The 101,667-nt window shown below is 43.0% G+C and overlaps 1 protein-coding gene across 3 annotated transcripts; it reads right to left on the bottom strand.

The window, feature by feature from the left end:
* Window positions 1-5,278: 5,278 nt before the first annotated feature.
* On the bottom strand, window positions 5,279-97,504 carry SGMS2 (sphingomyelin synthase 2). Of its 3 annotated transcripts, none has more exons than XM_040967057.1 (6): window positions 97,297-97,504; window positions 26,214-26,909; window positions 22,307-22,424; window positions 16,052-16,205; window positions 11,239-11,405; window positions 5,279-10,055 (listed from the first exon to the last, which is right to left on the bottom strand). In XM_040967057.1, the coding sequence occupies exons 2-6, from the start codon at window positions 26,666-26,668 to the stop codon at window positions 9,852-9,854; spliced, it is 1,098 nt and encodes a 365-aa protein (XP_040822991.1). In that variant the 5' UTR covers window positions 26,669-26,909; window positions 97,297-97,504; the 3' UTR covers window positions 5,279-9,851. The 3 variants fall into 3 exon arrangements, with proteins under 3 accessions (XP_040822991.1, XP_040822990.1, XP_040822989.1); XM_040967056.1 differs by lacking the exon at window positions 97,297-97,504 and adding an exon at window positions 96,835-97,041; XM_040967055.1 differs by lacking the exon at window positions 97,297-97,504 and adding an exon at window positions 64,423-64,738.
* Window positions 97,505-101,667: the final 4,163 nt, after the last annotated feature.

Here is a 101,667-nt window from a genome sequence, read left to right as displayed (position 1 = left end):
ACAAAAGATGGACCTACATCAAACCTAAGTGATGCTAAGTGAAAAGATTAAGTCCAATGCTATCAAGCTGTAATTATAACAGTTATCATGGGGCCCCAAATAATATTTTGAAATCAGTGGTTCAGCATTAACTGCTTCCTTTTTTCATTTTTCTCTTCCTGCATATCTCTCTCCTTTCCTTGGCCCTTCCCACTGTATTAATTCTTTTCATCATAAGATTGAAGCTGGTCAGGCTATTCTTTTCTCTTTTTACGCCTGTATAATATGCAACCCTGCCCATCTTCCACATTACTCCCTGCACTCCCCTCCAGTGTCTGAGGTACTAGAATTTCCTTGGATTACTGTTAAGGGGAGGAAGATTCCTGAAAAACTGAGTGTCGCTGGTAGACAGCATCCCAGAAGAATCAAAACCCAACTCTCAAAGCTTCTTTATACTGGACAACGTGACAGAGCCTGCACTGGCCCACAGTTTGTTGTTGTTGTTGAATGTCAGTGTGGAAACAGTGTAGGTATCCTTCAACACATCAGCAGGACTGGGAGTGGGAAGCAGTGGCCTATTTGAGCAACAGACCATGGTTTCACAATAGAAAAGGAGTACGTGATGAGACACTCTGTGGTATGGATCTTAAAAACATTAGGCTGAGTGAAAGGGCCAGAGACAAAAGGATACACACTGCCTAACTGCATCTAAATGAAGTTGTGAAATCAGACCAGGAGGTGAACTGTCTGGGGAGGGACAAGAGCCATTTTCCAGGGTTGGTGGACATGTTCAGTATCTTAGCTGCTATCCAGGACTGTTTGGTAATTAACAATAAGCATCCATAACAATTATGGTCAGGCTGACATTAGAGTATACTCATATTTTTTTTTCTCAATGAAGAATATTACTCTAGAACTGCTTTTGTAAAAATATATGAAATGTACACGCACACACACACACTCCTTGTTTAAGTTCCTGTATGCTTACTAGAGCTCTGTTTCTGTAGAAGTGGCATCAAGCTTTGCTATGTGTTCACAGACCTTTCTCTTGACCAGTGTACTGTGAGAATCTAGCCATGGCCCATCCTTTAAAATCACAGTTCTACATTTCACAGAATTGTCTCATCCAGCAGTAAGGCTAATACTGAGTCCCCATTGTCATGAACTGTTCTCAGCGCAGAGGGATTCTCTAGATGAACAAAGCACAGTGCTGGGCCTCCTAGCAGTTCCCTGTTAGTGAGAAAAGACTAGAGAACAAATGTGTGTTTTGGCAGGTGGTTAGCCCAGTGGGGGAAGTGAAGCTTGTGGCTAGCATCCTAGCAGTTGGCATCTGTGTGTACCGGAAGGCCTCCGGAGTGACACCTGACCGGCTAATGAGGCCTGTTGACACCTGGGAAAGAGCCTTCCAGAGGAGACAGCAGGTGCAGATGCCCACAGGCTGATACGTGCTGCTGGTTTCCCAGGAACCAGCAGGTGGCAGAGCTGCAGTGGGAGGGACAGGGGCAATGTGGTGAAAGATGGACTCAGAGCAAGCTCTGGGAGGCAGGGCAGAGACATTGTCCTGATGCTCAGTGAGGTCCTGGAGGCCCTGGGGGCGGGAAGGAAAACCACCCTCTGGCTTCAGTTTTCTCTGGTTCACTTTGGCTGATGCTCTGCTTCCAGTCCAGCTTCCTGCTCACATGCGTGGGACAGCAGCAGCAGATAGCTAAATATGTGGGTCACTGTCACTTCTGTGGGACACCTAGATGGAGTGCTATCTAACTCATCCTGGCCCTGCTATCCTCAGTCTTGGCCATGACCTCCAGGTGAAATAGAGAGCTTCACTGGCTGCACCAGATGTCTAACCGAAGTATGGCTCCTGGTGACAGAGCAATTATAGCTACTTGACACTCAGTACAATGTTCAAGATTAAGGCCAGCAGGGCCAAAATGAGCCAAGACTACTCTATGGAAGGAATCATTTTTTTCTCATTAGAAAAGAAATAATAGCCCCCTCTATGCTAGCAATTCCTCATTCCCTTTTCTGTAGAGCACAACAAAACTATTCATAAATATAAGTGATTTGTGTGCAACATGTACTGAAGGCTGGCATAAATGAAACATTTGGAAACACAAGTTTGAACACATGCCATTGATTCATGGACAGGGCCCGATGTGGTAGCCTAGTGGCTAAAGTCCTCACCTTGCATGCACTGGGATCCCATGTGTGCGCCGATTCTAATTCTGGCTACCCTGCTTCCCATCCAGCTCCCTGCTTGTGGCCTGGGAAAGCAGTAGAGGACAGCCCAGGGCCTTGTATCCTTGCACCCATTTGGGAGACCTGGAAGAAGCTCTGGGCTCCTTGCTTCAGATCAGTTCAGCTCTGGCCTGTTGCAGCCACTTGGGGAGTGAATCAGCAAAAAGATCTTTCTCTGTCTCTCCTTCTTTCTGTAAATGTGCTTTTTCCAATAAAAATAAATAAATATTTTAAAAAAGATTCATGTACACTGAGTTTGTTTAATTGTAACAAGTGTATGAGCTCAAACAACTGGGAAAGTTTTTGTACTCCAGGCCATTTTGTACTAGAAGTTGACTTCTCTCTCCTTTAAAATGGTAACTGCAACTTTAAGAAAAATCATTAGCATTTGACAAAGAACCTGCCCAAGGTCTAGTTTGCCTCTTACACTAGCTGACTGATAAGAGAATAAAAACTGTGACCTTTGCCTTAAAAAACTGTGCACTGTTTAACCCTGATGGTGGCCACAGTGATGGGGCTTGGGAGCAAATTATTTCCAGGGAAAATAGAAACCAACCTCCAACTCTAAGGTGTGCTGTTTCATCTCAAACAACTGGCTCACCATTTCCTGCCCTGTTTATCTCACTGCTTGTTTTTAAGAGTAAAGAATGTATGTCAAGCACAAGCTGTAACATTCTAAACTTCCCTGCAGGTGCCACACATGAATTAAATGGGACCATGCACATGTACACACAACAGTGCATGACCCAGTATTGTTCTAAGTTAGAGGATAATCTAGTGTTACACTTGTAACAGTCTCAATAGAAGAGAATGAAACGTTAGATGTCAAGATTGCTGAAGCATCTATGCCTTTATCTAGTGATAAAAGCACCAGGTTAGACTGCTTCTTTGTCCTGCATATAAAGAAAAAGACATGAGAGTCCTGAATTGGAGACAGACTTCCTCACTCAAGGCAGCTAGCACCAAAAATGGCAGTATTTCTTCCTCTGGGCTTCCCCCTTGCCCTCCCTGTGTCCCTTGGAGACTATCTGAAGGAATCCAGATTATAAAGTGAGTTTGTTTCTTTGCCATGCAATGCTGAGCTTGGGGGGTTTTGATACTTGAGTAAGCAGAACCAACCAACCTTTTCACTGGGGGGGGGGGGGGGCAGATATGCTGTTTGACTCCAGGTGGCTCACTACGAGCAAAATCCATACACATGACCTGGGCAACAGCAGGCAGGACCTGGAATCACTGGCATACCCAGCAGAAAGTGCCAGGATGGAGACTCAGGTTCCCTGGCAGACTGCCTCTCCCAACAGTTAGATGGAAGACAATCTGAGATTTAACTGCAAGTCTGGTTATTAAGTAGAAAGGAATGGTGCAATGCATCCGTAGCAGGGTGAATGCCCAGGCCTTCCCCAACAATTCCTTAACCTGTAAATCCAACGCATCATATATTATGCAACTAGAATTGTAATGATCTCACTTAGAGGCTATGGAAGAGCTTCACGCTGAAACAACAGGCCTGACTTGAGAGACTGGGCTGCATCTTAGGTGAAGCACCCCTTCCAGCTGTGATACTATAGCCTGGTCAAGAAAACTGCATTCTGCTTGACAAGAATGCCCGAAGCCCGGCTAGGCTGTTCAAGCATGTCTAGGAGAACAAAGAATTTCACCTGGTACAGTCACAAAGGCTTGCGATCCCTCTTGGTTTGTGGTTTTTGCCTTTAAAACCCAGCTGTTCTGTAGTTTGGGGTTGAGAGGTCTTTGGGGCATGTCTGCACTGGCGGCAATAAAGGACTTTTCAATCTTATCAGTGTGTGCTTTTCCCCTGGCTTGGCTCACTTGGTACAATAACATTATACACATTTACAGCTTCGTGGCAGGAATTATGTCTCAGGAGCTCCAACGCACTGGACACGGTGGCACTCAAATGCTGAGTGAAGGTCTACTTTCCTGACTTCCTATTCCAATTTCTCAGAATGAGGTTCAAAGTATTAGAGCAGAGAAATATCCTCAAACCACTGTGGTCCTCCCTAAGCAGTGTGGCTTGGTCCTGGGGAGGCTGAAGGTTCTGTGCAGACCCGAGACTGTAATGAGCACCAATGAGAAAGGCTTGCCAATGTGACATTGAGCCATGGCCAAGTGAGCTGGTGGACTCAACACTTTTGTCCTCTAATATGGAGGAAATGAGGTGGGAGCCGAATGGTGGATGTCTACTTCCAGGGGGACTTCATGTTTTCTCCTGCCACCAAGACACGCCTGGACACATCCTTCACTTCACTCCACTCCTAAAATCAGCATTATCAAGGTAGAGCTTGCAAGCCACACGTGGATGATAACTATTTTTTCCTACCAGTTATCCTTAGTCTGGTTTTTAAGGATGTACACAACTTGTATCAGCTTTGTACAGTTCAAGTTGCCCCTTCAACTGAAGCTATAGTAAAGCTGCCTGTTGATTTCTTGTTGGAATTCTGGGAGAGAATTTACTCTTTGAAAAATTTTCACTCTCACCAGCACTTCCAGATCTTCAATCTCTCACAGAAGGCAAGACAAACGCTTTTACTTCAAACAAAATTTAAAGAAACCACCAAGGGAACCCAGAATGAATCAGTCTGCCACTCCCTTGGTGGAGGGATCAGAGGTTACTTTCGTATCTTATGCATTGCATGCTTGATAATGGTAGTGGTTGGGCTATGGCCAAAACATGGTCTGCCAATGCTGCAACTGGGGGGTCTGGGGCATCGCTGCCATGAGCGATCCATCCAAGGTCCAGGTGGCAGTGACAGGGCTGTTCAGATTCCTGTTCTATCATTTCTGGATTGCCTATATGCAACAACTTACTTCATTGAACCTTAGAATCTTATCCTATTCCCCTCCCATCTCTGAACCAACTACACCAAATCCATGTTTGGTGGTCGGGGACGTGGGAGGACATGCTCTATTTTCATCAGGAGAGCAAAGACAACTTTGTGTTGCCATGACAAATCCAGGTCTAGTTGAGGGCCTACCCCTGGGGTCCCTCTGCCAAAAAGTAAGAAATGGGATCTTGAATTTGTTGCAATTAGTAACTTTGTTGTGAATAGTAAAAATTGAAGTCACAGAGGCTCTGACTAATTTTCTTCCCCAAGAAGGGCCTTATATTGTTGTCAATTACTTTTCATTTGAAGTCCAAAGAGAAAGGGGAATATTAAACATACTCTGGTCCATGTACAGTTCTATCCAATGAAGTTATTCCTTATTCTAACAAAAGTACTTGAAGAAAATAGCCCTCTTGTGTTTTAGGCAGTACTCCAGAACTAAGATAATTCCAGGAAGCTTGGAAATAACTGTTTCAAGGGAAAAAAGAAAAAAACCGAAAATACAGTTTTGAAAAGACTGTTGATGTCACTGTAGTTTATTGGGTAGATACAAAGTATAAGCTCTTGCATGTTTTTTTAAAAGCAAAACCAAAAGAAATTAGAAACCAAGCACACATAGTCTTTTAGAATAAAAACATAAATTAGTTTAACAATTAGGCACTTAAAATGTCAATGTAAAATGGCATTTTAGAAGTATAAACTGTGGTTACACTCCTAAATTCCTCCTGAAAAATTTTTGTTATAAACACAAAAACACAAACATGGAAAACATATAGCTAAACAAGCGAACAAAATCATAATAATAAAAAAAGAGCCTGAATTCATATCCCATATGATAGATGATCAACAAACTGCTGGGAAGAAGAAAAGAGCCTCTGAAATGTACATATTTGATTAAAATGTAAGCATTTAATAAAACTATTCCAATAGCATAGAGTAGATATCATAATGAAAAATATATGTCAGGAAAATAATGAATTCTACACTTAAAATTTTTACTTTACAACAAGGCACTTAACACATTGAACAGTACAGTAAATCTCCAAAAGAATACAGCTGGCTACCTCTCCAATCCTAACCAGACATCTGCAGCATCGATCATTGCATAGGAGGTAAATTAAAGAATGAATTCCAACTTGGCAACCAGATTAGCTTATTTTACAGTTTCTTCTTTGAAAAGAATTCCATAATAAAGCACTCGTTTCATTCAAGATTCATTTAGAGCACAGCACAGTTAGATTCACAAGTACTAAAATAAATCAGAATTTGTAAGGTGGACTATCTGTACAAAAACGCATCTTTGGGCACCTTCGACGTGATTTTCAGTGTTTGGGTACCGAAGACAAGAGCACTTCTTAATAGAAAAAATATTTGCAGCAACGGAGTCAAAGGAATTAAATTATTGCAACATCATGACATTAAAAACAAAAATCCCAGGAATCTTTCTACATAACAAATAGAAAAAAAAAAGTCTTCAACACATGGCCTCTAACTTACAAGATACTTGATTTAAACATGTAAACTCATTAAGAAATTCCTTCTCACACTTCATTACACTGCGAGGTGAGTGTGCTAAGACCGGCTTAAATCTGCATTCAGTTTTACAGTACAAAAAATAGACAACAAAATAAGATTCAAAAAAGCATATAAATATTTAAAGAACAAGATATGATCTTTCAATTAAAAAAAAAGAAACTGCCTGAAATGTAGCATGTAAATAAGAAAACCATTGGAAAGCCTGGTTTGATGTTCAGAGTAAACAAGTGGTGGTAGTTACAAAGGGAGACATTAATGATTGTGACAGGAAGAGGTAATTTGCAAATTCACTTTGATAAAATGGATACAAGATTAGATTTGCAACTCCATATAATCTGATCACATTTATCTTCTGCCAATGACTTAAAAGGCCTTTAAAATAATTTCTTTCACATGGTACTTTCAGATTATTGGCAAAAGTGAAAAACAAATGCCCTCAAAACACTTTAAAACGTGGGAATTGAGTTCCAAGTAAAGTAAATAAAATTGCCACAAGGGGGCACTGGTAACACAACCAAGAATCCTAATGCAATCCGACTGGACACTCTAGGCTCACTCCAAATGGCCTGCCTTCCACTGCATATCTTATTTCCCAAGATGGCAGTAAAATGAAGCAACAAATTCACAATTATTTCAGGTGACACTGGGAGAGAATACTTTATTTTTAGATCGAGTAGAAGAGCTAAAAAACTAGAATCATAGAGCTTCATTTCCATTGGAAGGAATTCAAGAAAAACTGTGGCATAATTTTGTTTCAGACATTTCACAGGACAGAATAACAGGTAAAGCTTTCAGTCGGAGCACAGGCCTGCAAGTACAACGCCACAGGTCAGCTCTGTGTCCTCACTGGCAAAGACAAGGCGCTCCAAGGACTGATGTTTTGTCAGCCAAACTGACATTTTGGGTTTCAAGTTACTATCTGTAAATGAATATCTCTTATTGTTCCCATCTTGAAACTTTGGTGTCTTCAAACTATATGCTTGACTTAGTAACTTGCTAGACAGCTATGACACCCGTGAAAAACAAGGGGGTGGAGTGTCCACAGACATGGCTTCACCAGTGTTTTTAAAGTTCTTTAAAAGGTGATGGTCTTGTGTTTGAAAAACAGGATGACTTGACCAAAATGCAAGGCTTACTGCTTCAAGGCGTTCAACAATCAATACACAATGATTTTTAAAGCTTCAACATTTTTCCTTATTCACTGGAAGGAAGGTGGTTTACTCTAAGACATGGCTAAATAAGACTCTAAGGCATATCAGATTGTTTTATTTGAATTAGAGGCTCAAGGAAAAAAAAAAAACTATGTTTGGAGAGAAAACCCCAAGAACAATATCAGATAAATTTCCTCATGATCACATAACGGCAATTGGAAACCCAGTGTTTTTGAGCAGACTGCCTTGTTCTAGCACAAGTGTCAATATTTAATAAGTGAGCACAAGCAAAAGATTGCATAGAATTTTGTCTAAAAACATCAGGAAAATAGATGTTTGTACTGGTTTATTTAATAAGAAACTGCAGAAAAATCCTTGTATTTCTAAGCCTGCCAAATAGGTGAAGGGCTTCAATTCTGCGTTAACACAATTACATTAGTCATTTCACTCTCGAATCAACTCTCCTTCCACTAGTGGCCCTCCTGTTGTGTAGACAGAACCATTTTGGAAACATGCACAGAATTTTAGCACCAGAGATGAGGACTCTTCTCCAGAAATTTGTATTGTGCTTTACTCAAGCAATTGAAAAGTTGATTTTATATAATGGAGGCTGAGAGGTTTATGAGGATTAATTTGGAATTTCCACGCTAAGGAAAAGGAAAGCTTCACCCTCAATGTCGATGTAATGCCCTTCCTCCACCTGCAGGGGCCGCTCCTTTTCTGCCTTAGTGGTGAAGACACTTTGTAACCTTCAAACTTTTCCCCCCCCCAGGTTACTAGAACTCTTGCAAATTAACTTTGTACTAGCTGGCAAATTAAGCCAAGAAATAGCCACAGGATTCCATGGCATGAAACAATGTGCTCATATGTGACCAGGTTACAAAACAATCTGTTGTGGTGCATCACCTCAAAGAAATTTAGAAAACAGTCACCCCTTTGCCTTGCAGCTACCTCAGCTGAATGCACTGATCCCAAAAGTATATTGTAGTGCAGCACCATGTGGGACTTGTCACGGGGTAGAAGTGCTCCATTGGGCTATATTGTCCTGGGGAACTAGTCCGGGGGAGGCTGAGTCTCTTGCTGAAAGGCATGGATACGTTAAGTGTTCAGGCTCCATCTTAGTTTCCCAAAATGTACGGTCAAACTAGCAAAGATCATTCTCAATGAAGCATGACCAATGAGAGGATTTAAAACCAGATAGGACGTGAGGACCTGACCTGGAAACACAGGCCTGCCCCTCAAAATGGCACGAACAGCAATTCGTGCATGTGTTCTCAGCTCGTGCTTGAGTGGTCGACAGTCCCTGGGGTACGGGTTGCAAACTGACCAAGCAGACAGCACCTTAGTGTGTGTGTGTGTGCAAGGACCACTCATGAGCAGAAAAATAGCCCCAGGTATCCTGAATATCTGTCTGAGATTTTAAAGTGAAATAGTGATAGGTGCAAAATCTATAGGGCATGGTAAATGCTTTCATACTTGCGATCACTCCCCCTACTTTTTTTTTCTTCAAAGTGAAAGTGTTATCTAGTGCCCTGGGTGGTGGCAGTAGGTGGGCGTTATTCCCCCAGACCTGACACCAATCCTTGCCTCCCGACAGCACTGAAACAAAACCCACAGTTCACAGACGGCCAGCTCATCGCCAAGCCTGATGTGAACCAGCATTCAACATTAGCTTATTCTGCCCATACATTGGCTGTATAAATCCAGGTATTTTATTTAAAACATTAATACATTTCTTCTGACCTTGGGAGGAAAATAAACCATGAAAAAATTCTGAAGTAGAAGGTTTAGTGGAAAAAGAATAAGGAAAGGAGCAGTCAGTTCTTTGGCACCTCTTTAACAAGCTCACTAGCAAAATCCCAGTTTGAGGGTTTGTCACCAGCCAATGAAGTGCTGCAGGAGAAGGCGTCTTTCTTGGGATGAATTAAAAAAAAAAAATCAACAACCAGTCCATGGTTAATACTTGGTTCACCTTGCTAATCGTGTACACGGAATTTGGTCCACTCCTTTATTTAGCAGTCAGTTCTCCTGAAATAAAAATATTAGAACTATACCTTTGGTTACAGCGCTCATTCTTTTGGTATCCAAGGGCTCATGCCTGTTGTCCTCAGGTCGATTTCTCATTCTCTTCGCCTGTCTTCTGAACCCGTGAATACTTCTTGCATGATGACTTGAAGCAGCCAGGCGGCCACGACAGTGGCCAGGAGAAGCAGCAAGGAATGGAGCCTTGGACGTTTTTCTCAAAAAAATAGAAGATGGGGAACCACCAGGCTCGAGATAAGAAATTGGTCTGGGAAGAGACCTTCAAGTTCTGTCAAATGGGAAGGCAAAGGCATAATGAAACATCTCTCTCCTGACCCGAGACCTCGCTTTCCTCAGTTCTCGTTTGTTGAACTGCTTCCAGGCCTTTTCCCTGCCTGCTCTGCCCCCTGGTCCCCTTCCACCCACGTGGGGGCTGTTCCTCTTGGCTCGGGCCATTTCCTCTGCCTTGGCTTCTTGGAAGGCTGGAGACTCAGGCCCAGAGGTGAAAGGTACTGAGGAGGAATGACTTAAGGCCCAAGCAGGATGGAAGAGTGTGAGGAGAGCTCAGAAGGCTGAGCATTCTAGAAGATGGACATGGTGGCTCTGTGGTACCAGGAGACCTCTACATGGAAGTGGAGGAAGAAGATCAAAGCAAGAGCCGAGAGAAGGGGAAAGAGTGCCAAAAGGAGGAGGTAGTCTTTGAGGGGGCGTTTATTATGGACCTAGGAGTTGGATGCACAGCCTATGGGAATGGCATATCCTGATTGTTCAGGAGTCTCCTTATCTGCACCACACAATGTGGAGAGTGTGGAGGTGAGGAAGCTGAGGGCACAGTCTGTCGCAGGGTGAGTGTGGGGGCCAGCTCTTCACGAATGAAGAAGGGGAAGGCACAGAAGCAGCAGAAGCGCAGAGTGAAGGGTCAGAGGGGAATCCAGGGAGCACCACGTCACCAGAAGATGAGGTGCCATGTGCATCGAGCCCCTCAGAAGCTCCTCTCCTCCAATCTACATGCCCTGAGGGCAAGGGGTGTGTCCTCCTGAGCTGTACCTCGAGGCTTCTCTACACAGGTGGCTCGCAAATTTCAATTCTGCATGTGTACAAAGCTTGGGGGGATCTTCAAAAAGTTCATGGAAAATGCTTCTCATAAAAAAAAAAAAAACCACACACAATTTCAAAAAAATCTTTACCTCAACACAAACTTCCCATCTAACTCCATTTTCCATAAACTCTTTGAAGTCCTCTCACCTTTCTTCCCTTTTTGCATCAATTAGTAAAATGCCATGCTCTATAATTTCATAATTTTCTCCTCTCAGGACACTTATTTCAAGCAGCAGCAGCGATGGCTGTAGGTTGAGGTTGAAGTATCCTCAACCACATATTTGGGCGACAACAACAGCATCTCCGATTACACTCTCCAAGGCCCCACCCTGAAGAAAAAGAGGACCCTCCCCCAGAGATCTGACTGCTCTCACCTTTTCATTGGCCATGGAGTGGTACCACCAAAACAGCCGAGTAGTGATGTAGTAAGCGATGATCACGTCGACAGTATAGTGTTCGTGTGCTACGAGGATGCAGATGATGCCAGCAGCACTCAGCAGCCAGCACAGTAAGTGATACCACCAGAAGTGACGAGGTGAATCTGGCCGGCAGAAAAATGATACTGTTAACGAGATTCCCACTGACAACTCCAGGCTGTCCTGCTGCCCTGAAGGAGACTAATCTTGGATGGCAAGTCATGGAGACAAGAACACTGAGTGCCCCCAAGGGAGTCTCTATGACCCATTCAAGGGTGAGTTTGGCGTGGACGCCGACAGAGAGGCCACACCTGGCAGCCTGACCCTACTCATGAGCAGGTGGGTGCTGTCAGAGGTACTACGTCTTGCCTATTGTGAGTAAGCAGTTTACTAAGAGGACAGAATTGCTTACAGTATTAGCTGGTGTGGACCTGGGATGGCTCTTACAAGACACCCTATTGGAAAGAAACTTAGGAGAGGGCAAAGGAAAAGAGAATTGCGTATGGAAAAAACAGGGGAAATGAGAAGGCATGAGTCCTTCCAATCAGATTTTCTTTGGTTTCTGTAGGTGTGTTGGGGAGGCAAGGATGGAGACAGCATTGTGCCTAGGAATCTTGATTCTCAGTAATTTTCTATGGTTCTTGCTAATAGCAACTCTAATGTACTGCCTATGGAAAGCTCAGGATTTCTGCTCATTGACTTACACACTTCTAGCCTTCCTGGGAGGTCACAAAGTTCATTCCACTGATGAACTAGCCCTGTAGTCCAGACACCTCCACCGCCCGGTCATGCCAGGTGTTAGTGACAGATCTCTTTGGAACCAGAGCTCATCTCTAATTACCTGGTCATCTGTTTCTTTTATTTTTATCTATTTTAGAGTTTTATTGGCTCATAGTAAGTTAATAATCTCCTAAGATGAAATTTATTTCGCATTTGATTGTGGTAAATTTGTAGTGATATTTGTAAACAACTACGGAAAGCTGGCTCAGTAGCAAAAAAGAATTTTGGACAAAATATCAGATGAGGTTCTCATTCAAATACAGACTACTTTTTGGTGAAATAGCAGTTGTTCTGTTGGTCCCAAGTGGGCAATAAGATAACAAACCTTTTTTGGTACACAGAAGTCTGATGTTCTAATTTTGGATATATTTCTCATTACTTCTTAAGTGCTTGATCCAATCATAGAGTTCTAGCAGAGAACTCAGCACCTTGGATTTAACACTAGAAGAAGTCTTACTGCTGTAGCTTGGGGACCAGTCTGTCACCATCATGTCCATTAAAAACAGAATTAATGGGGCTGCATTGTGGCATAGCCTGCTAGGCCTCCTCTTGGAATACTGTCATCCCATGTGAGCACTGACTCCAGTTATGGTCACTCTACTTCTAATATAGTTTCCTTCTGGTGCACCTGTGAAAGTAACAGAAAATGGTCCAGTGCTTGGGCCCCTGCTGCTCAAAGGGGAGACTCAGAGAAAGCTCCAGTCTCTTGACTTCAGGCTGGCCCTGTCCTGGCTGTTGCTGCCATTTGGGGAGTAAGCCAGCAGATAGAAAATTCTGTTTGTCTCTCTTTCTTCTCTTCCTTTTTCTATGACTCTGCCTTTCAAATAAAAAATAAACAAAAAATGGAACCAACACTTAGAAACTTGAAAATTTCCACTCTGTGCATCCTCCAGCACCACAGATACCTTTCCCTTAGGTCACACTAAGTTTGCTTCCCTCCTTATAGCTCATCTGGCATTTACCTAAAAAGTTCAAATCCTCAGAGGACTGGTTCCAAGGCACCTAGAAGCCAAAACCTACAGGTGCTCAAGCTCCTTATGTCAAAATCGTACCAAGGCACGGCTTGTAATCCCCTTGTAATCTCTCCAGGTTACCTGCAATATCTGAGAGAGACTACATGCCATATGAATTCCTGCTGGACAGTACTGGGTTAGGGGATGATGACAAGATAAAGGGCTCTACAATTACAGCACAGCACAGATGTAACCTCCACAGGGGTTATCACCTGGGACACTCTGCACCACTGGCTGGATCCACAGGGGAAGAACACACGGTTGTGGAGAGCTGTGCATTGTTCACCCTCTTGATTCACAGGAAGCAGAGCTGAAGGTGGTTGAAGGAGGAAGGCAATGGCCTGAAGAGTCATTTGACTTCCTACCCATGGAGTTTACAGGCAGTGTTTTTCCTTGAGGGGGTATTTTCTATTATGCTGCCACACTGGGCTCACTACTCATTCATTGAGAGCTTTGGCCAACCAAAGGATTTAACATTAGCTCTTCTGAAAGAGAAATGACAAAGCAGTAGTCCCCCATGTACTCTGATTGTACCCACAGGATAATACCAAGCCAAAAGATGACACACATAATACTTAACTACACTGCCTGGGTGGGACCCCAGCCCCTGTCGCCATCTAGTAACAGAGATAACAAACTTGGGGTAGTTAGAAACCCCCCAGACAGACACTTATTGCTAACAACCAGTGATAGAATTTGTACAGCTGTAAGGAGCTCTCTCTTATTAACCCACCAAATGATCCTGGGCTGGTGTTTTCACAGTTTCTCACAACTAAATCTGAATCTACCCACAACCACTGGGGAAACAAGGAAAGAACACAAACTGATCTAAGACAGGCAAGCAAAGACTATATACATGATGCATCTAATTGTAGAAGCAGACTTTTCAAAGAAATCACTGGAACCGTTAATTGCTTACTACATGGTATGATTTAGAAGACAACTGTTTCCCCTAATTGTGTACAGAACTATAAAGTTCAGTTTGTATTACTGCAGATTTTCCATCTTATGTCTCACCAAAAAAAAGAACCCTGTGGAAAGCAGAATACAATACTTCCCATTGCCTTATGTAAACTTAACACTATTTTTAAAAACCTCAAACCAAAATCATAACTTGAGGAGAAATGTCTCTCTATGCTGTGTGTCCTTCAAGCAAGTATAAACCTAATCACAAGGTGTCCCGCTTTTGCTTTGAGTTGAAAGAGCAAGTGATAGCAAACATTAGTGTCTGATTACAAAGAAGGACACCCTTGCTTGGCAATTTGGTAAGATGAGGTGCCTTGGGTTTACAGAAGCCCTCAACACAGCCAAGAAATGAAAAACATGTAACTTCATGAACCATACTGAGTAACTTTATGCTTAAGTTTCATTATCTGAAAAGTGAGAGTAAAAAAAGCAACAAGGACTCTGGAATATTCTTTCTATTTGCTATTAGTATAAATTACCACTTGATCTTCAGCTGTTTCCAAAATTGACTCAGTTTTTCTGGTGAGGTGAAGGGGGCCTCTCCTTCACTTTCTTATGGTTTTCAACCCACACTGCCTTCATTTTGACCTGTACTCTTCCCTACCCTCATTGCCATACTCCTGCATAAACTTTTTGCCTGATCCTCACTGGGGGGGATGCTCCTACTACTTGAATGTTCCTCTGGACTAGGAACTGCGTGGAATCATCCTGAGCAATAGTTAAGAGAACCATAAACGCCACATATGCCTCAGCACCAATAACATAGAAGTAGAAAGGCAGTGTGCTTCCAGTTAAGGAAGAGGGCAGTTCCTGGTGCTGCTGGACGCAGTGTGAGTAGTACCAGGCCTATGGAAAAAGATGCAGAGAACCCTCAGCTTGAGGTCAAGTTCGATGATAGCCCCACAGTTCATATGCTGTTCTTTCTACTGTGAGCTTATGGCTAGACTCTGTAAGAGATCTCAACTCCTTGCTATGCTGTCCTCAAAGCAGAACTTAAATCAAAATCTTAAGTCATCTGTTGGGCAAACACTGCCTCCTGATCACTGGAAGATGAACTTTTGATACCCCACTGCCATTCCAGCAGGCTAACCCTACTTGGATCACTAAATGGCCAAGACAACCAGGAAGACAAAAGAGGAAGCAGAGGGGACCTGCTTCTGTCAATCTCTTCCCAATATGCTTCAGTAAGACAACTCAGATCAAGCAAACAACACTGGCATGGGGCATGCTAGAACTAAAGATGAAAAGTGGACAATGACCAGCTGTTTCAAATATCAAAAACAAAATATTGCAGGATTTTGGAATCAATCTATAAAACCTCAGAAATCTGTGAAAATAGACGTGCAAGGCACCTAAACCAAGATACAACTCTTCAATGAACAAAGCCTTGTTTTGGCCATAAGGATTGCATTACTTGATTACATAAGGATGTTGTACATGGTGGGACTGAGTACATATACTCAGAAAGTGGTTTCAGCTTCGTGTCTCCATGTTTCTCGTAAGGAACACTATTGGCAAGATGTCCCAAGAAGATGTCTATTAGAAAGGGTAGAAGATGGCTGAAAAATCAGAAAACTGGAATAAAGAGGAAAGGTTTTTCAAAAGGTGAACACCTTAGCTGTACTATTTGGTATGGTGTAAGGGGATCTGTCATGCAAATAAATCAAAGGCCCACACAATGACTGTGACAATTCTTTCTCTAATAGCAACAGTTTCTTCTCAGTTTTGATAGTAAGAGAGTTTGCACACTTTGGGACATACTAATCAAGAAGGATGATGTGCCAAGAGGCATGCTAAATGCTACAGAAAAGCCATGGCTAGATTTTAAGACTACAGCATTCAAATCACATGACCAGTGGAAATGATTACACACACACACACACACAGCCCTACACCCCTCTGTCTCTCTCATATCCATCAAACCTAACAGAACAGGAACTTCCAGCACCTTCAGGGCCTAGGGATCCCACCCACTATAGCAGTCAGGTCAGTGGGAAGGAAGTACTACTTACATTCCTTGATGAACAAGTAAGTCAGTGTCAGCACAACTGTGTGGCCGCTGAAGAGGAAGTCTCCACACAAAATATGTGATCCAGTAATGGATAAGCCACCACCGGAGATCAACCGAAGAATCCGCTGTATTTTTGCCTGAGAGTCTCCATTGAGCTGAATGACACAAGATTGGGAAGAAAATCAAAAGGCTGATAACATCTCATTGCCATCCTGGTTGTGCACTGTGGTCATATTATGTGGCATCCACAAGGGTCACCAGTTGTGACCCTGCTCTCCCCCTTTTTAGCCCAAAACTTCAAAAAGGAATCGAAGGGGAGGCTCCTGAAACAGTGCTTTACTCAAAATATTGGCGAGTTTTATTGACATGTTTTGAATTATTCAATATGTTACTAATAATATGCGTTGGTGGTGTTGTGTCCTTGGGCAGAGCTTTTAAAAATATTAATAACCAATGACTTCATCACAGCCACACACTGAAATGCAGATGAAATCTACTTTCTTTCCTTTTGGCAGAGGGAAGTGAGGGTTTGGGCCTGTTAATATTTTATTCAGCTGCATACCACAGTGCTAATCTACAGTGTATTGGGATCTGGAATTAAGTGGGAAGCCTCATGTGTACATATAAATGTATTACTGTCTGATCGAAACATTTACAATTTAAAATAGGAACTACTCCATATTAAGTAACTGAAATAGGTTTGAAAATGATGGATTTGAGGGAATACTGACAGCTTTAACAATGAGCAGTTTTCATCAGAAAAAGCATCCACCAAAGAAATAACCTGTGCATTGCAGCAGGGACAAAGGAGAATGGTTTTTCGGAGAAGCTGTAGAACAGAAGACGCAATGATGGGCCTGGGCAATCATGAAAAGTTTAAGCCCTACTAAAAAGTAACTGGAGAGGGAGGAGTTGGTCAAAATGGTAGGCATGAAAACCTGGAATACAGAAATGTTAGGGAGTTGGATGGAAGGTTGTGGATCAGAATTAAAAAGTTAAACAATTTGCCATGGTGATGTCCACATCCCTGTTTCCAGGTCTAGCTTCCAGCTAATGCACACACTGAGAGACATGGGTCATGGTCCATGCTGTTAAGTTCCTGCCATCCATGTGGCTCCTTGCTCATGGCTCTACGCTGACCCAGGTTCTATTGTAGGCTTTTGAGGAATGAACCAGAAAACAGGAGATCTCAGCCTCTTTGCCTTTCAAATAACTGAGTTAATTAAAGAATGATACTTGGGCAAATATATGATTTTGTACATGGAAGACAAATATAGGATGGCTATAGCTGGCTCGTTGATTGGGACTTAGGAGCACAAGTGACATGCTGCCTTTTACATTCAAACACATTGCTTTTCAGCAACTGGCCCCTGTTTCCTGGCTAATCCAGGCTTGATAGCGGTTAGCCTGGCAAAGAGGACAAGGCTGTGTCTTGTCCACCTGCATGCATAGTGGTGAGGGAAAATAAGGCCTGTGGGTGATAAAGACAGACTCTGGGAGTACAGAAGTTAAGTCAGCCCCAGAGCAAGTAGAAAACCATCTTAACCAGTACAGCAAGCAGTTCATTGCCTAAAACAACCCTCTTGGGGCACCTAAGAATGTCCTGGTTTTAAAAACATTAGATGGAAGACTTGTGTGTGTATGTGTGTGTGTGTTTCTCCCTGTCTATCACTCTGCTTTTCAAAATAAATAAAGCTACAAAGAAGGACAAAGGAAAAAAATGTTTGCCAGTGGTAGGCACAGTGTAGTAAAGTTGACAGCATCCCATACTGGAACACTGGTTTAAGCCCTGGCTGTCCTGCTTCCAATCTAGATGTCTGCCGATGTGCCTGGGAAGTCAGTGGAAGATGGCCCGAGTGCTTGGACTCCTGACTTCTGCCTAACCCAGCCCTGGTTGTGTGTGTGTGTGTGTGTGTGTGTGTGTGTGTGTGTGTTTCTTCCTGTTTCTCTACTGCTTTCCAAAATAAACCTACAAAGGAAAAAGAAAAAAAAAAGTTTGCCAGTGGCAAACTAGAGGCAAAACCACAAGAATGTAGGTAAATAAGCAAGAGTAGACAGTCCTTAAATGAAATGAACCAAGCATAACAGGTGATCTGCCAGGAAGAGACTGGATTGGGAAAGCAATAAAGATGATACCCAATGAAGACAGGAGGCCTGTATGTCACCAGAGTAGCATGACTCACTCCAGGTACATCTCAGAAAAGGTAGATGACCAACTCCATAATGTGATGCACCCTTGACATGTAGGATGATATCAAGCCATGTGCTTGATCACATCAGCCACTGTCCTTCAGGAGCCCCTTGTCACTATTTGGTACATGCAATTATGCACAGTGGAAACAGATAAAATGTGTGTACAGTCTGCCTAACCAATGTGTTCCCAGTTTAAAAAGAACACAGTATTCCCCACTTCAAGACCATAATTTGTTACTTACTCACCCAAGCTAAGTCTTTAATTTCTTAAGTATGTAAAGACTTAAAAGCCATCAGTCCCTTCCTTTGGGGTCAGATGGATTCACAGGTACATAGAGGAACTGAAATAAGCCATTTATGTTCCTTTCTCCTTGCTTCCTTGTCAACGCTGTTCATGGGTGACAGTTCTCCCTGATCCATAGTTTTTCTTTCCATGATTTTTAGCTATTTCTGGCCAGTTGTGGTCTAAAAATATTAAATGGAAAATTCCAGGAATAACACAGCTCATAGCCTTCACATAACTTCTACAATGGTATTGTTACAATGGTCCTATTTTATTATTGTTGATAATCTCTTCCCATCACCAATATGTGAACTCAAGTATCACAGGTATAATGTGTAAGGAAAAATTGCACCTACATGGGTCAATATTATTTTCACTCAGTTATTCACTGGGAATCTTGAAACATAATGACACAAAGAAGTCTTATTTGAAAGGCAGAATGACAAGGAAAAGAAAGAAATATGAGGGAAAGATCTTCTCCTAGTCATTACCTAAATGGCTGCAACAGGCAGCATGGAGTCTGGGTCAGGTGAAAGCTAGACGCCTGGAACCCCAGCTGGATCCTCCATGTGGGTGACAGGAACCATCAATGGATGTTCTTCCAGGTGCATTAATAGGACACTGGTTTGGAAGTGGGGTGTCACACTCTAACATGGCATGCCAGCATTGCAAGTCATGGCTTAGTCCACTGTAGTATGCCAGTCCACCATTGCCATCTTGAGATGTTAGATCATGCGTTGTATAAATGCTAAACAGAGCCCCAAGAGAAGGGAGTAGGGGGAAAGAAAAGGTCAAAAAAAAAAAAAAACCCAGGAAGAGAGAAAGAGAGTTCTTGTCTAATAGAAGTTTTCCCTCTTTGTTTTTCAGGCCACTGGGATCACCCATGATAGATCATTTAAGACTCTTGGTTTTCCGATTTTCCTATTTCAGATGCCATGTATCCTGTTACTGACATGGGACTGATATACAAACCTAAGAGTACAGCAACAGTGCAAACAAGCAGAGTGGACAGGATTGGTGTGACTGTAAAGTTTCCTCCAGCTGGGACCTCCATGCACCATTTTCCACAAAAACAAATTGGGTATAGGAGAACCCAACACAGCTACTGCCAAAGAAAACCCTTTCCAATTATACTGTTCCAGCAAATGATGAAGTATGGTGGACATCTATCAACAGAGAGACAGATGGACCCCAAAAGCTTCCTCAGGAAGAGACATGGTGCTATTGCAGGCAAATATTCTTCCATGTGACAAAGTAAGTTTGAAAAGCTAAATAATTTCATTCATTACGTCATAACAAGTGGATCACAATTTCTCTAAAAAAATTTTTTTGAGTGCACATCAATGCTGGATTTTGTGGTGGAACCAAAGGACTTAGAGTAAGCGATGGTCAGGCCAGTTTTTTTTTTTTTCTTTTTTTCCCTCCTATTGGTCAAGATGCTAATGTCCCTGACTGAGGTCCCTGGGTTCCATTATCAGCGCTGCTCCCAATTCTAGCTTTCTGCTCATCTGCACCAGGAGAAGCAGCACGGGATTGCTCAAGTATTTGGGTCTCTGCCATTCAGCAGAGACTTGGATGGTGTTCTCAGCTCCGGGCTTTAGCTTAGTCCAGCCCTGGTCAGTGCAGGCATTTGAAAAATGAACAAACAATAGGAACTTGCATGTTTTTTTCTCTCTCTCTGCCTTGTAAATTAAGAAAAGTGGGTGGTGGTGGTAGTAGCACAGTGGCATAGCACACCAATCCTCTATCTGGCACCTGCACACATGTAGGAGACTTAGAAGAAGCTCCTGGGCTCTCAGCTTTGGATCAGTCCAGCTCTGGTTGTGACCATTTGGGGAGTGAAGAGTAGATAGAGGATCTGTCTCTGTCTCTTTCTCTCTCTCTCTGTGTAATTGTTTCAAGTAAAATAAACCTTTAAAAAAAAGAAGGGTGCACAGACTTTCTCAGGGAGACAACCATGAAACTGTGAGTCACAGATGTCACCGTAACGACTCTTAGGACATCATACCTGGTGAGTGACACGTGGCAGTAGGCTTCTATTACTAGATCTGGCACCTCAGCACACGTTTCCATGTGCAAAGCTCTGTCACTGCTGGTAGTCATGAAGGGCATTCTACAAAGTCAGCCACACAGGACGCAGGTAGAGTCTCTAATGGTTTTGTAACCACAAAAATCTCAGCAGCACTCAAAGCCAGCAGATGACCCAAATTTAGAACAAACACCATTGTGTTCCTGTTCTGTGAACACCACATCACCTCTAGTCAAACAAAGTGACTGTTATTTGTTTTCCTGAACCACAGTTCAGGCGCCCATAACCTGCTTCTGCTTCAGGAAGTGGCTCTGACAACTGAACCAGGGTCATGGGTTGTAAGGAGATGGTCTGTTTCCATGACGGGCAAGGGCAGCTTGGTGATCTAGGGGACATGCTGACTCATGTGGCTTTCAAAAATGGCCACCCTTCCACAGCTGATGATCTTGAATTTACTTTCTTTTCTGTAATCACAGCAATTCATGCCTCCAAACTTCACCCCGCTGCTAGACTGGGCTGTCCTCCCTTTCTGCAGCCACCTCTCCATTTAACACATGGCAATAGCCCATTAGTCCTGTTTGTTATACTTCTGAACTCCTCCCCTGCCCTAAATTAGTTTCACTCAAAATCAGCCAATGTTTAAATTCAATATGTACACTGTTTTAATTACAGGCACTTTCTGCTTTGATGGCTTTGGAAAATTACAGCTTCTCCAAACCACACCTATATTTGGTGAGGGCGACTGCTGGCTTCTCCTGAGCCAACTATTTCTCCTTCGCTGCACATATCTGCTTAGTGTTCGGCAGTTCAGTGGGACATCATTCCTTTGTCCAGAAAGCATGTGATCTCCGAGTGTTCATTCTCTAAACCGTGGTGTCCTGGGGTCTAAGATGGTTAATGGCTCTTTCAAAAACCAACACTACCTAGAGGAACTGGAATTCCTGCTTCAGAGGGCTGTAGGGGCCCTTCTATACTGCATCTCAGCAACCAGTCACTCCAGCCCAACTTCTAAGAACTGCAGGTCACCCTCCACAAATCTACAGGCAACTTATCTGCACATCTTGTCGCCCCTTCCTTCCAAATGTGTCTGAAATCAAATAACTGATCCCTCGCATGACCAAGGGTCCCACTGGGGAATCTGCGCTCTACATTCACATCTCTGGCCTCCCTGTTCACTCTTGAACTTATTGTGACTAAGCTACTCTCCTGGCCCTAAGCTTCCATCCCAGCCACGTGGTCATTCCCTTGCTTGCTTCTTGCCCACATGTTTGCTTGCTAAAGAAACATTCCTGACTGTTAGATAAAATGGTCCCTACCCTCCTCCTCGCTGTCACCTTCACTCAGCTCTGCTGTTCTTCATGTGATGATCACGTGGCTCATCACCACGGGACACACTAAGATTGATCATTTGTCATTCCTCAGAAAAACAGAAGATCCAGGAGAGGGACTTGTCGTGGTTCCTACAGTGCCTGCTACAGAAGAAGCCTTACTCATTAGATGAATGCATGAATAAGTCAATGAGGCAGAAAAAAGCAGAGCCAAGCACCCAATGGTAATTTTTGGTTAGCAGCAAGTGAACATTTTTGCACAGAGAGGTATTCATTTTTATGTACGCATTCTAGTTTCTCTCCCCAAATCTATAGAAATACGTTCATCTCAGTGAAAACGAAGTGTCTAGAAGAATGTATAATACAAAGTGTTCAATACCATTTCCTTGTTATTTCTCTGCACAGGTATTTGGAGGTGCTTACCTTGGGAGCACACTGGAAATGCATTCCAGGCACAGGGAGAGTAGTAACGTACATTGTGATACAGCGATACAGGTACAAAGTCCCAATGATAAAAAAGAACCTGCGCCCCACGATGGACCTAAGGGAAAAGTAGGGAGGGACAGAAACAGGTTTACCAGTTGTTTTTGCGCCTACTGTAATACAGGCCAATGCTCTCCAGGAGAAACTAATTACTGCAGAATGGCACCAACAAACAAGCCACAGCTAAATGGAGTTTAAAGGCTTGTTTTAGAGCTGCCCCAGCCCTGTGATTCCATGCAGGGAGTGCACTTCAGTTTCAAAAGAAACAAAGAGTCATCAATCTAGGTGGTTTAGCACCCCCCAAAATAGGGAGTGTGTTGGAATTGGGGTGACTAAAGCAAACTCAGTGTAGAGTATCACCTCCTCTGAGAATGACACTCTTGGCCACCACTCTGCATGTTCACTCAACCTGTTCTAATATTAATAACACCCTCTCTTGAGAACATATTAAAGGTAGGAGAACGCCATGGTCCCAGAGGAATTAACTAATGAATGGAGCTGCTATTACATAATTGGACAAGTAGGGAAGTGTGACAGGTCATTTAACCCAAGTTATGAAAGCAAGGTTTATTTGGGAACCATCCAAACGGACTTTGACGACCGTGGCACCAACCATTTTCTCAATGACTAAATAGATTTTTCAGAGAATTACACCTATGATGTCCAAACGGTCCTTCACATTGAATAGTAAGGTTGTAAACCAATTTATTTTATTTGATCTTGATCCCAAAAGGCAAACACAAAAACAGGGAAACAAACCAAATGACCCACAAGTTCATTTTCACTTTAAGTTTTTGTGGAGACAGTTGTTTCAGCTGCCATTAGCCCGCATGCTTCTTTATCTGTGCACGTGTGGACAGCTTTCAGTCAGCAGGCTGTGCAAGCACTTTGAAATCATCTGGTCTAGCCCCGCCAAGCAAGGCAACTACAAGTGGGACTCAAAATTCAGTAAGTTTACAGCAGGCTATTCTTTTAAAGTTGTTCATTTTTTTTTATGGACCCACAAATGATGCCACGAATACCCAAATGGCACTTGGCAAAAAAAAAAAGATTCACCAACCCTAGAACAAGGTTCCGAAGGGTTCACCAGTTACACTAGGCCAAAGGCTCTGCTCCTGGTACCACCTGCCACCTGGGGAAGCACCAGAGTCTCCTGAGTGTCCATCCCTTCCAAACATTAGTTGTGTGCTCAGGTTTAGAAGCTCTATGCTTTGTGAGATCAATGGATGAGTGGGATTCAATTAAGTCCATATAACTGCCAGTTATAACTTTTTAGGACACAGAAACCACTTCAGGTCTCCTCTTATCAGAACTCTCACATTTTCGAAGCCAGTCATGATCAAAGACTCCTGGGAAAATAGGCTGTTCCAGGCATGTGACATATAACACTGGATAACACTGGGTTTTCTTCAAGACTGTGGTTCTGACATGGATCAGGTCTAATTCAGGTAACTGTTTGGACTTCTAAGTTAAGCAGTTACATACAAATCCATATTTTAACTGTGTGTCTCCAGTAGTTATTTTAAGTACTGCAGCAAAACAAGAATTAGAATAAAAAAAAAAATTAGAGATGACCACTACCCATGGTCACTCTAAGGCTTGCCTTCACCAAATCTCTGAATGATGAAAGTGTTCCTTTATTCCAAAGACATTTCTTTCAAAAGTCTGTTATTCTAGCTCTGTCTTTTCTAGGGCTAAAAAGGAACAGGTAACAAACAGTTCTGAATGTCTCCCCTTGGTTAAGGGAAAAAAAACCAATTTACCTTCAAGCTCCAAAGGAGGGCTGTTTGGAATCCATACTCCATGCTGTTTGACATAGTGCGGTAATAACAGGGAATTATTATGAGTCAATTATATTCATTCCAGCATTCTGAGTTCAGCTGTACACACAGCAGAAAATGAACTTAGGGGAAGCAGGCACTCTACAGCCTTATTTAGAAAAAGCACTATGACTAATAATTTTCTCCATAGCTTTGAAAGATGCTTTTAAAACCAGTGAGTGAGCAAGCTGGATTCCTCAGTCGGCTGGGATGTTCAAAGCATGTTTGGAGATTTATTCTTCTAGTTAAAAATACCAGAGCCAAACCTACTGCAAGCTAACAAGGCAAACTCATTTGATTTGTGACTTTAAGAACGGATATCATTCGGATGCATGGCCCAGTTAAGTGACCGAGTTTTAACATGGAAAAATTTATGGTAATAATGAAAAGGCAGTTCATAATAAACACAGCAGTGAAGATTCAAACAAACTGAGGTGTTGGGAACATCTGGTCTAGAGGTCTCATACACTGATGGGATGACAAAATTCCATATTGTGATTTTTGGGTTTAAGTCTCAGCTCCATGCTAAAACATGTCCTATGAGGCAGTGATATTGGAGCAAGTACTGGATTCCATGTGGGAGACACGGATTGAACCACTAATGTGTCCTAGACACCTGGAGAGTGAACCAGTGGTAGAGGATATTTCTGTTTTTCAAATAAATAAGCTAATTTCTTAAAATTAACTAAGAGGAAGATTGTACTTTGGAATGGAGTCTAGCTCCATGTCATGGGACATTTTTTTTTCACACATTTTTGGATAAAATGTTGCTGCAAATTAAAGGAGAAAGCAAACATCTGTGGCTTAAATAAACCTTTTAGACACTGAGAGGACAAACACTAACATTAGATTCTTTACTTTCAGCATCAAGCATGCCACATGTATCCTTAAACACATTGGGTTGTGGAAACATACTAAGAGGATTATGTTAAAGGAAAATGCTTAGGAGTGACTTTGGGTTTTCAAAACTTCCAAATTATATTCACTCCTACTCCAAAGCAATAATCAAATGAAAGAAAATTGGGCATAAATTCTCTCATCCAAAAAAGATCCTGTGGCACTAACAACAAAATTCTGAGATATAATTTTCCAGTTGGGCTGACACACATCTTATTTGTTAAAGCCCCGGATTATAGGTAATACTCTGATCAAATTCCTGTTTTGCAATTTAATTCCTAGCATCCTGGTGGGAGGCAGACATCTGAATGATGAATGAAATGAAAAGAAGCACTGAAGGGCTTTTGTTTTCCTGGAGTAGAAGTCAGGACTCAGAGCAGCCCAAACAGCCACTTCAAAGCTATGGCCAAGTTCTAAGTATCTGCAAGGCAAAGGCACCTGGCTTGCATGGGGGCTGAAGCCTGAGCCTTTATACCACAAACTCCTTTAGGGCGCTGAGGGAGAAATTTTAAACCCAAACCCTATGAATGCCATTCTAAATTCAGTCTCTTAAACAAACCCTTACAACTAGAAGGGCCAACATGCAGGGGATGTAAACCCTAAAACGGAGACTTGCTAAAGAACAGCATGCTTTAACGCAGACTGCTGATCAAAGCCTGTCACACAGCCATCACGTTTTGAGTAATGGAGAAAAAGTATCCCAGTCTGGTCCTTTCCCCACCTGCTGAGAACCTGAAATAACAGAAGCAGGAGGAGCTGAATGTTTCCAGGCCTTTCCAGACTCCTGAATTACCGCACAAGTACCATGGTGCCAGGTTACCAGAGTTATGGCTCAAATTCACACCCTTGAAATCACCTGCCCTAGAACTGGCAGACCCTTGTCACTTTCACACAGTTAGGAGAGTCACTAACTCTGAGTCACGGTAGCACTAGTGGACCCTGCTACTTCCATACCTAGTTACTCCGTAAACATTCATCAATTGATGAATATGGTCACTCTAAGGCTTGCTTTCACCAAATCTCTGGAGGGCATTGGATTTAGCAGAAAAGCCTGGGCAATACTATCTTGATTATATTTCTACTCACTCAAAAGCAACAGCAAACCCAAAAGACACATTAGTTCTACTTACTTGTATCTTAGAAACAGCCACTGGGTGATCCATAATCCAACTAATATCATCCCATTTATTTCTGATACAGAAAATGCCCATTTCACCCGATCAATGTAATCAAAAAACTTGTCTGGCAGTGGAGGGCTGAGCTCCTTGGGAGGGACCCTCTCGTGCACGACTGTGATCATGACGGTGGTCAGGACGAGGTTGAAGAGTGCGTACACAAACGCGATGCCCGTTTTCCACCATTCCAGGGGAAACTTATTCCTAGACTCAGTGGGCATAGCAATCTGGATATAGTCTGGGTACTTCTTGGCACCCTTCCGCAGCCCATTGGATAAGCTCTTGGGTTTCCCGTTGCCATTTTTGCTTTCTTCTTCAGCAGGTTCAGCAGGTCTCGTGTATGTGTTGGCAGGATCGTTGGTCTGATTTTCCATATGTTCTTCAAGTTTTGCTGTCTCTATGATATCCATTGTTCCCCAGCGTTCAGATCAAAGAGGAGATGGTGATGTCCTTGTTCTTCATGAAAATTTAACCTTTTGTAATCCTTCTGATTCCAAGATCAACATGGACTCTTATAACTGATTTTGTTTCCTAACACAAAACAAAGATAGCCATCTGATTATTGTTCTGAGGCAGCTAGCTCTTGTACATCCACAATACTCAGGAAAGGAAGCCGATTCTTCTTTCCTCCAAAAGATGTTACTCTTCCACCTGGAAACAAAACAAAACTCTGTTCAGAAACTGTGCTTGTCCGATTGACAGCCATCCAAAACAAAACAGCTTCAGCATAAAGAGACCAATACCCAAGCCTTTAGCTGTCAAATATATATCTAGTCAGAGCACAGTTAAAGCTGCTGAGATCAAGTGTATTTACAAACTATTCAATGGTTTTATCTTGGAATTCTTATTTCTTTTTCAGTCGATGTAATGTAAATAGGAACATTTTAACATTCAATTCTGTTCAAATTTCTTTTAAATAAAAATCAGGCTCCAACATTGCATGGCCTTCCTTAGATCCCATTACTGTTGGCTAACCATGAAGTCACAATAAACTAGAACCTGCCCAGAGTTCACATCACTCCTTTCCAAGACTCTATCTTTTCTATGGTCCTTAGAGAATGAAGAGAAAATTCTGGTGAGTTGCTGACATGCATGGACCAACTGCTAACTCTCTGCATGTTTCCCAATAGTTTGTTCTTCTGGAAATAAATGGACCCTGACAGCTTTTTAACAACATGTTTGAGAGCAACACACAACATAGATTTGAAACACACTGCCTCAGTGATCCCTCATTCTCTGGAGATCTGCACTATACTCAAGGGAAGTTGTAGGCTTCAAAATCAGGAGAGACAGGTGAGTGCTGAACTCTGTCTCCTGTAGGCAGATTCACCAGCTGAATAATAAAGCCACTCGTGACCATCAGCACGGTAAGTTACAAGCATTCTGATTCATTTCTCCCCAACTGACAGACACAGGCATGCAGCTGGAGACCCTCACTCACCATTACAGGATGGGCCAGGGCATCGCCGGCTTATGCTTTCCGCAGATGAGGCTTCTGCCTGACCAGCACACAGCCCTGTCATGGCCTCTTTATACTGGCCAGTGCCCCAGCCCCAGCTGGGCTCAATTTAGGAGAGTAGTATTTTAGTCATGCTCCAGAACCTAGGCACCTGAAGAGGTTTTCAAACCTCGTAATTAGTCTCCACCCTGAGCGCACCGCACAACCCAAGCCTCTGTATCTCAAAGGCTTCCCTGTTGGGGCAACTTCAGAGAGGAAAAAAAAATGAGGAGGAGGATCGATCCAACATGGGAACAGCTAAGACTCTATTTAGTGAAAGAAAAGGGGAAAAATGTGAAAATGGCTCAATCAACACGTACAAGCAACTGCAGACAGATCAACTCTTGCAAGTGGTTTATTGTGTACCTGAAATGTCCCAGCGCTGAGTCCTGTGGGGCAGACTGATCATTTCAAAGGAGTGTCAAAACAGAAAAAGCTGACTTGGACATGCTGCCAAATATAGCCAAGAACAGCAGTCCCACAGGAGAAGACTGCCCACACCACTGTGCCAGGGGAGAACTCGGGTGGGTGGCGACTCCAGCCTTGCCCCCTCCAACATGTGGCTACACTCAAGCACTGTCCATTCTGAGAAAGCCAAAGCCGAGGACATGCTGGCTTGGTGGAGACCAGGTGGCTGTGGGGCAGGGGGTGGCCACAGGAGCCTGAGACTGGCTCAGAGATGTCACTGCGGAATTCAGTCATCTCACCTTTCGCTGGTCCATTTAAGGTCCCAGCTGTGACCACCTTAGGACAGGCCGAGACAGGCCCAGAGTCCCTCTGAACTGACAGATGATTCTTGCAATGCCCCTTCTAGGGCACAATGCTGTAAGTGGGGAAGAGAATGTATTTTTTTCAACACCACACATGGACTACTTTTGCTGAAGGTACCGAAGCTCTAACTCAGCCATTGCCTTTTGACCAACCCCAGCCTAATCCACTGGTAGCATCTGACCAAGCTACCATCCAAATTCCTTTCCATTTCACTCTCCTGTGTGCTCTCGGCTGCTATTTTTATGAAAAAGAAGCCTGTGATGTTTAAAACCCATATCACCAGAGGATGTAGATGGTCTTTCTAGGGTTCTAGAACACAGAATATAGAACAGCAGAAAATTCAATTAGTAACCGTGTGCTTTTTTTCTTTTAAGGAGGAAGCACTCAGAAGCCATTTACCTCCTGGGACTCCAGGAGGATGAGTGAAATCATTATTCCTGAAGAGCTTGGCATCTTGGGACCGAGAGCATTCCGAGAGGCCCATGCCTGTTCATCATCACCCGCAGTAGCATGGACGCTTGCCTTGGGATTTCATTACAAAGATTAAATAGACACAGCACATTTGCTTCGTGACAATCTATCCCGGACACAAGGCTTATATCAAGATGCCGATTTAGACATACTCGATCCTGTGGTCATTCTTTTGCACCAGTGTCTTGGAAGCTGACAAAAGCCACAAGAGCAGGTGATGATGTCATTGGTTCCCTTGTTCAGACTACCATGCCAGAGCCCAGGTGGGCATGGTGGGCTTCTGATGTTGCAAAAACACTACTGCCTGAGAAAGTACCAAAAAAGTTAGAGAGCTCTGCAGACTCTTGTCCTTCTGAAAACAAAGACAAAACACAGAAATCTCTAGTGCTCTGATACAGCCTGGGTTTTTATTTGGTTTTGTGTAGAGCTGTATCTGATTTATTCCAGAAATGTGAGATTTAAAGTTAAGAAATTGTTATAATACAATATATCCTTTCATGGAACCACAGGTTGAAACAGAAGATATGATTATCTTGGAAAAGCCAGAAAGGAATCTGACAAAATTCAATTCCACTTGGGAGCTGGCAGGCAGGGGTGTGGTGGGGTAGGTGGCTATTCAAGAGAAGGAACAGAAGGACATAGAGCTATGATTTCAGTGTCAACATCACAGTGTTAGGTGTGTGATCTCTGTTCTCATATCTGGTGGAAACTTAGCTGCAACTGCTACTCTTGTGATCCTTAAGTGAACCTTAGAATCAAAATTGTCAAATTAGAAAACTATGATGCAGACTAAGATACCATTTTGCTTGCTTTACTCTTCTCATTTCTACTATTCAATACTCTTCTAGCCAATCAGCCAAGGCAAGAAAAAAGAAAAAGAAATCACCAAAAGGCAGAAAAGAAATGCATGTTAAAACATGTACATAAAACAAAATATGAGCTGGAAGGCTATGTTCTGTTTACAAAGTAAACACATCCAGTTACAGCACTTCCTTACAGAACCAGTAACAGTCAATGAGAAAGCCTAATAAAAATACAGGCACATACTTTACTATTACTTATTCATATAGCCACTACACCAGTGACAGAAAGGCCCCCAAAGCCTAAGAATGAAAAGAAAATGCTTAGAACTTCCATAATGGAAGCCATAAAAAAGCCGTTGAAGATAAACACAAAGCTATATCATATTCACAGGAAGTTAAGATGTTATTACATAAGAGTTTGATCTTATATATCAAATGTATTAGCCATTTTCTTCAAACACCAGTGGTATTTTCCCTGTAGTTCAACAAAATGATGAAAGCCCCCAGGGAATAAAAATGGAGGCAACAGCTTTGTACCACTAGATTATATTACATGACTAATGTTGGGGAAAGGCATTTTTTTTAAGTTGGAATAAAAGCACAGAGTCACTCTGAATTTCTCCTAAGGAAATAAATGGCAGATAAAATATTTTTTTAGATTTATTTATTTTTTTATTATTTTCTTATTGGAAAGGCGGATATACAGAGAGGAGAGACAGAGAGGAAGATCTTCCGTCCGATGATTCACTCCCCAAGTGAGTGCAACGGGCCGATACTATGCCGATCCAAAGCCAGGAGCCTCTTCCGGGTCTCCCACGCAGGTGCAGGTTCCCAAAGCTTTGGGCCGTCCTTGACTGCTTTCCCGGGCTACAGGCAGGGAGCTGGAAGGGAAGTGGGGCTGCCGGGATTAGAACCGGCGCCCATATGGGATCCCGGGCGTGCAAGGTGAGGACCTTAATCACTGCGCCACCACGCCGAGCCCCAGATAAAATATTTTTACAACTACTAAAAAAAATTTATGTATTTGAATGTCAGAGTTACAGAGTAGGACAAGCGCGCACGCACACACACACACACACACACACGTGTACACATGCCACACAGATATCTTTATCTCCTAGTTTACTCCCCAAATGACCACAATGACTGGGACTGAGCCAGGCCAAAGCCAGAAGCCCAGAATTTCATCTAGATCTCATTCATGGGTGCAGGGACCCTAGGACCTGGGCAATCTTTTTCTCCTTTCTCAGTCACATTATCAGGAAGCTGGACTAGAAGTGAAGCTGGTGCCCATAGAGGGTGTCAGTATCACAAGCATCTAGCCCAATCTTCTGCACCACACGCTGGCCCACAGGAATGTTTTCAGTAAAGAAAATTAGAAACAATCTAATAGCTAAGAAAAGCAGATATGAATTAGTTTTCATAATGTTACAGAAAATTATATAGTGAGATTATAGCTATAAGTATTGTAAGGTAGATATGTAAGTAATATAAAGGAAGAATGCAGCACACAATTAAATAAAAACTTTAGATAGCAAATGTAGAATCACAATCATTCATAAGCAGTTATGGCTTTTGGAAAAATAAAAATGGGAAAGGGGTCCTGTAACACATACTGAAGGCTCAGAGAAATGGCGCAAGTATGAAGCACTTGCTTGGTGAGTGTCCCACAGCAGAGCCAAAATGCAAGGAATGAAGCTGAAGAGGCCCCTCAGAATGATGTGAGTTCAAGTCCAAAAGCCCTGTTGGTGGGTACTGTTGAATAAATAATGCATTAAGCCACTGCCTGTCATGCCAGCATCCCATAAGGGCGTTGGTTCAGTCCAATCCAGTACCCTGATAATGTATCTGGAAAAGTAGCAGAAGATGACTTGAGTCCTTGCACCCATGTGGACAACCAGGATGATGCTCTTGGTTTTGGCTTGGTCCAGTCCTGGCCCCTGTGGCCACTCGGAGGAGCAAATCAACTTAATGGAAATCTTTCTTTTTGTGTCTGTTCCTATCTCTGTAACTATTCCTTTCAAATAAATAATAAATATTCTTTTACAAAAAGAAATGTTTTGCTTACAAGATTTGTAAACCTCCTGAGTAAGGTATCTAAAGTATTTAAGATAAGATATATTAAATTTATAAATATAGTTTAAAATTAGCTATCAATGTTTACATATGGCTTTTAATGTTTGGAAACAATCTGTTAAAGGTTAACATCAAACATTTCATGGTGAAAATGTGTTCCTACATTTTTCAAATGAGAATTATGCATTAAAGATTCACATATTGAGTTAGAAGTCTTAAAAAGCAAGTTGTGAAACAGGCTTTCACTGAATTCGATATCAGTTAAAACAAGCAGTTGATAATTCCTTAACACACACATACACACTTTCTCAGACCTTAAAACAGGACTCATCTGTGTACCTTAAAGCTAATAAAATGTCAAGATGTAGGATCAAGGGATATGAGTTCTCAACAAATGTTACTCATATGCCAGATACTGTTTTTGTGTATTATCTAATTAAACCTCATTATAACTAGATAAAATATTGTTAGCCCCATTAAAAAATAGAGATTAAAAAGTGAGCTGCCCAAAGGGAAATAGGTAAGAGCTGGCAGAGCCTAGATTTGGAAACCTCAGGAACTCCTGTTTGTAAATGGTATGACATCACCTCATACCATTACACGGTTTCTTATGTTTTATTTCTTTGTTTTTATTTATTTGAAAAACAGAACAATAGACAGAGCAAGAGACATTGTTATATTCTATGTGCTGGTTCAAACCTCCCCAAACAACAGTCCGGGCTGGGCCAGGCAGAAGCCAGGAGCCTGGAAGCCCATCGAGGGTCTCCACGTTGTTGGCAGAGGGAGCTGGGTTAGAGATGGAGCAGCCAGATCTCAAACTAGTGTCTGTATGAGATGCCTGTATTGTGGTACCAACTTTATCTGGTATGTTCCAGTGCAAGAACCTAAACTCTTTCTTTGTTTTTCTTTTCTTCTTAAAGAAAATTTTGAAGCATAAAGTTCTTCATGAAAATGAAGATTTCTCAATTTTTTTTTCTTACTAACAGTCTTAAAGATTAGCATGTTTGCAATTGGCATGTGCCAAAAAAGGTCTACAGAGGGTTTTCATATTGCCAGTGAATCCCACATTTTTTTTTTTAGGGAAGTGGTCAGATAGTAATATTATTATTCCCTCCCCTCCCCACTTTTCCATCCACCACCCCCTACATTTTCTCTTGTATTTTACAATAATATATGGTCCTTCAGCCGCAGTCACAATGCCAACATTCTGCTAATGAAATGTGACTTCTGAAGCATTCCACAGAATGGCTTCTTTTTCATAGACTGTGACCTGGCTGCTAATCTTTCTGCTGGTGATTGGACAAACTCTGGTGATGAGATGTGATCCCAGTGAACTTGGAAACAGAAAACACAGCCCTTAGGGTGGTGGGATTGAAGCTCTCCAGTAGGAAGAGAGGAATCTTAAAGGGAGATAGAATGACAGGGAGAGGCGATTTAGCAACCTGGGGTACAATATGACCAGGCGGTAAAGTGAAGGAATGGATGACACGTGAATGAGGGAATGGTGGATTATGAAGATCAGATAGGTAGAGGAGGTGACTGGAATCACTCCACGTAATGGGGCAGTACCTGCTCTGTGCTAAATGGTCAAACGGGAGGGCGGTGCTTGGGTGACAGGACACCTGTCATTCTGAGCAGCCATGATCATCTTCCGCTCCTACCTTCCCAGTTTTCCTTCTGCACTACAAAGATGTATATGCCTAGAAACTCTTTCCTGTAAGTTTTAAACTAATTATTCTATAATAGGAGGCTATATAGATTTATCTACTGAGGTGAGATATGACTAAAGATTAATAAAAATCTCTTTTGTTTAATGTTTTCAAAGGTACATAAAGAAGAGAGGTGCTGTGGTGGGTGGATTGAGCTGTGGAGCAGTCATGCTGGCATCCTGTATGCATGTTAGTTTCCTGGTTGTTGCAATTCTGACCCAGCTTCCTGCTAATGGTCTGGGAAAAGCAGTAAAGATGGACCAAGGTATCTGCATCTCTGCCATCTATGTGGAAGACTAGGAAAATGCTCCTGGCGTCTTGCCTTGGCCAGGTCCAGTCATGGCTGCTTCAGTGGATGGAAGTGTGCTCAATTGCTTTGATTCTCCCTATCAGTCACTCTAATATTCAAAATAAATAAATAAAGCTTAAAAAAAATAAAGGTACTTAAGCACTTGTAAGGGAGCTAATGTTTTCTGCTAAGAGTGGTAGTTAGGTCTAAGAGAAATAAACACAAAGTGACTCAAATAGCTTCACATTATAGCCACCAAACCACACATCCCTTTCCATATCAGCCTAGAGATCTTATTCTGTCAACAGATCACAGTCCAAGTCAGCAGTGCATTTCCTGGTCACTAACAACATTTTCCCTTAGATTTGGAAGTATAATCTTTATGGCAGGAAAGCAGGGTAACAAAGAGGCAAAACTAGAATGATTCATTTAAAATAACATCATGCCTCTCTTAACAGTTCCCTTATTCTATGCCCTTGTTATTACTTGAGAGTCACCTATGGATTTCTCCTTCTACCGCTGGTGATCAAATAGTATTTATGTTTCCTACAATTTCAAAAATGTTGCAGGGAGCAATATCAATAGGCTACTACAATGCATATTTAGAAATGACTTACTGGGGAGAAGTATTTGGCACAGCAGTTAAGACACCACTTACAGTGCTCGTATCTTAGTTTTGGATGCCTAGGTTTGTGTTCAGGCTCTGTTTCCCATTGACTATCACCCACACTGTGAGGCAGCAGGAATAACTGCAGGATGTGAGTCGCTGCCTCCTACTTGGGAGATCCAGACTGTGTTCCCAGCTCCTGTGTTTCTCTGGCTCAGTCCTGACTGTTGTGGACATTTGAGCAGTGAATCAACAGTTGGAAGTACCCACTCTGACTCTGCCTTGCAAATACACATAAAAAATAACTTCTTGAAACATTTTTACTAAGGGCACTGAAAGACAATATTACTACTTTGAGATTGAAGCAAAATTATTTGTAAAAAAGAATCTATAGAAAGAAGTTGAGTCATCCTGCTCTCACATGGAAGGAAGTAAAGACAGAGACAACAGTTGAGAGTCCACATTTAACAAAGTATCGGTGGTCTGTGCATTTGGTAGCCACAGCAGAGGGTACACACTTAACAGGAAACTGACTCACATCACCAGTGCTGCTATACAAATGCCACCTACACACATTTTCAAACAATTTCCTGATAGCGATCTAAAGTCTAGAATTGCACATGTTGGTATTTGTTTTAAACAAAATGGGCTACTGGTTATTGTATTTGTCCTTAGTGCTCTGTGCCAATATTATGAGTTCTACAGATAGCTTAATACAGCTGGAGAGATTTAGGAAAAGCACTTCCTGGTGGCAAGAATTAAACACAGATTAAGGAGAAGGAACATTCTAGAATGTACCTAAGCAGCTGCTGAGGTATGGCACAGGCTTGGCAAAAGGTTACAGAGTTCTTTGCACCTTCAAGTCCTGAGCTACAGTTTCTCCATATTCCTTGTGGTACAGCATGGTTTTAAAAACAGGAAAAGGCAGGGACCATGGATGATCTAGAAAGAACAGTAAATCCTAAGTTTCCCTCTCTGGGGCCAAGCACAAAGATATTCCACACATGAAAGAATAAAGCTTGTCGATCATGAACCCATGGACTATGCTAGTTCAGGATCAGCCAAATAAGGCATTGCTCTCCAATTCTGTGGGTCTGGAAGAAGCAACATCTTTTCTAAAGTTGTGAAGTTCCCGTATTAGCCACTAGTTAGAATGTCAACTGCTCTGCTATATGTAAATAATTATCTCCCAGAAATATTTTGATCTGTGCTTTCTCTCTAGGCTCCAGTGATGTGTCTACAAATAGCCCACTAATGATGATTTATATGTCTTAAATTTGGTTCTGTTTTAAATCTGAAGAGAGATCCAGATTTCCCAACTACCCAACACTTTAGTAAAGGACTGTCCAACAAGACAGAATGACTTTGCAGACTAAATTTATGTATACAATTAGCATCTTGAACCTAACAAAATGCCATTTAAACAATAAAACAAAGATGATTAAACTGATTTGTCAATGAGATCTACAAAATATTTTTTCCACTGAATTTTTATTCTAAAAGAATTAAGGAAATGACGCTGTATAATAAACTTCCAGAATTCAGAATCTTCACTAGAAAGTCTGCATATTTTAAAAAAAATGAAAGAAATGTGGTTTATTCACCACAATATTTAAAATACTGCTTTAGGAACTATTGGTGGTTAAGTGATATGCAGATCAAATGTCAATGTGATAGATGGTCACGTTGGGGAAACTGGGGGTCTTTAGAATAAATTTGTCTGTTTTCAGCTCTAGAACAACTGATCTAATAACTTCGGAGACTAACAAATTACTTTCAAAACCAGCAAAACAGCTCAGTTAAGACTTCAGTATCTGTTGACGGCAAATTGCTGGTTTTCAAAGTTCTAATAAGCTATTGCGGCTTTTGTTCCCACTCAATTAAACAATCCCTGTGTAGATTAAAACATTCTACCACTGTGTGTAGGGTGGCTACCAATATAATAATGAGCTGTGAGCTCCATGCAATTGTCCATTTCCTGTGTGTGAGGACCTAGAACACAACTCATGGTTTTTTGCTTTGCCTTTTCTCTCAGAAATACTATCATGTGAGAAACTTAGTTCCATATACCGAGGCTGTTGCTCTGGCAGGCATTTAGGAGCAGAGGAAAGACAGAGATGAGCAATTCTCTCTCCTGCATTCTCCCATGCTTCTGTCTGTTCCTCAAACAGACAACTAAGTTAAAAACTTTGACCAGCTTTTCATGGTACATGTATTTGATTTACAGCTAACAGCAGTAGGATCCATGTAGAGTTGCTGGTACCTTCCTAGCAGCATTATTAACCAAAATGGTATAGCCCTAACCTAAAGTAAACATACTAACTGGCACCTCTGGAATAAACCAAGAAAGATGGGGGAAGGCTCCATGTTTATTTCCTGTAGCAGAGTACTAGAAAATTTCAATTAAAGAATAATTTTATTTTGGTGCAATTCATGCCCAGTTTTTTCATAATCTGTGCTTCCACGAACTTTCTGAAGACTTTGCATGGGCTGAAGATGAACTGTCCGGAGCACAGGGCACCCTGGGATGTTGTACACAGAACTAGGACAGGGAGCACTCCCTTCACAGCCTATCCTCCCAGGCTGGGATGGCAGTTTGCTCTTATCCTGCTTCCCTTATCTACAGTCAGGGGAAGGTCCAGAAGCAATCTACATTTTCTGTTTTTGAAATTTTCACGGTAGATTGATCAGACATTTCCCCAATGCTCAGTGGCAGGCTGCTGGTTGGCTAGGGAGTTTATCCCAGGATGGGTATGTCTGCTTTGGACACCATCACTAAATGGCTCAATGAAATCTCTTTAAGTGTACTTCTTTCTTGGTCTTATAATTTGACTTAGCACATTTATTTGGTGTTATTTATCCTGAACCTCAATCAGCTACCAAACAGCAGATAATCATGACAAGCCTGATTGGCTGGGAAGGACAAATCAGTAAAAACCACAAATACTCCACACACTATCATGTATTACTAATTACTACTGCATTCATGAGATGTTTGAGTAAACCTGCACACATAAACTTCTAAAAACCCTTTTTCTGGTATCTTGCTGTTGTTAAGGACTTATTAATTTATTTGAAAAAATCAGTGCACCATGAAGTCGAAAGGACATCAAGATCATCTACGTTCCAAGCTGCTGAGATTCAATGACAGTAAACTTCTAGCAAACTGTATAAGAGTAACTTTCAAACGCAAAAGTTCTCCCATCCTTACTCAATTGAGGAGGCTGGTTTTTGATTTTGTTTTCCATTGGATGGTGATTAAAGTAGCATGGGTGTTTGTGTGTGTGTGTGTATGAGAGAGAGAGAGAGAAAGAGAGATATTCCCTAAGTACACTGGCCATAATGGACTTTCATTTAGTTGGTCATTAGTGCTGTTGTCAAAGGCACAGCTAACCTATATGAGGCTTTTCAGAAACTGTTAAAGATGCAGATGAAAGCATTTGGTGAGGACAGGAAAACTGAAACTATCAAATAGCGAATGAGAATCTGGCATTCAATTTGAACATCAACACCAAAGCTTTAAAATTTTATGTTAAGTACAAGGGATTTAAAAAAAACAGATATATAGAAAGCTTTTAAGGAGCCAGTGCTGTGTCATAGTGAGTTAAGTTACCACCTTCCGTGCTGATATCCAATATGAGCCCTAGTTGGAAACCCGGTCTCTCTGCTTAGGTCTACCTCCCTGATAATGTGCTTGGGAAAGCAGCTGCAGATGGCCCAAGGATTTGAGCCTTGATTTCCACGTGGGAGACCCAGAAGAAGCTCCTGGCTTCAAATCATCACCACAACAGCTGTGAGCAGAACATTTCTATCTCTTTCTCCCCACCTTCCCTCTCTTTCAAACTTTTAAAAAAATATTGGGGTGGGTGGGAAACCGGGTGGGGCTTCTCCTTCGATATCCCCCTCTACCTCAGATATATGAAGGAAACAATATGGAAATAATAGTCTTACCCACTTTCCTGTAGCCCTTGACACTTTTTGCCCAAATTAACTATGTAAAGATTGACAAAATAAAAACAATTATTATTTTAAAAAAAATATTCATCTTTTTTAAACTTTTTTTTTATTGGAAAGTCAGATATGCAGAGAAAAAGACAGCGATAAAGTAGTCCATCTGCTGGTTCATTCTCCAAGTAGCCACAATTGTGGGAGCTTAGCCTATCCAAAGCTAGGAGCCAGGATCTTCTTCCGGGTCTCTTACGTGGGTGTAGGGTCCCAAGGCCTTGAAACATCCTTGATTGCTTTCCCAGGCCACGAACAGGGAGCTGGATGGGAAGTGGGGTCGCTGGGATTAGAACTGTTGCCTATATGGGATCCTGGCGCACACAAGGCAAGGACTTCAGCCATTAGGCTACCACACCAGGCCTTCAAACTCTGTTTTTTAAATAAATGAATAAATCCTTTTTTTTTTAAACAAAGCTCTTAAAATCATACTCTATGTTTAGTGAAATAATGAGCAAACTCAGGATAAGCAGTATTTGCTGCTTAACTATGCAATAACTGTCACATCATTACTGAGAGCGTGAAAGGCAAGACAAACAGCAGACCCAGAAGGTAGAATTATTTCCATCTGCAGAACTTGGTTCTAAATACTGAGAAAGGTACAAAAAGAGAGGGCTGGCCCTGTCTTTCTGGGATTTTTTTTTTCTTTCTTTTTTTCTTTTTTTTTGAGTCAGTAACTATTTTTTCCCTCCTGTCCAGCAAGAAGTCACTTAAAAAAAGAACAAGTAATAAAACTTTTATAAATTAGAGATGAGCCTCAGTAACATTTGCAGTTTAGTGAAACCATATGCCACTTAGACTTAAAAGTGAAAACTCAAACTGTAAGAATAGATACATGGGTAGATAGGAATTTTTAAAGTCTTAGAGATGTAGATGAAGCTGAAAATAAAATCCCAAAGAAGCAGAATAGTCTTTTTTTTTTTTTTTTTTGGATAACAGCCTTTTCAAATGCTAAGCCCCATCTAGCAGCCATGTAGCAGTGAACAGAAAAAAAAGGAAAATAGTTACACCAGGGTGATTTAGCACTGGTCTATGCATTCATTGGAGGAACTAAGACCAGTACCGTTTCATACAGAGTGAGCAGGTTCAGAAATGATTAAAAGCATTGTGTTTAAACTTGAATACAATGTCAAGAGATAGAAGGAAACGTTCTAAACTCTATGTTCAATTAGCATCAGGAAGCTAGAAGATGTAATTCCACATTTAATCTTATTTCCCTTAGATCTAATTTTCATTGATGACCCTACATAGATAAAAAGTGCTTCACTATAAATAACCTTGAAAATGTTTCTTAAAAATATTCCTAAGCTGTCAAAACCTGGTATTTTGAAAAAAAAAAAAAGAAAGAAATTTACTTTGATGATGTGACCCTGTAAAACAAACAGTGTAGAAAATTTTTGTTTTTCTTTTTTGCTTCCATAATATTGTCTATAATAAAAGCTGCACAATGAGCCTCCTGGGAGATGGTAACCTCTTTGCAAAGCATATTCAAAGACAAATGACAACATCCCGATTAGTATACACCTGCATCTTAGAGGCTTTCTTAAGACTGGAAAAAAAGATTGTGATTTGGTGGGAGATAGACTTGTGCTGAAGGGAAAAGAGTAAATTCTGTCTTCAAGGATTTGAAGTCCAAGAACAGAAAAGCAGATGATTACAGCTCCTGTCTCAAACTGTTCAAGCCACTTCTTCACTGAGACACATTCCTTCTCACTACACATCCAATCACTCATAATTAAATCTTAGCTATCATCTCACTCTTGACCTCCCTTCCCAACATACCTGTCCACTCTGCATCCTGTCCAGGTGAATTCTTCTAATCTACTTACCACTTTTCTCTCTGTGCAGCTCATGTAGGGAGCCCTTACTTTATAGAGGGCAGCAGTAAATCCAGACACATCTTTCTGTGCAATTCACATAAAAAATGCCTCTTATTTTACAGAGGGCAGAAGTAAGCCCAGACACATAACAGCCATTGTAATTTTTCAGTGGATTTCAAATAAAATTTATCCATATATTATATGTATATTTTTAAAAATAAAAAGCTGACATCTGCGCAGAAAGGACATCGATAAAACGACAGCTCACTCAGAAATTCAAGGGCATTCTTGCAGAAGGAGAAAAGTAAAACTTCCATCATTCTTTAAGGCCACCCTCCTGCCCGCTCACTCTGGTTTTGTTCCCAGTCCATTTCCTGCTTTACAGCCCTCTTAAGAGCTCTTACATCACTTCCAACCACAAAGTTCATTGCTTATTTTTGACTTAACAAAATAGCTTATAACTCCAAATCTCAAACATATTCCAGGTAGAGAATAGCATAATGAATTCCATGAGCTACAACAATTACCATAGGAAATGCAGCTGTATCTGCGGTCGACCCTGGAAACAATCTCAGAAGCAAACGCAGAAAGAGTTTCATCTGCAAATAGTTCAACATACTTCAGATAGAGATTTTTTTAAAGAACTCTTAAGCCCCAATGCCACCATCCATGTCAGTTAAATCAGTATGATTTCCTTAATAACTAAGCTCCCATTCAGATCACCTTTCGTTTCTTTAGTGACTCAGCCTTTGCTGCTCAGTACTGCTTGCAAGACCCCTCTTTATCTGGCCTCTGCCTTCCTTTCCCCTCAGTTCCAGGTTCGTGTTTTTCTTCCCCTGTAGTCCACACTTCCAGCCATACTTACTGAGCTTCTTCCCGTTCCTTTCACCTGCGCTGCCCCCTGGCACCAAGTCTTTATAATGTCCACTTTAGCAGCCTCTGCCTTCTTCCACCACAGATCCTCTGGCTTAGACAGTTGTCTTTCAGGAGCCAGGTGGCCGTGAAAAAATTACAGTCTCAAAAATCTTTTCTGCTGCAATACCCTGGACTATGCTTCTGGACCCAGAAACGAACACTCTGAAACACCATACTCTGTCCATGAGGTCATGGAGCCTAGTGGTCTGCTGCCTAAAAGCAAATCTGATTTATAACTTCATGCTGGTTAGAAATGAATCTTCCCTTCTTTTGGGTGCTTCATCTGATATTTTCATGGTAATGATTATCACTCATTTCTTTTTGCCTTTTAATTTATCTATTCATAGAAAATTACTAAAGAAATCTCTTAAAATGTGTCCCATAATCAGACTCACACTTGGGTTGTTAATAGTAAGAAAATCCACAGGTCTATTTGAATAATTCACATAACCTTTAATAACCATAAAGCCATTCAGATGTGACAAATACCTGGATGAGCTAGAAGCAGGACAGAAGGGCTTCTGGACAAGAAAGCCACAATCAGTAAGGCAGGGCCTCTGGGATCCCACAGTTACAGGAACAGAAAACAACTTCACGTTATTCTGAATGTGATACCAATTGCTGAAAACAGAAATGTGCTCATCAACGACATTGCTGCTTTTTCAACAGATAACTGCCTAAATAAGCAGACTTTCCCTAGAATGCTTCATGGAAATGCAACCAGAAACCTGTGTTTGAAGATCAATGGTCAAAAGGAAGTTTTCTAGGCAATGATGACAGTTGAGCATTTTATACAGATTTCCTTATCTATACAAGTAGGATATGCATAACAATGAGGTAGAAGTGAAAATTTCTCTTGGTCCTGAATAAGCCTATATTCTGCTATGAAACTGTGATATCATATGATGATATTAATGTGTAAGATGTAATACGTAATTTGTTATTATTGTTTGGTTTGTTACCTTTAAGGGAGTTTACCTTGAGAAGCATTTACAGACAAACATATATGTTTTATAAACAACTCATCAACAGGGATTGTGCAAAGCTAATGGGATTTGTCACTATTACGCCAGGCTCTCAGCAAAGAAAATGCTTTTATTTTAGTTCAACAACACTTGAGTGGAATATCTTGAAATACTTTAAATATTAAACACTTCTGAATTTGTATCTTATTAATAATTTAAATTTATATAGTCCAGACTTAAGAATCATAAAAGCTGTGGCTCTGTTACATAGTACCTACTGTTGCCCAACCACTATTCTAATTGCTTTACCTACTTAATCATGACCACAACCTTGAGAGGTGGCTATTACTGTTACCCATGTTCTGGGGATAGGCACAGAGATTAAGTTCAAGATCATCAGCGAGTGTGTAGTGGAGCCAGAATTCGGTGCTCTGCTAGTCCTGACTCAGCATGGGTCCTTGCCATGCTCTGGGGAAACACACCTACAAGTGAGCACACAGCTTCGGGATGAAATCTAACAGCACAAACAAGGAGGCAGGAGTGCAAGCAACTGCAATGCCAGAAACGAGCTGCTGGAGATGGGCAGATTCTCATAGGCAGATCTGCCCTGTTGCATCCTTTTGATGAGTGGCAAAAATGTTCCACAATCAAATAGGAACATTTTTCCTTTGTAATTGTGATTCCCAGGCTGGGTCAATTCAACTGCTACAACTTTTCTAGGCAGGGGCAGGGCGTGGTGGGCGGTGGGGCAGGCATTAGCCAAGTGGTTAGGGTGACAGTTACGACTTAGTTTTGCACTCTCGCTAGTGTAGACCCTAGTTTTCACTCACCAGCTCAGACTCCTGACTGGCTTTTCAGAAATGCAGACCTAGAAATGCACCAATGACATAACTGGGTTTCTGCTATCCATGTAGGAGGTGTGAGTTGAAGTTTCTAGCTGGTCATCGCAGGCATTTAGAGACATTTATACCCATCTCTTGAATTAAAGAATTTGTAAGACAGGGGACAGAATTCCCTCCCCAAAGTAGAACCTGATCATATCCGGATCATTGTGCAAGGGAGTTAAGGAAATGTACCTAGGGTCACATCCTTTCTGTGTTGCGAGCGCCACAGGGAGCTTCAGCAAGTTTATGGACAAACTGAACTAGAGGTTAAGCACATCTTCCACGAACTTTCTTATATTCTTTATATTGAGAAAATATAATATAATGCAGGTCTTGTCTAGGGGAGAGAGGTCGCTTTCTTGCTTCAACTTGAAGAGCTTTGCTTTTCTTCCTATTTGGAGGGCTACTTTAAAATCTCCTTTGAAATACAGGTCTCAGGGCAAAGGTTTAAAAGCAGCTACTTAAATGTATCATGACATGGTAGGTATAGGCAAAGGTAGAAAACTGTATGGCTATATTTACATATTTCAATGGTTGTGCTACTTTTATTCAGGAGTAGAATTACATACAGTAATGAAACTTTACTTCCAAGTATGTTAGTCTCCATTATACAGTTCATCTATGAGAATATGTATATAGTTGAGTACCTGCATTTATTTATTTTGTGCTTTGCCTACGGGCTGTCTTCTGTCAGGACTCTACTACTGTGACAGTTCATGGAATAATAGTGGGAGAGGAAAAGGTGGAGAGAAAGGAAGAACCTCTATACCTATAAAACTTCATTGTGGTAAATAATAAAAATAATTTAGGTCCCAGTATGGCAGAATAGTGGTTAAAGCCCTCACCTTGCACACACTGGGATCCCATATAGGTTCTGGTTCTAATCCCGGCCATGCCACTTCCCATCCAGCTCCGTGCTTCTGGCCTGGGACCCTGCACCCATGTGGGAGACCCGAAAGAGGCTCCTGCTCCTGGCTTCGGATTGCCTTGGCTCCAGCAGTTGCAGCCACTTGGGGAATGGATCATCGGAGGTAAGATCTTCCTCTCTGTCTCCCCTCCTCTCTGTATATCTGAATTTCCAGTAAAAAAAAATAAATCTTTAACAACAACAAAGAATATATAATTTTTAAAAAAGTAGTGCCAGAGCCAGACCCTGGATCAGAAGTCAAGAGGCCAGAATCCTTATCTCAGTTTGGCCAGGAGCAAACCATGACTAACTGTGGGTGGGCAGTTTAACAGACTTGGGTTTCTGTTTCCTTTTCTCATTTAGCACAATCTTATTATTTTTTGAAGATTTCTAAGACTCTTGAAGTAGGAAAAAGTATGCTATTTATCTCACCAAAAACAGCTGAAAAAGGCAAACTAAAATTCCATTTCTTACAGAAAGAAAAGAAGGAGGGTACTTTATTGCTAGTGTGTATTCACAATCAGATATTCTAGGTATTTCTTAGTGCCAGAACCACCACCATAATCCTCGTAGTGTGAACTGTTGCTATCCCAAAGATTTAAGAAATCTGGTGTTTTTTTATGCAACAAGGTGGAGGAATCCACCATGGGGGGAGGGGTATGGGAGGGGTGGGGGGGATCCCCAGCGCCTATAAAACTGTACTACATAATATAATGTAAGCAACAATAAAAAAAAATAAAAAATAAAAAAAATAAAAAATATATGATATATTAAAAAAAAAAAAGAAATCTGGTGTTTTTAGGTAGCTTGATGAAGGTAGTGTATGAACAACACACACACACACACACACACACACACACACACACGCAAGCTTATCAAGATCACGAGCAAAGAAAGCTGATTCAATAATTGTAGTCTCTACAACATGCCCTTGCTAAGCCCAGAAGCAAATGGAACATGGTTCCAATTTGCATGGTAACCTTTTAGAATCCTAGACCCTAATTTCAACACTGAGGCTACCCCTTAGTACATTCTCCTTAGGGCCTCAGCTGCATCTCTCTCACTTCGCTGACACTCTCAGGTAAAGCACCACATGAAACACTGGCCAATGGAATATTACAACTTTAAAAAATGGGTTTTAGCTTTTGCCTTTAGCCCTCAGTTAATCAAACAGAGTATGAGTCATGGAAGAATCAGCATGCAGGTCCCATTCAAAAATTCACACCCGAATGGAATAAGACAAGGACCCCTTGGCTATTTTTGGAAACCTGGCTCTGAACCCACGTTCCTACCAGGACTGAAAACAGGTAAACAATATCTCAATGAAGAAGCTCCTGGAATAGACTGGTTAAAAAAGAGAGGGGACACTTACACTAAAGAAAAAAATTGCGGATGAAAGCAGGGGCTGGCACTGTGTGGTAATGGATTAAGCCACTGCCTGTAATGGCACTGGTTCTAATCCTGGTTGCTCCATTACCTGTTAATGTGCCTGGCATGGCAGGAGAAGACGGCCCAAGTCCTTGGATCCCTGCACCCCTGAGGGAGGCAGGGAGGAGGTGTGGAGTCGTGGCTTTGACCTTGTACAATCCTGGCTGCTGCAGTTATTTAGGAAATGAACCATCAGATGAGAAATCTCTTTTTTCCTCCACCCCAGGCTTTTTAAAATATATATATATATATATATTTAAAAAAATATATAAATATATATATAAAATATATTTTATATATATATAAATATATATATATATAAAATATATATATAAAATATATATATATATTTTTTAAAAAGGAAGGGAATAGGGAAGGACTGAAGATAAAAGCTTGTCTTTTCCAGAACAAGAGTTGGTTAACTGGAAACAAAGTACACAATGAAAAGTTACTGAGTGACTTCCGAGGCAGACACCAAAGGATATAAAACAGCAAAGTATTGTGCTGCCAATCCACAGTGTCTTGGATGCAGGCTCAAAACCTGAAAACAATATATTTAGTAGCAGGTGATAGAGTGGACTTGCAGCCTAACATTTAAGATGACAAACTCCTATTTCACTACCCTGGGTTTGAGTCCCAGTCACCACCTCTCACTCAGTTTCCTGCTCATGGAGACCCTGGGAGGTAGAGAATAAGGCTCAGGTACAGGATCACCTGCCAACCACATGGGAAAACTGGCTTAGCCTCAGCCCAGACTGCAGTGGGCATTTGGGGAGTGAACTGACAAACGGGAGCTTTTTCTTTTTCCATCTCTCTCTCAGATATATTAAAAAAAATAAATAAAAAATAGCTGGTATTAAAAACACCTTTTAAAAAAATACTTACAATTGAGAAAGAAAGTATTCCAAACAATCTGAAATTACATGCCTGGATTAAAAGGATTAAGCATCCCACTAGCACTAATCTTGAAAGGCCACAATTTACATTATCAAGCAAGACCAAGGTCATGGATTTTCAATCCTAGATTTGTTTTTTTGGGAGGTGGGGGGGACTCAGGGCAAAGTTAGAGAACTATTCCACTTTTAACCCAACACACACACACACACACACACACACACACACACACACACACACACACACACACACACACACACACACACACACACACACACACACACACACACACACACACACACACACACACACACACCCCTAAGCCAAGGAACTCTGGAAAAGCAGCTGATAAGATGTTAGAAGTTACAAAGTCTTACCTCAAATGTTTTTGGGAATAAATATAAATAAGTTAAGTGAATTCTATCACAGTTTACTTCAATCATGTGAAGCATTACCTAAGGCTCCTGTTTTTGAAAATACTATGTGTCTGGTCAGTGATATTTTTTGAATAATGGTGATTGAAGTTTTGCAACATTCTTAATGAAGGCTTGAGAATCTAACTTCATGTAGAGGGTTATTAAGAAAAACCCTTATATTCCCTAAATCAACATTTTACATTTATAGAAAGTTATTCGAGGTACAAGACTGCATATAAAAAAGGATTCTTCCCTCAGTGCTAATTCCAGTGAAGACTATGTATTGTGGCTTTAAGAAAAATTAGGAGCTTCCACAACTCAATGGAGTCTTTCTTTCTCATTTTTTTTTTCAGAGCTCCAAAGTTTAACCTTAAGTCATAGGACTTTATTTTGGTATTAAAAAATCTTTACCACATGTTGTACAAAGGTATTTCAGAAAGCTCACAGGCAAATAGAATTAAGATAAGTTTATTCTAGTGAAAAAAAACCTTTGAAACCCAGATGATTATTTTTCATATATGCATTCTCTTTGAACTTTCTGAAGATTATTCCATGTTAAGTTTTGAAAAACTTCACCTAAGTAAACTAAATAAAGTTCTATTTTCTAGGAGCTTTTGGAAGTAGTGAGATATATTTCATAAAAATTTGAATTATTTATTTTATTAGAAGGAGTGAAGGAGAATCCATCTCCAACCTGCTGGTTCAACCTCCAACGTCTGAAATAGCTATGGCAAAGCTAGGAGGGGGGAAACCCCATCCAGCTTTCCAGGCTGGTCGTTAGGGACTGGATTACCTGAACCATTACCTGTTGCTTTTCAGGATACACATCAACACTGAGCTGGGATTGGAAACAGAGCTGGGAAAATCCAGATACTCTGCTACAGGATATAAGAATCTCATTCAGAGTTTTAACTGCTATGCCCAATGTCTGCCCACCAGATACTTCAAATACATGTCATTTTATTTATCAATTTAGAGTACCACTTAGAAAAAGATTAGCATTTTTAGACAAATCTTTATAGTTGGTTAAAGAAAAAGATAGCACAGACTTACATTGTACGTTGACCAGCATTTCTAAATAATATAAACTTAACTGCAAATGGACTTTAGTGATAACTCTGAGAGGCACTCCCTCAATCTCTTTCTTCCTCGTAACTTTATAGCTGACTACTTCCTTGGGAACCACCACCACCTCTCAGGGGGCCCACCCTGCCCTGACACAGCAGAGACTTGCTGTTGCTTCCGGAGGAAGAAAGATTCTAATGTCCTGGACTGTGGATCTCCATGTGGCATTGCTCCTTACAGCCTGCTTCCTCACTACACAACCTCCTGGGGCACTGCTGAGTCAACACACAGGCACAGAGGAGGGAACTCAGAAAGTTTCAGAAGGAAAACAGAACTTACAAGATTATTTGGGCACAAAAGAGATTTGAAAGTCATGCATAATTGTTTCATAACAAGGAGGTTCTGTGAACTCATTGAACATCCTTGGTATTCCCAACAGGATTCTCTAATATCCTGATCTCACTTCAAAAACAAACAAAAAAATTCAAGGGAAGTTAGAAGTCTTAAGCACTCAGGCTGGGATTAATGCCATTGTGTCACTGGCGTTCTCTCCTAAATTTTGCTTTCACACATTTGTGTCAGTTCAGTACAGGGTTTTATAGTCAGTTGCCCATGCAGGTTTGTCTCCTATGCTGGTTATGAGTTGCAAGGACAGACCATATCTTACTTGTGTCAATATCACTGGTCACCTGTAACATGCCTGGCATCCAGGCACTAACTGGCAGCTGAGAGACACTGTTTGAACTCATGCTTTCCCAAAGTACTTTAGGTACCATTCTTCTAAATGAATCAGTAATAAGTCTGCAAAATTATGATTTTCATTTATGACAAAAGGTCCCCAAATTTCATCCAGCTTATTGTGGATTATCTTGTATGACAATTTTTCCCCACAATATAATCTTGTATAAAAAGGGAATGATATGGGTCTGGCATTGTGGTGCTGTAGGGTAAGCAATGCCATCATTCCGTGTGAGTGATTTGAGTCCCAACTGCTCTGCTTCTGACCCCGCTCCTTGCTAATGTGCCTGGGAGGGAAGTGGAAGATGGCCCAGATGTTTGAACCCCTGTAAACCACTTGGAAGACGTGGATGGAGTGCTGGGATCCTAACTTCTGATTGTCATCTGGAAAGTGAATCAAAGAAAAAAAAATGTGCTCTTACTGCCTTTCAAGCAGTAAATAGGTACATCTTTAAAAAAATGGAAGGAGATTATATAACAAAAGCTGTAAGAAAACAACCAAGGGAGGGCAGCATTGTTACGTAGCAGGCTAAGCCACTACGTTGAACACCAGCATCCAGTATACGGTATAGAATCCAGCTCACTGGTGACGCACCTGGGAAAGCAGCAGCAGATCACCTTAGTATTTGGCTCCTGGCATCCTTGCAGAAAACCCAGCTGGGATTCCAGGCTTTTTCCTGGCTTTGGCCTACCCCAGCCCCGGCTCTTATGGCTATTTGGGGAATGAACCAGCAGATGGAAAATCTGTCTATCCTTAATTTCTCTGCTTTCCACATAAATACTTTTTTTTTTTAAGATTTATTTATTTATTGGAAAGTCAGATATACAGAGAGGAGGAGAGACAGAGAGGAAGATCTTCCGTTCAATGATTCACTCCCCAAGTGAGTGCAACGGCCGATGCTGTGCAGATCCAAAGCCAGGATCCAGGAACTTCTTCCAGCTATTCTATGCGGGTGCAGGGTCCCAAAGCCTTGGGCTGTCCTCGACTGCTTTCCCAGGCCACAAGCAGGGAGCTGGATGGGAAGCGGAACTGCCAGATTAGAACCAGCGCCCATGTGGATCCTGGCATGTTCAAGGCAAGGACTTTAGCCTCTAGGCCACATCGCCGGGCCCCACATAAACACTTCTAAAACCTAAGCAGTACAGTAAAATGAAACCTGGTATCCAGCTTGAGAACACTACAGAGCCTTTGAAAAGCCCAAGGCAACTTTCCAACATTGCGATTCTGATGTAATTTTCCAATACAGAATCTTCAAAATAATGAATGCTGAAAATTGTAAAGTCGAGATAGCCAAGACGTGATGGGAGCAGGACTGAACCCAAGTCTATGCTCTTGGCTACAACACTATGCTACAACTTAACTGGGATTATGCATTTTGCTCCCCAAGGGTATTGGACTTTTTCCCCATGAGTAATGGATTTCCTTTCATGAGTCCTTCAGAGGAAAGAGGTGCACCTTCTCTCCCTCCACCCTTCCTCCTGACAGTTGCACCAAGGCTAACCGTCTTGTTTGCCCTGGGAGGTGACATCCTTCTAACACTAGTCAGCCCCACCCACCCCTTAACACACAGCCATCAGCTCTGGGTCATGTGACCCAGTTCCTGTGTGAATGTTTATCCTGATCTCCAGTGGCTTATGAGAGGGGTACTTCCTGGAAACACTGGGGTTGGCCATTTCACTGAAGTGAGGTGTTCAGAGCAGCTGAGTCACTCCTGTTGCTTAGTAACCTGTTTGTGTTTGGTAGGATGCAGGCAGCTGGGGTGCAGGTACCTCACAAGCAGGACAGACATTTATTCAGCACCACCTCCTCTCTACACCTGACTGCTGATTTCATACTTAACCTTGACAGGGTCCTTTCCCACCTTCTCACTGTCTGAAGCAGCTCCTCCAATTCTTTTGACATTCAGAAGACATTATGCTGAGCCTTCAATCAACAGATCCCTAGTCTCTGAAGTGCAGTTTATATTGCTTTTCCTAATGAATTCTCTGTACATAAGAGGAAACTGGAATAATATGGTGTCATGGAAGTTATGTGTCATCCCTGGAAGAATGAGCTGTCATGAAATCACAGTTAACATACTCTGAAACAGTATGAGTTACTAACTCTGACCTCACAGTCAAGGAAGAATGTTATTTCAGGCCAAAGAAAAAAAAGGCCAAGTGTGCAACTCATTTGGTATGCCACCTACCAGACTGCCCCCCCACAAAGTTATATATACACTTTGCATGTATGTGTATAAAAGAAAAATTGGATGATCACAATACTAGTAACTTCAAAATCAAGGAGATTCATCTTCAAATAGTACAATGAGTATAATTATCACAACTAACCTAAAGTCACTTTGCTAATTGAACTTTTGTCCTCAAATTTGTTTTCAAAAATATATCTATTTAATTGAAAGCAACGAGAGGCAAGGAGGAAGAAAGGGAGAGAGAAAACGAGGGAGGAAAGAGAAAGGGACAGAGATTACTCTCCCCACTGCTGCTTCATTCCCCAAACGCCCCCTAACAACAGAGCTGAGCCAAGCCAAAGCCAGAAGCCTGGAGCTCAACTCGGCTTTCTTACATGAGACCTACATACCTGGGCTGTGATCTGCTGCCTCCCGAGCTGTGCATCAGCATGAAGTTGGAATAACAGGCGGAGTAGCTGGGACTTAAACCCAGGCACTGTGATCTGAATTTTGGCATCCCAAGTTGTGATTCTGAAGGTGTAAGTTAGCATTGTGTCTGTGTCACTTTTCTGAAAGCTAATTCTCTTGGTTTTTATTCTATATCAATTTTCCATTACTGTTATTCCCCTAACATACTAGGCCTCAACTGTCTTTTCACCCATTTCTTATATTAAATATTCTAAGGTAGAAAATCAATAAAAAAAGACCAAAATCAATTTTTTTTTAAAGATTTATTTTTATTATTTTTTTTTATTGGAATGGCGGATATACAGAGAGGAGAGACAGAGAGGAAGATCTTCCATCCGATGATTCACTCCCCAAGTGAGCCGCAACGGGTCGATACTATGCCGATCCGAAGCCAGGAGCCTCTTCCGGGTCTCCCACGCGGGTGCAGGGTCCCAAAGCTTTGGGCCGTCCTCGACTGCTTTCCCAGGCCACAGGCAGGGAGCTGGAAGGGAAGCGGGGCTGCCGGGATTAGAACCGGCGCCCATATGGGATCCCGGGCGTGCAAGGCGAGGACTTAACCACTTGCGCCACCGCGCCGGGCCCCAAAATCAATTTTTAGAGAACACATTCACACATCAGACATTGTTTTTTGTTCTTTTCAGAGTTTGTGCCTACCAGAGACATAAGAAAGTAAGATGTAACAGTGACCTGAAATGTTACCTTTTATTAAGGAGGCCTTGAATATCTCAATTTCTTTAATACTTATGGATTGACTAATAAAGTAATTTAGAAACCTTGCTTCTTTCTTCTCATCAATTAATATTCATCCTCTTATGTTAGCTTCTTGTATGTCTGATCCTAACAAGTAGTATTAAAAGTCAAATAGGTAATACAAGTTCTCTTTGTGTTTGGTAGCTATAAAAACGGTATAAAAGTTTATGTAGCGGGCCTGGTGTGATAGCTTAGCAGTTAAATCCTGCCCCATGCACCTGCTATGCACCGGGATCCCATATGGACATCAGTTCATGTCCTGGCTGCTCAACTTCTCATCCAACTCCCTGAAAGTTGACTGGGAAAGTAGGAGAGGATGGCCCGAAGCCTTGGGATCCTGCACCCATGTGGGAGACTGAGAGGAGGCTCCTGGCTTCAAATTGGCTCAGCTTTGGCCATTGCAGCCATTTAGGGAGCGAACCAGTGGATGGAAGATCTTCCTTCTTGTTTCTCCTTTTCTCTGTTTATTTGCCTTTCCAAGTCAAGAAAAAGTAATGCTTTCCTACCAATTAAAAAAGTTTGTGTAGCAAAGATTTTAATCTTAAACATATTTTGGAACATTATTTTCTCTATTTCTGTAAACTATTTCTGTTTTTGAAAGGCATGCTTGGGATGAAGAAATCTCTCTTGTCTAAAAAATTCTTGGATTTCATTAAACTTCATAGAAGATTCAAGAAAGTGTCCTCTCATTATCTAAAACTGGCTAATTGTAGGTTTTAAATACATATGATAAGAAGAATGGAGGTGAATTGCTCCATAAAACATGTTTATATTAAAATCTTTATCCACTGGCTCACTGCCAAATGGTCAAAACGGCCAGGGTTGGGCAAGGAAAAAGCCAGGAACTAGAAGCCAGAGGCTTCCTCTGTGTCTCCCCTGTGGGTGCAGGGGTGCAGGGACCCAGCCCAAACACTTGGCAATGTGTGCTTGCTTTCCCAGATGTATTAAGCAAGGAGGTAGATCAGAAGTGGAGCAGCTGGGACTTGAACCTGAGCCTATATGGGATACGGGAGATTGTAGCTGGTGACAAAAATCAAAGCGCCAGCCCCTATTCTGAAACATTTCAAAGTCCTTAATTTGGTCTAGAAGAGGATTTGCCAGTTGGGGATTGATGGTTTGCAAGCAGATCTCTGACGCTCTGGAACGTGATTTGGCTCACATAGGTAACTAGGCACGGAAGGCTTATGCTTCTTAAGAATCTCAGAATGGGGTCTGGGTCTTGGGCAGTGATGTTGCTAATCGCCTCTTTAATACAAATGTCAGTAGACAAAAGAGCAATCATTTCCCATGACATACCTGAAGATTTCTGATAGTGAAACGTAAGCTTTAGCCACATCTGTGACCTGTCTTATCTCTTGAAAACAGACTTCACCTTCCTTACAGTATTCAAATGCCTGAGATGGCCGGGTGAACAAGACAGGCCTTGCCCATGGCCACACAGAGCTGGTGATCCGGTTGGGGAAGCACTCCAGGAGAGAAGTGTTTGTATAATTAAAAGGTCAAGACTGTTTGTGCACATGGCCAAGGCACACAGCCTAGCCTGGGGAGGTCAGGAAAGGCTTCTTGGAAGAGAGGCTTTCTGCACACAGATCTGCCGGATGTGGAGCAGTCAGGCGAGGGAGACTCAGCTGGTAAAGGCAGACGGAAGGTCTATAGGGCCAGGGCCTGGATGTGTAGAACAGGGAGGTCAGTTGGGCTGAAATGGATGGGAGCAGGATATTCAGGAGGACCTTAACAGGTCTTATCAGGATACGTGCATTTTACCCCCTAAGGGAATGGCACTGGGAAATGACATGCTCAGCTGATATTTTTCATTATTTAAAATTTTAATTGTAAAGGTATACAGAGAGAAGGAGAGACAGAGAGAAACTTCTCCTCTGCTGGTTCACTCCCCAGGTGGCTGCAACAGCCAGAGTTGAGCTAATCTGAGCCAAGAGGCAGGAGCTTCCTTTGGGTTTCCCATGTGGGTGCAGGGTCCCAGGGCTTTGGGCTATTCTCTACTGATTTCCCAGCTCACAAGACAGAAGCTAAAAGGGAAGTGGAGCAGCTGGAACATGAGATAGCACCCAAATGGAATCCTGGCTCATGCAAGGCAAGGATTTAGCCACTAGGTTTTTGCACTGGGCCCTTAGCTGTGCCATTTCTAAGAATCTCACTAAGGATTCCTGACACTCAGAGAGCAGCGAGATGAACATTCCTTGGCCGGCCATCATCCCTGCATCTGAGACACCATGTAGGAGAGTCTTCAGGTCCCAGTTTTCTTTAGCACAGATAAGATGTCACTAGGTGAGTCAGGCAGCACAGGTGCCAGGAGTGCAGCCTCTGAGGAAAGAGACAACCTGGAGACAAATTCTCATTCCCCAAGGGGTCAGCAGATCACATAACACTGAGTCACTGGTTTAAGTAAGCCCTTCACACTCAAAATGGAGTTGACAGTAGCTACCACATAAAGCTGCTATGAAAAGTGAATGAAATACTGCAGAAAGCATTGAGAACAGAGTCTGTCACCATGCCAGTTAATCCATTATCATCAAAAACAAACTGGTCAGCACTGAGCAGGCAGAACCCTTTACTTGAGACTGTCCCAATGCTCTTTTTTTTCCTACAAAGATTTATCTATTTTTATTAGAAAGGTAGATCAAATTTATGGAGAGAAAGAGAAAGATTTCCCATCTGCTGATTTCTCAAATGGCCACAACATCCAGAGCTGAGTTGATCCAAGGCCAGGACCTTCTTTCAAGTCTCCCATGTGGTTACAGGATCCCAAGGCCTTGGATCATCCTCTACTGCTTTTCCAGACTGCAAGCAGGGAGCTGTGTAGAAATTGGAGCAGCTGGGACACGAACCAGTGCCCACATGGGATCCTGGAACATGCCAGGCCAGGAGTTGGCCATTGAGCTATCGCACTGGTCTCATATCTGATGCTTTTCAGTCATATACAGTTATCTTTAGATGCCATCAAATTTTTAATTAGGAAAAGCAGCTGAAACAAATATTTTTAACCCTTTTATCAAGTTTCTACTTACATATTTTTTAATGGGATGCTAATATAACACAATTGTGCACAAATCAAGATTTCAACCTTTTGGTCAATATCATATTTGGACAATTATGTGCTCCCTCCACACAAGCACATGGCCCAAATGACCAAAATGTGTCCCCAAAGGAAAATTTCTAGCATGACTCTTTAGTAAATCAGCTTCAAAATCAAAATATACTTTAGAAATCAAACAGCTTAATTAAAATATGTGCTTCTGCATCTCCAGGAAATGGAGCAAATCACTTTATCTTATGAATGTAGAGACTACCATGTCCAGATGTGGGGATACACTGCAATATGCATCCTTGCTTCCAAATCAAAGGTGGACTCCCAATGAAATTGTTGGAAATGTGTGGACAGTAGGATACTGAACTGTCTGACATTGTCTGTACCAGCAATGTTGGGGCACACTTAAACAGACTGATGGAATCATGATTCCTTATAAATTTGTTAGATGGTAAAATGTCGTTCTGGTATCTGAAAGACTGCATACTTTACAGAAAATATAGACAACAATTTGAGACATGAACACAAAGGCCAATTCACTACATGTAGAAATAATGTGCGTCACTTGCCATCCATATTATAGAGAAAAGATTAAAGTCTATGTAGAACTCACTGGATGGGATTCCCACGGCTCCTCTATCGGATGACTCACCAGCAGAAGGCCTCTCAGCACTGACCACATAATAGTGATCAGGGCTATGATTTATGACCACAACAAGATTCCAGGCCAAGTTGAGGAAAGGTGCAGGGGCCGAAGTGCAGAAAGATCAGGCCCCAGCGTTCACAGTCCTCTCCTAGTGAAATCCACAGGTCATGCACAGTTAACTCCCCCAGTCACAGGTGCTAAGAGCTGTCTATCAAGGATGCATTCTCTCAACTTTTCACTAGGACTGGCCAAGTTGGCACCTGCTGTTGGACATGCTGGGCTTCAATCTCCCAATGGGAAGCAGGTATACAATATTAACCACATAGTTTTTGCACATACTCTTAGCGCAATGTAAGCCCTTCTTACAAGGGAACACTTCCCAAAGCTAAGTTCTCAGATGGCCAGCCAAGGGCAAGAAGCCCTTTCTCTGGATAACAGGCTCAGGCCTGCTGTGTCAACTCAATTTAGCACACTGACCCAATTCAACTGGCTATCACAAAGGACACTAAGCGTGAACAGTGTCATCTTCCGTAACAAACCAATGAAGTATATCACATGTATGAGACACAATCTTAACCTGCATTTCCAGGATTTGATGCATTTTAAATGCAGACACTGTCTTCAGTTATAGAGCAGAAAGTAAGGTGGCTATGGGTAGGCATTTGCTACAAATTGCCCTCTAGCAACAGGTGTAATAACATGCTGAGTGTGAGTCCTGTTACCTTTTCCAGTCATTTGCTTTTTAAAATGCCACTGAAAACTCGGAATAAATGTTACTCTAAATTGAAGTTTCTCAGAAAACCCATTAATCTATCAGGATAAAAAAAAATAAACATAAACACATAAACAAAAACACAAACTCAGGCACTGGTTACAGATACTCCCTCAAGTTCACAGTAGGCAATTCAATTATACCTGTCACAACTACACATTATTATTGGCAACTCTACTTTAAAATATTTCCATGGACATGACAGCATCCAGGTAAAATGAACCCTGCACAGTTCTTCATTGCACCATGGTTTTAGAGCAAACAACTGGCCATAAACCAAATGTCCATCAAAAAGTCACTATTGGGCTTGGTGTGGTGGCTCAACTGGCTAATCTTCCTTATCCAGGCACCGGGATCCTATAGGGGAACCAGTTTGTGTCCCAGCTACTCTGTGTCCCATTCAGCTCCCTGCTTGTGGCCTGGGAAAGCAGTCGAGGATGGCACAAGGCCTTGGGAACACCCATGTAGGAGACTCAGAGGAGTGTCCTGTCTCCTGGCTTTGCATCAGCTCAAATCTGGGTGTTGCAGTCATTTGTGGAGTGAACCAGCAGATGGTAGATCTTTCTGTCTCTCCTCTCTGTAAGTCTGCCTTTAAATAAAACTAAATAAATCTTTTTTAAAAGGTCATTGCTTAAATTGTGGTGCATCCATTCAATAGACCATCCAGTCTGTAACTGCTTTCAAAAAGATGCCAAGGCATGGCATTATGGGATAGTGAGTTCAGCTGCCACTTGAGGTGCCACTTTGTTTCCCAGCTGCTCCATGTTCCATTTCAGCTTCCTGCTGGTGGCCAATGAGGGGCAGCAGGAGATGAGTGTTTGGGCCTCTGGAACCATATAGGAGATTCAGATGATGAAATTCCTGGCTCCTGGCTTCAGTCTGGACCATCCCTGGCTAGGGCAAACCAGCAGACAATGGATCTCTCTCTCTCTCTCTCCTTCTCTCTTACTCTTTCAAATAAATCTTTAAAACAGAATGAAAAATACATCAGAGAAGCTCTCTTACTATTGACTTGTTAAACTGTATTACATATATTATTAAGAGAAAATCCTCTTGCCAAAGAATAGAGCATGCTATCCTTTCCATTATGAAGACGACAGAGAGAAACTCATGCTCCCTTCTGCTTGCTCATACACACAGACATTTTGGATGCTGACAACAAAGACAGGGAGGGGATGGCGGAGGGCAGAATCTGCGAGTTTAAAAAAACAGAAAGAAAGAAAAAGAAACAGACAAAATTGGTGTTATTAAAAATTAATTCTTTATCAAGTCCAATTTAAGCAACCTAGCACCTTCTTTAAGGTTTGTTTCAATGAGCTTAGGAATTCAGCAATGATCAGAGGTGATTGCTTTTCTTCCTCTCACCATCACAAGTCCAACTCTGTTTCTGACAGTTTTTGCTCGTTCATCTGCCATCTTGAACCAGTCTCCCTAGAATCTGGGAAGGAATTAAGGTCTTTGTGCCTCTTCTCCTGTGTGTTTGCTGGGAATATTTCAGAACTTTTTAAATGGATTCATGAAAACAATGATTTTGCTTTTGGTCACTGCCTCAGTGTAACACAAAAAAGAGTACCCACCATGCAAAATGCATTCATATGTATTGATTAAATGAATTCTTTTCTTTCTCCAGCTTCAGTGGAACAGGCAACAACACATAAAAAAAACTAGTGATGTGGGAGGGCGGGGAGAGGAATATGCTGGTGGGCAATTTTCAGAAATCTTTCCCATTCCTAGTAAAGGTTCCATATAAGCATTCTAATTCAAGCAACATTCCTAGAATTCTGAATTTCACCAGAGACAAACAAGTATACAGAATGGTGTTGGAAAGCAATTTTTAACTACTTGCAATTTTTTATTCTTAACGAATTTATGATGGCTTGGTTATCTGAGGGCTGAAGTCCTTTCAGGCAAACACATCACTTATTAGGATGTAAAGACATGGTTATCCCACACATTCAACAAAGTTGTAAGGTGTCTAGAGCCATAGTGAGAAAAGAAGTCTTTTGCTTTAAAAATTCAACCATTGATTTTTATTTGAGGATAAGTTCATCCTTGAAGTGAAATTCAGGGCAGCACAGGCAGTGAATCAATACTCAATGTCAATGACAAAAGTCACCGCTTACTCAATGGGGATAGAGAAGGCTTAGCCGCCAGACTGGGTAAGCCCAGTTTAGCTAACTATTAAAACAGCAACTTTCCTAGTAATAACCTCCGTAATACACCAAACGGGTGATTACTGTAACAGACTGTTATTTGTCTGAATATGTTTTGTGCCCAATTTCAACCAGAAATGATTCTTCAGTGCAGATCAGTATCATCAAAAATAATCAACTCTTGGAAGAAACTCTGGAACAAATGTATGCCAAACAAAAATACAAACATTAGTTCCAACAAAAACCTGCATAAAAATGTTCATAGCAGCATTACTCATCAAGGCCAAAAAATGAAAACAAACAAACAAACAAACAAAAAGTCCACAAACTAATAACTCCGTAAGATGTGGTAAAGCTACAAATGTTATCAACCAATGATTGATACATGCTTCAACACTGGTGATCCTTGATAACTTCTAAGTCACAAAAGACCATAATTATGTGATTACATTTACACAAAAGGTAAATCCATGATGACAAACAGATGGTTGGTTGATGGGTGGTTGCTGGGGGCTGGTGAAAGAGGAATAAATGGTAGCAGTATGTGGCTTCTTCTAGTGAGGATGTAAATCAGATTGTGGTGATGGTTACATGCAATGAGCATATTGAAGACCACTGCACTGTCTGATTTTGAAGAATGAATTTCTTAAGATGGAAATTATATCCCGATAAAGCTGGTTAATAAGATTCTGGTTATGATGCTTACAACCAAATACCTTGGTCAACGCCTGGCTCCAATCCTGCTCCCAGCCTCCTGTTGATGCATGCCCTGGGAGGTGACAGTGGTGGCTCTCTGTCACCCAGTGGGAGATCCAGGTCGATTTCCTGTTTCAGCCTAGGTCTGCCCCAGCTGTTGCCTCATTTGAGGAGTGAACCAGCTAACAGGATCTCTCATCCTTCTCTCCTTCCTTTTGATTTCCCCCCAAATAAAACTTTTAAATAAAAGAACAAAAATGAAGGGGGTGGAGAGAGTATTATGGTTTATAGGGTTAAGCCACCGTCTGCAACAACAGCAGTCCATATGAGCATTGATTCATGTTCCACTTGGTCCACTTTCAACCCAGATCCCAGTCAATGCACCTGGGAAAGCAATGGAAGATGGTGCAGCAGTCCAAGGCCTTTTCTCACTCCCTCTGGAGCTCCACTTTTCAAATAAATAGATGAGTAAATATTTTAAAAAATGGATTTGAAATTCTGTGTAGAGATGAAATAAGCATCAAAAGTGCTACAAACCAGACAGCCCATAGCATGCAGAAAATACTTTTGTTTTAAACTTCAAATACCATACATACCTCTTCATGGGTTATGTATGCTCCTTGGGAAAGGACCACCCATTTCTAGAGGATATTCTTCTCATTTCACACAGAACTTGGGCTCTAGTTCCTCTCTCCTGACTCTGCCCAACATCCCTCCTTCCCTGACAAGGCCTCCGCTGCTGCTATGTTCACCTTGGACTGTCGGCATCTCTTCCTGACCCCTCTTTCCCAGCCTCTCCTTTCAAGTAAGGCACTGTCCTACCTGAAACACTTCAGAGTTCCCTGTACTTAACAGATTCACAGAGCACCAACATATCATATATTTAATTTCTCACACAGAAAGTTCAATTCCAACTAAAGCAGGTGTTCTTGGACAATTATCGTTGCTTGCAATGTGACATTAGTGATATTAACATTTACAGGTGTTATATAATATATATTGATATTCTGATTGAAGATATTGATATAATCATTATAACAAAAGGATATATTAATGATATAAGATAATGATACAACGGTATTAATAACATTAACATTGATAGATGCTATTCAATCACATAGTTAAACACAGTGTGTTTCATTGAGTCCAAGTTAAATATGTTCTCGTCTAAAGGAGCATAGCTTTGAGGGGGGAAGAATGGAATGCAAGCAAATGGCAACTCCTTAAAAACTTTCTGCACACTCGCCATGTGACAGTGAGGAAGGACCCAGTGCAGAGCCTCCCAGAGGCTCACATGCAGTATGCATCCCACAGATAATGAGAACTTCAAAGAGTTCAAGGAATATGCATATTATGGATGCTATACGAGTGGCTTTCAAAAATTTTTTTGCAAGAAAACAAGTATATTTAATTCAATTTTTCTTTTTGAAGATTAACTAATTAATTAGAAAGGCAGATCTACAGAGAGGAGAGATGGGCAGAAAGATCTTCTGTTTGCTGGCTCACTCCCCAAATGGCTGCAACAGCTGGAGCTGAGTGGATCCGAAACCAGAAGGCTGGAGCTTCTTCTGGAGTCCCCATACAGGTACAGGGTCCCAAGGCTTTGGACTATCCTCTACTGTTTTCCCAGGCCACAAGTAGGGAATTGGATAGGAAGTAGAGCAGCCAGGACACGAACTAGCACCTACATGGAATCACTACACATGCAAGGCAAGAACTTCAGCCACTGAGCGCCCATGCTGGGCCCTATTTAATTCAATTTTTCTTGAAGCTTCCTGAAGTATCTCCATATAACCTCACGAAGGAATAAATGATAAAATTCACAACAAAATACAGTATAGAAGGAGTAGTGTAGGATTAGAGAAAGGAGTTCTCCATTTCAAGAGAGAAAAAATGGGAAAAGGAGAGGTCTTTCCTTGTGTGTACTTGCAAGTACAGGGCCCAGTACAGTCCATCGCCCCAATCAGCTGGAGGTTGCAATTGTTGAGTCAGTTCTGTTTCCAGCCCTGTCTCCCACTGGAACCAATGGGTGTTGCATTCCAGTTTGATTCTGCCCTAACCCTAACCTTGGATTAAATCCTGCTCCATTTACTCCCAGCGGCAGATTACGGTGGAGGCAGCAAAGCCCATAGGGACTCCCCAGTTAGCCCTGCTGTGACTTTCTTAATCCTCTCGCCTGTGCCTCTAGCTACAAACAGGGACAATAACAGTGCTAAATACATAGAGTCCTTAGAAGATTTGAGGACTTTCACTAAAGAGTTCAGAATAGCCCCTGGCAAGAAGTAAGCTTTACACAAATCTGTTAAATGACTGAGGGAGATAGAGACCTGGAGGTACTGCAGTGTGAAGTTTAATCCTTACAAAAGGATTAAAACTGGGCTGTATACTTGGCTCTCAATGCTTTTGTAACCACCACAAAGGAAGCTAGGGAGTAAGGGAGGATAAAAACGATTTTCCAAACTTGAGGGGAGGGAAGGAGACAACATGTGTTGTCAAGGGAAATAACTGGGAAATATATTTTGTTACCAAAGAGAAAAGAAATCTCATCTCCCTATTTATTTGAAAGGTAAAATTACAGAGACAGGTGGAGGAAAGAAAAGGAGAGGAATGGAGGGAGGGAGTAGAGAGAGAAGAGAAGGAGGGAGGAGAGAGAAAGATCTTTCATGCACGGGTTTACATCTCAAGTGGCTGCAACAAGCAAAGCTGAGCTAAGCTGAAGCCCGGAGCTTCATCCAGGTTTCCCACGCAGGTGGCAAGGACCCAGGAACTTGGATTAGCTTCCACTGCTATTCCAGGGCACCAGCACAGTACTGGATGGGAAGTGGAGTAGCTGGGAGTTAACAAGGTATCTATATGGGATGCCAGCATTGCAATCAGTGCTTTAAACCACTGCGCCACAGTACTGGCTCCAGAAAAGAAGTCTGAACAGTTTACATAACTCTACTCACTGTGGGTCTGTACACAAGGGGCAATGTCATGTGTTTTTCAAGTTTCTCTCAATAAAGTCCAAGGTCTACTTCTTTGGGTTTCTTGTGCAGGAAGCCAACAAATGCACCGCTCTCAAGGTCTGGCTCCTATTAGGGACCAGAACCCACCCCCATGCCAGTCCAGCTGTTAGCTACCCTTCACTCTGCTATGCTCCCATCATCAGAGCTGAGGAGGAGTCTGTTCTAAATGTGTGCAATACATTCCCCAACATCAGAAAATGGTTGCAATGCAGTCACAGAAAAGCACCAAGTGACCTGATGCATTGAAAGGTGACTTTCTCCAGAGCATCTGTTCCCGAGTTTACTGGATCCGGCCATCACTGGCCCAAGAACAGCTGTTGTCCTCTCCAGCTGTGCAGCACCTTGGAGAGACACTCTTATTCATCAGTCATCTCAGGCTCTGCCTGACCACGAAAGCAACATTTCCATAAGACAAAAGCTGCTGTGGTTGAGACACAGTCACTGCAGATTGGACAGCAGATGCATTCTCTTGGAAAGACTGCTTATTAGAGAACACACCTTGGCTTTAAGAGGTCCTGGGCTCCAATGGAGAGCATGAGTTGGGATGGGGACAGACCAGAACAGGTCGGGCTACAACACCTGTGGGCTTCATGCAAGCCAGATGAGGGAAAAGCTAGGCTTGGTAGACTGTCCCTACTGGTGCAAACATACAGCAGAATGGGTTGGTTGGGCTTTGTCACAGCATCAGCTGGCAGATGCTGGCAGCAGAGGCTAATTCTATGAAGTTAAACTGCAGAACCAATTGGAAAGTGCACAATCCGGGAGTGGGCCCAGGAGGGAAATAGTGGGCACCTCCCTCTTGGGTTTTCACTCCCACTGAAGAGCATGAAAACCAGGACTGGGGCAGATCTGGCTGAACAGAACGGCACCCACCAGCATGTTTGTGGGCTGGATAGTGGGTCTCTTGGGTTGAACTAGGCGTCAATGCCCATTGACATGTATGAGAGTTAAATGGAATGTGAGACAGACTGGACTAGTCTGTTGTACATACTAGCAAGCACTGGAACTAGAGCAGGGGGTGGGCCTGGTGGGGGTTACTGTGGGTCACTCCAACTAGGCTGCAGCTCCCATGGGTATATGTGTGAGAGACAGGACTGGAAACAGAACCGACCCAGCAACTGTAACCACCAGCTGATTGCGGCAATGGACTATACCGGGCCCTGTACTTCCAAGTACACACAAGAATCTGGTCTGGGATCACTTCAGACAAAATTTCTTTGGGGATCTCCCCAATCGAACTGCCGGACTCAGAACCTTAACCATGAAGAGAAGTGCAGGTTCCAAGGTCTGCCATGGCATGCAAGTGTCAAAGCCGAGCTTTCTCAGAGGCTCAGACGGAGCAGTGGAGAGCATAACCAGGTGCACATGGAGGATATGGTAGTCTATCAGAATCTGCAGAGGATACCTGACACCACAACAGAGGACAGAACAAATCAATCAACTACCCCAGCCATATGTTGGCAGTGAAAAACTGGGCAAACGGAGACTCTAAGGTGGACTATGTCAATCAATGGATTTTGCAGTGACTTCATCGTGCTTGGGATGGCAAGATTGGCAGCAATTCAGAACTGTTGAACTATCAAAACCACTTGAGCAGGACCCTCGGAGCATGCCTCATGTCAGGCACCTGAGATGGGCGGGAGACTAGGTGGGGCTTCTCCTTCTATCTCCCCCTTTACCCCAGATACAGAAAAATATGTGGAAATAATAGTCTTACCCACTTTCCTATAGCCCTTGAACCTTTGTGGCCTAATTAACTATGTAAAGATTGTCAAAAAAATTTTAAGAAAACAAAAAGAAGTCCTGGGCTCCTTTAGCCATCCCACCTTGGGCAGACCTGGTGCAGGTGCAGCCCTGTGAAAACACTCAGCTGCCAATCTGCCCATTTATCTTGCAAAGCAGGCTGCTCTCAAGGGTAATTATTGAAGAACTTCAATGCAAACCAAAGGGTGTTAACCGGCCCCTTCCCAATGTGTGATGGCCAAATTAGTGTATTTTTTATTTCCATCGCCATGAACGATGATCAATTCTTTGCATGGTGATACTCAAAACACCATCTTATAGCTACTTTGAAATACATAGTAAACTGTTAACTACAGGAAATGGTTTACAAGTAGTATCAACAGTAGCAGTTTTTTTTTTTTTCATTTTAGTACAGATGGGGTATTACAAAAGAAAGCACAAATAGACACATACCCTTGTAGTCCAGAGGCACTGAGTGGACAGCGGCATTTAGAGTTTATCCTTGCACATCCTTGGATGATCTTGCCTTCTACTGTGAAGCCTTGTCTGTTGCTTCCCTTGCATGTCTTCCACCTCACCCTGTACTGCTTCTTCTTCCATCACAACCTGGCAACTCCTACTTCTTTCATCAGGTCTTGGTAAAACATTCCTTGTCTTACACCTGCCTGACTGCAACCTCTGTGAGGGAAGGGAACACATCATGAGGTTTTCTTCTTGGCCTGAGGCTGACAGGGACTCTACGGTTGCAAACATGTATCCCCTGGCTGGCTGGCTGCTCTGTGTGAGATAAGCCACACACCCAGAGGATCCCACGTCACTCACTCCTGCCAGTGAGATAAGGAAGGCTGAAACAAGGCTGCTTACCACAGAGGAGGGAGGGCAACATTTTAACAACACACACCAGTGACCCACAAGTGTGTCATGGGGAGAGTTCTCCAAAGCTGGAGGTGTCCGGATCCACCAGAAAGGGAGAAAACAAGTGGGGAGAACCAACCACTAACTTAGACCGGCTTTTGGAGTAAAGTATTATTTGAAGAATTCAAATAGATTTCTAATTATAGACTCTTAAGTTTAAAATATCTTGAAAGGTTACTCTGTACTTCCCTCTGCCCAAGGTAGCACATTCAATGCCCTCCTTCCCTGCCCCCAGAGTCCTGTTTTTCCAAAGCTCAGGGAGGAATGTTGAATAACAGATGAAAACAAGTTCTGTGTGTCAGGATCTTGCTTTTTAAAGCTATTTCTTTTTTTTTTCCCCTCTTAATTTTCTGTATCACAATTCTGGTTCTTTCCTACATCAGACAAACTTATTATCATTGCATTTAATTCCCTAAAGTACTCCAGGTAAAAGCCAGAAGAAATAATACTTGTTACAATGGAAATTAGTTTTTAATTTTAATAAATGTTCCCAAACCTTTTGCAACAGATGAAGACAATCCATTACATCTTAACATTGGACATGAGAATGTTTTTACCTCTACTGGCGAGCAAAGAAACATAAATCAAAAAAGCAAGCCACCACTTATTAACATACCGTGACATCCAGGGCTGGCATCCGATGCAGTTAAGATGCCAATTGAGATGCTCACCCCTGAACAGCTATGTTCTACTCCCTCTCCCACCTTCCTGCCAATGTGTGACTGGGAGGCAGCGGAGGATGGCCTAAGCGCATGGCTTCCTGTCACTCATGCAGGAGACCTGGGTTGATTTCCACATTTCTGGCTTCCATCTGACCTAGCCCTGGAAGCTGGAGGCATATGAAGAATAAACCAGTGCATGGGAGGTCTCTCTACTGTCTTTGTAAGAAACATGTTATATAACAATTCTGGAAAGCAGCCTGCAATTTCATGGTTTTGTTGTTGTTGCTTGTTTATCCATTTTGTAGCTTTTATGTATTTGAAAGATAGAGGATCCCCCCCATCCACTGGTTTCTAATCAAATAAGCAAAACTAAATGAACAAAAATGGTTTAAAAACATGGAAGTTATCAATGTGCTTCCTAGGGCTATTGTAAAATATATTTCTTATAATTCGGAAATCTCCTAAGAAAAAGCAACAGGTTACCTCTAAGAATATTAACCATGACATTATGGCTAATAATGAAAAAAGCAAAACTCGTGTGTCTAACACTGAGAGGCTGCTTGGTAAACTGTGATGAGGTAGTGCTATATTCACGCAGGTTAAGTAGCTGCCTGAGGTGTTGGTAACACATGTGGCTGATACCTAGCTGTTCCAGCCCCAGCTTCTCTGCTTCTCATACGTCCCTCTGCTAATGTGCCTGGGAAAGAACAGAGGTCCCCATAATCCACATGGGAGACCCAAATGGAGTTCTGGGTTTCTGGCTTCAGTCTGGCTCAATCCTGCCCACTGTGGCTGTCTGGGGAGTGAACCAGCTCAAGAGCGCTGACTCTCCTTCTCTCTGTAAGTCTGCCCTTCAAAAGCTGATATTTATTTAAAAAGAAATAAGTTGTAGTAGATGGATACAATATTATAATCAAATATTCCTTTATTATGTTTAGTGGGAAATAAAAGAAGTTCATGATTTAATCGTAGGTACAAAATAACATGTGTATGATTCAATTTATTCTACTTTTAAAAAGCTGCATTTATAAACATAGATATGACTAAAAAGATCATGCAACACGCTACCAGGTGATAGAAAAACTCCACTTTTGCTTATCCAAACATAAAATTTTCTAAAACAAACATAGGTTGCTATTTTAATTGAACAATTAGAGACTACAGTCTCCCCAATTCCAAATATCAGCTACCATATTAATAGTCTAGGAAAAAAGTTTATTATGACAAGCACATAATCTATTTAATACCATTATTTACTAAGGATAAAAATAGTAGGCCTCATTTTTCTTTTCGGCCATTGTGTGTGTATATGTGTGTGTGTTTTAGCAAGATGTCATTTGTGGTAATGTGCCACCAGGGAGCCAAGCGGCCCACTTCTCTGACTAAACATAGCCTGATTGCACAGTTGATGGAATTACAGAAAATATACAGAGTTACTAAGATTCCTGCTCTTGCTTAAATAAAATTCTGTGTTTGAAAATAAAAAGGAAACTAAAAGTAAAAATGAAACAAGAAACTCAATTCATAGAATTCATAGAATTCAATTCACAGAATTAAGATGGAGGCCAATTTTAGGATGGAGATGGTATGAGATGGAGAAAGGAGGAAGACTGACTCCTCCCTACATCTGGAAGCACGATCATCAAAGGCGCAAGGCATCTGGGGCAAACATGCCAGGAGCAGGGTAAGAGAGAGAGCAGAATAGCTGTACTTGAGTAGTTCAGCCAGTGCTAGGCTTGCACTCATGACCTAGCTCAGGCAGTCTCATTTGCATTCCCAACTACTTACAACTCTTGGTTGGTAATTTCTTGGATTACCTGGTGAGTAATCTACTTTCTCTCTTTTGTTCTCTCTCCTCATCTTTGGTTGTTATGGCTCTTAAGCTTTCTAAGAGATTGTTTAGCCTCTCCACTAGTTTAACAGCACTTTGATTCTCTAATGAATGATCTGTAGTTGTCCTAACGTGGTTCAAAAAAAGAGTCCACCCACTTTTCCCATGTGTCACACCCATCTCGGACACCTGTACCCTGCAGGTTTGCCACATGCCTTCTGATTCACCTATCTCACACTCTGCATATAAACCTCTATCTCACAAAGCAAATCTTCCTTCAAGTTTGCTGGAAAGATAATGTGCAGAGATATCAAAATGGGAGCATGGAAATTACATTCTCAGGGCCCCCAAAAGGTGTTGGGCGTCCCCGTGGCAGAAAGAAAGCACCAAGAGTAACTGGAAAGGAGGAAGAAGAACGAGGAAGTAAAGTGAGGGACTTACAACTCAAAGTTTTTGCAAGTGTCTCTTGAGCAAGATAAAGCAGATAAAGCAAAGTCCTCAGACACCTGGGAGGATGAACACACGTGGGGTGCAGAGAACATCCAGACATCCATCAGAGGGCAGGCATTTGGCTCAGCCCTGTCCTCAGTGTCCTGAGGATGCCTGCATAGTACATTGGAGTCCCTGGATTCAACACCTAGCTTTGCTTCCAATTTTAGCTTCTGTTGAAGTTGCATCCTGGGAGGCAGCAGGTGATGGTTGAAGCACCTGAGTACCTGTCACCCACATGGAGACCTGGATTAGGTTTCAGCCTGGCCAAATCCTGGCCATTGTGAATGAGCAGATGAGAAGTAAATCCACAGATAGGAGATTGCTCTCTCTGTCTCAGTGCCTTCCAAATAAAATAGAAAGAATATATCACAACAAAAAGAAAGATGCTGGCCACATGGTCTTTGGTGGCACCTTGATGCCATGCATACTCCAAGGATGGGCAGTCACGAAATGGGATGTGATGCGGTAAACATGTCATGCAGTAGCTCTGCCATTATGCATGGCTGCACGGTATGCACCTCAGCTCTAGGAAGGCCAAGGGAAAGGAACCATGGTTGGTGATCAGGCTCCTCTTTGCTGACCTCTAGAGGTCCTGAGTGTCACCTTGATCTCCAAATGTGGCACCTTCAAGAAGATGAGGGCCAACACATTCAAATGGAACCCCAAGGTCCCCTCCGCCTTTATAAAATGGCTATTAAGTAATATGTGCAAAGTAAAGCACTGTTATTTTGATTTGGGCAAAAGCAAATAACCCCCAGTTTAAATCACATTTTTAAAAGATTTATTTATTTATTTTATTGGAAAGTCATGTATGCAGAGAGGAGGGAAGACAGAGAGGAAGATCTTCTGTCTGATGATTCACTCCCCAAGTGAGCACAACTGCCGGAGATGCACCAATTCAAAGCCAGGAGCCAGGAGACTCTTCCAAGTCTCCCAAACAGGTACAGGGTCTCAAAGCTTGGGTCATCCTCGACTGCTTTCCCAGGCCACAAGCAGTGAGCTAGATGGGAAGTAGGGTGGCTCGGATTAGAACCAGCATCCATATGGGATCCTGGGGCATGCAAGGTGAGGACTTTAGACACCAGGCCATGCTGCTGGGCCCTTTTATCACACACACAAAAAAACTGCATAAGAGTTATTCTGCAAAGTCATTTTTCACTTCATACTTAATGGAATTTTGGTTAAATTCTAATAATGTTGGTATGACAATTTGGCATAGTGTGTAAAGCTGCTACCTGCAATGCCAACATCCTATATGGGCAGTGGTTCACTTGCTGGTCCTGCCACTTGTGATCCAGCTTCCTGCTCATGGTCTGAGAAAAGCAGTGGAAGAGGAGCCACATGTCTGGCCTCTGCACCCATGTGTGAGACCCGGTGAAGCTCCTGGCTTTTTTATGGCTGTTCCAGTCATCTGGGTAGTAAAACAGTAGATGGAAGATCTCTTTCTCTCTAAGTCTGACTTTCAAACAAGTAAATACACCTTTTTAAAAAAGTCTAAGAATGTATATTCTGGTGAGCATTTCTTTAGTTGAAAGCAGTGAGAAATAGGATAGAAATAAGAAGTGGGCTTCCTGGGAAAGACAAATGGACCAAGATGCTTCCACTGCAATGAGGAGGCCTGGTTTTCATCCGGATCCAATGGCTACTGTGACTGAGCCTCAGGGAACTCAGCATCCATGTGTACCTCTCATACTTGGCTCCTTGGTCCTCAGAAATGTGCCTGGTAGGAGCTAAGTACTTCCCATGTATAAGGACAAGGAATAGTAGTTTCTTGGATTTGTTTGAATGTTCTAATGCAGTGCTGTTCCACACCATAGGCACGTACTACATGGGGCTGCTTAATTTACCATTTTTATTAATTAAAAGTTAAAAATCAGTCACACTAGCCATATTTCAAGGGCTCAACAGTCACAGGTAGCTGTGACTGCTGTATTGGACACCACAGACTCAGAACAGCACAGCATTGCAGTCCACTGTTAGTCCATGATGGAGGGGAAGGGGAACTCACTGTCCCCACACAGGCATGGCTTCCGGGCCATGTCACTTCAGGAGAGGTACACAGGGGGAACCCAGGGAGATGTGCAGATGCTAAGTATTCTCTTAGAGAATAAGTGGAACTCTGTAACCATAAAGCACTGTTCCTCTGAAAGAGCTTTTCAACCATTTGTGCTTGAGCAGCCAGATTGCCACACAGCAGAAAATCTGAAAAATCAGTTACTACTCCACGGAATACTACTCAGCCATTAAAAGAAAAATGAAATCCTACCATGTGCAACAAAATGGTCTCAACTAGAGATCATTGTGTTTAATAAAATACAATTCCAGGAGGACAAATATCACATGTTCTCTCTGATATAAGGCAACTTTCACACAAAATAAAAGATCAGTAGGCATATAGTTAAATATGCTTGCACATATAGCCATCTAGAACAACTGTAATAGAGACTATCATATAGAGAAGATACAATGTGGTAATCATCTCTGCTTCTAAACCAAAGATGAACTCCCAATGAAACTATTAAATATATCATGATAACAGGATGCTGGACTCTACCACTGTCTATACCTACAATTTCAGGATACACTTATATAGCAGAATGGCTATTCACTTATGACTATTTCTGAAGAATTTTACTATAATAATATATGGGAAATCTGTGGAGGAAGGGATTTGAGGATGGTGGAGGGAAATTCCAGAGCCTATGGAACTGTATCATAAAATTTTTTAAAATAAATAAATAAATAAAATATATGGAAGAATCTAGGCGACTCTGGGTTTGGGAATAAGTTTTTGGATATGATAATAAAAGCACAAATCATGTAAGAAAACCTTGAAAGAAAAAAGCAAAGTAATCCTTATTAAAATTAAAAACTTTTACCCTGAAAAGTACATCATTACGAGAATGAAGAGAAGTCCCCAACCAGGAGAAAGTAGTTCATCAAACACCAACTGTTAAAGGCCATATTCAAAACATACACAGAGCTCTTAGATGCAGGAAAACAAGGAACTTGAATAAAAAGGAGCAAAAGATGTGAACAGACACCTCATTCAAACAACATATGTAGATGGCAAAAGACACAATTCTCAACATCATGTCATTAAGGAGATTCAATTTATACCAGGGAGATACCACTGTACACAACAATTGCAACCTTAAACACTAACAGAACGAAACACTGGGAAGGACTTGCAGCAACAGGACTTCTCATTCACTACTGGTGGTAATTGAAAACAATACACCATTCACTCCAAAAGGCAGTTTGGTAACTTCTTATAAAACTATACCGTTCTGTCATGTGGCAGGGAAATCATGCTCCTTAGCACGTCCCAGATGAACTGAAAATATGTCTACACAAACATACCTGCCCACAAACGTGTATAGCAACTTTGTTCATAACTGCCAAGTTTTGGAGGTAACCAAGATACCCTTCAATATATGCATGCTGCAACAAACTTGGAGCATGATACAATGGAATATCATTCAGTGCTAAGCAAAATTTTCTCAAGCCACAGAGACATCAAGAATTATTAAATGCAAATTCTAATTGAAAGGAACCAATCTGAAAAGGCAACATGGTGTATGACTCCAATAGGGGACAATCTGGAAATGGGCAGAATTATGGAGATTGTGCCACAGGTCAGTGGCTACCAGGCGATCAGGAGGAGGGATGGCAGGCAGGCAAGGCCCAGGGACTTTGAGGACAGTGAACCTGAGACGGTGCATGTGGCTGTTTGGTGAATGTACATCATTTTACAATTTTCAATCCTGCAGAAGGTAGAAAACAGAGTGAATTCTAATGTGAAGTGGGATTTCGGTTAATAAGAATATATCAGACTGATCATTAGTTCTAAGAGATGCACAGCACTAATATGGAAAACTAATGGGAGATGGGTATAGAATACGGGAACTTCTGCGTTTCTAAAAACCTAAAATCTAAAGGTTATTAATTTACCAAGAAGAATATTTCTCGGAAAAAGCTATAAACTGTTGGAATTTTTTTTTTTTGAAAAATCAAAACCACTTCAAGTATTGACTTAGGCAGTAAAGGAATACTGCAACAGTAAACAGTTCCCAGTTACACCCTTTAAGAACAATGAGAATCTGCTCACACACAGTTCCTGATATAAACGTGCTTTGTAACTCAAAAACATTTAAGACTTGCAAATGTAGAGACCATCCTAAGTAGGGCTTAATGTTGAAGAAACTACATTTGTGATTAAGGGGGCATTCCATTGTGACATAACACACATATTGATCTGTAACTTGAACACTGCCTTCTGTGTTTTCACAAGCAACATACTTCACAAGGCAATACTTTAAGCAAATGGCAGGGCACAATTTATCCTTGCTTCACTCAGTGTGTAAGCACCAATGGGAAGGTTGGGATGGGTGTCTCAGCACAAATCCTAATGTGCACTTGAAAAACTGTACCCTGAGGAAAAAAAAACCTGCTTTGCTTCTAAAATGACATCTTCAGGACTCACCCTTTATGAGAGTCCCCACGGCCAATGACTCATTTCGATGGAGCTCCCTAACCAAGGAGTTTCCCAGCTGCTGCTCTCAAGGGATCACACTGGCAAATCAGCTTTCTCTTTCTACAAAGTTTTCTTTGGGGGAAATACAGCTTTCCAGCACTTTCTTTGGCTTGTCAGTCCCTACCAGGTTCACTACAAGGAAGCATCTTGCATGGGAGTGAATTAAGTGGGGAACAGTGGCTTGCAAAGCATATGTCAATACACTTCTCAGCAACACTGGTTCCTTCACTAGCCCTCCAACATGCAACCTTTGCCCGCTCTTGATATTTAGCCTTTGAAGATATTTTATTTATTTGGAAGGCAGAATTACAGCAAGATCTTCTACCTGCTGGTTCACGCTCCAAATGACTGCAATGGCTGTGCTGTGCTGGGCCAGACAGGAAGCCATGAGCCTGGCACTCCATCTAGATCTTCCATGTGGGTGGGCCATCCTCTGGTGCTCTGGCAGGTGGATGAGCAGAGCACTTGATCGGAAGCAGAGCAACTGGTACAGTGGCCTCTCTCATTTCTGCTACAGGATCCAAGACCCTATTCCCCTCGTGCCTCTGGGAAGACAGCTGCTTCAAATGTAGATATCAATTCTATCTTGCAGATGACCACAGACATAACCCTTTCAGGCCTGTCCTCCTCGGGCACATTCCTAGAAGGGCCAAGGACTGATCCCCCTCTGGCCTGGGGTGTTCAATCTAGCCCCCATCTCTCACTTCTGGCTTCAGCAGAGCAGTTCTTGCCTTATGTGAGCTCCCCTTGACAGAAGCTGACAAGGAAGACAACTTTTTTTTTTAATTAAAGAATTATTTATTTTCATTGGAAAGACAGATTTACACAGAGAAGGATCTTCTATCCACTGATGGATAAAATTGGTTGCAATGGCTGGAGCCAAGCCAATCCGAAGCCAGGAGCCAGGAGCTTCTTCTGGGTCTCCCACATGGTGCAGGATCCTAAGGCTTTGGGCCATCTTCAACTGCTTTCCCAGGCCACAGGCAGGGAGCTGGTGGGAAGTGGAGCAGCCAGGACACGAACTGGTGCCGCTATGGGATCCTGGCATGTGCAAGGCAAGGTCTAGCCACTGAGCCATTATGCCAGGCCTAGGAAGACAACTTCTAAGACCCTATTCCAAATCATGTGTCAGAACTTTGGTTCCCAGGTTACACACAGAACAAACGGTTCAGTCTCCACTAGAAATCAAGACAGACAGCTATACAAATTAACAAACGAAGGAAATGGAATGACAAATCTGCATTTGACAATAGATTCCCTCTAAACCTAAGCTAGTTGAAAAGATAAATCTAATGGCATTTCTTCTTCATTTCAGGATCTAAAATAATGTCTTACTGAGAGAAGACATTCATTTTTTTAAGACCCCTGTAAACACTTTAGTGGCTAAATATCTAAGAATTTTAAAAAGAGCTATCTTAATATAACATAGCTCAAGCTCCTCTCTGACCATCTACTTTTTAGTGAACAAGATACGTAATGTAAAAAGCATCTGTTGATAAAACAGACTCCCCTGTCATTTCCCAAATTCCATGGTAAGTTATATATACTGTGAGTTTAAATGCTAAATTGAACTGCTTGGCTTAAAACTGCTTCCACACATATTTTCACTTTTCCATAAAGGTTTCTCCCTACCTGGGGAACTGTAACCCAAGGACCTATAAACAGACCAGAACCTACTCTTGTAACAAGAGCTGTTTCTGCCAATCAGAAGCAGCCAACTGTTCAAACCCAGTTCAGATAAGATGGACATGTGCTGTCACCAATCGGCTCTCACTACCTCACTTCTGTTTACTGTAGGTAACTTCCTCTTCCCTGGCTATAACAACAGAGCGGGCCTGTGTGACAAGGCATTTTCATTTTTGGCCCAGATTCTGCTGCTTGATTCTGAGACCAGAAAATCAATTAAAACTTGCAAAACTAGATTTGTTTAACAAATAGAAACATTTGTTTCCAACAGGCTTCTGTGGCCTCTAAATTACACCTGTGAATCTGAATTACACCTGGAACTTGCTTGCTCACGCTTCAGAGAGCAGCACTCCCTCGTCTAATGAATCCTCTGCATTCTGAACTGAAAGGACACGAGATCTTTGAGCTCTTTCCTGTGAAGGCACCGCTGGACTGAGACTGACCTAAGGACTTTGGCGTCAGAGCTCCACCACTGATTTCCCGTTGCCATGACATCCTCAGTTTATTCTGCTTCTCATTGTTGACAAGCACCACCATGGTGATTCACAGCTGACACCACGATACCTCCACTACTTCTGCTCCAAAAAACAACAATAAGTAGCTACTAGTACCACTGTGATTTAGAAAAGGCTATTGAATAAATCTGGCCCATCAGACAGACTACATGGTTAAAAGTTGAATTATGTCCAAAGAGCTGATACAGATTTTTGGTAGACTGTAATCAACCACCATTTGAGAGGATGGTGTTTTGAGGACAAAAACAAGCATTTTAGTAATATTGAGGGCTTTGAGAAATCCCCCACTATTGGAACATAACTCATTGATTGGTTGTATTTTTAAATGTGTCTAACATGGTTTCACAAATGACATTTTCATAGAAAGTTCAATTTACATTATTTAAAACAAACAATAAAAAAAGTCAGTCACATTTCCTTTAGGTGAAGTAGGGCAGGGGCTCAATCAAGTGCCTGTGCTAAAGGAGGAAAGACGAAGCATAGGGGTGATCACCATGTGGCAGCTGCGTCCTTCCCACTGAACCATCCAGAAATGAGTCTTTGAAATCACATCCTGGGCCCAGTGCAGTGGCCTAGCTGCTAAAGTCCTCACCTTGAACATGCCAAGCTCCCATATGGGTGCGGGTTCTAATCCTGGCAACTCTACTTCTCAATCCAGCTTCCTGTTTGTGGCCTGGGGAAGTGTTAAGGACGGCCCAAAGCCTTGGGATCCTGGAGGAAGTTCCTGGATCCTGGCTTTGGATTGGCACAGCACCGGCCATTGCGGTCACTTGGGGAGTGAACCATTGGACGGAAGATCTTCCTCTCTGTCTCTCCCCTTCTCTGTATATCGGACTTTGCAATAAAAATAAACAAATCTTTTAAAACAAAAGGAATCGTGCCCTTTCTGAAGGCAGTTTCACAACTGTCCTGGCTCACTAGGAAAGGCAATATATTTAGTTGGCAAGAAGGAAATGAAAACAACAAAAGGAAAGGTTGAAACAGAATGATGCACAGGCTTGGATTACTTAGCAGGATAAAGAGTATTTTAAAAAATTTTCGAAATGTAATAAATGGCCAGTGGGGAAAAAAGCACAGTAATGACAAATGTCTTGTGACCAGTGCTAAGACACAGTGGCTAAAGCTACCGCCTGAGATGCTGATATTCCAGTGGGCCCCAGTTCATGTCTGGGTTGCTCTACTTCCAACCCAGTTCCCTATGGAGAGCCTAAGCATTCGGGGTCCTGGCACCCGTGTGGGAAATCTGGATGAAGCTCCTGGCTTCAGTCTGGCTGTGGCTGTTGTGGGAATATGGGGAGTGAACCAGTGGATGGAAGATTCTCTCTAACAACTTTCAAATAAATAAGCTTAAAAAAAAAAAAAAAGCTTCAAGTCTGACAGAATGAGCCTAAAAAGTCAGAGATGCTGGTGGGAATCACAGGCAGGGTATAAAAAGACAGGTCCACTTTCCTTGAGGCACAGCACTTTTTGCCACACAATTTCAAGTTCTTTGATCTAAAATTGGCTCTCACACTCACCTTAACCAGACAGAGAGAAAAAAAATTGAGACTACAGTACCCTTCACCAAATTTCAAATACCTACCCTACATCCTCATAACTCCATATATACCTTAGATGAATTAACCTCAATAAATTCTTGTCCTCTAGACAAAGAATCACAGTGAAGATGAACAGCTCTATCCTCTTTTTAAAATCTTTTGCTTTACAAGGTTACCTGTATTCCACGTCTCCAGTTCAATCTTCTTAATTAGTATAAACTCATCTTTGCTTGGGGCCAGCACTGTGGCATGGCGGGTTAAGCCGGTGCCTGCCACACCAGCAGCCCATATGAGCAGTGGTTCATGTCCTGGCCCTCTGAGAAAGCAGCAGAGGACAGATGGCTCTGTCCCTGGGCTCCTGCACCCACATGGAGACCCAGAAGAAGCTTCCGGCTGGACTGCTGACTTTGGCCTGGCCCAGTCCTGACTATTGCAGGCATCTGGGGAGTGAACCAGTGAATGGAAGCCCTCTCTTTCTGTCTCTCCATCTCTTTCTGTAACTCTGCCTTTCAAATTAATAAATATCTTTTTAAAAAGTAATTGTTTGGGCCTGGCGGCATGGCCTAGCGGCTAAAGTCCTCGCCTTGAATGCACCAGGATCCAATATGGGTGCTGGTTCTAATCCCGGCAGCTCCACTTCCCATCCAGCTCCCTGCTTGTGGCCTGGGAAAGCAGTCGAGGACGGCCCAATGCTTTGGGACCCTGCACCCGCGTGGGAAACCCAGAAGAGGTTTCCAGCTTTGGATCGGCGCAGCACCAGCCATTGCGCTCACTTGGGGATTGAATCATCGGATGGAAGATCTTCCTCTCTATTTCTCCTCTCTGTATATCCGCCTTTCCAATAATAAATACATTTTTAAAAAAAGTAATTGCTTAAAAAAACCTTATCTTTTCAGACAAAGGCTATGCTACCTCTAGAACACAGAAGTAATGCTTTTTCATTTCTCTTAGTTGCATTGTTGTCAAAATCTTCATCATCAGATTCCATTAAAGTACAGTTAGAGCCAGCCAACCTGGTCAATTGCAACTTTGGAATTACCAACTCCATGTCCAGGCTGTGGACCAGGATCTGGATACTTCCTCCTGACAACAATCACTGGTTTTATCAATCTGGTCCTTACCAACGAGCCCCCAAAGGAGCACCACACAGGACTACAGAGAGGGATAAATTTCAACCTCCCTGGTCATTTTAGTTTCTCCATCTAAATATAAAGCTGGATGAACCAGACCATCTAAAAATTTCAAGCTCTACTTTTAGCATTTCTGGGTCCACCCTTCCCAACCTCATGAAAGTTAAGAAGTGCCACAGTCAGTGGCATTGCTTCTTCCTGCCATGTCTGCCAACGCTGGCCTCTGCCTCAAGGTATTTAGAATTAGCCGAAGATCCAAGGACCCTATGTCAAACCCAATAGAAGTCTCTTTCTGTCCCAAAAGCAGCCCTATTGACAGAGCACACATTCTCAACAGCAGTGCATTAGTCGGCTTTGGGTTGCTATAAAAGAACATCTAACACTGGTTGTTTATAAGAGGTTTACTTGGCTCCTGGTTTTGAAGGCCCATAAGTTCAAGATCAGGCAGCTGCATCTGGTGAGATCCTTCAAGTTGAAGGGGAAGCTGCACAGAGCCTCTCACGGCAGAGGGCAGAGGGCATGGCAAGTCAGAAACAGAGCTCACTCCTGTCGCAAAGCCACTTCCTGGAAAATCGATTAACTCCTGAGGCCAGTATCCTCCCTCATCATCCAACCACTATTTATCTTTTACAGAGATATGTCTCCCATCTTGAGTTCACTCCCTGAATACCTGCAGGGCCATGGCCAGGCAAAGGCCAGACCCAGAGCTGATCCAAAAGTCAGGAACACAGTCCACATGGCCCGAGTGAGTGGCAGCAACTCAGTTACTTCTGCCATTGCCTGTTGCCTCTGGTGGTCTGTAGTGGCAGGAAGTCAGAACCAGGAGCTGCAGCAGGCAATAGAATGAATTCAGGTACTCTGATGTGCCCCACAGGAAGGAATCTTGACCCCTAGGCCAAACACTCCCATCTTTCCATCATCTCCTATACAGCCCACCTAATAAATCAGAATGGGATTCAACTTCAACATGCGTTTTTGTAGGCAACTTCAACCCACAGAAAAGGGGTAAAAACTGGTGACTGGAAGATGCCCAACCCTCCTCCATGCCAAAATAAATAAATAAATAAATAAATAAATAAATAAATAAAAGCCATTCCAGAGGGAAGAGGACATTTATATATTAAAAAAAAAAACCCATCCAGGAAAGTTCCTTGGGGAGGCAATAACAAAACAAAGGTTGACGAATACAGTGACAGGGGACTCCAGAAGGGGCTCATGTTTGATGACAGCTAAATGACCCCACACACATCAGGAAACTGCAATCCTACTCTTACCCACCACTCACTTCCCAGGGATTACGTCTGTAATACCAATCGCAAACAGCCAGCGACTTATTCCTCCCTTTTGGGCTCTAACATCCCTTCCTCTTCTCCAACTGAGGTCAAGAGCAGGCTCTCACCACCACCACCCACCCTTTCACAACATAATGACAACCTTGCTGGTTCATGTAAACTAGTAAGATGCGCTCCATGAGGTGGGAGCTACGGCTGCTTCGTTTACAGCTGCATGTTTGGCCTGGCACAAGATAGGCACTTGTCTTACCAACTCCTTCTTTGCATTCACTAGCTTTGAGTCTTTTACAATTTTCTAGAGAAAAACCCCAAGAAATGGTCTCCGACAAGAGCACCAACTTCTACTTCCAAGATCTCCTTGGCCCCAGGGCATATTCTGTCAGATAATCTTCCAAACATTTCTAACTCAATCACAGAATTTGAGCATGTTGGGCACTGGTATCATGACTCAGTAGGTTAAGCCACTGCCTGTGGTGCTGGCATTTCATACGGGCACAGGTTCAAGTCCTGGTTGATGTACTTCTAATCCAGTTCTCAGCTTATAGCCCGGGAAAGCAGCAGAGGATGGCTCAAGGATTGTCCCTGTACCCATGAGGAAGACCAAGAAGAGGCTCCAGGTTCCTGACTTCAGGCCCAGGTCTGGTCATTAAGGTTATTTGAGGAGTAAACCGGCAGGTTGAAGACCTCTTTCTGTGTTTCTCTTTCTCTCTGTAAATCTGACTTTTTTTTTTTTTTTAAAGATTTATTTTTATTATTTTTTCATTGGAAAGGCGGATATACAGAGAGGAGAGACAGAGAGGAAGATCTTCCGTCCGATGATTCACTCCCCAAGTGAGCGCAACGGGCCGATACTATGCCGATCCAAAGCCAGGAGCCTCTTCCGGGTCTCCCGCGCGGGTGCAGGTTCCCAAAGCTTTGGGCCGTCCTCGACTGCTTTCCCAGGCCACAGGCAGGGAGCTGGAAGGGAAGCGGGGCTGCCGGGATTAGAACCGGCGCCCATATGGGATCCCGGGCGTGCAAGGCGAGGACCTTAACCACTTGCGCCACCGCGCCGGGCCCTAAATCTGACTTTTGAATTAAAAAAAAAAATCCTTAAAAATGTAAGCATGGGGCCCGGCGGCGTGGCCTAGCGACTAAAAGTCCTTGCCTTGAATGCGCCGGGATCCCATATGGGCGCTGGTTCTAATCCTGGCAGCTCCACTTCCAATCCAGCTCCCTGTTTGTGGCCCGGGAAAGCAGTCGAGGACGGCCCAAAGCTTTGGGGACCCTGCACCCGTTTGGGAGAGCTGGAAGAAGTTCCTGGATCCTGGCTTCAGATCGACATAGCATCGGCCGCTGCACTCACTTGGGGAGTGAGTCATTGAACGGAAGATCTTTCTCTCTGTCTCTCCTCCTCTCTGTATATCTGACTTTCCAATAAATAAGTCAATCCTTTAAAAAATGTAAGCATGACTTCTGGATTTTATACTATTAAACATGATATTAAGAGGGGATAGGGTTAGGAGAGATCATGTGAATCTTTTCTCAATGAAAGCACAAATACCAAAATGGCACCTTTTGCCCGTCAAAGTACCCAAGATACGAATGATCTCTCCGACTCCAATTCTAGCTCTTGTTCATCATCAGGTATATATCAATAACCGAATTGCTCACAAAGAGATGAGGCTGCAAATAGATGAGGATATTATCTGATTCCGCATCTAGGAGGAAACAATGAAGCATAACAGGTGATTTTATTTACTGGAGAGAGGCGAATCAAACTTAAGACAGTGGAAGTTTCTTCACATCACAACAGGTCCTGTAATATTATCTCTCCCTTTCTCTCATCCCCTCATCCCACCCCCAGGCTATAAGAAGCTCCAAATAGTTCCTGGGAAAATGGAATTAAAAGATAAAGCGAGGGCTGGCACAATGGCTCAACTACCTAATCCTCTGCTTCCAAGCATTGGCATCCCATATAGGTGCCAATTTGTGTCCCAGCTGCTCCACTTCCCATCCAGCTCCCTGCTTGTGGACTGGGAGGGAAGAAGAGGATGGCCCAAGGCCTTGGGACCCTGCACCCGTATGGAAGACCACTGCAGCCGGCCACTGCAGCCATTTGGGGAGTGAACCAGCAGATGGAAGATCTTTCTCTCACTATCTCCTTTTCTCCGTAAATCTGCCTTTCCAATGAAAATAAATATTTTTTAAAAAAGATTAATTTTCCAGAATTTTTTGAAGCTCCCCCCATATATTCATGTGTGTGTGTATGCCAGAGAAGTGAATTAAAACAAAAATATATCATATTTAATTCCCTTAGCTTTTTGTTAATGTGGTCTTTAATTAGGGTGATGATATAATTTTTTCAAAAATTATACCTATTTAAAAGGCAGAGTCAGAGAAAGGAAGAGGCAGAGCTCTCTATCTGCTAGTTCGCTCTCTAGGTGGCCACAACAGCTGGGCTGCACTGTTCTGAAAGAAGGCAGGAGCTTCTTCCAAGTTTCACAAGTGCATCTGGGGGTCCAACCACTTGAACCATCTTCCATTGCTTTCCCAGGCACATGAGCAGGAAGTTATACAAGAAGTGGAGTGCCCAGGACTCATACCAGTGCCTATATTAAGCTGCATGTGGCAACTTACCCTAATGACACAGTGCAACCCCTGATAATACAATTTAACATTCAAATAAGGTCAACTGAGAGTGAAGGGGAACAGTATTCATGAATAGTTATACCAGTCAACAGGTACAAACCAGGACTGTGCTTGACAAACCAGAAGCATATAATTAACAGAAATCAAATGGACAATATTCAAACAACTTCCCTTTAGTGCAGCATTTGCAAGATTTTTTAAAAGAAATTTTAAATTATGACATCCACAGATTATCCATATGAGCAGCATCTTATTAAATAAAGCATATAAAGAGTGACTGTAAAATTTTAAAAAAGAAAATTATTTTTAGAATTCTCAAGTAAAATTGGCTGTAATTAAGGAAACAAATGCTTTCTTTAAAAAAATCTTTCAGAGAGAATCTTAACCCACATTTAAACTCTATAGTTTATAGTATTCAAGCAGGATTTTACAGAAATTTATGCATTTTAGGATAATCAAAACAGTTTTATAATTCTAACAAGTCATATGTTAACAACTGAAGAATAGAAAAGTCTTAGGCAGGTGAGCAGGGAAATTCCCAACTTAGTGAGGAGGAATTTAACTCTACATCCTACCTAGTAAAGTCCAGGAAAAGCAAATAGGGAGCCTGACCAGCCAGTACAGGCTTTATCAACTGTTAATGCTAAACAAGATGTAACTGCATAGAAACTTTGATGTTCAGTTTGTACTCAATTGTTATATATGATGGATGTCAATGTTGATACTTTCACTGCTCCTGTGACACTCTGATTTAGGTTAAACTAAAAAACATGTTAGCTTGGGAGAAATTATAGCTGTTATTTTTCTACCTTCCACCAGGGACCCCTAGATGTATTCCCTGGAGAATACCCGGCTGCTGTGATCCACTCTCCTCACCATTTTTTCAGCAGGAAGTAGCCAGAGTGCTTGTTGGCCCCTATCCCTGACAGCAACTGGGGTTCATTCTCCTGGGAAAAAGGATGTTGAGCAGCTAGATGGTATGATAGGCAGTTAGGGTATGTGGTCCCTGGTGAAGTCATCTTTGTATAATATTGTTTCTCCCCATTTTTCTGCTCTTCCAAGAGCATGTTCCCCCTAGCTAAATCTTTCAGACCTAATTTTACAAAACACAGAAGGGGGATTTGTAGAAGGACATTATGACCCTAGAAGGTCAGCAAGCACAGGATTACAATTGATTGGGTAATATTTGTGTGAGAACAACTGAATGGATGCCATTTGTGTGACTGATTGGATATCCCTTGCATGAGAACAACCGAATGGATACTCTTTTGCATAACTGATTGGATATAATTTGTATAAGAACAATTGAGTGTGTACCATTCGTATAGCTAAATGGATATCATTTGTATGAGGACAGCTGAGTGGACAGCGTGTGCAGGAGAACACTTGGCGGAATATACAAAACAAAGGAAGTTCCAAACCAAAGTATAGAAACAGTTGATGGGTTTTGTTGATAAGCTCAATACCTCCTCTGTTATCCCATATGACCCTCAGTGTATAAAGTCTGATGCAACTAATAAATTTTGGCTTCTTAACCATTAAAAAAATTTCAAAATTATGCATTTGAATGGCAGTTACAGCGAGAAAGAGAAAAAGAGACAGGGAGACAGAGCGAGGTCTTTCACCTGCTGGCTCACTCCCCAGACAGCCACAATGGCCAGAGCTGGGCAGGTCTACATCCTTTCTAAAAACAAAATCAAATACCATATACTGTTTCAAGAGTGCACATGCTCATAACGTTTTCATTACCCAGATACAGAAACACAAGATTTCTTTTCTGTTCTTGTTTCTATCTTCCCACTTACAGGGATAACACTTCAGTAGCAATGCATTTAATATCTCTTCAGCAACAGGAATAATGGAGTTGCAGCAACAGAAGGCTAATGAAGTGGAACATAAAATGATAGAAGTAGAAAACTGTTCTACACAGCTGGGATGGCAAAATAACTACCAAATACGAATAATAATACAAAAAGGAAACACTTGCTTTAAAAGGCCATACAGAAGTTGCTGTAGTCAACTACCATGAGGGTGGTGAAATCCAAGCTTTCCAGTTGTTAACATGGATATCTGCTGTGATAATGACTGTGCTGCTCAGGTGAACTCAAGCCATGTCAATACTCTCACCACCAAACACTGCAAGTCATGCTTGCTCCCACTGTCTCACGTCACATATTCTACCCTTAAATCTCTCAAGCTCTTGAATCTTGTATCTCTACCGTAGCCCCAGCTGCATCCTACAGAATGCTTGCCAACTGCTCCCTGCCAGAGCTCCTTGCTTCTGCTCTGCCCAGCAGTCAGAGGCACCCATCATAAATGGGACCACATCCATCTCCTAGATCACTTCCTGGTGCCTTCTCACTCATACTCCTGACAAAGCCCACAGAACCTGCACATGCCCTGTCCTGCCTGCCTGACCACGTGTCACTTATCCATCTCTGCTACCCACTCACTAATGTCCCAAGGACTCTGCTCCGCATCTCCCATAATCACTTGCTTGGAAGCCTCAGCTGAGCCTCTGCTATCCCTCACATTTCAGCACAAATCTGGTGTCCTCTGACCAAAGCTGCCTGACTGTGCTACAGCAAGCCTCTCTGCTTTTCGGAAGAATGGTACAAATAGGGATGTAGGTATCTGTTTTTACCTGTGACTAATCTTTCAGCCTCACTCGAGATGTCCAATGAAATGGCTCCTTAAGAAGAGAATCCTGACTCCTATTCACACAGGAATTCCTGGATGCAGGTATAACATGAGGAAACGGGTAAATGGCATAGCAGTGAAGATGCTGCTCAGAAAAGGGGCACATCCCCTGACACAGTGCCTCATTCAAGTCCCCACTCTGCTTCTGATCCAGGTTCCCACTAATGCGCACCTTGCAAGATACAGATGACGCCTTAAGGACCTCGGTCCTTGCCATACATGTGGGGAAACTGAACGGAGTACCAGGCTCTAGGCTTCAACGCGGAGAGCCCTGGCTGTTGGGGACTCTTGGGAAGTGAACCAGCAGACAGAAGATTGGTATCTCTTTGTCCCTCTTAATCAGATAACTACATTTTATTTTAAAGACTTATTTATTTTTGCTTGAAATGTAGAGATACAAAGAGAGAAGGAGATGCAAAAAGGGAAAGATATCTTCCATCCATGGATTCACTCCCCAAATGGTCACAATGAGCCAATCTGAAGCCAGGAGCCAGGAACAACTTCTGGGTCTCCCACATGGCTGTAGGGGCCCAAAGGCTTGAGCCATTCTCTGTGCTTTCCAGGGCACATTAACAGTGAGCTGGGTAGGAAGAGGAGTGGCTGGGCCTCAAACCAGAGCCCAAGGGATAGGGCTTCTGTGGGCAGGAGGCTTATCCTGCTAAGGCACAGTGCTGGCCTCATAAATTTTATTTTAAAAAGAAAAGTGTTTGGGAAGTAGCAAATGTTTGCATGATTGTGATGAGTGTACTCATTAATTCCACAAGGAACTGAGGTGAACTGGGGACATCTCAGTCTCTACCTGGAGTGCAGGCATTTGATAAAAATCAATCTGTTTCAGAAATCCAAAGCATCCCAGCATGCGACTGTATGAGGTCAGTGGCTTGTCGGGTTGCTGAGGGAATTTACTGCTTTAAAATATTTCTCTTGCACTGGGTTATTCCCCACCTCACACCTGATACAACTGCATTCCCTCCCTCCATCCCTCCCTCACTCCATCTCTCCACTCCACCTGTATCTTCTTACATTCGATCCGGATTTGTTCTTTGCAGACTGATATTTGATAGCCAGTAATGATTTCTCCGGTCTAGGTCTGACAGTGGCCTTGCCTTCCAATGCATCACAACAAGTAACTGAACAAGATGTTTCAGAAATGTTACACATGCAAACAGTTAAGGATGGGGTGAGGTGGTGGTGGATGACAAGGAGGTGGACAGGGGAAGCTGTATGCGAGAGGTTAAGTGTGATGATGCCTGGCCCTAAGGGAGCCCAGTCAGACACAAAGGCAACTGAGTGGCCATCCTTCCATGACTCATGAGTCCCAGTCATCTAAAATGTTATTGACAGTCCAACGCATGTATCCTGCATTGAAAGTCACCATCTGGGGCCAGGCATGGTGACACAGTGGTTAAGGTCCTCGCCTTGCATGCTTGGGATCCCATATGGGCGCTGGTTCTAATCCCGGCAGCTCTGCTTCCCATCCAGCTCCCTGCCTGCCCAGCAGCTCTGCTTCCCATCCAGCTCCCTGCCTGTGGCCCGGGAAAGCAGTCGAGGATGGCCCAAAGCCTTGGGACCTTGCACCTGCGTGGGAGACCCAGAAGAGGCTCCTGGCTTCGGATCGGCATAGCATTGGCCGTCGCGCTCACTTGGGGAGTGAATCATTGGATGGAAGATCTTCCTCTCTGTCTCTCCTCTCTGTATATCCGCCTTTCCAATAAAAATAAAATAAATCTTAAAAAAAAAAAAAAAAAAGAAAGTCTCCATTTGAAGCTACAGAAAATCTTAAAATTCCCACTGTACCATTTGGTTTCTTCACTAGCTAAAGACACCAGATTCAGTACTCTGCAGTACTCAGCCAAGTGACCTGTGACCTATTTTGGCTTTAACAATGTCATCTGCCTAACGTCACTATGAGCAGATTATCTTCAGTTTCACCCTGGTGATTGTTCCTCAAGGGCATGACTGGTTAGTCACACTGCCTGTGTGTAACTGCTGCCCCACACCACTTGAAATATGGCCAGTTTGAACCATACACACAGAATTCAAAGTGTCAAAAATTGTTATATTAATTATTGATCATATCACATGGCAGTATATTGATATATTGAGCTAATTTTTACATTTTCATTTTTTCTACTTTTAAAACTTATTTGACAGACAGCTGTTTTGCTTCCCACATGTCCACTGGGCCAGGTCAAAGCTAGGAGCTGGAACACAACCTGGGTCTCCCACATGGGTGGCAGGGCCCCAACCACTTGTATTACCAGCAGGAAGCCGGAATGGAGATCAGAGCCAGGACTCAAACCCAGCAACTCCAATGGAGGGTGCAGTGACAACCTGTGGGCCACATGAGTGTCCTGATGTTTTACAGATTATTTTCAAGTGCTTGGTTACATTTTGTAATACAGCTGTTAGAAAACTCAAAGACCAGAGGGTGGGGAGGGGGCTGGGGAAATCCCAGAGCCTATGGAACTATATCATAGAACGATGATAATAATTTAAAAAATTAAAATAAAAGAAATATATATATAAAGAAAAAAAGAAAGAAAACTCAAAGACACACACATTGCAATTCCACTGGACAGCACTGGTTCCACAGGATGTTACTCCCTGGGGGCAGGTCAGCCCATTGATCCAGCTCTAGCCCTGGCAAGCTTAAAAATGATGTCACCCTCACTGTGCTGACTGGACTGGTGGGGAAATGTAAACTATCCATCAGAGTTGCTCAATGAGGATAAAATGGCAGCAAATAAATCACAGTCCCATGAGGCATTACACCCACAGAACAGAGCTCCGAAAGATTTTAGATAAGTGGGGACCTAAAGAAAAAAATCTTCTCCAAAAGCATTTTAGAATATGGTCCAAAACTTTTTTCTCCCACATCATTTTCCCCTTATCTTCACCTTTGTAAGATGAAACTGATCCACCAGGCTTGTGATTTTCTTAAGTTAATATGACTTCAACTCCAAAGAGAATACATTATATACTGCAAATATGAACATACGCTATCCCCATGGTTTTTATGAACATTATATTCTATACTTTATACTTCTCTCCCCCATCATCCAGCTAACTGTCCACTATAAGCTGTTAAGAATTGCCTAAATTCCATGTTGTTTTGTTTCTAAAATAGGAGACTGCAAGATTTTTCTTCTCACATTAGTGCCATTTCTATGTTAAGGAAAGACACTAACCTCAAAGTGTTTCTGAATCACAATGATGATTACGTAGAAGTCTTAAAAAAAAAACTAGCCATATCCATTATGAGATTTCTCTTTATTAATTTCAGAAACTGACACCATAATCCTGAAATACTACTCCCAGATGACCCAATGAGTGATATCACCTTTTATTTCATTCATTAGAATTTATCAAATACTTGTGTGACAGCTTTTGTTCTCAAAGGCTTCACCCTAACATTGTCGGATAAGCTGAGCAAACAGCAGATGTTTAATACATTTTAAAAATTCAAGAGAAGCTGGAGTGAAAAGTTTGGAGATGGTGTCTGCAACCAACTATACAACATCTGGAGTGTCATCATTTTACCCCCAACAAGTGAGCAGGTAAGATGCCACTAAGGGAGCCTTGTCTTACTGTCTTATCAACGGTCTGAAGTGGCTCTCTACCTGCTCTGGAATCATGAGGATATATGATATGGGGCTGGCATTGTAGCACAGCTGGTTAAGCCATTGTCTATGATGCCAGCATCCCATATAGGCAGGAGTTTTATCTGGCTCCATTTCCAAAGAGTAGTGGGAGATGGCTCAAGTGCTTGGGCCCCTGCACCAGGTAGGATTCCCAGAAGCCAGGTGGCTGGCTTCAACCTGGCTCAGCCAGGTTGTTGTGGCCAGTTGGACAGCAAACCGCAAGATAGAAGGCCTCTATTTCTCTTTCTTAATCCCTCTCATTCTACTACTAAAAGAAAATACATACAATATCAAAAACTTCGACAAAGCTAAAATATGCAACCATGAAAAGTTAGCTGCCCCTCCCCAAGTACTTAATTTTACATGTACAACAATACAGCCCTCAAAATGCAAATCCTTGTTGCCCTTGCTGAGTCCAGAAATAATCTCAGGACATGTGGCAGCTTTTTCCCTGGCCTAAGAAATAAGTCCACCTGTTAATGCTGTGGAACTCTCTGTTTGGGTTTCTCCATCACTGCTCTAACAAGTCACCACACATGCAATGGCTTATACAATACATTTTCCACCCCAGAGTCCAGAAGGTCAGAAGTTCGGAACGAATCAGAGCGTCAGCAAGGCTGCACGTGTTTCTCCCGGCAAGCCTCAGGGAGGATCCACTTCCTCACCTCGGCTGGTTTCTGGAGAGGTGTTGCTGCTTGCCTCCCACGCCTCTGCTGCCCAAGCCGGCTGGACCATATTTTCTCACAATGCCACCTCATCCTTTTTCCATGAATAAGGATCCTCGTGATTACCCTGGGTCCCCCCAGGCTACTCAGAACCATTGTAATGGTACCATCAGCAGATCCTCCCTTGCAACCCAACAGGTGCCCAGCTCCTGCCATCATTCTGCCTACTGTCCTCTCAGTAGCAATTACAAGAGAATAAGGGGTTGGTAATAAGACAATGCAGGTAAACCTGCCACTTGGGATGCCAGCATCCTTCACAGGCGCCACACCGAGTCCTGGCATGGCACTGGGCACTGTAGCCATTAGGGAGTGAACCAGTGGTTGGAAGATCTCTGTCTTACTGTGCCTTTCTAAATAAATAAGTAAATACTTTAGAAAAATAAAGGAGGAGAAAGAAACCTCATATGGACAGGTCCTCTCTGCTACTCCAGAGGATTTTAATTTATTCTAATTTATAATAGATGAAGACCCTAAAGCTAAAAATTAAAAAAATATACATTCCTGTTAGAACAACAGGCCTGTTTGCTGCTGCCATTGACCAGTGGAGAGGGCTCTCCTGGAGGTTTGATCTGGGTCCCTCTCTCCCAGACTCGGCACTGGGGCCGGCCACACACTCCAAGGCTCTGAGCCAAGTGTGTGTCACCCCATACTGAAATTTCAGTACTGACATCAGACTGCATCATCTGGAGGTTGGCATTGTGGTACAGGGGAAGCTGCCATCTGCAATGGCAGTAACCCATTTGTAAATAGGTTCAAGTCCCAGCTACACCACTTGTGATCCAACTCCCCACTAATAATGTACCCATGAAAGCCACGGAATTTGGCCCACATGCTTGGACCTCTGCCACCCCCATGCGACACCTGGCTCCTGGCTTTGGTCTGGCCCAGCCCCAGCAATTCCAGCCTTTTTAAATGAATACAAATAAATATTAAAAGAAAAAAAGGAACAGATAATATAGTTTGGATCTTGAACATGGCCAGCCCTCAAGATGCATGCATGCATATTTGGACAGGTGTGATCATTCCTTTGCTGAAACTGTATGTGTAAGGACACAAGTGGGCTACACGGTGAGATCCATCCTCGGCTGCACAGCCACTGCCTGCCTGCATTCAGAACCTATTTCTGCTGCGTAGTAACTGTGTGACCTTTTGCAAGTGACTTAATTTCTCTGCGTCTCCAGAAGACATCCTGACAAATGGGCTTGATGCCTGCCTCTGAGTGTCTGAGGTGGAAGAGGGCTAAAAAAGAGAGAACAAGCCCTGGCACCCAGCAGGCACGGAAGCACAGGCTAAGTGGAATATTAAATCTCTGTGCTTGCTGCTGATGACCTGTCAACCCCACCTCAGGAGGAACTCCAGGGACCAAACTGCTCAGCCCTACCTAATCCAGCACGGTGGATGACCTGGTTCGAAACAGAAATAGAGTCATGGACATTCTTCTACAAGTGGTGCAGAACACTGATTCAATAGAAACAATACCCATTGTGGCGCTTTACATTAGGTGGCAACTCCTGTGATAGGAATAACTGCGGGTTACACAGCCAGAAGACAGTGGCAGCAGTGTTAACTAAACAGCCTCAGGGCCTCCTAAAGACGGTGGCACAGCAAGGCGAGGACAGTGGGGTTTGTGATGCCTAATGATCCCAGCAATTCCACGGACAGTAGTGCCCATGGTACAGTGCTCCCCAGAAGGCTGGGCTCTGGGGGCACGGTACCAGCTGTGCTAGACACACGCTCCCAGCATCTGCCGGGAGGGCAGGCATATTGTGACTGAGACTACAAAAGCTTGTCAGCGTTCACAACCTATGATATTCACTTCCTGCAACAGGGATGGAGTCCCGCGGCAGTGGATAAGCTACTTGGCTCCTTACAGTTCAATCTCAAAGGGGAAGGGGAGGGTGGCAGATAGGACCCAGAGCCTACTGGCATAGGTGACACATATAAACCCATGGGTGCTCAAGTAAAGAAGCCAGCCCCATACTAAGAAAAAGCCTTTTTTGTTGTTTGTTTTTTAGCTAATCATATGAAGGTTTGGTTTTTAAAGGTTATAAGTACAGTGCATATGCCAAAAGCAGATTGTTGAGCCACTGTCTACCCTAAACCAGCTGACACTTTCATTACTTTTTACACATTGAGTAGTATCACTCAGTGCTGGTGGGGATTGTACTGTGGCTTAGTGAGCTCAATGTCTGCATTATATATGGGTGCTGGTTCAAGCCCTGGATGCTCTACTTCCCAGACTGCTAAGGTATCTGGGAAGAGCAGTGAAGATGGCCCAAGTGCCTGGACCCCTGCCACTCATATAGGAGGACCAGGAAGAAGTTTCTGCCCCTGGCTTCAATCTGGCCCAGTCTTGGTGATTGCAGTCATTTGGGGAGTGAACTGGTGGATGGACAGATCTCTTTTTCACTTTGTAATTCTTCCTTTCAAAGAAATAAATTATTTTAAAAAAGTGATGTTATTCACCTGCTCTTCTGATGAGGTAAATCTTATTTTATGTCCATTTTGCAGATTTGGCACAAAGGCTCATGTGAAGACGCTGCTCCAGGTCCCTAGGGATGAACAATGTGGTTGGGACTCAACTCCAAGGCTGCCTAAGCCCATCAAGCTAACCTTGGCATTACTGCACAATCCCAAGGCAGCACACACCCGGAAACCATTCAAGGAGCTTGCAGACATACCCAGTACTATATCAAAACATATCCCCTTCCTCCTCTCCCCACCAAAATTTCCCCAAACCTGACAAATCCCCAATGCTGGTGGACAGGTGACCAGAAGTTCCAAGAGACATGGGGCAGCGCATGGACATTAGATCCAATTGGGTTTGGCTTCAGCTTCCCACTCCACCTGCTTCCAATTCCGCAGCCTTAGGCACCTTAACCTTTCTAACCAGTTTTCCCATCACCACAGGGGACATACAAATCTTATTTTGCAGGGTATGAAGATGGAGGGTCATTTAACCTTCCCCAGGACTTAATCTCAAAATGTCAGCTGCTCCTTAGTCTTTGCTATGGTATGGTACTCGCTGCATGTCCTGTGTTATGAGGCTTGGCAAGCTACCTGCTAAACTGCCCCATTAAGGGCTTAGCCTTATGTGCAGCTAATGCTACGAGTCTTGGTGAAAGGCCCTCATGTCTCTGGAGACAGGCTTCTATCTGCAGGAACTGATTGATGGCATGCTGACTTGTCAGGGGTTCCATACTCCACAACTGCTGATCTTGACTTTGACTCTTCCCCAGCTCTGATTTAAAACTCAATTTTCTACATCTTGCCCAGGGGTTAGAGCAGACTACCTAGTGTGTGTGTGGGGGGGATCAAACATAAGAAAATAAACAATTCAGTTAATACTTTTTTTAAAAAAAAAAAGATTGATTTATTTATTGGAAAGTCAGATATACAGAGAGGAGGAGAGATAGAGAAGAAGATCTTCCGTCTGATGATTCACTCCCCAAGTGAGCGCAACGGGCCGATGCTGTGCCTATCCCGAAGCCAGGAGCCAGGAATGTCTTCCAGGTCTCCCACAGAGGTGCAGGGTCCCAAAGCCTTGGGCCGTTCTGGACTGCTTTCCCGGGCCACAGGCAGGGAGCTGGATTGGAAGTGGAGCTGCCAAGATTAGAACCGGCGCCCATATGGGATCCTGGCGCGTTCAAGGCGAGGACTTTAGCTGCTAGGCCACGCTGCCGGGCCCCAGTTAATACTTCTTAAAAACAAAACTATAAGGTTGAATCTCAAACTGTGGCAAATAAATTATTAAATAGCATGTTTGGTACTTGGGGAAACCAATTAGCAAGTAATTTACACACTCTGGTGGCTGTTTCTTTAAATTCTGCCCCCAATAGTCATTTTTCAAATTCAATTAGTTAGTTGAATTTAGCTGGATATTTGTATGAAAAGGCTTGATTTTTTTTTCTTTTAAAAATGCATTTATTTGAAAGGCAGAAGAATGACAGAAGAGAAGGAGAGACAGATCTTTCATTTGCTGGTTCAGTGACCAAATGGCTGCAACAGCCAACGCCTGGCTGAAAAGGCTGGATTTAATATCACTCACATTTCAATATCCTTTATCAAAACTCTAAGCATAAACTAACAAGCCAAGGAAATATATATATAAATCCAAGGCAAACTTGAAATTTTGTCTCTGCATAGCAAAAAAGCTATGATATTATTAAAGTTTGATAATACTTAAAGAAGCATCTTATATTTATATCAAAAATTTACTACTAATAAAACCATTGTCTGTGATGCCAGCATCCCATAAAGGCACCAGTTCAAGACCTGGCTGCTCTACTTCCGAGGCAGCTCCCTGCTAATGCACCTGGGACAGCAGTGGAATCTGATCCATGGCCCAAGTCAGACTGGGAAGCAGTGCCTGACTCTTACCTTCAGCTTGCCCAGTCCCAGGCACTGGTGCCATTTGGAGAGTGAATCAGACTGAAGATTCTCTCTCCCTCCCTTCTCTTCCCTCCTTCTATCCTTCCCTTCTCCTTCCTTGTCTCCTGTAATTTAGTCATTCAAATAAGTAAATAAATCTTTTAAGAAATTAATTAATGAAAACATCTTACATTTTGATTAAACCAACCTCAAAATGTCTTGACCCATGGTTTACTTTTCAAGCGTTCAAACAACAAACATGGCAGGCTTAAAAGACAATGTCTCGGTCAGCACACTAAATGCAACAACTGAACTTGTAACTTGTCTGTTTCACTGAGTCCCAAGAAGTGAACTGCAGAGGGCCTCTCAGAGAACCACCTTGCAAAAGCAGCCCTGTTCCATCATGCTAGATGTCTCCACAAACAGAAGTCCAGCGTCACGGCTAATAGCACATACAAGCTTAAAGAAGGCTTGACGAGTTCCCTTCTCATCAGATAAACCGGGACATAAGGTCTCCCTGTGCCACTCCATAGAGCAGGCTGATCCTCCAGCCAAAATCTTAGGAGACACACTACATGAACGAAGCATCTTGAAACCCTCACATTTTAAAGACAAATAAAAACATCCCTGATTTGAACACAGCTTAAAAAAAAAAAGGCAGTTAAATCACACTGTATTTCACAGATATGAGAAAGACATTGTACGCAGAACTGCTGGAAATAGTGAAGCTAGAAACAAGGTCAACATCCACCGACGAGGGAGTGGTTGAGACATTGCCAGGTAACAGGCAGCTGAAATCGTGAGGCTGGGGAGGAGTCTGCATTTGAGTGGGGAAATAAACTTAGAAAATATACAGAGGCCCAAGACCCAACTGTGCAACTTCAAGAAGGTTACCTAATTTCCCTAAATAGGATTCTCAGCAATGAGGGAATGACAGAATGACAGTGTTTGCTCCTAGGTAGATTTAACACTCCACACTAGTACAAAGTAGCTGACATGTTGCTTGGCCTGCAGCAAGCTCAGGAACTTTTTAGTATCACATGTGCAGGGGTTTACAAAACAATGAATGGGCATGACAGTAATTTTCTGAGTGGTTAGGTTATAGCCTGTTTTGTTTTACTTACATTTTAAGATTTCCAGTAATGAGACCTGGTACGGTAGCCTAGTGGCTAAAGTCCTTGCCTTGCTTGCACCAGGATAGCACATGGGTACTGGTTCTAATCCCGGCAGCCCCGATTCCCATCCAGCTCCCTGCTTGTGGCCTGGGAAAGCAGTCCAGGATGGCCCAAAGCTTTGGGACCCTGCACCCATGTGGGAGACCAGGAAGAGGCTCCTGGCTTCAGATCGGCTCAGCTCTGGCAGTTGTGACTACTTGGGGAGTGAATCAGCAGATGAAAGATCTTTCTCTGTGTCTCCCTTTCTCTATATAAAATCTGCCTTTCCAATAAAAACAAATCTTTAAAAAAAATAAAGAATTCCCGTAACTAGGACATTCCTTATGAGGAAAGCAAATAAGCTGGAATATTGATACACAATAATAATCCTCTTAGAGATCTAGTGCAGTGCTTTGTTCACAGAAAATAAATCTTGGGCGAGCTGCATGGTCTTTTCAGATTGCATTTAAACAAGCTTGAGCTGTAAACCTGAAAATGACTTAAACTTGAGAGCCAGACCTATCTGTAATGTTTTTATCAGGTAAACAAAGCACACTTGCTTGGTTCTGCCTGGTAACACTCAGGAATTCAGACACAGGCCCTCCCACCACCACCAGGAGGCAGCCTGTGGTATCACTCCCCTTACCACCCAACTTCCCAGCCCTCTCCCCTTCTCTGTGACCTTTAACCTGTGCATATTCAAAGTCAGGGCTCTCCCAGCTGGATTGCAAGCCTGGGGCACTTTCTCCTTCAACTTGGCATCACCAACATCTAGCACAGTGGTTGTGCAGTAGTTGCTTATTAAACTATCAGTGAACAAGGGTGGCCAGGGTTGTGGTGTGGCACCCTGAGCAGCTCTGACCCCTTGCAATGCTAACACCTCATATGGGCATGCTGGTTCCAGAAGCTAGTGCTCCACTTCCAACCCAGCTCCCTGCTTAGCTAGCCTGGAAAAGCAAGTACTTGAGCCCCTGCTGCCCACGTGGGCGGTCGGGAAGGAGTTTGAGGCTCCTGGCTTCAACCTGGCCCAGCACTGGCCACTGTAGGCATTTGGGGAATGGACTGTGGAGTGCAAGATCACTTCCTCTGTCTCTCACTCTCTGCCACTGTGATATTTAAATAAATAAAATAAATCTTAAAAAAAAATAAAGTTAAATAAATGCCTGATAGCAGTTCAGGACAAGGAGTATGCCTGTGTGTGTGTGTGTGTGTGTGTGTGTGTGTGTGTGTGTGTGTTTGCTTACTATGATCTAAAATTCACCTTAATTTTTCCTTAAAATGTGGAAAAGTACTATTTTTTCTTAAAAAAAAAAAAGGTTCCATCTGTGTTCCACTATTTATTTTGATGGCTGTCAGGTTATTGCTCTTGCCCGTACTATTCTGCTTAAAGCCCCACAGTCTTAGTTTCAGTTACTCACTCAAAACAAAACAAAACAAAACAAAACAAGCAAACAAAAAAAGTAACTCGGAAGTTACTCTCCGGACAGTCTCAGGTCTCCTGGCTTCTGCTGTGAGCTCCATCCACTTACATTGTGCTAACACGGCTCTTCAAACCTTCCACCTGGAAAGCGGTGGTTGTTCGGGACGTGATGAGAGCAAATGCTCTCAGTAGCACCTGAATCCACCTGGGGATCTTGTGTGTTTTTTCTAAGCTTCCATGAAACTCTGGAAGAAAAGCCACCTAGGACCGGGACTGACCACTTGAAGGCGTTCTGGGTCCCCTCCGGGTTTATAAGTCAACCAGCTTTACTTAAAAATGAAACTAAAGAAGCCAAATTAAATATTAACTTCTGTGTGTATGTGTTTGTGTGTAAAGGGTGGGGGAGGGGCGGGAGGGACGAACACTTCAATCATAAGAGGGCAGCGAAGCTGGCAGACCCAGGTACAGGACAGAAAGCAAACTCGGCACTGCTTCTGAAGGAGAAATAAGTCCGTCGGGGAGCTTCCCATACACCATTCCCGCCCTCACGTCCTGCGCTGTCACTTTCAGCCACTGGTCTGACGTTAAGCACTGAGTGGCAGTGCCCTTGCCACGGGGTGGGAACCAAAACCTTCGCAGGTAGCCTCAGACACGCTGCCCTCCCTGCAAGCATCACTTCCCACACCCAAACCAGCTGGAACACACTCTATTGCTACCTAAACAGCCACAATGTGTTGGGAGTGCTGTGTACCAGACCTGAAGACTGGTCTTTCGTGCTTTCGTCTTCATTATCCTCCCTACCAACCCTTTTTGGATCCATACTATTACCAGAAATAGTATATAATTCTATTTTCCTAGTCAGAACGCCTCACGAGTCCCCCCCAAGAGGAGGTGAGGACGGGGGTGGAGGTGAGACTCTACGTTAATGGATGAGGCTAGGGTGTGAAACCAGAGATTTGCAAAGTTAACCACACATCCCGAATCCCCACGGAACCCCGTGAAACCAAACGGCCCATATCCCTCCCAGAAACAAAACGCACAGGCCACACGGAATGTAATGTCATTTTAGAGCTGACAGGACTTTCAACCGAGGAACTGCCCACAGTAGCACACAGAAATGAGAGGACAAGGACGCGTGAGTAGGTGCGGCGACGCACGCGGGAGGGCCACGCTCCCCCTCGCCACGCTGGTCGACACCCGCGCACTCCCACCTACCGGCGCCCACCACCAGCCGGGTGTCCCCTTCATCCTCCGGACGCCCAACGCGGCGGGGACGCGGTGCGCGCAGCCCGGAGGCGGCTCTCCACGCTCCCATATCGTCGGCAAGTGCCTCCCCGACTGGGTTCCTTCTCCGAATGCCCGAAATTCAGCCCTAACCTGCCTAGGGGCTCCGGACCCTCTCCGGTTTAATCCTTGTCCCTTCAACGCCGGGTCGAATTCCCACCACCCCCGAAACGAGCTGCAAATGAATGAGCCGACGGCTCACAGCGAGAAGTCAGAGCCACACAGCCCTCCTCCTGCAGACCCAGTGGAGGAAGGATGCCCCGCGCGGGCAGGGTGCATCGCTGGAAGCGCCGCGCTTCAGCCCATCCTCCTCCCCGGCCCCACCGGGCGCGCCTTACCGCTCGCAGCTGGGGCTCCCGGCACTGCCGGCCCAAGGCACTTGCTCCCGGCAGGGAAAGCTGCCAGTGGACGGGGCCCGCTGCCGCAGTCGCCGCGGCCAGCTCTCGGCCCCGCCAGCCCCCCGGGCCGAAGCCGCCGCAAAGTTTGCTCGGGGTCTCGCCGTCCGCGCCGCGGCCCCGTCAAGGTAAGCAGGTCTCCGGTGGCTCCGCGGCCGCCGCCCCCCGAGGCCGCACTCGGCGGCGCTGCAGCACGGCCCGGGGCTCGGGGCGGCTCCTGGCGCGCCGAGGGCGGGGTCTCCCCGCCCCGCTCGGGCCGCGGCGTGGCGCGGCGCTCGGTGTTTACCGCGGCCCGGAGGCCCGCTCTCCCCGCCCGCCGCGCGCGGCCCGCGCCCTGCGCGCTCCTGACATCATTCATTCTCGCACACCGTCGCCCGCCCACTCCATTTTCAAACAGTGACTCACCCTCCGGCTCAGTGGCGGCTCGGCAGCAGCGCCCGGTTCCCGCGGGGTGTCTCTTCAGGCACAGGGCGAAGCTCGAAAAACCAGTGCGACTTCTTAAAAAGAAAAATTCCGGCCGACCCTTTCCTCTCCCAACCTTTTTAAAAAGCTGCAAGGAAGGAGGGGCTTGGCATGCGGGACAGGTTGACCCGAGGCGGTGAGGCTGAACGGTCGGAGCAGACCTCCAAGAGCTGTGACCTGATCACTCTGCGAAAGTTCTTTAGGTGCCACTCCCAGCAACTTTCAGGGGTGGGGCTGGAAAGGGATCCCCCACCCCCGCACCCCGCCTGTTTCGGGAACGACTTCCTGACTGATGTGAGTGGGCTTGGGGGCGGCAAGGCTGACTCAGGGAGGTCAGGGTGTTGTCCTGGCCCGGATCCCAGAGGTGGGTCTCCCTGGTCGCCTGGCAAACTTAGTCATCCGCCCCGCAAGGTGGCAACTGCAGGTGTGGGCTGGGAAGCAGCTCCCTGTTAACGGGGTTGACGAGGCTTTTCCTTTGGGTGCCTATCCACTGTGTCATTTTTCCTGGTAGTTGATGTACTGCCTCTCCTGAAGGCTGAGAAACCGTAACCAAAATAAACAAAGAATCGTTTTTACTGAACGCTGTTTCTCTGCAGCTTTTGAGGCTCAGGGCAGTCATATGCGGTTTCTTTGATAACCTCAGCAGTTATGTTTTTAGAAGCGGACGATGCCGCCCTAAAAATGGCCAAGGCGTTGTGTTTTCTTGGAGTGGCTGTTCCTGCACCTGCTGGGCAGTTGTCAAAGCAAACGAAGGCAGCTAGGAATCAAAAGCAGTGTGGCCTAATGTGCGTTGAAGACAGCAAACAGAAATGTTCTGTGTTGATTTTGGCTCCTGGGGGGAGGGCAGGGTGTCATAGGGTATAGGAGTTACACTGGCTTAGGGGGTTTCTGTATAACCAACTTTATTAATGAGAGGCTTCCCCCGGTGTCTGAGTCAGAAACCACATTGGCAGGCAGTCATGTGCCTCTGGTTACTAAAACATGATGGTAACACATCAGGCCAGGCTGTCAACAAGCTGGCAGCCCTAAGATGTCACAATAGGGACATTTCCAGCAGATGAAAATGCTTCTGAAATTCACCACAGGCCCAACCTCATTGTGGGAAACTCACATGTCGAAAAGCTTCAAGATGCTAGGAACCCAGAAGCCAACACTAACAACTGAAATTTCTTCTCCTTGGGTTTATTTTTCCTTCTCAGGAAGGAGCTCATTTTCAATTTTACAAAACCTAGGCATTTTGCCCAGAAGGCAATGGCAAGTGGATTGGATTGCTAGGGTGCAGGTGGAATAAATGGAAATTCAAACCAGCAGTTTTTCATAGGCAATCACGGCTCAAATGCAGGTGCTTGTGTGCCCTGGGCCTTGGTGACCACGGTCTGGACTCAGCTGTGCAGCCATACCCAAGCAAGTTAGGGTAGATATAACACTTCCTCTCTACCTTGTGACTCAGACATTTGGATATTTTGAAAAGGCAAGCATATGTCTTCAAAAAACTTCTCCAGACCTCAGAAAAAATGCCCTGGGTGGACCTTTTTGCTTGTGTTCATGGACGAAATCAGAAAGCTCCAAACAAGCCCAGAAGTGCCCTCTGCAAAACCCGAGAATCCATCAGGGTCTTGGGCCTGTGGAGGGGGCAGGGTTGCATCTGTGGTTAGGATTGCGCCTCAGTTTAAATATTGTGAAGTAAGCAAGTATACCGTGAGGTGAAGGTACATTGCGGTATATATCTCTACTTCTGAATAAAGGATGGACTCCCAATGAATCTGTTAAATATATTTTGTCAATTGGGGGTTGGACTTTTCACCCTTGTCTATACCTACAATATCATGATACACTTAAATAGAAGAATAATGGACTTGTGACAATTGTTGAAGAATTGTACTATTGTTATAATGTAGGGGAAAACAGGGGTGGAGGGAAAACCCCTTGAGCCTAAGAAACTGTGTCATAAAAAATAAAAATTAAAAATAAGCAATTGGATCACTTTATTACACTTATTGCACCTTTTATCCCCACGTGAATGTCATCACATGGTTATGAGCGAGTTGTATGAAGCTTTCCTGTTCCAGTCTTGGTCAGTGTGTAAGAAAACACATCATTCACCTGCATTTCTATTTTGAAAATCAGACACCACCATGTTACAGAAAGAGCCGAATCCTCCTCCTCTTCTGAAACTGTACTTCTTGCTGTTACAATGTATTCTGTTTTGAAAAATACATGCCTTCATGTCATGGGGAGAGCTGAGTCCTTGAAAGGGCCCAGGAATAATTGGGCTTTTTTCAGCTATTTTTCTGAAGTCAGGGCATGCTGTAAATGAAGCTGTACAGATATTTCTGTGGTTTGATAAAGCACACTGGATTGTGTTAGGAAAACATATCTATCTATAGGACACATCTCCTGAAGTAATTCCTGCTATGAATGTACCTGGACTCATTTCCTCAACCAACAATTCTTGTGAGTTCTTGTTTTGTACCCATGCTTGTTTATCTAAAAATCACTCAGGACACCTTCCAGGCATGATTGAGCAATGGGAAATATTCTTTTTTCACAGATGTATTTATTTCTTTATTCATTCATTCAAAAGGCAAAGTGACACAGAGAAAAGCAGAGGCAGAGAGAGCTCTTTTATCTATTGGTTCACTTCTCAAGTGGCCAGGAGAGCTAGATGTGGGCCGGGCTGCAGCCAAGAGCCCAGAACTCCATCTGTGCCTTGCAGGTGAGTGACAGGGGCCAAATGCCTGAGCTGTGGTTTGTTCATTGGTCTCCCAAGCACATTAGCCAGAAGCTGGATTGGGAATAGAGCGAGCCAAGGCTTGGGCCAACGCTCTAGTGGGCTGGTGTCCTCAGGGTTGCTTAATCTTTTGTGCTGGCCCTGGGGGGATTATCTTTGAAAATTTGCAGGTTTATTATAGCATTATTTATGCTTCCCCCAAGATCCAATATAATGCCTAATTAAGTAAACAAATGAATGAACAAATGAAAAAGCCTTAGAGAACAAACCACCCTATCTATGTTACAGAATACCATGAAAACTATCCTTGTGAAGTAAAAAATGTAAACAGAAAAAAGTGCCCCATTTTTTTTAAAAAAAAAGATATTTCTTTTTAGTGGAAAGGCAGATATACAGAGAGGAGGAGAGACAGAGAGGAAGATCTTCCATCCAATGGTTCATTCCCCAAGTGGCCACAATGGCTGGAGCTGAGCCAATCCAAAGCCAGGAGCTAGGAGTTTCCTCTGGGTCTCCCAAGCAGGTGGAGGGTCCCAAAGCTTTGGACTGTCCTCGATTGCTTTCCTAGTCCACAGGTAGGGAGCTGCATAGGAAGTGGGACTGCCAGGACTAGCACCGGTGCCCATATAGGATCTCAGTGCATTCAAGGTGAGGACATTAACCATTATGCCATCGTGCTGGAAAAAGTGCCCGATTTTTATGAGACAAAATATTCCCTGTTAAACAGAATCCACAACCAAATAATATATTATCTCTTGGCAATGAGATATAGATGGGTAGAATACATGAGGAGGAAGTTTGGGTTTCTGAACTATTTTCCAATGAATCTACATCACTTCAGTGATTAAAAACACAAGCAATATCAGAATGTAGAAAGCAATAACTGAATTAGTCTGTGCCATCAGAGAACTTATTGTATAGTTGAGAAAATAAAAACACTCTGTGATGGCCAGAAGTTGATATGACTGCATTGAAGCTTCCAGATATTTGTTCATACTAGATCCAGCCAATGAACAAGCACCTACCACACATTGAGTACTTATTGTATGCCATGGACTGTGTAAGTTGCTTTACCTGTGCCCTCCTTTAATCTGTTCAGCACCCTTGTGAAGCAGGTACTTGCAATGCCTCCTACTACATATGAAGAACCTAGAGGTAGGCACAATTGTCACAGACATGGATCATATTCAAGTAAGTAGCATCATCCAAATATGAAACCATCATCTTTTGGTTTCAATATTCACACTTAAAATTATTTTTACTTGCTTGAAAAATCAGAGTGCCTGAGAGGCAGGGGAAGAGAGACCAAGACAACAGAGATCGTGCATCTGCATATTTACTCCCCAAATGCTTGCAACACACAGGGCTGTGTCAGGTCAAAACCAGTAGTGTAGGCTTTCATCCCCATCCAGGTCTTCCGTGTAGGTAGTAGGAGTTTAGTACTTGGGCCGTCATATGTTACCTCACAGGCACATTAGCAGGCAGTTGGATCAGAAGCAGAGGTGGGACTGAATCTCACAAACTATTATGGGTCCCTGGTGTGCCTGCTGAACCACAATGTCTTCCTAAAGTTCACACTGTTCACC

This window comes from Ochotona curzoniae, unplaced genomic scaffold, assembly GCF_017591425.1.
Source record: "Ochotona curzoniae isolate NIBS_2020 unplaced genomic scaffold, NIBS_Ocur_1.0 scaffold_4506, whole genome shotgun sequence".
Classification (NCBI taxonomy): Eukaryota; Metazoa; Chordata; class Mammalia; order Lagomorpha; family Ochotonidae; genus Ochotona; species Ochotona curzoniae.
The sequence above is the reverse complement of the archived record's forward strand: the minus strand, read 5'-3'. Positions and strand labels throughout refer to the sequence as shown.

What these genes read in the sequence shown, in the direction of transcription:
- SGMS2 (XM_040967057.1), bottom strand. Translation starts at nt 26,668, where the DNA reads ATGGATATCATAGAGACAGCAAAACTTGAAGAACATATGGAAAATCAG. An exon ending in TGGCTGTTTCTAAGATACAA is followed by an intron (nt 22,425 to 26,213) that starts GTAAGTAGAACT and finishes CTTTTCCCTTAG; the next exon opens with GTCCATCGTGGGGCGCAGGT. An exon ending in ACTCCATGGCCAATGAAAAG is followed by an intron (nt 10,056 to 11,238) that starts GTGAGAGCAGTC and finishes CCCATTTGACAG; the next exon opens with AACTTGAAGGTCTCTTCCCA.